Source organism: Sarcophilus harrisii, chromosome 3, assembly GCF_902635505.1.
Source record: "Sarcophilus harrisii chromosome 3, mSarHar1.11, whole genome shotgun sequence".
Lineage (NCBI taxonomy): Eukaryota > Metazoa > Chordata > Mammalia > Dasyuromorphia > Dasyuridae > Sarcophilus > Sarcophilus harrisii.
This window is the reverse complement of record NC_045428.1, coordinates 401,277,960-401,422,138: the sequence shown is the minus strand read 5'-3', so window position 1 is coordinate 401,422,138 and position 144,179 is coordinate 401,277,960. Positions and strand designations below refer to the sequence as shown.

At 36.0% G+C, this 144,179-nt stretch overlaps 2 protein-coding genes across 5 annotated transcripts; both read left to right on the top strand.

Annotated features, from left to right (window-relative positions):
• The first annotated feature begins 37,273 nt into the window (after positions 1-37,273).
• On the top strand, positions 37,274-136,647 carry METAP1D (methionyl aminopeptidase type 1D, mitochondrial). 4 transcript variants are annotated; one of them, XR_004233088.1, is made up of 11 exons: positions 37,274-37,552; positions 110,684-110,853; positions 112,859-113,008; positions 115,135-115,283; positions 115,930-115,972; positions 119,762-119,925; positions 127,926-128,023; positions 129,965-130,012; positions 130,914-130,992; positions 131,124-131,316; positions 136,571-136,647. XR_004233088.1 is itself a non-coding variant. In XM_012544810.3 (10 exons), exons 1-10 carry the CDS (start codon positions 37,513-37,515, stop codon positions 131,200-131,202), a joined length of 1,020 nt encoding a protein of 339 aa, XP_012400264.3. In that variant the 5' UTR covers positions 37,274-37,512; the 3' UTR covers positions 131,203-131,630. The 4 variants fall into 4 exon arrangements, 3 of the variants coding, with proteins under 3 accessions (XP_012400264.3, XP_031816323.1, XP_023355053.1); XM_012544810.3 differs by lacking the exon at positions 136,571-136,647 and having other exon boundaries at positions 131,124-131,630; XM_031960463.1 differs by lacking the exons at positions 37,274-37,552; positions 136,571-136,647 and adding an exon at positions 38,162-38,300 and having other exon boundaries at positions 131,124-131,595.
• Positions 136,648-137,295: 648 nt separating this feature from the next.
• Positions 137,296-141,010, top strand: DLX1 (distal-less homeobox 1). Its single transcript, XM_003763956.2, has 3 exons — positions 137,296-137,981; positions 138,618-138,817; positions 140,269-141,010. Exons 1-3 carry the CDS (start codon positions 137,669-137,671, stop codon positions 140,521-140,523), a joined length of 768 nt encoding a protein of 255 aa, XP_003764004.1. The 5' UTR covers positions 137,296-137,668; the 3' UTR covers positions 140,524-141,010.
• Positions 141,011-144,179: the final 3,169 nt, after the last annotated feature.

The following is a 144,179-nucleotide window of genomic DNA, read 5'->3' as shown; positions in this document are numbered from 1 at the left end:
TATTCAATATTGTATTAGAAATGCTAGCTTCGGCAATAAGAGATGAAAAAGGAATTAAAGGAATTATAGTAGGTAATGAGGAAACCAAATTATCACTCTTTGCAGATAAGATGATGGTATACTTAGAAAACCCCAGAGATTCTACTAAGAAGCTATCAGAAATAATCTACAACTTTAGCAAAGTTGCAGGATACAAAATAAATCTACATAAATCATCAGCATTTTTATACATCACTAATAAAATCCAACAGCAAAAGATACAAAGAGAAATTCCATTTAAAATAACTGTCAATAGTATAAAATATTTGGGAATCTATCTGCCAAGAGAAAGTCAGGAACTATATGAGTAAAACTACAAAACACTTTCCCCACAAATAAAATCAGATCTAAACAACTGGAAAAATATCAAGAGCTCTTGGATAGGTTGAAGAAATACAATAAAGATGACAATACTCCCTAAACTAATCTATTTATTTAGTGCTATACCAATTAAACTCCCAAGAAACTATTTTGCTGACTTAGAAAAAATAACAACAAAATTCATCTGGAAGAACAAAAAGTCAAGAATTTCAAGGGAATTAATGAAAAAAAAAAAAGCAAATCAAGGTGACCTAGCTGTACCCGATCTAAAATTATATTATAAAAGAGCAGTCATCAAAACCATTTGGTACTGGCTAAGAAATAGACCAGTTGCTCAGTGGAGTAGATTAGGTTCACAGGACAAAATAGTCAATAACTATAGCAATCTAGTGTTTGACAACCCAAAGACCCCAGCTTTTGGGATAAGAATTCATTATTTGACAAAAATTTCTGGGAAAATTGGAAATTAGTATGGCAGAAACTAGGCACTGACCCATACTTAACACTGTACACCAAAATAAAGATCAAAATAGGTTCATGATCTAGGCATAAAGAATGAGATTATAAATAAATTATAAGAACATAGGACAGTTTACCTCTCAGACTTGTGGAGGAGGAAGGAATTTGTGACCAAAGAAGAACTAGAGGTCATTATTGATCACAAAATAGGAAATTTCTATTATATTATTATTTTATTTTTTATTTTTTTTTAATTTTAATAGCCTTTTATTTACAGGTTATATGTATGGGTAACTTTACAGCATTGATAATTGCCAAACCTCTTGTTCCAATTATTATATTAAGTTAAAAAGCTTTTGTACAAATAAAACTAATGTGGATAGAATTAGAAGGGAAGCAATAAACTGGGAAAACATTTTTTACAACTAAAGGTTCTGATAAAGGCCTCATCTCCAAAATATATAGAGAATTGACTCTAATTTATAAGAAATCAAGCCATTCTCCAATTGATGAATGGTCAAAGGATATGAAGACAATTTTTAGATGAAGAAATTGAAACTATTTCTAGTCATATGAAAAGGTGTTCCAAATCATTGTTGATTAGAGAAATGCAAATTAAGACAACTCTGAGATACCACTACACACCTGTCATTTTGGCTAAGATGACAGGAAAAGATAATGATGAATGCTGGAGGAGACACTAATACATTGTTGATGGTGTTGTGAACAGATCCAACCATTCTGGAGAGTAATTTGGAACTATATGCAAAAAGTTATGTGTATACCCTTTGATCCAGCAGTGTTACTACTGGGCTTTTATATGTTTGTGGCAGCCCTTTTCATAATGGCTAAAAACTGGAAATTGAAGGAATGCCCACCAATTGAAGAATGGCTGAATAAATTGTGGTCTATGAATGTTATGGAATATTATTGTTCTATAAGAAATGACCAGCAGGATGAATACAGAGAGGCTTAGAGACACATATATGAACTAATGCTAAGTGAAATGAGCAGAACCAGGAAATCATTATACACTTCAACAACAATACTACATGATGATCAATTCTGATGAACGTGGCTCTTTTCAACAAATCCAAATCATTTCCAATTGATTTATAATGAAAAGATCCAGCTACATGCAGAGAAAGAACAATGGGAAATGAGTATAGACCACAACATAACATTTCCACTCTTTCTGTTATTGTTTGGTTGTATTTTTATTTTTTCTTCTCATGTTATTTTTAACTTCTTTCTAAATCTGATCTTTCTTGTGCAACAAGATAACTGTATAAATATGAATACAAATATTGTATTTAACATGTACTTTAACATATATAACATGTACAGGACTACCTGCCATCTAGGGGAGGGAGTAGAGGGAAGGAGGGGAAAAGCTGAAACATTAGTTTTTACAAAGGTGAGTTTAGAAAAATGCATATGTTTTGTATGTAAAAAGCTATAATAAAATAAAAAACAAATAAACTTAACATTTCAAGCTGAAAAAAAGAAATGTGAAGTTAATAAGCAACCATGGCTGATTAAATATCACAAATTGCTGTACAAAGGTGAATATATGAATATTCAGGAATTAATTTACCATGTGTCTTCATGTTGCAATAGGAAAAATAGTTTCCATATTCTAAAACAGTCGATTTTAAAAAGCAGAAATTAGGGCAAATTAGAGGTATTTTTTAAAAATCAAGAAATCAAACAGTAGACTAACATTAAATAAAACTGAGCAAAAATTTGTTCCTCATTCCAAAACCTCATTCCAAAAAATGGGGAGATTCCAAATCTCTCCCAGTCAGTTAATCTATCTAATTCCCTTCTATTTACCACTTTTGGGATTTCTCCTCATCATCTGGCAATTACACTGGAGCTGTTTGCACTGGACACTGCCCTGTTGGGTTAAAAGGCCTGTATTCTCCCCAACTGTAATCTCTTTATGCCATGTGATTACTTTTAGGCTGATTGATTACCTCAGAGTCCTGACCTTCTAAAGACTCTCTGGGTGTAACCTCAGCTGCCATCATACCCTATCTATCTTTTGATTGATATTTTGGAGCTGGGCTCTGCCTCTCATTTCTCTGGGTCAGTCTGCATTCAGAGGCCCAGTGAAAGCCTCAGTTGCATTTTGGACAAGGGGTTTTGGATTTTCTCTCACCCTGTCTTCTCATTCTACCTCCATATCTACAATGAGCTCTCAAATGTTCAACTTTTCCACACTGAAAACATAGACAAATTTCTCTAGAAGTCCCTTGCCAAGAGGGACCTTGTCTTCCCATGTTCATCATAGTTTGGGTATGATAAGCATTTGTGCCCACTGTGGCACAGTGCCTTATGATCTCCTCTAAAGGAGCATCTTTGTCTAGTCCCCATATAATTCTTTTGCAAACCTCATTGGCATTTTCCTTAGCCAAATGTCTGGTCATTATTTCTGTAGCTGCATTATCTCCAATGGTTCTTATGACAGCTGTTTGCAAATGTGCCACAAAATCCGCAAAAGGTTCATTGGGACCTTGCTCTATTTTTGTGAAGGCTTCCCCTTGATCTTTTTGTCTTGGGAGGGAACCCCAAGCTTTTATCTCCACCTTAGAAATTTGCTCATACACTGGTACGGGATAATAAATGTGTTCTGAATTCTCTCCATACTGACCTTCACCAGCTAGTTGGTCAAAAGCTATTTATAAATTAGCTCCTGTTTGCCTATTGCATTGGGCTTGAATCCTACATAATTCATGAAACTCTGAAAGCCACAACAAATTTTGTCCAGGTTCTAAACACATCCTAGATATGGATTTCCAATCACTCGGGGTTAAGATTTCATAAGACAAATTATCTAGTAACATTTTTAACACAAGAGGATGTAGCCCCATAAAGAGTGCAACCCTTTTTCAATTCCTTAATTTTTTCCAAATTAAAAAGAGTGTATCTTCTCCCTTTTTGACCTGAAGAGTCACTCTCTTCAATCACAGGATATGCATTTATAAAATCAGATATATCTTCTCCTTCATTTTTTGCCTTAATCAATGCCTTTTCTAATCTTGTCATATTCTGCTTCACAGGAGATGCTGATTGTGTTCTGACTCTCCCCCTCCTCCTTCTTCATCTACCCATGAAGGGTTAATTGAGGGAAGTGGTTCAGGGGATTGGGAATGATCTAATTCTGATTCTTCATCCTTTTCACCTAGTTTAGTTGGCACTTCCCCCTTCTGCTCTTTCTTCTTTTTCCTTATTCTAACACTTATATAATTTCCTAAAGCCAGTTGTATTAAATTATATGTATTAAGTGTGTCTTTGGAAATTGAGTCAAGTCCATTTTTATTGCAGAATTGGCAAAGATCCTCTCCTACTAATTTCTACTCCATTCAGTTTGGATTAGAATTGTAGTATTCACCTAGTTACTCTTCTACTAATTTCCACTCATTTGGATCCAATTCTTTTTCCATAGAGAACCAAGGACATATGTACTTTACAATTTCTAAAAGTTCAGTGATCTGCTCCAAAATTATAATCAAACCTTGGCTTTTCATAACCTTGGCAATGCTCTCTAAACATTTTACTTGAACAGAAACAGAAGGCTGTTTTCTAAACATCTGTCCCATCTTTTTTTTTTTTACCTAATTTCCTTTTTTTTTTTTTTTTTTTTATTTAATAGCCTTTTATTTACAGGATATATACATGGGTAACTTTACAGCATTAACAATTGCCAAACCTCTTGTTCCAATTTTCACCTTTTACCCCCCTCCCTAAATGGCAGGATGACCAGTAGATGTTAAATATATTAAAATATAACTTAGATACATAATAAGTATACATGACTAAAACATTATTTTGCTGTACAAAAGAGTCAGACTCTGAATTATTGTACAATTAGCTTGTGAAGGAAATCAAAAATGCAGGTGTGCATAAATATAGGGATTAGGAATTCAATGTAATGGTTTTAGTCATCTCCCAGAGTTCTTTTCTGGGTATAGCTAGTTCAGTTCATTACTGCTCTATTAGAAATGATTTGGTTGATCTCGTTGCTGAGGATGGCCTGATCCATCAGAACTGGTCATCATCTAGTATTGTTGTTGAAGTATATAATGATCTCCTGGTCCTGCTCATTTCACTCAGCATCAGTTCGTGTAAGTCTCTCCAGGCCTTTCTGAAATCATCCTGTTGGTCATTTCTTACAGAACAGTAATATTCCATAATTTTCATATACCACAATTTATTCAGCCATTCTCCAACTGATGGACATCCATTCAGTTTCAGTTTCTAGCCACTACAAAAGGGCTGCCACAAACATTCGTGCACATACAGGTCCCTTTCCCTTCTTTATAATCTCTTTGGGATATAATCCCAGTAGTAACACTGCTGGATCAAAGGGTATGCACAGTTTGATAACTTTTTGAGCATAGTTCCAAACTACTCTCCAAAATGGTTGGATTCGTTCACAACTCCACCAACAATGAATCAATGTCCCAGTTTTCCCACATCCCTCCAACAATCATCATTATTTTTCCTGTCATCTTAGCCAATCTGACAGGTGTGTGTAGTGGTATCTTAGAGTTGTCTTAATTTGCATTTCTCTGATTAATAATGACTTGGAGCATCTTTTCATATGACTAGAAATAGTTTCAATTTCTTCATCTGGGAATTGTCTGTTCATATCCTTTGACCATTTTCAATTGGAGAATGGCTTGATTTTTATAAATTAGAGTTAATTCTCTATATATTTTGGAAATGAGGCCTTTATCAGAACCTTTGACTGTAAAAATATTTTCCCAGTTTATTGCTTCCCTTCTAATCTTGTCTGCATTAGTTTTGTTTGTACAAAAACTTTTCAGTTTGGTATAATCACATCTGTCCCATCTTAGCTGAAATTCTACTTGAACTCTTTTATCAAAATTTCTTTGTTGTACTCACCCTAATTTCTGGGTTGAGGAGACTTTTCCACTGGATTCAGGATCAGAGGTTTTTCCACTGAATTCAGGATCTGAGATTAGGGTCCTGTCATTTCTTCTTTTTTATAATATATAATGGTTCTCTGTGGGAGCAGATTTCTTGGGGAGGTTTTCTGGAGGCAGCCTTAGTTTCAGTTCTGAGTAATAATCACTCCAAACATAGCCAGGAGTTAAAAGCCAGTCCTTTATTGTGTCCTTCAAAGTCTTAAGCTTCAGCCCCTAGCTCCCTCCAAATGTCTCCAGCCAGCACAGAGGTGGAATATGGAATGAATCTGTCTCCACCTCCAAGAGTGGGCTTCTGTCCCTGGCCCTGAGAGCTTCTTACTTATATGCTGTACACTGAGTACACATCAATCATTATATCATTGGGAAACCATTATCTGTTGTAGGATTAAATCAATTCTAAACTAGATTTAACATTGTCTCCTCAATTCCACTTAGTACCTTATTTCAAGTTCTGGCCCATAACATCTCCTTGTAGGATCAGATCAATCATACTGAACCATGCTAAATTAGATAATTATTGTTTCTATCAATTCTAATGACTTAACATTTTGTAAGGATTCCAACACCTCATGATTCAACAAAAAATGCTGGGGAAATTGAAAACCATTCTAGGAGAAATCTAGATCATCTCATAGCATTTACCACTATGTGCTCCAAATATAAACATGTCTTAGATATAAGAAATCATATCAGAAACAAATTAGAGAAGCAGAGAAGAAGATACACTTGTGGCTAGGGGAAGAATTCTTAGACAAAGAAACAATACAATCAATCACAGGTGATAAAATGGGTACTTCTCCAACATATTTCCCCCTCTAACATTCCTATTTTCTCATTAATCTTCAATCAATCCTGCTATATTAGTTGCTTTCCTACATCCTAATATATGACTGCATTTCCCCTGTCCTCAAAAGTACTAGTAATTTGGTTCACCAATCTATAGTCATTAAAATCCTATACTGTTCTTCCCTTTTATGGCTAAATTCCTTAAGAATAAAGTCTGCAATTGGTGCCTCTACTTTCTTTCCTCTCATCCTCTTCTAAACTCTTTGCATTTATCTAATCACATCATTCAACTGAAAATTCTATTAAAATTGCTAATTATCTTGTATTTATTAAATCCAATGTCCTGTTAGATCTGGAGTTCCTTGAGGGCAGGGACTTTCTTATGCTTCTCTTTGTATCCCTAGTGCTCAGTTGGCACAGTGCTTGGTATATTGTAAGTCCTTGGTAAATTTGAAGAAAAAAAATTACCTTTCAAATTTATGGATAAGGAAGAATTCACAATCAAAAAGGGGTTAGAAAGGATCACAGACGACAAAAGTTGGAAAAAGACAGCTTCAATTACATAAAATGAAAAGTTTTTGTACAAGCAAAATGAATGCAACTAAAATTAGAAAATTCCCCCCATAAGTCCATGGCTCATGCCATCTTTTGGGTATAACCCATCACAGCACTTTGCCTCCTGGTGTCTTTCCATTTACCCCCTTCCCTATGCGACATGGTGTCTCCCCTCTCAACCCCCAACATGCCTTATGTTGTCTTGCTCCTTCTTACAGCTAGCTACTTATATACTTTTCCAATTCTTTCATATTTACCATTCCTGATGTCTATTGTATCTCTTCATTTTGTCTGTAACCTCTTCTCTTAAATAAACCTACCGTTTGCCAAAGAAAATGGCTATTGTGAATTCTTCACATGACCTAATCCCAATATTTAGTGCACCATTTGGTGTTCACATCATTTGGTACCTTGCCTAACAATTGCCACATCATACATACAACACACAAACACACAGAGAGATACCACATGGGTACATCTATGTGTGTATGTGTATAAACAAATTAAATTTATGAAAATAAGATCCATTCCCTATTGAAAAATGATCAAAGGATACAAACAAGTAATTTTCATGTAAAGAAACCCAAATGATTAGTCACATGAATAATGCTGTGGTATCAGACTCATATTATCCATACACAAGGATCCCCAGAGACTGCATATTGATAATTTAGTTTTAAAATCTAATGTTATCTAGGTTTTGTTGTATTTTTAAATTTTATTTTATTAAGTATTTCTCGGTTACATTTTAATCTAGGTTGTAGGCTCTATGTGGGCTTTAGACTGAGTGTATACATCTTTCCTCCAAATCATTAATAATTATAGCAATGTAAATTAAAGTAACTGAGATTCTACCTCACACCCATCAAATTGGTAAAATTGTAAAGAAAAAAAAATGAATGAACAAAGGAAAAGACAATAATAAATGTTGAAAAATCTGCAGGAAAAAGAGATATTTTAATGTATTGTTGGTAGAGCCATGGACTGGTCTAGTCATTTTGGAAAGAACTTTGGAATCATGCCCCCAAATTCATAGAACTGTGCCTTCCTTTCCTTTGACATAATAATAAAGCACAAATAGATTTATACCACCAAAGAAAAAAGAAAAGAACCTAATTGTACAAAAATATCTATAACAGCTCTGTTTGTTCTGGCAAAGAAGTGGAAACAAAGAGGTTGCTCATCATTTAGGGAATGGCTGATCAATTTATGGTGCATGAAAATGATGGAACACTATTATTCTGTAAAAATTCATAAAGAAGAAAGTTTCAGAGAAACCTGGGAAGAATAGATTGAAATGATCCAAGATGAAATGAACAGAACTAACAGAACAATTAATATAATAACAACAACATTGCAACAACAAACAACTTTGAAAGAATGAAGAATTCTGAACAATACAGTGACTAATTACTATGTCATAGGAGTTGTGATGACACATACTACCTACCTAGGATTCAGAAGTGTTCAAGTAAAGAACAAGAGATCCAAATCAAAATAGTTAACAAAATTATTTAATCAACTGATAAAATAAAAGAGGTATAGCATCAACTTCATCTGTTAAAGAGGCTTTAACAGATGAAGTTGATGCTTGGGGGAAAAAATCAGGAAAATAACTTTAGTTAATAAAAACTACAAAAATGGATGTGAAGAAAAAAGGTATATTGTTTGAACACTTTGGGACAGAACATAAATTATGGAATAAATATAAAGGATTAATTGACCTTGTAAAGGATGTAGGGTGATGTCTTATTTGTATGTAAGCAGTTTCATTTGTTTAAAAGGATAGAGAAAGAACTTTTATTTGTTAAAAAGTGATAAAATGAGAGTACAAACAGTTTTGGGAGGCTGACCTAACATGGCTGAATAGGAGAAAGACAAATAATCTACTCTACAACTCCAAACAGATATAGAAAATATATCAGACCAATTCTTTATTGGGAAATCCAAGAAAAAAATTCACTGAATCATTTTTAAGACTAGTTTGGCACAGGGAAGAAGAGATACAGCATTCCAGAACAGGAAGATGCTGTACACCAGGGGAAAAATGCCGAATTGTAAAGGACTGAAACCCTTGAGTTGATGCACTGAAGTCGGACAACTAAGCACTTAAGGCTAACTACTGATTGGACAATACTCTACTAGCATATGCTTGGAAAATGGCCCTTCCCACTATTCTGTGCTGCTTTAATCTTTTGGTGTATACAGAGAATTGTAGGAATGATTAGGGAGTGGAGTAAGACTAGCAAGGGTCACTTGGGCAGTGGAGGTGGAAAAGGAAGGTCACAAAGATCCTGTGTCCATTCCCTTCATTTCTACCCCTAAAGACCAAGAATAAAGACCAAGGATATTTGCTTATCCTGACTCCGGCTGATTCTAAGGTATCTAGGGTGCTAACTCTGTCTTCACACCAAACCAAGACAAACAAAGGGTCCTAAATTTGTGCAAGGTGCAGCAATTGATGTCAATGGGCAGTTCTGTGGCTCATTACCACATACACAGACATAGGGTGAGCTGAAGAAGATCTGCATCAAGGGATGGTGTTTTAGGATAAGAAGTGACTGTGGAAATTAAGGAGATGCCTATCAACTGGGGAATGGCTGACCAAGTTATGCTACATATTTAACAAAATACTGTTTTGCTGTAAGAAAGGATGAAGGATTTGGTTTCAGGAAAATCTGGAAAGACTTTTATGAGCTGATGCAGAATGTGGTAGGCAGTTTGAGGAAAATTATTTACATAGTATATGGGCTGCAAAATTCTCCAGTCTACTATAAAACTGAAACTCTGCTTCTGCTTATAAAACTGAAGCAGAGTTCTGAGTCAATAATCACTTATTAAAGGGACATAGCCCACTTTCATAAATGTGATCTTGGATCTTCCTCACAATATGAGCTGTCCCCTTCCTCCAGGGCCTTAGGTTTATAGAGCTTGATACTCAGACAATACAGGTGAAATAAAACTAAAAATACAGTTTCATTGATTGATAGATCTTAACCCTTCAGGAGAGTCTACATAAAATACAGAATCCCATTGGTTAAAAAACCTGTATCTTGACCTTTCAGGAGGCCTACCAAGCCAATGAGCAGACATTGCTCATGTCAAAACATCCACATAGGTTGATAGGTTGGTAGATAGGTAGGCCACAGGATGGCAAACAGAGTTCCTTGCTGGTCAAGTGCTCATGGCCATCTTCCCATGTTGGGCAATGGAGAGGTGGCCAGGGATGGAGAGGAAATAAAATAGCTAGGAGCCTCTCAATATCATTGCGTCATCTCTGCCACACTAGGCTTGGTCCCCTACTCAGCAGGAAGAAACAGTGGAGATTCTCTAGTTAATTTCCTATGATTAAGCCAGTGAACTCCATAAAAACAAGCGAACTTCTAATCTTATAGTTTAAAGTTTGGGGCTTATTATAAGAAAAAAAATATCTTATTTAATTATCTCCAGATATAAAATGTGTTAATGTGGACTTTTCTATACAAATATTAGTTGATAAATTAAATTTATATTCATAGACAATTATAATGCTAATAATTACTAACACTCATTATCCCCCTATAATCACACTAAGCTGGTTAATACTGATTTAAATAAAATTGGGGTCTAATTAAAATCACCTAAAATCAACAATATTATAATGACAAACAACTGTGAAAGATGTAGGAGGGAAGAAGGAAGGAAAAAGGCATTTATTAAGTGCCTGCTATTAGCAAGGCATTGTGCTGAACACTTTACAAGCACTTTATTTCATTTGATACTCAGAAGAACCCCAAGAGTTAGGTGCTAGTAGGAACTTTGATAAATGCAGAATCCAAACATGATTTCAAAGGACTCATGATGAAACATGGTAAACATGTTAAAATTGGTAATGGTCTCAGTGTGTGTGGACTGAGACTTCTTCAGACATGACCAGTGCAGAAATTTGTTTTCCTTGACTACACATTTATAAAAGGAAATTTTTTAAAAATATTTTTTAATTGGAGGAGGTTAAGGAGAGAAGATAGAATGCAGCTAATTGAAAAATATTCCAACTTTTTTTTTTTTTTTTTTAAAGAAATGGTTTTCAAGGACAAAGACTGTGATGGAAGAACATTCTGAGAACAGATTAATGGTAGTAGCTACAGGGGATTGTGGTCTCAGGTCATCATTGGCATGTAAGTGTTTTAAGATTTGAAAGAGTAAAACTTACAAAATGAAAAATCATATAACTGGAGCTAAAGGATAATTCAATAAGGAATATTGATTTCACAGGGGAGATTTGGTTAGTTTTTAACTTGTGAAGTGAAAAATAAATCACTAGGAAACTCTGAGGTAAGCCACAAGCCTTTTTGCTTTGCCCTAATCTATTTTACTGTGAGTTCTTTTGACTGCAATCTGAGTGCATATCAGAGCATTCTGGTAAGTGAATAGATGGGGAGGTATTGTTGGTGAGTAGTAGTAGTTACCCCCTGAGAACCAACTGGCTAGTTCAAGTTGGCTAAGGCTACTATTTTCTTCCCCTCCTCCTTTTTTTTTTTCTTTTCTCCCTCTATCCCCAGGGGTAGTTACAACCTTACATGTGGATATTCTGAACAAAGAATTATAAATTTTAATTGCCTATACTTCACAAGGTATTTTGGGATTTGGGGACTAGATTTTTTTTCTTCCCTATTTATTCTATCATTGGTTTTGTTTCTTTTTAAAGTAGAGCAATTAATTCTTTTGCCTCATAGTTTTTATTTAGGACTTTTTGAAACATTCCCCTGGAAAACCAGGCTTTGTTAAAAGCCTATTGTAATTCTAAAGAATCTGGGAAGGTAGATCAAAGCTGGTGAAATAGCAGGGAACAGTGTAGGGTTAGCTTCCCAACACAACTTTTCCAAAGAGAACTGGAAAATGTACTAGACAGAATCCTAATGGGAAATCCAAAAAAAAAAAAAAATTCACACTGAGTCTTGTTAAGGGAACCATATAAAGAGGTTTGTACATTAAGGCAATGACACTCCCAAACCCCATACAAGGGCAATACCTTTGGTTCAGATGCCAACTGGAGCAGCTTTGTCACTTACTACCTAGTTCTGAATCACAGATCTGGGCAGATTGAGAAGACATAAACACATGGGCATCATTCCCAGATAGGAAGGCTTTGAGTGGTGTATTAAGAAAGCAAGAGGTTCAGAAGCAGAGCAGGATTTCAGTTACAGCACCTAGCCCAGCCTGCAGAGGAATGACCATGGCAGGAATTCTAATTAAAAGAGTCCACAGTTCTGTCTTTCTGAATCAACAGAATTTCCTGGCTATCTGAGAGCCTGAATTCAGAAGCAATCTACTGTTGCTGACCAAAATCCAGGTTAAGAATTTGCAGAGCTCAAACTATGAAAGTAGCAATCAGATTTTGAAACAACTTTTAAGATTTTCACATAAAGAAAAACAATATTTTGAGAAACTTGTTACTGTCAATGAAAAGTATTTACTTGAATCCTACAAAACTTATTTAATTGAAAAAGCTAAAAAAGCCCTATATGATAGAAGACCTTGTGTTATCTGTTACTATTAAAATGTCAGAAATAGTTCATGTGAAAAAAATATGGTGATGAAATTTGTAAAAAAAAAATTTGATCAAATGATACTGTTTCCAAAAGAATTTCTGAAATTGATAATGACAAATTCCAACAGTTTATTATCAAGCTTACGGGCAGTCCAAAGTTTTGTAATTCACTTAAATGAAATAACTGATATTTTTAACATGGCACAGTTACTTTATGTAAGTTATGTATCTGAAGGAAGCATACATGAGGAATTATTGTTTTGTCACCCTTTGGAAGAGCACCCAAGAGGGAAAAAGTTAGAGTTAAAGTTGATGAATTTTGCACAAATATTTTGCAATGTAAAAATTGTGTTGGAGTCTGTACAGATGGTACTGTAGCACTGACAAATAAGAATGTTGGATTTCTGATGGTACTGAACCTATCACTTTTACTGATTATATGATCCATTGGGAGGCAAAAAAATGTCATAGAATTAGATGTTAATGTTTCTTGATATTATCAAAATCATTGACTTCATTAAGAGATCACAAAAAAGGGAAAAGTACCCACATGTGCAAAAATGTTTGTAGCAGCCCCTTTTTTTAAAAAAAAATTTTTAAATAGCTTTTTATTTACAAGTTATATACATGGGTAATTTTACAGCATTGACAATTGCCAAACTTTTTGTTCCAATTTCTCCCCTCCTTCCTCCCACCCCCTCCCCTAGATGGCAGGATGACCAATACATGTTAAATATATTAGAATATAAATTAAATACAAAATAAGTATACATGTCCAAACCATTATTTTGCTGTACAAAAAGAATTGGACTCCAAAATATTGTACAGTTAGCCTGTGAAGGAAATCAAAAATGCAGGTGGGCATAAATATAGGGATTGGGAATTCAATGTAATGGTTCTTAGTCATCTCCCAGAGTTCTTTCTCTGGGTGTAGCTGGTTCAGTTCATTAGTGCTCCATTAGAACTGATTTGATTCATCTCATTGCTGAAGATGGCCAGGTCCATCAGAATTGATCATCATATAGTTTGTTGTTGAAGTATATAATGATCTCCTGGTCCTGCTCATTTCACTCAGCATCAGTTTGTATAAGTCTCTCCAGGCCTTTCTGAAATCATCCTGCTGCTCGTTTCTTACTGAACAATAATATTCTATAATATTCATACACCACAATTTATTCAGCCATTCTCCAATTGATGAGCTTCCACTCAGTTTCCAATTTCTGGCCACTACAAAGAGGGCTAGCAGCCCTTGTGATTTGTGATGGAGAGAGCATCTGCAAACTGCAAGAGGACTATGGGGACTGAATGTGAATCACAACATAGTATTTTTACCTTTATTTGTTATTGTTTGCTTGCTCTTTGTTTTCTTTCTCATTTTTTCATTTTTGATCTGATTTTTCTTGTGCACCATGATAATTGTGGAAGTATGTATAGAAGAATTGCACATATTTAACATATATTTATTATTTGCTATTTAGGGGAGAGGACAGTGGGAAGGGAGGGAGAAAAAACTGGAACACAAGGTTTTGCAAGGGAGAATGTTGAAAACTATCATTGCATGTATTTTGAAAATAAAAAAAGTTATTATTTTTAAAAAGAATTTTAAAAAAGGATTTAGCCTAACAGTTAAAGGCATACTCCAATCTCATGGAGTGTTTCCTTTCTCCTGGTTATTGAGAGTTCCACTAGGGAACTTCTTTTCCATTATTAATTGTTAAAATTTCTTTCCTTGCTATGTGCTCTCCCAACTCATTTCATATTTACTATTTCTTGGGTTTGTTGTATCTCTTCATTCTGTCTATAACCTCTTCTCCTAAATAAACCTATCTTGTGCCAAAGAGAATGGCCACTGTGAATTCTTCACATGACTGAACTCCCACACTTGGTACATCTCAACATTTGGAGCTAAATCCCAAACACATCAATTGGAACCAGCAATTGCTCTCCGAAATCACATCATTTGGTGCCTAAATTAACATCACCAAGAATCCATGAACTAATGCTTAACTCAAATCCACTCAGCATATTCTCCCTTCAAAGCCCACCACATGCCCAGAAATAAACAAATGTCTGGCATCTCCTAAATGGGATGGCAAAAGAATATACAGATTTCTCACTACTTCATAAAACTTTTGCAAAAACTGAAGAGGGAATTGCTGAGTGACATTACAATAGGTGTAGTCCATTTTATGTGAAAGAAAATTATAATGATAAAACAACATGTCAAAATTTCTGGGATGCAGCTAAAGCAGTTTTCAGGGGGAAAATAAAATCAACTACAGACATATATTAAGAAAATAAATAAAGATTAATGAACTGAATAATCATCTAAAACTTAGAAACCCAACAAACAAAATTTAAGAACAAAAAAGAAGCTATTAAGAATTAGAGGAGAAGTAAATAAATTGGAACCAAAAACTTATAAAATAATAATTAAACTAAACCCTGGTTCTTCAAAAATAATAAAGCTGATAAAAAATTTAGTGAATGACTAGTAGGACAGAAAATCAAATCAATATAATAGCAAATGAGTAAGATGAAATTACAACACTAGAAGAAATAAAAAGAATAACCAGAACATAATTATGCGCAGTTATATTATGCTCACAAAACCAGTAACACAAAAGAAATTGAGGACTATTTGCAAAAATATACAATACTCACAACTATCAAAAAATCTTAAATAACATAATATAAAGGAAGTAAACCTAGTTGTAAAGGATAATCAAAGGAAAAAAAAAAAACTATTCTTGACAGATTCACAGGAGAGTACTATCAAAATTTTTTTAAAAATCAATAACCATACTTCACAAATTATTCTTAAGAGTTGAGAAAGAAAGAGGCTTAATGAAATCCTTCTATGAGACAAATATAGTCCTAATACATAAATCAGAGGAAGATAAAACATAGGAGAAAAATTATAGGTCAATATCATTCATGAATATTGATTCAAAAATTTTCAACAAAATCGTGTCAAACAGAAGATAGAGATTTATCCAAGAAATCATTTAAGACCAAGTAGGATTTGTACCAGAAATGCAAGGATGATTCAACACTGGTAAGACAATCAGCATAACTAATCATTTAAAAAACAATAACATCTAAAACTACATGATCATCTCAATGGTTGCAAGAAAAAACCCTTTATAAAAGTACTACACTCTTTTTTACTAAAATTCTACAAGTTTAGGCATAGAAAGAATGATCTTTTTTAATATTACAAAAAACATCCCTCTAAAATGAAAAGTAAATTTCATATATAACAGGGATACATTTGCACTTCATCTAGTAAATATAAGAGTGAAACAAGGGAAAGTGGGCTACTCTTTCCCTATTATTATTTGACATATTTCTGGAAATATTAGCAATAGCAATAAGAAAAGGGAAGAAACTAAAGGCACAAATACAGATAAAGAGGAGATAAAATTATCCCTAGGTCTAATATGATGGTATACTTGGAAAATGTTGGAAACAGCAAGGATACTAATCAGGACAATTAATAGCTTCTGTAGAGTTGAAAGCTTAAAATAAAACCTCAAAAAATTGCGTTTCTATGTAATGACAAAGCCCAGGAAACAAAAGCTAAAAAAGGAAAATCCATTCCAAATAAGTATAAAAATAAAAGATCCAGAAATCACCCTACCAAAATACATAAAAAATTTCAATATAGACTCAATCACAAACTGCTTTTTTAAAGAAACAAATAACAACTTAAATAGCTAATCACACAATACCCATGGCTAACATGTGACAATAAAATAAAAATGACTGTACTACCAAAGTTAATTTACACTCTTCATAGTTTACCAATCAAATTACCAAAGAGATACTTCATAAATATTTCTTAGAATTTGATAAAATAATAAAATTCATTTGAAAAATGAAAAATCTATAATATCAAGAGAAAATATTTTTTTTTAAATAGGCTTGAAGGGACAATAGCATTTCCAGATCTCAAACTGTATTATAAAGCAGCAGTAATCAAAACCATCTGGTATTGGTTAAAAAATAGAAAGACAACTCAGTTGAACAGACTGCATTAAAGAGAATCAGGAGCAATGGAACTCAAAAATCCAGAGTTTGATAGAATAGAAAGTATCAGTTACCTAGAGGAAAAAAAATTCCTTTTTTTGATAAAAATTTCTGGAAAAACTGAAAAGTTTGTCAAAAAGTAAGCATAGACCAAGAAACTCCATAATATGTTCCAAATAAATTTGTGATCTTGATATTAAAGCTCATAATATTAAAAAAATTAGAGAAGCAAATCATATATCTCTGAAAACTGTGGTTAAGGGATATATTCTTAACCAAACAAGAAATAGAAATAATGACAAAAAACAAAATAGATGACTGATTACATGAAACTGAAATGGTTCTTCACAGAAAAATTTAATGTACCTAGGATAAGAAGGGAAGTGGTGGAATGTGGGGGGAAAAGCTTTATATTTTTTCTTTGATAAGGGCTTGGTATATAAGATATATAAACAATTTGTGTGTGTGTATGTGTGTGTGTGTGTGTGTGTGTGTGTGAGTGTAACATCCAGTCCCCAGTAAATAAATAGTTAAAGGATTTGAACAAACTTCTCAAAAGAATCACAAAATATTCATAACCACAAGAAAGACTACACCAAATTACTAATAACAAGAAAAATGCAAATTGGTAAACTAACAAAAATTGGCAATAGTGAAAGTCAGAGGGACTATGAAATGATACAAACATTGCTACATTATTGATAGAGCTACAAAATGGCACAATCATTTTGGAAAGCAATTTAAAAGATTAAGATAAAGTGACTTTGATGTTCATACTATAGGAACCAGAGATTCCATTACTTAGACTTGTACTTTAAGAAAGCCATTGATTAGAAGTCCTCCTAGATATCAAAATATTTTATATCACTTTTTGTGATAGAAAAAATTCAAAACAAAGTAGATTCCCATTGATTGGGGAATGGTTAAACATTATCAGTGGTACATGAATGTAATGGAACATTGCTGTAGATAAGAAATTAGGTATGTGAAGACGTGAAAAAACCCCCAACATATGCCATAATTACAAAAATGTAAGTGGAAAGAACACACAAAATTAAAAGCAAAATTATAAAGAACACGCATAAATTGAAAAAAGTAATATGAAAAGATACTCCTAGTACATTCCTTTTGGTAACATATTGTACATTCCCCCCAAGTATTAATAAACTATACTAATTTTATTCTTTTATTTTTTTTGTTTTAAATTTTTTTCCCATTATTTGTTATATGATATGGCTCTTTGGGGGGGGGGAAGGCATACAGTATTGGGGGAAACTAATGTTATAAAAAATTTAAATTTTATTTTAAAAAGATTGTGATGTATTTATTACTATAACCCTCTTAAAAAGCTCTATTGGTACCCTCTTGCTTCTAGAAAAAAATGCCACATCTTCTGTTCAATATTTAAAACCCTTCACAATCTGACTTCAGATTTTCTTTCCTGGCATTTCATTCATCTTTAAGTAGGCTATTCCCCCATTCTTTAAAAGTACTCTCTTTTAACCTTCTCTTCTTAGAATCACTGGCTTTCTTCAAAGTTCACCTCATGTCACTTTCACTATGAGTCCTTTCTTATACTCCCAACTAATAGTGCATCTCCTAAATTACTTTGTATTTATTCTGAGCATATTTTATATTTATAGTAGAGGTTGTTTATTAGAATGAAAGCCCCTTGAGAGCAAAGACTTATTTTTAGTTTATCTCTTGTGCCTAGTATTGTCCTGATACATATTAGGAATTTAATAAATGCTTCCTTACTTTATTACAACTTTGATGAATGCTATTTAAAATATACATACCTCAGTATTTTGATTTGGGGTCACTTTTACCTCTGTATCATTTCACTGTTTGTGAATAAGAAATCTAGATACACATAAACTCCCTAAGAATCATGATTTTTCAAATGTCAAAGCAAAAGAAAATGTATGTCTCTAGGTCTTAATTGCAGTCTTTATTATTATTAATCATTTACTCATTCCTTTTTTTCAATGGAGTTACGTACTTGAGATAGTCATCATTTATCATGAAAAAAATACTATCAATTTTATTTATTTCCATCTTGGTATCATCCATCTTAAAATTGCAAAGTAACTTAATCCTAACAGTGTGACATATCAGCAAGACAAAATAAAATTAAAAAAAAAACCAAAAATTGAATATGACCTTTAGGAGTGCATGAATTATGCAGGACAAGGAATGATTTTGAATATGTCTTCAATTTTTGATAGCAATGATCATGTGCTTGTGCTTTCCTGACAGTAGGAGGTACCTGGAGGCTGAAGGAGTTTTTATACATTTCTCAACGAGGTGTTGTGGGCTGTGACGACAGTGCTAGCACCCAGGATACCCCAGAATCAGCTGGAGTCAGGATAAGTAAAAGTCCTTAATCTTTATTCTTGGTCTTTAGATGTAGGATTGAACAGGATAGAAGCAGAATCTCCATTACCACCTTCTCCCTCGTCTATGGTCAAAGTGACTCTCGTTAATATTACTCCACCCCCTAATCCCTCCTACAATCCTCTGTATACACCAATCATTGAGCCAGCACAGGATAGTGGGAAGGACCATTTTCCGAGTATATGTCCATAGAGTATTGTCCAATTGGTAACTAGTCCTAAGTGCTTGAACCAACCTCAGTGCAATGACTCAAGAGTTTCAGCCCTCTACAGTGGGCTTCTTAAAACTGTAAGACTATTAAAACCATAAACCAGTCAAAAATTTTAAAAAATGATGGCAACTATTCCTATGTAGAAAAACCCCTTCTGATGGGTAAGATAGTATAAAGATGAGCGCTCAAGATAAGAAAACGGTGCTTTTTAGAAAAACTTTTATTTTTTATTTTTATTTTTATGTTTTAAAATAAATTTTATTTATTTTTAAAACATATACATAGATAGTTTTCAACATTCATCCTTGCAAAATCTTGTGTTCCAAAATTTTTTTCTTCCTCCCTTCCCTTCATTCCCTCTCCTAGATGGCAAGTAATAAAATATATGTTAAACATGCAATTTTTCTATACATATTTCCACAATTATCATGTTGCTCAAGAAAAATCAGATCAAAAAGGAAAAAAAAAAGAGAAAGAAAACAAAATGCAAGCAAACAACAACAACAACAAAAGTAAAAATATTATATTGTGATCCATACTAAGTCCCCATGTCCTCTCCCTGGATGCAGATGGCTCTATCACAATACTATTGAAATGGGCTTGAATCACCTTGCTGGAAAACAGTAATTTTTTATTGATGAAACTTACTACTATAAGAGAAAGTCCATATGAGACTGTTTGATTTGGACACCTTTATCAAATTGTAAAACATCTACATCCCCAAATGTAGGAAAGCTTGAATAAACTGTTTTGCAGAAGTAAGCAAAATCAGGAGAATATACACAGTGGCCTCAAAAATGAAAATGAAAACACAAAACAAGGAGAGATTGAACTAAATACAAGGACCAATATTGATTCCAGGAAACTAAATACTTTTCCCTCCAGGGGGGACAAAGGAAGTTAGAGAGATTACAGTCCCAACTTACCTTTTCATGCTTATTGCACATTAATCGCCTTCCTTCATTCCATGGTGAATCAAATTGTCTTTCTTAATTATCCTTGTATACAAAAAGACCAATCAAGATTACAGAGTAGAAGGAAGGAGTACACCAGTTCCCTATCACAATTACTCTAACAAAAGCCTAGAAAAATACCAAATTGAGACCTAATTGGAAAATCCAAAGGAAAAAAATCACAATGTCTTTTTTTTTCAGCCCAGGTTGGCACTGGAAAATTTACAGAGGTATATAGAAACTGTTTAGCCTAAGATTAGTCAGAAAAGTGCCAAAGGAAATCTTATAGTTTAGAAACACCAAACAGGAGTTTGAGGCTGTATTAGGATAAGAAATAGTAAAGAATCTGACATGGAGGAAGCTGATAACAGTGCAGGGGATAAAATAGGTAAAATTTGGCAGCTGTTTCTCATATTTTAGAGGTGGATTGCAGATCCAACGAGCACTCAGAGTAGGGCATACCTACAAGGGCTTACATCAGGGATTGGAGTAGTCAAGGAATGGACACAGGCCTGATGCTATGTAACATGTAAGGAGCAAGCACAGAAACAAGCAGCAGTAGTGTGACTCTGGCCTTGGAGTAGTCTTGCATCCATCCCCCAGTTTGATTTGAAGCCTGCAGTTAAACAGAAACAAAATTGTAGACTCTCTTATTCTGTGCTTATTGTGTTGCTCAGAATCTGCATAATCTTCCAGCTAGTTGATGGTGATTGAGCCCAGGAATAGTCTATTAAGAGTTCCAACCAGAGACAAGCTCATAGTTGTATTGCCCAGACACCAACCTGGGTCAGGAACTTGCAAAGCTTGGATGGGAGCAGCAATCAAACTTCACCTGGTATCAGACAGCTTAGGTACACTGAAAGTTTTCAGGTCTGTCTCAGCTGCCCTTGAGTCTTGAAGAACATATGACTTAGCACCCAAAGAAAACAGCAGCAGCATCCAAGAAAATGCAAACTAAATCAAAGCAAAGCCTAGCTATTCCTTCTAGGAAGATTCAGAATCTGGTCCTAACATAGAGTTGCAATCCAGGAAGTTAGACTGGAAAAATTAGTAAACTCTTCCTCATACACAACATTCCATGTTCTATCTGTGGCCCTTGGCATTGGTTATTCCTCTATTTCTCCCTATCTAATGGTTGATTCCCTACTGCTTATGTTGTTATGTTTCCTTTTCTTTAAAAATCTTAATTTGTTTGTCCTCATTGACCATGATTCCATATCTCTCCTCATTTTTTGTGGTTAAACACCTTGACAAAATTGTCTATAATTGGAGCCTCCACTTCCTTTCCTCTCACTATCTTTGTAAGATGTCTATTTTCAAACCAACGGCTCAATAAATCTAATGGCCTTCTCTTAAATGTCATTTTTCTTGACCTTCCTATAGCTTTTTGACACTTTTGAACACCTTTTTTCTTTTTAATATTTTTTTTCTCTAGGTTTTTGTCATGCTATTCTTCCCTAACTGTTCCTTTTTGAACTCCTTTGCTGGATCTACATCCAGATCACTTTGGCTAACCTAAGGCTCTAGCTAAAGCCTTCGTATCTTCTCCTAAAATATTCCACTTATGACTTTCATGGATTCAAATATCTCTAGGCTGATGATTCTCAGATCTATTAACCAAACCCTAATCTCTCTATTGACCTCTAATCTAATGTCTCCAACTGCTGATCAAGTATCTCAAATTGGATTTTAAACTCGACATGTCTAAAACTGAAATCACATTTTTCTCCAAAACTTCTTTTCATAACTCTCCCATTATTGTGGGGCACAATAAAATCCTCCCAGTCAGCTTGGGCCAGTCACCCAAGCTCACAATCTAAGTGTTATCTTTGTCCCCTCACTCGCTCTCATCTCTAGTCTAATCTAATATCATATCTAATCTAATCTGCCCATATCTATTGATTCTACCTTCATGAGATTTTTCATGATCCCTTCTCTCTTTTAATACTGCCACTATCCTGGTACAGGCCTTTATCACCTCATACCTGGATTATTACAACAGCTTAAATTAGTCATTTCTCACTCCAATTCATACTCCACCTGTTAAATTGAGTTTTCTGAGGTGCTGGTCTGACCAAGTTACTCCCCTATTCAGTAAATTTCAGTGGCTACCATTTAGTTCCAATGTATGAGAATTGAAAGGATTAAGAAGACAAGTGATTAATTGTGGGTATAGAGTGAATCACATTGACTCCATCTTGTGATTCAATTTGGGATTCAAATCATCATCTCTTCCTGCTGCTTAGAGGCCCTTAACTATGGACCTAAGTTAAGTTGACTAGAAACTCAATCAGATCCAAAGATTGATGCAAGGAGTTTTCTCACAACTCATGTTTTTTCTGAAAACTGGATTCCATATTGAACAATAAGTTTTTATTTCAATATTCCTTCAACTGTTTATAGACACACGCTGGAGAGGATACCTCTTTTTCTGATTTCAAGAAATTATTCCTGTTCACTCCCCTTCTCCCAATTTGAAAAGTCTCTAGTCTTTCATCAATTTAGAAATCAGATTACCCAATGTTGTATTGTTTCTTTTTAATTAATTGGTCATATTTGATTAATTGTTTTTAACGTATGAAAGTCTGCTTCCCCTTGTATTCAGAATCCAGGCCTAAGCAGAAGTCTGGTTCTGGTTTGTTGGACAATTGGCATGAATTACTTAATAAACTGATATGCTTGGAAAACTGAACCTTTGTTTTCTCAGTCATTTCATCTTTCACTGGCAACATGGCTCAAACATAGTATCTACACAAGTGGTACAAAAATAGATGGAAAGATGGACATGGTAGACAAGTGAATGGGATGAGAAGCATAATTTAGTTTGGGATTAGTCAAGGTATGTAGGTTTGTATCCAATCATCAATCAAGATTCCTCATGAAAACTTCAAAACTAAATGGATTAACTTCCTTAGGAACTGAGAGCATTGATTTTGGAGGTTTAATGGAGAGAGTTCTGGTCTGAGTGGTCTATTTTATATTAAATGTTTGTGTTTGCTGATGATTATTCAATTCATAATAAACAAGAAAAATTTTAAATGAAACATGGCAATAGTGGCAAAGCAGAAGGCAGCATAGCATGGGTTGACAGCTGAATGAGAAACATGATCTAGTTTGAGGCCAGGTAGGGTTAGGTAAGAACAGATTATACTAGGTAAAGAGTGGTTAGGATAATATTAAAATAGTCTAATTGGGTAGAAGTAAAAGATTAAACTAGGATAGTAACTCTGAGAATAGGGAGGAGAGAACTAATGTGAAAAGAATTAGCATCATTGGAACTAGAAATGAATTAGATATGGAAGGTGAACAAAGAGTCAAAAATGACACCAAAGTTTTATACCTGCAAGACTGGGCAAAAGGTGGTCTAGTGATAGAAATCTTGAGATCAGAAAGTGTAATATTCTCTGTTTGGTTTTCTTGGGGGTCTCTGGGAGCAGTCTTCCTTTCAGTTCAGTAATCACAAGAGTAGCCAGGGGTTAAAGTCCAAATCCTTTATTACCTCTTTCACCTGGCGCTCAGCTAACTTTCTTGTGGCCTTCAGACAGGACTTGCTTTCAGTGGAGAAAATGAAGGAATAGAGCCTGCCAACAGGATGGTTTGAGATGGGATGAATCTGTCTGAGTCCAAGGGCTTGTGCTTCAGCCTCCAGTCCACTTGTCTTTTCTAGCTCTGTCTCAAGGCCTCAGAGCTTAAGCTTCTGCCTCCAGTTCTCTTGTCTTCTCTGGCCTCTGCATGAACCTGTTTGAAGCTCCCAGTTTATATGCTCTACACTGAGTATAAAGCAATCATTATATCACTAGGAAACCATTATTTAATATAAGATTAAATCAATGATACTGAATCATGATAAACTAGATAACCATTGTATCATCAATTCCACTTAGTACCTTGTAAGAATCCTTTGTTTCAAGTTCAGAGTTCTGGTCCATAACAAGAAAGGGGGAAAGGTAAAATATCAATAGCACACAAGGCACTGCAATAAACACTTGTTATACAAAAACAAAAATGAAGCAGTACCTGCCCTCAAGGAGCTTTTATAATCTATGGAGGGAAAGTAACATGAACACGTTTTATTTTAAACATATTAAATACAAAGTAACATAAACAAATACAATGAAAAAATAATAAACCCAAGTTGGAACACATCATATTTGAGAAGTTGATAGAGTAGATCTATGTGAAGATGTACAAAATATCCAGTTGGAGATGTGGTCATGGTTTTGGAGAGAAATCATAATTGGAGATAGTGATCTGAAAACTATCTGAATAAAGGTGATAGTTAAAGCTTTGGGAATAGATGAAATTGCTAAGAGAAAATATATAGAGAGAAGGAAATAAGGCTTGGGTTAGTACATTTATCTTAATTTTTTTCCCTTGGTGAGATCCAGTAGTCCACAAAAAATTCTGTATGGCTCAGTTATTTTTGTTCTTTATTTTCAAAGAGGATCAACCACATCTTAGGGTGACTGAGAATTGGGAAATGAGGCAGAGTTGCATAAAGTTGTCAGTCTCATTCTTTTCTAGAATCATCAAAGTGTAGTGGTAAGACAAAAGTTGGGATAACTGACAATGACCCTGGATGCGTTGGATACCTTAATGTCTTTGATGTCTAACCAAGCTCTTAGCAGGGCCTGATCACCTATATATGGTCACTAGAACAAATAATTCTCATCTGTTCATTTTGTCAGGGAAAGTATTTACATGCTTGGGGTAGACACATCCCTAATCCACCAAAGGGTTTGAGGCCTGTTGGTTATCTTCATCTGATTTAGCCCATCTGTCAAGACAGTTTTATCCAGAAATGATTGTTGTGCATGCTACAGCTTCTTGAATCTGCTGGTGAAAGTTAAGTGTCAGGTGAACACCAAAGGTAGATGAGCACCCCTGAAAAGGGCTCAACAAGTTCTTACACCAGAGGTTCTAGTCTTCTTTGAATACACTATATGTTGCCTTTGAGAAAGAGGAGCTGTCTCCAAATTTACTGTGGAAAAAATACTGGCTTTGGAATCAGGAAGCCTGGGTTCAAATCCTGTCTCAAATACTTATTAGTCCTGTGTAATACAACTCATCTTCACAACTCATCACAGTTTTTTCATGAACAAAATGGGGATAATAATATACATATTGCCTACTTTAAAAAATGAGCTTAAAAGGAAAATATTTAGCAAATCTTATAGCACTATATCAGTATGAATTGCTATTATTATTATTAAAGGACAGCAGACAAATTACTGGGCTATAATGCTAAGCTACAAGCTAGGGAAAATTTTCAGGAGCAGTAGTAAATGCTATTCCTTTCTCCCCTTTTCCATCAGGAAAATGCCTTAAAATTTTTCCCCAACTCATGGGCTATCTACTGATCTCTGGCTACTCTGATGCTGAGAGAAAGGATGTAAGTGAAATGTGTGGCAGCAATAGATTGAATTTTCAGTGACTATTTTCAAGAGTTCATTGATCATTTGGGATTTCCATTCAACATTTATGAGTGATGTGGTCAAGCCTCCCACATAGAAGCTTAACCTAATTACTTAATTGCTTAGCCAGTCAGAATGCTGTTCCTGACAAGGCCTGTACTTAACACATCCAAGTTCCAGATTTAGCAAATCAGATACCCAATGGAGTTGTGGTGCAGTTTCATGTTATCAGTACTTTCCATCTGAATACTGGCTCCCCTATCACATACTAGAGGTGAAAAAGGCTTACTTGTGAAAACAGATCTTCGTACCTTGATTCAGGGATGTAGAGCCAAAAAGAAAAAAAAAAAACAGACATTTTAAAATTCTTCACACAATTCAATCTGAAACATACATGTTGGTGAAACTTAAAATCTGCCTTTTTCAAAATAAATTAATCCTGGAATTAGAAGTGAAAATCTAACAAATAATACTATCCAAGTAAGTCAGATTATAGTATTTTTATTTGATGCCTGGAGTCAAGCATAGTTGAAGATGTACTTTATTCAAGGCACTGTAGGAAGTGAAGGGGATAATATGGATTATTTAAACTCCTCCTTACTTTGAAGGTTCATTGGAAAGAACTTCCCACAATAATTAACAGTACAGCTTTAAGCAGAGTTATCTAACTGGACCTCAGTTTCCTCACCCATCAGGACTTCATCTTCAAGCTCACTGGATTTTAAATGTGATTTCTTCTCCCGCAACCAGATTAAAGACTAATTGGGAAATAGGTTTTAGTCAAGCTCTCACTTCAGCTGGATGAGTCTTTAAGAACTATAATGAATTATTTTGGCAGGTGAATCTGTGCAGAAGCTGTGGGCTGTAAATGTTTATTTGCCTGGGCTTCCTGAATTCGCCATTGTGATAGCTCTGGGTGACAGCAGAGTAAGCCCTGTGTACTGTCTGTTCCCATAACAGCTGCAGCTTTTCTTCCTTTATTGAGCGGAGGGACAGGCAATGATTTTGAACGTGCTTCTGATGAGAAGAATGCTCTCCAGTTAAAGTAGACTGAATGTAGTTTTATGCAGTTGAAGCAGATTGAAGTGAAGGCAGATGAGATAAAGTTCAATGGGAAGGGAAGTCACAGCATCTGCCCTCTTATTTCCAGAGAATAAATCAGGTAGGATTTGACTGAACCTCAAGAGTGAGAGAGAGAAAAAGAGAGAGAGAGAGAGAGAGAGAGAGAGAGAGAGAGAGAGAGAGAGAGAGAGAGAGTGTGTGTGTGTGAGTGAGTTTTGGAAGAGTGAGTCTGGGAAGAACAGGCTGAGAAATATATCAATTCAAAAAAGAGACAATTTTTTCTATCATTAAAACGCTACTTATTTGATATCTAAATTGTAATATATTTCCTATTTAAAAGTCCTTGGAGCAAACTACAGTGTGTGACTGCAAAGGAACAGAAAACAATTTAATCTTTCTAGTTGGAATAAGTCAAAATTACTCACCTACAAAATTTCAAAAGACTATACCCAGTGAGACGACTGGTCCTTTTGCCCCTTTCTTCACGTCCATCCCCATAATCATTAGACTAAAAATATAACCTTATATATACACTTGCAACCTCACATTCTCCAGAATTCACCCATAAACATAACTTCTATGAATCTAGCAAAATCTAATAGGAGCTAAAGAAAAGAAGTGGGGGAGGAAAGTATGCAGGTTAACAACAGGGTAGCTCAATGTGGAAGGAAACCAAGAAAAAAAAAGAGAATAACAAGACAATTCAAAATAGGGAGAAATGAACAAGGCAAAGAGGAGAGAAGAGCCAAGATAGTAAAAAGAAAGCTAGAGGGAAAAAAGTAAAGAGGAGTAAAAGGATAAAGTTTATATAAAATCTTACCTTCTTTTCTGTTTGGTATTTTCCTGCTCTAGCTTTAATAGCTATTAACCTCCATATGTGTTATTTTAAAAGACCAATCAAAAGAGCAAAAAAAAAAAAAAAAAAAAAAAAAAAAGTCTTTGTCTTTGTCTACATGCTTTGTCACTTGTCCTTCTGGCACAGAAATATAAGACAATGCATCTTTTCCCTTATATCATCTTCTTCATAAGGAGAGATGAGAAATCTTGGGATTCAGAGAATAAAAGATTAGTGAGTATTTTCTTATTTTTCTTAGATGATCAGTATTAGGATTTTGTGAAGAATCAGAATAAAAATTCTTTCAAACTTACTATTGGTCTTGTTACCATATCTGGTATTAATTCTTGTCTCTATGTCTTCCACAAGATTTGGCATTTTAGTTCAAAGTCTTAAGCAATCATGTTTTATCTTTTACTGTTCTCACATAATCTGTACAAACTATTGAGCATGTATAGTCAAGTCAAATCAAGTTAACAAGATTTTATTAATTTCAAAGAAATCTGGGAAGACTTGTATGAAATGATAAAGTGAACAGAACCAGGAGAACAATTTATACAATGACAACAATACTGTAAAGACCAACAACTTTGAAAAACTTAGGAACTGTGATCAGTGTAATGATTAACTATGATTCTAGAGGACTAATGATGAAGCATAATATCCACCTCTCAGAGAGGTGAAAATAAGTGCAAATTGAGACATATATCCACAATTTTTTTCCTTCAAGAAATGGTCAGTGAAGAAGTTTCTTTTGTTTCATGACTAATATGTAATATGTTTTGCATGATTGAACATGTATAAACTATAATTCCTTATTGCCTTAGGGAAGGGGAGTGAGGGAGGAAGAGAGAAAATCTGAAACTCAAATTTTAAAAAAGAATGTTTAAAGTTGTCTCTCCATATAACTAGGGGAAAATATCATTTAAAAAAATTTTTATTGATTATGTTATGTAAACATACAGGGTTTTGTTTTTCTTTCATTTTTAATTAGTGGGGGAAAGGTAGGAGAGAAGAATTTTTGTTAATTAAAATAAAGTTTAATTTTTTAAAACTCTTATTTTTATTAAGTTCCTGTGTACCAGGCAATGTGCTAAGTTCTGGGGGTACAAAGACAAGCAAAAACATGGTCCTTATCTTCAAGGAGCTTACAGTCTAATGATAGAAACAACAGATAAACAACCATATATTAATAAGATCTAGATAGGATAAATTGTGGATAATCTCAGAAGGAAGGCACTCATTTAGGGATCAGGGAAACCTTCTTTCAAAAGCTGGGATTTTAGTTGAGGCTTGAAGGAAGCCAAGAAAGTAAGAAAATAGAAATAAGGAGAGAGAGAATTCCAGGCCTCAGAGATAAGCAGTGAAAATGCACAAAATTTGAAGATGTAGAGTCCTGTGCAAAAAAACAGTTAAAGAGGCCATTATCACTGGCTTGTGGAGTACATTATGGTAAGTAAGGTATAAGAAGACTAGCGAGATAGGAAGAGGCCAGTTTACAAATAGCTTTAAAAGCTAGAGAATTTTATATTTGATCCTGGAGGCAAGAGGGAACCAGTGCTTATTGAATTGGGGAGTGGGAAGGGAGAGAGGAAAAAAGCAACATGGCCAGACCTACAATTTAAGAAGATCATTTTGACAGCTAAATGGAGAATGGACTGGAGTGGGGAAGAGACTTGAGGCAGACAGACCAATAGCAGGCTATTTCAATAGTTTTGATATAAGATGATGAGGGCCTGCATTAGAGTGGTGACAGTACAGAGGAAACAAGAGTTCTGCTATATCTGAGAGCTGTTAGAATGGTAACATAGGGGGCACTCACTAAGCTTTGATTGATTGGCTTCTCTTCTTTTTTTGAAGACTACACTTTTTAAAATACTTTTCTAAAACAGTAGGCCACAGGGAATAGTGATAATGGGTAATTATTCTATCTTATATGAACCTCTTAAATACTTCTTTAATATGGCCCCTCCTCCTCCAAATGTACATAGGATTTTTCATGGATCTTTGTGTTTAGGCTAGAAAAAGCAATACTGTTATAGATTCACCTGATTTATTATTCATTTTGTAAGAACCAAATCCAGGCATTCACATTCAACTGGGGAGCCTCCATACCAAACCTTATCCAGAGTTCTTATTAGTAATAATTTTAACTTGGATTCCATTTGGTATAGGGGAGAGGGTATTGCAGAAGCAGAAGTATAACTTCAAGATTCAATTCTGGGAAAGGATAGAGTTTTTAGGCTTTTGGTGAATGGACCCTGCTTAGGTACAGCTGAGTCCTTCAGGAAAAGGCTACAAGGGGGAGTATTGGTTGCTCTAAAGGGAAGCAATTTTGTACTTCATGAAGTGGGGTACTCTTCCAGGTTGGGACCCTGGAACAAAACTCTGTCTCATACCAGTTATAGTTCTGAACCTAAACTGCAGACGAAAGAATCAAGAAACAGATCAAAAAGAAAGAAAAGTATTGCTGTTGTTTTCAAATTCCCTTCTAGCAATCATTGTAGCTTGCCTGTTTGAAATGTTTCTATGGTTCCTTATTATCTCAAGGATTACTCTGGCATTTGACCCTTCATAATTGCCAGAATAATAATAAACTACTACTCTTCACTCACTATGTGTTTCAGCCAAATTGCCTTTCTTGTCATTTTTCATGTAGGGACATTTCATCTATGCCTCAGTACAGGTTATGCCTGATTCCTGGAATACTCTTTCTTGTTACCTCCACCTAGCTTCTTCTAAAGCTCAGCTCAAGGACAATGTCTTATGAGATCTATCCTGATCCATTTAGATGAAAGTACCTCTCCTTCCAAAACTATCTTGTGTTTATTTTATTTCATATCTACTTATATATGTACATGTTTTTTCTCAACATATTTGTTTCAATTTTGTTTTTGAATCTTCAGAGCTTATTACTACTACATAGTAGGAACTTAACAAACCTTTGTGACTAATTCTTTTAAGCACTGAATTCCTTGCACAATTTTTTTCTCACCCAGTGTTGTTAAGATCAAATGAGACAATATTCATAAAGCAGTTGATATAGTGCCTGGCATATAGCAGGTGCTTAATAAATACTTGTTTCTCCCTTTCCTCCTTTCCTTCCTACAAATATATCAAGATGTTTATCTTAAAGTGGTCACAGAAAAGGGGATGAACTCTGAGTATAGATTGAAGTACATTTTTTCCACTTCATTTTTCTTGGTTTTTTTTTGAGTGCTTTTTGTAATGTGGCTTGGTTAATATGGAAACACATTTTTCATGACTTCATGTGTATAATGGGTATCATATGGGTCTTTTCAATGGGTAGGAGAGAGATTGAAGAGAAACAGAAAATTTAGCTTTCTATCTTGAACTCCCTTAACTCTTTCTATGTACATTAAAGCTGAAAAGGGATGTTGCCCAGATAAGGTAGTTTTAAAAATGTTTTTGTAAATTTTATTTTGTTGCTGGGTATTTGATGTGAGGAAAGAAAGAAGGATAGAATTCTGTGGAATATGATGAATATAGATCATGTATGGGGCAGTGAATCCAGAGCTTCCTTTATTAAGAGGAATCAAGTTTTTGTAATTTGAGTCTCCACAAACATTGATGTGCACGTTTTTCCCTTTATCTCCAAGCAACAACTGTCACTAGACGTCATATAATTAGGAAAGGTAAGCATCATTTTAAATGCTCGGTCTACTGCCAATTTCATGCCACTGATTGTCCACCACTATTATTGGCAGTAAAATGGGGGTGGTGATAAATTGAAATACGTATTTCTGGCTGTCAAATGATGAATAGCATTTCTGTTCACAAATTTGATTGTGGGAGTTAGGAGGGGATGGTGCTAAATTGGGTTGGAATGGGTTCAGGCAAAATGATTTTATTTCACTTATAAAGTGAGCAAGGAAAAAAAAAAAGTATCCCCCACCCCTTTAATTTAGACTTAACTAAACACTCCTACTAGGTTAAAAACAAAAATGACACCAAAATCACTGTCCAGTGCTGAACTTGGAGCAAGATTGAAAGAAAAGGCATTTGAATTGTTGCTAAGTCAGAAATGAAAAAATCACCTCTCTTCGCCCAAGGGAAGTCCGGATCTATGGATGACTATATGTGAAAGTAATACCTGTAACATAGACAGCTGTTATGTTTCAGAAATTTCCTTTCAAAGCAAAATAATCCAAAATTACAGCAATCAATTAAACTGTTGCAAGTAATTCAATAAATGAAGAAAACTTAACGCTTCTCCAAACTAAAATGATTTCCCATCATGACCACATAGTGATGATCAAATTAGGAGTTAACTAAGGGGAGACAGTCACTTAAACATTTATTAAATACCTGTTATGTGCCAGGCACTGTGCTAAGCATTGGGGATACAAAGAAAGGCAAACCAAAAAAAAAAAAAAAAAAAAAAAAAAAAAAAAAAAAAAAAAAAAAAAAAAAATTAGTTCCTGTTGTCAAAGAATTCACTATCTAATGTGGAAGAAAGCATGGAAACTACTATGCACAAACAAGAAATACACAGAATAAGTTGCAATTAATCAGCAAAAGGGAAGGCAAGAGAATTAAGGAGGATTAAGAGATTTCCTGCAGAAGGTGAAATTTTACCTTAGATTTGAAGGAAGACAGAGAAACCTTAAGGTACAGATGAGGGTGGAGAAAATTCCAGACATAAGGGACAGCTAGTAAAAATGCAGGGAATCAGGAGATAAGAGTGTCTTGTTTTAGGAACAGAAAGTCCTAAATAGGGTAAAGACACTGTTTTCAAAGCAAGTCAAGAGAATGAGTGAGTGTTGCTTTAAGAGTTGGATTACCAAATGACTTTCAAATAGAAATTTGATAAACTATAATCTGAGGATGTGCTCTAAATCCAATATACCTTTATTTTGCTTTCATTTCATTCTCTTCAACAAACAAAACTCATAACATCTAGTTTTCTTCCTCAAAAAGAAAAATATTTTGACCAAAAAATTACATCCACATTTAGAGAATCATTAGGATTCATTCAATGACCATGCTATTTTTTTGTGTGGAATTAAATGGGAAAAAATTAAAATATCTGTTAATGATGATGAAATTCATAAAACAATTGAATCAAGCAAAAATCATGGGAAGTTCTCACAACTATTTGCCCAAAAATAAAGCTGGCATGACTAATTCAACAGAGGACTGAAAATGTTCTTTCAGGTCACAGAGTGTAATACTGAATGATTTATTATATCTTATTTAGCCAAAATACTGATTCAGGATCAAATAGCAAAACTGAGGGCTGGGGCCCAGAGCAAAAACTGAAGCTACCTTAGCCTTGGACAAGTCTTTAAAAGCTGCTCAGGTTGCCAGGCCACCAGGATTTTCCCAGTTTCCCTGAGGGGCCATCTGATCCTGCTTTCTTTCTAGCAGGAAATACAACATTATTTCTAATTAAACTGTAATGCATATCTATGTAACATTTTTCATCTAAGGATTTCAAAGCACCTTTGTCTCAGTTAAAAAAAATACAGATGTGTTCTATGAAAAAAAAAACTTAGAAAAAAAATCCAAATTTTTAATACATTAATTAGGAGGTGATTATTAGCATTACAAAAGCATTATTTATTTTTTAAAAAAGATTTGTCTCAGAATTCCTTGAGATGTGCTCTTACATTCTGGATGTGAATAAATATGTAAAAGTTCAATTTTTATACTTTTCAGGAACACATGTATTATGTACAGCCACATAGTGAAACATTACTCATGTGGCTAGAATAATAAATAGTGTGGTGGGAGGTAAGAAGAAAGGGCCAATTTTACTTAGTGAAAGGTGAATTGTAGAATATATTTCATAAATGTAATTTTATTGCTATCAAGGACAATACATTTTACAAAATGGGATATGAATTGTTGGTACTAAGTTAATGAAAACCAAGTTAAGTTAATTTAAAAATAATGATTCACAATAGCACTAGAAAAAATCATATTGAATCAAGGATGAACATCTTTTTAACAAGAATGAACTGCTGGAAGCAGTAGCTGAAGCATGTTGAAGGATTTCTTATTTCCTGATCCCCAGTTTGGAAAAGTTATTTATTTTAGAGTGGATTCCCTTTTCTAGACCCTGGAAATGTGCAGAGGAAGAAACTGTTTCAAACTTTTTACTCAATAATAATCATATATAGAGTGTCTAAATTATTATTACTTTCAAAATAATGCAGTTTTATTATAATTAATTCCCTCATCCTAGTGGTAGAGAAATAACTTAGTGCTATTGACTACTCAGCATAAAATAAATGACAAAATTCAAAACAGACCCTAAGTCTATCAGTGTCCACTGAAATGCTCTTTATTCCTCAAATTCGTGGAATGAAGGGACTTGAGAGGTATTTTAGCAGTCTAGCTAGTCCCTTTATTGTACATAATTTAATGTAAATTAGTGAATTCAGAAGATTAGATCTGTCAACTTCCAAGTCTTCCTAAAGTCAGAAGGAGTATAACAGGATGAAAATTAGATTCAAGGTCACTAGATAAGACATCATTTGTATCTATTTATTATTGCTTTACTACCAATTGAATCTTTATAATTAAAATTCCTTCCCACTATATAAGAACATTGCACTGAAAATCAAGGGATCTGGATCAAAGACCCCAAGTTTGCTACTCACTAACTGGGTGACCATGGGCAAATCTTTTCACATTCTTGTGAAATCATTTTTCTGATCTAAAGACAACTAAACTAGATGATCTCTGAAATCTGTACCATCTCTAACATCCCATGATTCTTTTATTTTTATTTTTCTGTAAATTTGTACTATTTAACAGCTTGCTCTTCAAAGCACTTTATAAATCCTAACTCACTGTTAAAATTGTAGATTTTGATTAGTTTTATCTTCTAAATGCATTGAAAGTTAGCCATTGTTTATTTTATTTGGAAAATCTGAAAGAAGAGGAATATATTTTCTATGCCAATGGTTTCTGCCATTCAGCTAGGGTGTCTAGAGTTTCCCTCCTCCTCCATACTTCTGCTTATTTCATATATTTCAGTAATTTTCATATTGTACCAAGTATAAAGCATAAGTTGTTTACAAAATCTGGTTAGGAAAGGTTCAGATGTTCTTTCTGGCGAAGCAAGGTATCTTAACAGGTGATTCTTTAACATGATTGGGGAAAAAAATTACATAGTCATTTTTGCTAATTTCTAAATTAAAATTAATATTTCCTTTAATTATTGAAAAACACTGTTCTGAGAAAGGCTCCATAGGCTTTACCAGGCTGCACAAAAGATTCATAATACACAAAAGGATTAAAAACTCCTGCCCTAGAGGATGTTTAAATTTGGAAAAACAGATCCTCTTAAGACCTAATAATGGATTTTATCTGATTTTGTATATCTCATTTTCCTTTATTCAGAAAGAAATCAGAAACATTCTCCCAACTTTATCTTTGAAGGGTTATCCTTAAAAGCACATAATTTGTTTTCCAAGTGTAAAAATATTTGGTATCTTCCCACTAATGAGAGAGCATACCTAATTTTCCTTAAATCAAAGATTTACCTAATAAGAAATCATGCAAGTCGAACAATATTATATATAATATATATTATATTATTATATATTATATATAGTAGCAATATTATTGCTACTAATTTAACAATTTAACAAGGCAAGTTTCCTTCGAGCTTTGGTTGGATGGTGTTATGTAGTAGTTCAGTGTGATGACAGAAATTTAGACTGGCCCAAAGCCTGATAGGGCACTAGACTAGGTGAACTAGATAATGACATTCAAAGAAAGGGCTCTTCTTGAAGTGGGATAGAGCATTCCTACTGCAATTAGCCAGAGACGCGTTGGCCTTCTGAGTGCTCTGTTTGCAGCGAAAATGGCTGGAACCTACTTCTATTTCCGAGAATCTTTGGATTTATATTTGGAGATCATTTTAAAGACCCTTCACATTTATGTAGTGCTTTAGGGTTATTGGCTATTTGTTTGTTCTGTAAATTGTGCAACCTGATTTTCTCACTGTAACCCGGAAGGTTGCATAGGGCAATATCCATTCTACTTGAAGAGGAAATTAGTAGCCTAAAGCGTTAAGAAAGTCCAAGGTAGCAATCCGTTTTCAAATCCAATGATCTTTCTATAATGATGAGAATCTCTATAAATATAAATATATAAAAATATAAATGAGAATTTCTATAAGAAATTATAGAGAATTATAAGAATCTCTTATAAGAAATTATAGAGAATTATAAGAATCTCATAAGAAATTATAGAGAATTATAAGAATCTCTTATGAGAAATTATAGAGAATTATAAGAATCTCTTATGAGAAATCATAATTATAAGAATCTCATAAGAAATTATAGAGAATTATAAGAATTTTTAGAGAAATTATAAGAATTATAAGAATCTCATAAGAAATTATAGAGAATTATAAGAATCTCTTATGAGAAATTATAGAGAATTATAAGAATCTCATAAGAAATTATAGAGAATTATAAGAATCTCTTATGAGAAATTATAGAGAATTATAAGAATCTCATAAAGAAATTATAGAGAATTATAAGAATCTCTTATGAGAAATTATAGAGAATTATAAGAATCTCTTATGAGAAATCATAATTATAAGAATCTCATAAGAAATTATAGAGAATTATAAGAATCTCTTATGAGAAATTATAGAGAATTATAAGAATCTCATAAGAAATTATAGAGAATTATAAGAATCTCATGAGAAAAATGAGAATTATGAATCTCATAAGAAAAAAGAATTATAAGAATCTCTTATGAGAAATTATGAGAATTATAAGAATCTCTTATGAGAAACATAATTATAAGAACTTTAAAGAAATTATGAGAATTATAAGAATTCATGAGAAATTTAGAGAATTATAAGAATTTAAGAAATTATAGAGAATTATAAGAATTTTATGAGAAATTATAGAGAATTATAAGAATTCTTATGAGAAATCATAGAGAATTATAAGAATTAAAGAAATTATAGAGAATTATAAGAATCTCTTATGAGAAATTATAGAGAATTATAAGAATCTCATAAGAAATTATAGAGAATTATAAGAATCTCTTATGAGAAATTATAGAGAATTATAAGAATCTCATAAGAAATTATAGAGAATTATAAGAATCTCTTATGAGAAATTATAGAGAATTATAAGAATCTCTTATAAGAAATTATAGAGAATTATAAGAATCTCATAAGAAATTATAGAGAATTATAAGAATCTCTTATGAGAAATTATAGAGAATTATAAGAATCTCTTATAAGAAATCATAAGAATCTCTGACTCTTTAATGATTTTCTTAAAAGGGCAAATCGGGTAAATCGTCATGGGAAACGTTGTGGGAAAAAAAAGAAAGTTCCCAGCTCACGCCTGACCCGGTGTACGAAGTTAATTTCATTAATCACACAGGTCCCCCTTGTCTTGCAGAACAGCAAAGTGGGGCCGGGGATGCTCTGGGCTGATGATGACTTTGAAAAAAGGCCCGACCGCCAGCTCCAACAAGGACAAGCGTTTGCAAAAGAAGAAAAATAAAAAGTGACCAACTGTTCATTCTAAGATCGGTTGATGGTTGCTTTCCCCGCCCCCTCCTAATACCTGGCCGGTTTCACATTTTCAAGCACCCAAGTGATGCTAAAAATATCGCTGCAACCCTTACCTGACGACAGTCCTCCAGCATCTCACCCGCGAATAAGCGCGGGGGCGGGGCGGGGTGGGGGGGGAGGGGCGGCGGGGGAGGGGCGGGAGGGACAGCGCCGGAGGCTGCACCGGTGGACTTCTCCCGGCCCGGAGGTGCTCCAGGTCCCCGCTCGCACAGTCTCTCCCTGCGCACGCGCGTTGCTCCTCCGCCCGACTTGCCTACAATTCCATCCCACTCCTTCCCCCCAAGTCCTTAGGAGTGGTACCAAGAGTCGGGGGAAAGGGGCGGGGGCAGCAGGAGGGGGAGGGGAAAAGGGCATCCTGACCACGTGACCTCCCCAAGATGGCGGCGCCCAGAGGTCTCCACCTGATACTGAGTAGAGGTAAGAGCCTGGGGCTGGCCGCAGCACGGATGCGCACCCAGACGCCGGCGCGCGCGCACACCCACGCCACACTTACATCCACACGCAGAACTCGTCGGTGCCCTAGTGCGCGCACGCGCACGAGTTAAAAGTTGACACGTGCACCAGGACACATATAGTCACAACCGACAAGGTCACGCCCGTCACCCTGTTTCACTCTGTCTCTGAGTGTGTCTGTCTCTCTGTCTCTCCCTCGCCTCCGGTTCCTCTCTTTCTCCCCGCCCCACCCCTTCCCTCTCCGCATTTCCCTTCCGCATCGCCCCCTCCCCAAAGCATCCGCAGCCTGCGGGCAGTGCCCCCGTTCGGGTAACTCCCCTTTCTTGTTCCCCCGCCCCCCTCTGTCCCGTTCATCATCTGCTGAGCCTCGGGAAAATGCCGCCTCTGGGAGACGGCCGCTGGGTCCGAGCGTAGTTTAAGTCCTGCTGACGGTGTCCCGCATTCGCAACTACTCTTAGGACCGCCCGCAGGAAGAAAGAATAGCCGAGAAAGTGCTGGCTTCGGAGGTGGAACACCCGGATCCCAGTCTCGCCCCTGCCGGGTGTGTGTGCCGGAAACTGCCCTAAACCGGATAGACGAGCAAAAACCAGCCCCTGCTCGCGTGAAGCTCTTCATTTAGGGGGAGCCCCCATACAGACCACCTACTAACTACCTGCAAACAGGAGGTGTAAAGGTCAGGGAGAAGAGACGCGGAAGAAGGAAGGCACTAGAAGTAAGGGGGAGTAGCAGGACGTAGAGAATGAGTGGGGAAAGCATTCCGAGGATAGCAGAGTCAGGAGCGTCGCAAGAGTTGTTTGTCCGTTGACCATGACATCAGATGATGCCATAATGTGCCAGTGAGTTGGATCTAAGAGTGAGGAAGGGCTGTGCAAAGTCGCCAACCTCATCTTCTCCTTTGCAGCTGTCCGGCTCTAGTAAAAAGATAAAGATCGGGGCTTTTTAAAAAATAAAATATTAAGGCTAGGGAGCAACGGAGGCAAAGAATGGCCTCTTTCATCCCATTAAAAAACAAATAAATTAAAAAACTGGGAGAGGGAGACCCTCAGGGTTTTTGGCCAGAAAGAATGTCTGCTATTGACATTCGCTCTAAGTCAGTCAGGTGACACTGGATTTCAGAGAACAAGGTAGTGAATAAGTGAATGTAAGAAGACTGGAAAGGGTTATGAAGTTATGAAGGATTTGAAATGGCAAACAGGATTTTTTAATATTTGAATCTGGAGGTAATAGGGGATCACTCTAGTACATTTACTGGGGGGAGGAGGAGGGAACATGACAGAAGGTATGTGTGACACATTCATATCTATGATTTAGGAAAATTAATTTGGCAACTGAGGGGATGATGGACTGTGAAGGATGCGCTAGCATCCTGGAATCTTTAAAATCAGCTGGAGTCAGGATAAGCGAAAGTCCTAGGTTTTTATTTTTTATCCAAGGGAGAGGAGAGTTCACAGACACAGGAATCTCCTCTTTCTTTTCCTGCCACCTTGCTTGTCCTACTCCACCCTCTAAATCCTGCCTCAATCTCTCTATAAACCAAACAGATTACACCTGCAAGAGTAGTGGGCAAGGCCATTCTTTCTCCAAGCATATGATAATAGAGTATTGTCCAATTGTTAATTGGTCTTAAGTGCTTGGATCTCAGTACATCAACTCAGTTTCAGCCCATTACATCTCCCTCTTTCTTTTGTTTTAGAACACCGGTGGTCAGGCCATCCCTGACTTCTCAGGGAGGTGAGAGCCTCCAAGGGGAGGTGATCATGAAGGGAGGTGAAAGCACTAAAAAGGAGATGATCACGCTCTCCCTGACATCTCAGGAAGGGAAATGAAAAGCACCAAAGGGAAGTGGGGATTGCTAGCGGGTTTCTGGGCTGAAGGGTTTTATTAGAAACAGGTATGCACAAACCCATCAGCATGGGAGGTATCACACAAGCACATAGCGATAACGCACAGGCTGTTAGTGATGACCCTCCCCTCAGTCAGTGCAGGCTCGATGTGGTGTAACAAACATGAATTGTACATGCAAGTAGTGATATAACAAACAATATAAATCAACATGGTGTTGTAAAAGATTTCCAGAAGTCCTAGAAGGCGGGTATGTAAACAATAATCGCACATACGCCTTCTTCAGCAGCCAAGAGATAGTCCAAAACCAATCTATTGTCCATTGCTTCACGTGTCAGGTAATCCAATGATCCCCCCCAAGTTTTTGAAGTCCTGCAACAGTCTTTTTATGTGTTAGGGAATCCAATGATTCCAGCAGATTTTGAAGTCCTGCAACGGTCTTATCATTTCTCAGAAAATCCAATGATTCCTGAGGGCTTTCAAGTCCTACAACAGTCTTATGTCTCAGAGAATCCAATGATTCCTGAGGGTTTTCAAGTCCTACAACAATCTTATGTCTCAGAGAATCCAATGATTCCTGAGGGTTTTCAAGTCCTACAACAATCTTATCACATCTCAGAGAATCCAATGATTCCTGAGGGTTTTCAAGACAACAATTTTCAATGTCCATGAGTCAAACACCATAACTGCCAGGCTCTTTCAGTGGTGGGCACAATCAGCAACAGAACCACCCAATGTTTCTTGGGTCTTCTCCTTCATTTCAAGGGTCTGCTCCGTCTCTCTCTCTGATGGACAAGGCGAATATGGCTTGTTGGCACCCATTTGATTCCTTCTCCACCTGTAGAGATACAAGCAAACCCTCTCCCCCAAGCAGTTAATCTATCTGGTCCCTTCCATACACTACTTTCTGAGTCTCTCCACATCACCTGGCGATTATCTAAAGATAGTGGAGCTGCTCACACTGAACACTGCCCTTCCAGTGGGTTATAAAACCTGTCTGCTGGAGCCAGTGCATCTTTGTCAAAAATCAGCCCTACTCTCTGACTTTTGCCTTTCAGAATCTTTCCTTTCATTTACAACAACTCAAATGCCACTTTCTTCATGATCCTTCTCATTCTCCAAAATGCCTGGCTTTTAGTATCTTAATCACTTCCCCCAACTATCTTAAATGATCAACAAATTGCTCAAACTTATCTGCTGCATTTACTTTGTATAAAGGGTATATAGGTGGTGTCAGATCTAGAGGCAGAAAAACATCTTCCTGAGTTCAAATCTGGCTTCCAACACTTACTAGCTAAGTGACCCTGAGCAAATCACCTAAAACTCTTTGCTTCCTGTAAAACAACCTGGATAAGGAAATGAAGAGTAGGACATGACTGAGCAACAACTCCAAAATATTTGCATGTTGTCATCTTCAACTAGATTGTAAACTTCTTAAGAGCAGAGACTTTCATATTTGTCTTTTTGTCCTTAGTATTTTTTTTTTTTATTTAATAGCCTTTTATTTACAGGATATATACATGGGTAACTTTACAGCATTAACAATTGCCAAACCTCTTGTTCCAATTTTTCACCTCTTACCCCCCACCCCTCCCTAGATGGCAGGATGACCAGTAGATGTTAAATATATTAAAATATAACTTAGATACACAATAAGTATACATGACCAAAACGTTAATTTGCTGTACAAAAAGAATCAGACTCTGAAATATTGTACAATTAGCTTGTGAAGGAAATCAAAAATGCAGGTGTGCATAAATATGGGATTGGGAATTCAATGTAATGGTTTTTAGTCATCTCCCAGAGTTCTTTTTCTGGGCATAGCTAGTTCAGTTCATTACTGCTCCATTAGAAATGATTTGGTTGATCTCATTGCTGAGGATGGCCTGGTCCATCAGAACTGGTCATCATATAGTATTGTTGTTGAAGTATATAATGATCTCCTGGTCCTGCTCATTTCACTCAGCATCAGTTCGTGTAAGTCTCTCCAGGCCTTTCTGAAATCATCCTGTTGGTCATTTCTTACAGAACAGTAATATTCCATAATATTCATATACCACAATTTATTCAGCCATTCTCCAACTGATGGACATCCATTCAGTTTCCAGTTTTAGCCACTACAAAAGGGCTGCCACAAACATTCGTGCACATACAGGTCCCTTTCCCTTCTTTATAATCTCTTTGGGATATAATCCCAGTAGTAACACTGCTGGATCAAAGGGTATGCAAGTTTGCTAACTTTTGAGCATAGTTCCAAACTACTCTCCAAAATGGTTGGATTAGTTCACAACTCCACCAACAATGAATCAATGTCCCAGTTTTCCGCATCCCCTTCAACAATCATCATTATTTTTCCTATCATCTTAGCCAATCTGACAGGTGTGTAGTGGTATCTTAGAGTTGTCTTAATTTGCATTTCTCTGATTAATAATGACTTGGAGCATCTTTTCATATGACTAGAAATAGTTTCAATTTCTTCATCTGAGAATTGTCTGTTCATATCCTTTGACCATTTTTCAATTGGAGAATGGCTTGATTTTTTATAAATTAGAGTTAATTCTCTATATATTTTGGAAATGAGGCCTTTATCAGAACCTTTGACTGTAAAAATATTTTCCCAATTTATTGCTTCCTTCTAATCTTGTCTGCATTAGTTTTGTTTGTACAAAAACTTTTCAGTTTTGGTATAATCGAAATTTTCTATTTTGTGATCAGTAATGATCTCTAGTTCTGCTTTGGTCATAAAGACCTTCCCTTCCACAGGTCTGAGAGGTAAACTATCCTGTGTTCCTCTAATTTATTAATAATTTCATTCTTTATGCCTAGGTCATGAACCCATTTTGACCTTATCTTGGTGTACGGCGTTAAGTATTGTCCTTAGTATTAATATGACACATAATATGTGTTAAATATGTAGTTTGTTGATCATTTAATTTATTAATTCATGATTACCACCACAGTCAAGTCACTTAACCTCTCAAAAACTCAGTTTCTATTTCCATAAAATGAACATAATATGACTTGTACTAACCACCTCTCAGAGTTATTGTAAAGAAAGTAGTTTTTTTAAACTTTAAAGTGCTGTGTGAATGTTAGTTATTGTTATTATTTAAACATTCTTCCAAATTAGTTGGAAGGGAAATGAACAAGATCAATGAAAACTGACTTAAGGATGATCATGAGTGAGTATCTGAACCAGACTGTCCTGGACCAGGAGTGAGGAGGCTTGAGTTCTTTTTTCAAGATCTAGTCTATTATTGAAAGAAAATCATTTCTCTTTTTTCTCTTCTATCAAGTAACTAATTATTCCTGATATATCTATCTTATAGAGTTGTTGTGAGGATCGAGTTAGATCTTGAATTTTAAAATATTTTCAACACTTCAAAGTATCAGATATAAGGTATATTTATAAAATGTAAGAGGACTTGCCAATCCTTCCCCCCTTCCCCCTCCCCCTGCAGCCTTGGACATCACTCAGGGCATGGCTCAGATGATCTGAGGGTAGCCTTGTAAGGGTGAACAAGATTTCAGTAGGAGGAAGGGGTCCCACCCAAAGAAGCAACATGGCAGTTCCCTGGAGAGGAGTGCCGGACCTTGGAGGGGAGTATCTTGAATATCCCTATTAGGAAAGGAATGCTCACATCATAGTTACATGTAGTTATAGAGAGAATCATGTACTTACTATAGGTTAGAATCATACATACTTATGTATGATGTAGGAAGTAGAAGCAGGCACCAAGATGATAAAAGGACCCGCAGTCTTTGTAATAATTGGAGCCTCACATCACCCTGGTTCTCGCCCCTCATTACTCACAGTCTTCGCCATTCAAGTGGACAGGCAGTGCTGGTCACATAAGGCCTGTTCCACTTGTAGAGTTGGGGCTGTGACCCCCAACATAAAATATATGCAAAGTATGCTTTATAAATATAAAATGTTATTATATAGTCCAAACAGCTTATCCAGGCCCAGATCAGAAATTTATTGTGAGATTCAACATGGAACAATGGGGAAAGCATTGTCTTGGAAGGTAGAGGGCCTGGATTCAAATTCTACCTTCGCTGCATATTAGTTATATAACTGGACAAATCATTTCATTTCCATAGGCCTTAGTTTCCTCATTTGTACAAGGAGGGAGTTGTCCTAGATGAACTCAAAGATCTTTCTTTTTCAGCTTTTCAATTTGTAAAAGTTAAAATAGAAAGGAGGTAGCAGAGAAGTAGAAACTGCTGACTGAGTGGAATCAAAACTGGATGTAAGAACAAGCAAGATATAGGTATCTCTTGTAAGAGTAGAGGAATAATAATGATAACATTTTTATATTATAATTTAGTGTGACATAAGGGATAATATATAAGAGAGATAAGGGATTTTAGAGAAGAGATGAAGTTCAGATCCTAAACTAGATTGGGAATGAAGAGGGTATAGGAAGATAGTTTTGTGGCATGGCTCTGGTTCAGTCAATTCAGTCATGTCCAATTTTTCATGACTCCATTTGGGGTTTTCTTGATAAAGATACTGAAATGGTTGGTTCCTTCTCCAGATCATTTTACAGATGAGCAAATTGAAGCAAACAACAGTAAGTGACTTGCCCAGAGTCATATAGCTAGAAAGCATCTGAGTGCTTTATTCACTTCACCAGCTATCTTCCCATATAGCTCTGGTTGTTTGGTAATTGTTGTTGAGTAGTTTCAGTGATGTTGAACTCTCTGTGGCTCCATTTGTAGGATACCATGCCTTCTTTTTTTTTTTTTTTTTCAAGTAACAGTTATTTTTAAAACTCTAATTATGACATATTTGGAATTGTCTAGACAATTTTAGGAAAACAAATTACTTCCTAGGAGTCAAGGTAAGGTTTGTGACTTCCCTTGATGCTAGCAGAATCTAAAACTCCTTGAGGATAAAGGCCATTTAATTTTTGACTTTGTATTTCCCAGTACATTACAGATATTGACTAAATTCTTACTGAATTGAATTGCTCTGATAACTTGATTGAGAATTAACTGATCTGGAATATATAGAATATTGAATTCTCTCTCATTGAGGGGAATAGAAGATATATTAATAAGTAAAAGTCAGAGTGGGGGACTAGAGAGTTGGAAAGAACTTACTGTGGAGTCAGGATTCTATTGGTAATGCTACTCCCCATAGGACCTTAGATAAGTTAGATAATCTTTCTGTAACTTAGTTTCCTCAATCTGTAAAATGATCTGGTGATGGCCTCTGATATATATAGGACAGATCTATGATCCTGTAAACTCTGAGTAATCTAGTTTGTTCATTATCTGTCATTGTAGAGTCCCAGCTTGTCTTGGTCTTGCCCAACAATGTGCTACTTAGCACTTCTCCCTTCTGCTTGTCAGTGTGTTCTCAGAGAAGTCAAACTTATTTTAACTTAGGTTAACCATAGTATAGGCAAGAAATCAAATCTACTGCAATATCATGTAATTATGTAGTATGGTGTCAGATAAAATAATAATAAAAAATTCACATTTATTTAACACTAAGATTTCCAAAATGTTTTCCTCACAGGAAGCCTGAAAGTTAGGTAGAGCAGGTATTATTATCCCCAAATTGTTGATGGGAAACAGGCTCATAAATGACTTTTTCAGGGTCATATGTAAATGCCTAAACCAGAATTCAGGCTCAGATCTCTGACTTCAAATCTAGCAGTTTTTCAAATAACCACGATGCTTCTAGAATTACCTGTTTTGGATAATTTCTGCTGGTGTTCTTTTCCTCTTTTCCACTAAGAGAGAATCAAAGGTTGATTCTAATTGCCTAATAGTATGGCTAATTTTAATAATGTGTCATATATATGTTATATATACTTCTGTTGAAAGCTAGATAATAAGAATGTACCATAATCATTGTCATTCATTGAGTAGAGCCCTGATCTGACATGGCCTATGTTTATACAAATTCAGATGTAATTTGAGTCAACCCGTGCCAAAAGGCTGATGTTAGTCAGCCAATCAGTTAATCAACAAGCATTTCTTAAGTTGGCTGTTTTGTGTGCCTGATGCCCTACTAAGAAAGAACTGGTGATAGGATAAACATAAAACATCAAACTGTCCTACCCCAAAGGAGTTAAGAATGTAATGTGATAACACTACTGGGTCTATTTCCAAAGGTGACTAGGAAAAAAGGAAAAGAACCTGTTATGTTTTAAAATGTTCATAGTAGTTTTATTTGTAGTAGCAAAGAACTGGAAACTGGGGGGATGAATGGCTGAACAAGTTATCGTATGTGATTGTGATGGAATACTACTGTACTAAGAGAAACAATGAGCTCAATGATCTTAAAAAAATGTGGAAAGACTTGCACAAAATAAGGAAAAGCAAAATGAGCAGAACCAAGAGAACTTTTGTTTACAATAACAACAATATTGTTTTAAGAATGACTTTAAGTAAATAAGGTATTTTGACTATTATAAATCCCAATCAATTATAAAAGAATATGTGAAACAGACATTGTCTCCATCCAGACAAAGTATTGATACATAGAAATATGTATAGAATAATTTTACATACACACACACATATTTGAGTCTAATGGTGGTCATCTCTGGGGAGGAGGGAGGTCAGGAAGGAAGAAAAATAAGAGAAATATACATGATACAGTTGTTGTATAGTTAAAAAGAATAGCAAGTTATACATATTAATTTTCAATTTTGTGTGCAATCATCTTTTTTATTGTACTGTTATAGAAATGCTTGTTTTTCACTTTTGAGGAGGGACAGAGTGAAAGGAGAGAGAAGGTTAGAATAAATGTGGGAAATACAATTAGCAAAAGTAACTGGGAAAAGAATTTTGAAGCACATTTCTTCAATGAGGGAATAATTTTTCAAATGTATAGGAAACTAAGTCAAAATTATAAAAAAATAAGAGCCATTCCCCTATTGATAAATAATGAAAAAGTATGAACTATGCCCAAATGGCTATAAAATTATACATATCCTTTGATCTAATAAATACTACTGTGAGGCATGAATCTCAAAAGAGATTTTTTTTTTTAAAGGAAAAGGACTTATATGTACAAAAATATTTATAGCAGCTCCTTTCTCAGGACAAAGAACTGGAAATTGAGGGCATACCTATCAATTGGGAATGGCTGAATAAATTGTGGCATGTGTTTTTGATGAAATAAAAGAAATGATGAGCAGGATGCTCTCAAAAAAACCTGTGAAGTCCTCCCTGAATTCAAGCAAAATGAAATATACTAGGTACAAAATAATAGCAGTATTGTGGGATAATTAGCAATACAGTGATCCAAAACTACTCTGAAAGACTTATGATGAAAAATACTATCCATACCCAGAGAAAGAATTGTTTATGTCTGAATACAGATTGAAGCATTTTAAAAAAAAATATTTGCTGAGGGAATTGGGACTAATTGACTTGCCCAGGGTCACACAGCTAGAAAGTGTTAAGTGTCTGAGACCAGATTTGAGCTCAGGTCCTCCAAACTTCAAGGGTGGTGCTCTATCCACTGTGCTACCTAGCTACCCCTGAAGCATATTTTTTTAAAGCTTTATTTTTCTTGAGGGTTTTTTTTTTGGGGGGGGGGATCTATATTTTCTTTTACAACATGATTTTTAGGGAAATATTTTGCATAATTTCACATGTGCTTTTTCAATGGGGATTGCGGGTGGGAGGAAGAAAGAGAGAGAATCTGGAACTCAAAAATTTTAAAAACAAATGGAAGAATTGTTTTACATGTAACTGAGGAAAACAAAAATATTAAATAGAAATGCTTGTTTTATTGCATAAATTAAAAATAATTTTTAAAAAATAATGTAATTGGGAAGACAAAATATAATGCAAATAAATATGTAGGTATGTACAAGACCTATGAAAATCAAATTCCCTTGGAAGAAGAATTACTAGAACCAGGGGAAGAGGAAAGATTTTCCATACTTGGTGGTGTTTGAGCTGAGTCTTGAAGGAACCCAAGGGTTCCTGGAATTGGAGGTGAAGAAAAAGAACATGCTAGGTTTAGGGAATAGTCAGCACAAAGAGACCAGGGTATAGAAGGGTTTATATTTTATTCTTAATGTAGTACAGAGATTCTAGAGTTCTTTGAGTGGGGCAGATTGACACAACCACACCTGCCTTTTAATAAAATCACTTTTAACAGTTGTGTGAAGGATGAATTAGATTGGGAAAAGTCTTGAGGCAGGAGACCATTTAGGAAACCATTGAGTAGTCCTAATGAGAGGTGATAACAGTCTTAATTAGGGTGATGCCCCTAGAGGGAATTGTAACTAGACAGAGATATCTGTATATAAAAGATACTGTGTAAGTAGAAAAAAGATTTGGCAGCTGATTGGATATTTGGGGTCAGCAAAAGTGAGGAATCTAGGATGATACCAAAGCTATGAATCTTAGTTGCTGTAGCTTACTGATGGTGTCCTAAACAGAATAGATGGATTTGGAAGGGGGGGGGGGTATTGGGGAAGATAACAAATTCATTTTAGACATGCTGAATTTGAGATGCTTTTAATCAAGTAGCCAGCAAACATTTATTAAATACCTACTTGGTGTCACTGTGCCATCCTGGTAATACAAAAAAAGGCAAAAGTTGCTCTAAAGGAACTCACAGTCTAATGGAAAAGAAAAAATGCAAACAACTCTGTACAGATAAACTGTATACAAGATAAATTTGAAATAATAAGTAGAGGGAAGACACTAGAATTGAGGGAGATTGGGAAAGGCTTTGGGTAGAAATAGGGTTTTAGCTTGGACTTGAAGGGAAGTCAGTAGGTGGAAAGGAGTGGAAAGAGCATTTCCAGCATTGAGGATGACAGACAAAGAAAATATAGGGAGGCAAGAGATACAATATTTTGCTTGAGGAACAGCAGAGTCCAGTGTCCCTGGATTTCAGTGAATGGGAGTATAAGGTATAAAAAGACTGGATCCATACTGGTCTCTGAATGACAAATACAGGATTTTATATTTAGTCCTGAAAGTGATCGAGAACCACGGGAATTAATTGACCAGGTTGCTGACATGGTCAGGTCTGTTTTTAAGGAAGATGATTTTTATAGCTGAGAGACAGAAAGACTGGAGCATGCTGGGATCCTAACTTTTCTGATGATTCAACATTTGATAATGTCTTCAGGAGCAGAGAAGGCAATGGTTGTAAAGGGTTGAAAAAGGAATAAGGCTAAAGCAGACCTTCCATTTGAGGACTTCACTATGCTTAAGGCCGTTTTTTTTTTCTTATATATTATGTTTCTTAGGTAGTTTTATTTTGGGTGATCTATTCCTTATTGTTAATTTGTTCAAAGAAAGTGGAAAGATTAGAGAGAGGGAAGGCATACAGGATGAGTGATGGAAATGAAATGGTTATAAGTAGAAGTGGCATACTGGAGTGGAAGATTGTAGGGTGAGACAAGAATGAATGTTCTTCAGAGCTTTTAGCAATTTGGGACAAACACTAATAGGCATCAGCATTATTGAAAAGTACTCAATTCTCAATACAATGGGATTTCCAGACCTTTTTTTCCTCCAGTACTTGAAACATAGTTCGTACCTGTCTCTTTGGTTAGTGTTTGTCCCCTAAAATAAAATAACAATTTTTAGAGAGCATGTTGATTATAAAATAGAAAATTAGCAATGCCTAATTTTAATGAGAAAACTAAAGATCCATATAGTGACTTTAATTATGAAAATTACCATGTGACTTTCAAGCTCTGACCCCTGATTCTGAAGCCTTGAATTTGGAATGTTCCAAATGAATATGAATTGAAAAAGGATTGTCTTAGTGAAAAGGAGAAACAGAAAAAATTAGAAATGAATAAATGACATACACACACACACACACACACACACACACACACACAAAGACAGACAGACAGTCAGACAGACAGACAGAGGGGAAAATGAGAGGAATTTGAAGTTTGATATTTAGCCTGGGTGTTTCATGTAAAATATTTTGATTTGAATTTTAATAAAGAAACTTTTGTTAAAACAAACTTCAATAAGCATTGAGAAAACATACTTTTTTTGCTTTGCTGTGTCACATAACTAAATAATATTAAAAACCTTCATAGTCTCTTCATTTAAGAAGTATGCAAAAATGTTTATCTACCTTGTCTAGCATCAGTTGCCACCAGATGCTAGGGTCAATCTGGAAATATAATAAAGCACAGTAGAAAAGCATAGAATGAATGGAGCTATGTGGACCCAACCTTCCTTCTTTTCAACAGAGAAAAAGGAGGCAGTTACTTTAACCAAAGAAACAAATGACACTGAGCTCCACTTCACTGATTTATAATCTTCATATAATTGAAAATGTAAAACCCATGTATCAACCCAGGACAAAAAAAGAGTACATTAAAGTGCTGAGTTGTCACATAGTTGCCTGTGTGACAACTCTTAATTATTTGTGCCAAAGGAAAGAAGAATCAGTTCTTTGTAATAGAAAACTCCAGAAAGTTTACCTCATTAGTTCAGGACTTAGGTAGACTTTACTCATTCAGGAACCAGGACCACTAACTTCAGTCTTGATGCTATAACCAGAAAGAAAGTATGGGTCATTACCTTGGACCAGGAGCCTTCTCAACCTTTCTGAAGGGAATACTTTGAGACTGTATATGGATACCCTCCACTAAGCAGATGTAATAATGGCTTATAAAGTTTTGTGTGTGTGTGTATGTGTGTGTGTGTGTGTGTGTGTGTGTGTGTGTGTGTGTGTTCTTTTGGGAGCTGATGGATAAGGGAGGTTAAGAAAAACTGTTTGAGGATCCCATGATAATATTGCTTAGATTGCCTATCCTGAATTTACAGGAAAAGGTAGCCATTCAATATTTCTGCTTTAGGGTAGACAGAAATTAAGAGCAGTATGCTGGATTGTTTGATTGGATAATCAGAGACTGGAATCAGAGACACTAATAATAAGACTATTGAAATAGTTTAAGGGTGATATGATAAAGGCCGACACCAGTAGGAAAATGAAAAGCACAAAGTCAAATTTGACTTTTAAGACTTTGAGCTTGTATCAAACTGTGTCTACCCTTTGATCAAGCAGTGTCTATTAGGTTTGTATCCCAAAGAGATCATAAAAAGGGGAAAAGGACCCACATATGCAAAAATATTTATAGTAGTTCTTTTTGTAGTGGCAAGGAATTGGAAACTGAATGGATGCCCATCAGTTAGGGAATGGCTAAATAAGTTAATGGCTAAATAAGTAGATGAATGTAAATGGAATTTTGCTGTTCTATTAAAAAATGATCAGCAGGATGATTTTAGAAAGACTTGGAAAGACTTACATGAACTGATGCTAAGTGAAGTGAGTAGAATCAAAAACATTGTATATAGCAACAAGATTATGTGATGATCAACTGTGATAGACTTGGTGAATCACAACATAGTAGTTTCACCTTTTTTGTTGTTGTTTGCTTGCTTTTTTTCCTTCTTTCTCCTTTTTTTCCTTTTTGAGTTGATTTTTCTTATGCAGTTTAGCAAATGTGGAAATATGTTTAGAAGAATTGCATTTTTTTAAAACATATATTAGATTGTTTGCTGTCTAGGGGATGGAGGTAGGAGAAAGAGAAGGAGAAAAATTTGGAACCCAAAATTTTGCAAGGGTGAATGTTGAGAACTATCTTTGCATGTGTTTTGAAAATAAAAATATATTATTAAAATGTTTTTTAAAAAAGACTTTGAGTCAAGATGCGTGGAGAAATGATGGTACTATTAGCAGAAAAGAGGAAGTCAGAAAGAGATGGTTAGGGGAAAATGTGATCATAAATTCACTTTTCAAAATGTAAGTAAAAAATGTTCTTCCCCTCAAAATAAGTGTATTTTGTTTTCAAAAGCTTACTTTAAGATTTACAAAATGCATTTCTCACAACAACCTTGTGAGTATAGTTTGTAGAAATATTTACATTTTACAGTTGAAGAAGTTGTACTTTAATAGCTAAAGAAACTTGTCCATGGTAACACAATTAATTAGTTTAGAACAGAGATCTGAGCCTTAGTGTCCTTGCTCCTTTCCTTGCATTCTTTCTACTGTTCCCGCCCCCCCACCTTCAACACTGCCCCTTCTAAATAAAAGTCCTATATGCGATATGTAAGAGTGGAGGTGTCCTTTAAATACTTGTAGGTGTAGGACTGATGAACAGGTTTGGGGTATAAGTCATTGCTTTAGATGTGGAGTTTTCAATTTGAGATTTACAAGGTGATAGGTTGGGTTTTTCCCCCTGAAAAGTTTTATTGTTGCCTTTTGTTTTAAAAACATCATAGTAATTTCCTGACAAACTCTGTCCCCTTCCCCAGAATGAGGCTTTTCTTGTAACAAATAAAAACTTTTAAGCAAAATTACTTGAATGTATCTGATAACAGTGTATGCAACATTCCACATCTCTTCTCTAGGACCAGGATTGCTAATTACAATTGCATAGAGCTGATAGTTCAAGTGGGACTTGTATTCTAGCTCAACTATAAACAGGAACAATAGATTGAAAAGTGAACATTCACATTTAGAAAGATGGAGTAGGAGCCATGAAGGAGACTAAAGAAAAAGGAATTAGAAAAGTTGGGGAATTGAATTGAGGAAGCATTATGGCAACCAGGGGAGAAAAATCTCAAGGAAAGGAATGATCAACAATTAAATATTTCAGACAGGCAAAGGAGAATGAAAATTGAGAAAAAGTCGGTGGATTTGCCCATTAGAAAGTAATTGATGACTTTCAGAGAATAATTTCAATTGATTCTTAGAAGTGGTAGCCAGATTACTGTGGAGGACATCATGACAAAATGGAGGTAGAGAGTATATTCCAATGGTGCTCATCTTTTTTAGTCTCAAGACCCCTTTGTACTCTTAAAGTTATTGAAGATTCCCCAAAGACATTTTGTTTATGTAGACTATATTCATTGATGTTTATCACATTAGAAAAGGAAAAATCCTAATGTTATCTTGAAAACAGGTTTTTTTTCAGGCTAAGTTTTTTTTTTTTTTTTTTTTTTTTTTTTAAATAGCTTTTTATTTACAAGATATATGCATGGGTAACTGTTCATAGTCATCTCCCAGAGTTCTTTCGCTGGGTGTAGTTGATTCCATTCATTACTGCTCTATTAGAACTGATTTGGTTCATCTCATTGTTGAAGAGAGCCACGTCCATCAGAATTGATCATCATACAGTATTATTGTTGAAGTATATAATGATCGCCTGGTCCTGCTTATTTCACTCAGCATCAGTTCATGTAAGTCTCTCTAGGCCTTTCTGAAATCCTCCTGCAGGTCATTTCTTGCAGAACAATGGCAGTTGTTACAGTACATGGCAACAGCAAGATTATATAATGATGAATTCTGACAGATGTGGTTCTTTCAACAATGAGATGATTCAGGCAAATTCTAATAAACTTGTGATAGAGAGAGCCATCTGCATTCAGAGAGAGAATTGTGGAGAATGATTATGGATCACAATGTAGTATTTTCACTTTCTGTTGTAGTTTACTTGCATTTTGTTTTCTTTCTAATTTTTTTCTTTTTGATCTGATTTTTCTTGTGCAGCATGATAATTGTGGAAATATGTATTGAAGAATTGAACATGTTTAACATATATTGGATTACTTGCAATTTAGGGAAGGGAGTAGGGGGAAGGGAGAAAAAAAATTTGAGACACGGTGTTTTGCAAGGGTGAATTTTGAAAATTATCTATGCATATGTTTTAAAAATAAAAAGCTTTAATAGAATAAAATGTTAAGCTACTATTAAATGGCTAGAAGAATAAGAGGAAGTTTTCTAATTACAAATGATAACTAAAGGACTGCTCCATTCAGGGTGCCTTGCAGTCCTCTTATTCCAGATATCTGTATTTCACCTAATTCTCATTCCTATTCGGTGTTATGATTGTTTCGAGTTTGGGATGTCATAAACTATTCTTATAACATCAGATAAAAGTAGTACAGGAATGAAAAGAACACCCACGTCGCTCCCTTGGAGCTGACTGCTTAAAAACTGGCTGCTCTGTGGAATTGATTAATATCAATTCCAAAGATTGTTGTCCCTGTTCCTTCTTTTATTTCACCCCCGTTTTACTGCTTTATGAGAAGGAGCTGCTCAGTACATTGCTGAGTGCTAGAATTCTGCAATCAGAAAGGTAAGTGAGTGACACAGCAGGGAGATCGAGTATGGTGGGATTGTGATGTGAGGAAGTAGGTGATGTTCTCCGTTGGGAGGTAATGAGATTTTTATATGATGGGTAAATGGGGGATGGGACAAACAGACAGCTATCGATATGATTGCCAGTTGTGAGCTTGTTGAAGATTATCAATTACCTTAATCAAAAAACTTAGGTGTTGAATGTCTTCATGTCAGTGGCTGTCCCATGATACCATTTATATCAGTAGAACAGAGTAAGAGAATAGAATTAATGAATTTTTATGGAAAATTACAGCTGCCAAGGGGATTTTTCAGAGTCCTATAACCACTCTGTTGAAGATAGCTATGTTGATTATCTTTTTATTAGTTTACCATGTCAGAATTGTTTTGTAGCACTAATTTCCTCCTTGATCACTAAAATATTATTAATTTCTATAGTCAGTGGGGAGCCATAGAAAATTTAATAAGATTGATATTGTTTAAGTTTAAATACTAATGACTCTCTAAAATAAATTCTAATGACTTCTTCCATACAAATTATGCTTGCTTGACTTTGAGCCAAGATTCTTCTCCAGGTAATATTCTTATTGAAAGGAGTATACTAAGTCACTAAATGATTAGTAAATCCCTAGCTTATCCGTAAATCTGTATAAGGAAAGAAAATTAATGTTCAGTGGTGATTTTAGTACTTTTTCCATTTGATTTTTCCTCAGATTTTATGTGACTCTTGCTATGGATATTAATCAGTAAAAATGATTTTCATCTTCCAAAAGCACAGATCCCCAAATAATATATAGACTAAGATCTTGAATACTCCTTAATTGGTTGACTAGCTCCTTGCTGTCCAACTAGCAACTAAATACCATCTTCAGACTTCTTTTCCTCTAGGATTTCCCATCTTCTATTATGTGAGGTTGCTTTTGCTCCCTGGCTGCTGTTACACTGAACACAAGAGCCTTCTCACCACTCCAATTGCATTTCTGACCCTTAATGTAATAGTGATATTAGATTAGTACCTTCTTCACATAGTTTACCAACTAGGAGCAGATCAGCATTATAGCCTGTTGTCTAGTTGAGAGATTGAGGAGAGACTATATGAGAGAAGGTAAAAGTGTGTGGATGGGGGTATGAGTTGGGAAACAGGTTCAAGAGAAGGTGAGAATATGAGAGAGATTTGAATAAGAGTTATATGAGTGATTGTATGACAGAGAAGATAAAGGATAAAGTGAGTATTTATAGGAGAGGGAAGACTGTGTGGGAGGCAGAAATATGACCCAGACTAGCATGCTTCAGATGGTAGAACCTGCTGCCAGGTGGCTCCGTATGAATGTGACCCACCCACCAAAGAGGTTGCTCAGTATTGTCCTACATGATACTTTATTAATATATCTTTATCTCTCGTACAAAAGTGAAATACAATTTAGAACCGGAAAAGAGCTTAAAGGTCATCAAATCTAAGCCCTTCATTTCGCAGATGAAGAAACTGAGGCCCAGAGAAGTTTAGAGCTAGCTTCCTATCTCATTGTGCCCTCTCTCCAGAGTGCTTATTTTACATTTGAGGAAACTGAGGTTCAAAGAGATGATGTAACTTGCCACGGTCACACAGCAGAAGCTGATGATATAAACAGAATGCTCAGGTCCTTAGTGTTGTTTTTTCTCATATCATTGTGATTATCACATACATTATTCTGTTTCTTCTGTTCATTTCACTCAGTATCAATTCATACAAACCTTCCCACATTTCTCTGAAGCTGTCATATTCAAAATTTCTTAGAGCACAGTATTCTGTTACATTCATATGCCATACTTTGTTCAGCCACTCCCCATTTGATGGGCAACTATTTTTTTCCAAGAAGCTGTTAGTACCACAAAAAGTGTCCTTATAAATACTCTTGTGCATATGAGTAATTTCCCTCTAATATTGACCTCTTTAAGGATATTGCTTAGAAATGGTATCATCACTGTATCAAAGATTATGTATAGTTTAGTGGTTTTTTTTTGAGGGGGAGGGAAGAGATAGAGGGAGGATTATAGTTGCAAATTGTTTTCCAGAATGATTGAATCAATTCACAATTCTGTTACTTATTATGTTGCCTTTCCTCCCATATTCCTCCAAAAATTACTGTTTTCTTTTTCTTCTTTTTTGCCAACTTGATGGGTATAAAGTAGAACCCAGAATTGAAGGAAAATACCAATTGTGTTTGTTAACAATTGGTAAGTTTGCAATTTAAAAAAAAAGAGGGAAAAAAAAGATGGGAAACTTAAGGAAAGTAGAAAAGATTACAAACAATCTTTCAGTGTTAAGGAATCAGTAAAAGATAGGAAAAAAAAAAAAAGAATTGCCCCAAAACAGTAAGAGTTGAGGTTAAAGAAACACACATTTGTATTGGGTCATTAACACAATGCTGTTTTTCCCCTTGGTATTTTCTGACATAGGAGCGAGAACCGAGAAAGCAAAAAGAATCTCTAATTTATTGGTGTACATCTGTGGATTTTAGGCTGAGAAAACTATGAAATGAAGATATCAGATTAGTATGGATCATTGAGAACAATAACAAGGAATTGGGTAAAGAGGAAAAAATATGAACCAAGAGCTAAACTCACTGAAGAAAGTGTAGGCAGTCCTGGGAAGATGGCATAACCAGGTAGCATAGATTCCAAAAATAAAAGCCTCTATTTTTGGATAGTACATTACAAAGCATTTTCCTTATGATAACCTTGAAAAGGTGGTAGCATAAATACTAATGACTCTCTAAAATAAATTCTAATGACCTCTTCCATACAAATTATGCTTGCTTGACCTTGAGCCAAGATTCTTCTCCAGGTAATATTCTTATTGAAAGGAGTATACTTTCACTAAATGATTAATAAATTCCTAGTTTATCCATAAATCTATATAAGGAAAGAAAATTAATGTTCAGTGGTGATTTTAGTACTTTTTCCATTTGATTTTTCTTCAGATTTTATGTGACTCTTGCTATGGATATTAATCAGTAAAAATGATTTTCATCTTCCAAAAGCACAAATTTTCATTTTATAGATGAGGGAACTGAATCTCAATAAAGTGATATGCTCCAAGTCACAGGAGTAACAAAAGGCAGAGTCAAGAATCAAACCAAGGACTTCTGCCTTTCCATCACAGCATTTCCATCACAGACCTCTCAAGCTCAGAATGTCCAAAACTAAACTTACTATATTTCCTCCAAAAAAACTTATTCCCCTTCCATATTTCCCTATATTACCCTACCAGACTTATGGGTAGGTAAACAATTTATTAATAAACAAGAGATAGAGAGCTGTGTGATGTGTAAAATTGATAATTTAAGTTATGTCAAATTAAAAAGGATTTATACATATTTCCCCATTTCAATTAATGACAGATCTCCACAATTCCACTCATGTAAGTTTGTATTTTTGGAGTCATCCTTGACTCTTCTCTCTCAGCTCACATGTCAAATCAGTTTTCAAGTGCTATCAGTTTGATCTGAACAATAGCTCTTGCATCTGTCCCCTTTTTACTCATAGTCTCTGCCCTGGATCAGGCTTGTATTACTTGTTGCCTGTTCTACTGTAATAATTTCCAAGTGGTTTATCTGTTTCCATTCTCTCCTATACTGCTAACAAATTGACATTCCTTAAAACAATGATCAAACTTTTGTCCCCTTTCCTCAGAAATCTTGGCTCCCTAGGGCTTCTATGATAAACTTCAAACCTTTCAACCTAATATTTAAAGCCTTGCACATTCTGGTTTCCTACTACATCTTGTCATATATTTATCATAATTAATAATAACTGATATATAGCACTTGTGGGTTTCAGAATGCTTTGCAAACATCTCATTTGATAAAAGCATTTTTTCATGAATATTTTATTAAATACCTGCTGCATTCCAGGCATTGTTCTATGAATGGTTGATTCAAAGATAAAAATGAAAATACATGTCCTCCAGGAGCTTATTTTCTTTTGGGAGATACATGTATATAAATAACATATACAAAATAGATATAAGGCAAATTTGGTAGGGGGAAGACACTTGCAGCTGGGGAAGTGGTAAAGACCTTGTGAGGAAGATTCTCTTGAGTAGAGTTTGAAAGAAACAAGGGAGTCTTAAAGGTGGAAGTTAAGTGGAAGTACATTCCAATCATGAGATACAACCAATGCAAAGACATGGAAATAGAGGATGGAGTATTATGTGTGAGAAATAGAAACAAGGAAGTTATATTCCTTGAACTGCTGAGTATGGGAAGGGGATAATATATAATAAAATTGGAAAGGTAAATTGGGACCAAGTTCTCAGGATCCTTAAATGCTTAATAGAGAAACTTATAGTTCATTCTAAAGGCAATAATAAGACATCAGGGTTTATTGAGGAGGGGAGGGATATGGTCAGACTTGTACTTTAGGAAAATCATGTTGGCAGCTATGTAAAACATTCAGTGTGAAGGAAAAGACCTAAGGCAGGGAGACCAATTAGAAGGCTGTTATAGTAGTACAGAGAAAAGATTATGGAGGCCTTGTGGCCATCTTCCTGAAGAGAAGGGCAAATATGCAAAAGATACTGTGGATGTGGAAATGATAAGATCTGGTATCTGATAAGGTAAGTGGGATGATGGGACAGTATGGGGTGAAGGAGTCACACAACTTACAAACTTGGATGATTGGAAGAAGCACTGTGCTCTAGCAAGAAAAAGAGAAGTAGGTAGTAGAGTGAATTTGAGAATATGGATAATAAATTCTGTTTTGTCTTTGTTGAGTTTGATATGCCTAAAGGATATCCAGTCTGAAATATCCAATAGGCAGTGAGAAATGTATAAATGGTACTCAAGAAAGAGACTAGAACTATATACATATACATTTACATATATATATATATCTATATAAATTTAGCAGTCATCTGCATAGTGGTAATAATTAAACCTGGGGGAGTTAATGAAATCACCAAATGAAAGAGTATAGAGAGAACAGAATAAGTCCCAGGACATAGACCTGAGGCACAACCAGTTAGGGACATGCTACCGAAAAAAAAAAAAAAAAAAAAAAAAAAAAAAAAAAGAACCAGCAAAGGAAGTCCAGGAGTTGTGAGAGAGATGAGGAGAACCAGGGGAGTTCAGTGTCATGAAAACCCAGAGAAGAAATGAAAGTGGAGGTGATCGAAAGGCCAGAGGGGTCCAGAAGGATCAGGACTGGGGGAGGACTATCAGATTTAGCAATTAAGAGATTAATGGCAGGGGATCTTTACAACAAAGTAAGATAAGTACCATAGGTGGCATTATTCTCATTTTGCAAATGAAGAAACCAAATCTCAGAAAGGTGAAATGACTTGCTCATGGTGATATAGCTATAAAGTATCAGTGGGAAAATTCAAACCCACATCTATCTTGACTCCAATGCTAGCATTCTTCCTAATCTGACTTATTAGACCATCAGTAAGAAGACTTCCCAGCTGAATCAGGAATGTGAACCTAGTTTCTAAAGCAATGGAACCACCAAGACCAAGATTATGAATCTTACAGCTGGATTTTGAGACACTATGGCTGTGAACTGCATTGGATCTATGGCCTCATTCAAAATGGCTACGATGCATTAGAGAATAGATTCAGTGGGGAGATTTCTCAGGGCAGGTATTCTGACTAATCAGTCTTCACCTTTCCCCTTACCCAGGTTGGGGCTACATTCATCTTGGCAGATTTCCTGGCCCCGGGGAAAAGTGCTGTGCCCTTTATCAGATAGGCAAAGTTCCCTGATTCTATGCATGGGAATTTCACAGTGCTGATACCCACACAGATAATTAGTTGTTAAGGCCCAGGAGAATTAACTGGTTTAGTTGAGGATATTCAGGATAATCCAAAGCTCAGAGTCACAGTGGGCAACTGTTTCAAGGTAAGCCAAAGTGTCAAAAGGATTCCAAACAGTAATCATAAAGCAACACTATAAACAAGGAAATATGAAGTGAGCAATCAACTCAGCTGCAACAAAGGATCAGGCTGGTAGGCAGGAAAGCAAACAGAGTTAAGGTCACTGAGTTTATACTATAGCCATAGCATGTGTGATTTGCTTCAAAGGTAGTTTTTGTCAACAGATTTTGTTGCTTGTAGGTTTTAAAATCTGCCACCTAACATAAACAGCATTTCCCCTCCCATGAGTATTTCCTGGGCTACTGACAAGGATTTTATTTGCTTCTTTGTTGGGGAGTTGGGGAGGTGAGTGGTGTATATTACAAATAATGCTTGTAGGTCAGCTTTGTGGAGATTCTGGATATGTTACCAGTACTTCAGTCTTCAGATCTGTATCCGTATTACTCAGCTACATATAGTGAAGAGTCCCATACCTCTAAATGAGAGTCCAGGAGCTTGGGCCAGGACCTTTACTTAGCCATCTTTTAGTACCGGGAAAATCAGAGAATGTGTTGAGTATAATGCCAGCTTTGCATTGAACTTATAACATAAGGCACTATAGAACATGAGACAGATGTTTCCTTCATTTAAGCAAAGAATTCCATTGGATTGAAGACTTATATAATTAGAGAAGACCTAAAAACTGATGGAGAGGGCTGCATAAACAAGGATGCTTTATGGATATTCCAACCTGATTTCCCATTCTTAATAGTTACCTGTGTAACTGCTGCCAGTTTGTAGAAGGCTATGGCTGCATTTGTGGTAGTGTTTAGTGTGACCAGAGAGGTCTCTAGCTCTTCCAAGCTCAACTATAGGTATTGTGATGTGGTAGATGAAGTGGGGGAATGAGGGTTTGACTGATGATTCAAAAAAAGAAGGGACTAATGAGGAAATTTGTTTAGCTCAACTATGCACATTTTTAAAAAGAGATTTTCTTTTTCTTTTTTTTTTCTACCAATGGAAAGGAAGAAGTATAAGAAAAAATGGATTTTTGTTCATTAAAAATTAGTTTTAAAAAAGAAAGCTTATTCCAGAAGTGTAATTACAGTATAAAATAATTAAAGCAAAACTAGACCATAGCCAGAAAGGAAAGCGCCAGTTTTCTTATTGATGAGAGAAATTAACTGAAAAAACACTGTCCTATGAACTGATACTGAGTGAAGTGAGCAGAACCAGTAGAATATTGTACACAATAATAGCAAGATTGCCTGATGATCGACTATTAAAGACTTAGATCTTTTTAGCAATGCAGTGATTCAAGACAGTTCCAATAGATTTGAATTAGAAAAGGCCATCCATATCTAGAGAGAAAACCATGAAAACTGAATGTGCATAGAAATAGTATTTTCACCTTTTTGTTTGTTTATTTCTTGTGGTTTTTTCCCTTTTGGTCTGATTTTTCTTGTACAACATGACAAATATGGAAACCTGTTTAAAAGGTATAACCTGCATCAGATTGCTTGCTGTATTGGGGAAGGGGAAAAGTAAGGTATACAGGGAGAAAAAATTTGGAATGCCAGTTTTTTTCAATAGTATTTTATTTTTCTAAATACATGTAAAGATTGTTTTCAACATTTATTTTTTCCCTGATAGTATGTTTCTAACTAAAAAGCCCCTTGAGCATAATTCCAAATTGCTTTCCAAAATGTTGGATCATTTCACAACTGCACCAACAGTGCATTAGTGTCCAGTTTTCCCACTTCCCCTCCAATATTCATCATTATCTTTTCCTGTCATCTTAATTAATCAGATAGATTGGAACATAAAATCTTACAAAAATGTATGTTAAAAACTGCCTTTACATGTATTTGGAAAAATAAAATACTATTGAGAAATATTGTTCTAATATCTCAATATTCACAAATTGATTATCATTGATTATCTGTTGCTATCAATAAACAATTGTTAGCATGTAATTACAAATATTAATTTATAAATTATACATATGCTACAGTGATAACATAAAACATACATAAAATAGACACTTTAAAAGGTGCTATAAAGATGAAGTGAACAATATTTTAAAATAATGTTACTGTTTTAATCCACAAAACCTTTGTATTCTTGCTAAAAAATATTATCAGTAATTTTTAACAGAAAAAATATTTTTAGCAAAAGTAATATGATAGAATATGCTTTTAAAAAATATCTTAGTTTATTCTTTGAGATAAAGCAATATGTCTCAATATGTAAAAAGTGAGTGAAGTGAGGATGACAAGTGAGGATGCCACTGTCCTCCCCACTTATCATGGAAACCCAATCTTCTTTCAGAATACCTTAAATCCCTTATGTGATGTATAAATAAATGTCTGAAGAGCAAATGAAGACACTTGTATCAAGTATTAATAAAGCTTACTTTCTTTTAAGCTTTATTCTTTTAAACTAAGTTTTTGCTAGGACTTATAATTTATTTTTCTAAATGTGTATAGGTACCAATCATATCTTGCCCTTGGCACATCCTGTTAATCAGCAGCACCTGATTTGCTGTAAACAAACACTGTAGGTTGGGTAGAATCTGGATCTTACTATTGGCAGGTAGAGAACCCAGAGTGTGTAAAACAGCATTCCACTCACTTAAGGAAGTCAGGTTATTAGAATTCTAGGCTGACAAGAAGAATTGATTAGAATGAGCCTCATTACTTTATTATGTCAGCTGTGCCTGCAACATAGAAGTAGTCGTGCTGCAGTAACCGGGCTGGAAAACCAATTTGAGGTGTGATTATAAATAGCTCTTTCCAGGATATTGCCTTGTTCTCTGTCTGCTCTTTTAATATACCCCTAAGTAACAAGGTAGACCAAAATTCTTTAGGCATCTTTTCTTTCTATTTGGGACATTGTGTTGTCTAAACAATCTTCAGTTTCTTACTCTGTAACATTTTGGGATGTACTCAGATTCTAAACTCTTTTCTTCAGGCACAGAGAGTTTTGTAGAACATTTTTCTCTTGGCGAGGAGGGAAGGTATTGTTTATCAACCTCCAAAGGGCTTCTGCTGAGTGTACTTTTATTAGTGGGTGGTGAATTACTAGCAGGATGAGAGAGCACATCAGAATTTGGCTCTAAGGGCTGTTATCTCATGTGTATTTTACCTTTTTTTCCCATCTTTTTTAATTTTATCTTTGGGAACTCTAGTATTTCAGCTAAATTCAGCTGGAAATTTTAACTAGAATGATAGAGGCAGATCTTGAAAAGTCAATGATTTATAGACACAGAGGACTGTGTTAGAGTTAAGAGATGAAACTTTCTTTTTCCTTCACAAAATGAAAATATGAGGAGTCATCTGCAGAGCTAAGCAGGACATTGAACTCTCCCCACTTTGTGATTTTCTGCCTTCATTTTTTGCCTCTTTCCAATTTGTCCCAGTTAGAAACAATCTTTCTTTTGGAATAATTTCCCCATTTATTGTTCTCCTTTCATAGGTTTCTGTATTATTGTCTTCAGTCATTTGAAACCCTTCACAAGCTGGTCCCAACCTACCTTTTTACCTTATAACATTAACTCACGTGTTGTCAGACTTTGTACCTTTCTCCTCCTCATTCCCCGTCCCCCCTCCCCCTCAGCAACTGCTAGTTACCTTCATTATCTGGTATCTGTTTTGTATATACCTATAAGCATGTGTCATCTCCCTGATAGAATATGAGCATTTTGTGCACAAGGGCTCTTTGAGTTTTGCTTGTGTGTGGCATATATTTTTCAGTCATTCCAATCATGTCTGGTTCTTTGTGACCCTGTTTGGAGTTTTCTTGATAAAGATATTGGAGTAGTTTCCCATTCCTTCTCCATCACATTTTACTGATGAGGAAACTGAGGAAAACAGGCTTAAATGACTGGCCCAGGGTCACACAGCTAGTTTCATAGGCTGAATTGGAACTCAGGTCTTACTGACTATAGACCTGCCACTCTATCCACTCTGCCACTTAGCTGCCTCTGACAAATAAGTTCTTGCTGATTGACTGTCACATCATACAAGACCCATTGGATCTGGTGCTTGGACCTGGCCTTACTGTTTCCAGGAACTGCCTGATTGACTCTCTGTGCCATACTTCCTTTTTCTTTCTTCCTTTCTCTGCTACTTTCTCCTCCCGGTCTATGTCTCTCTCTGCACTCCCCTGGAACTGACAATTTTTGGAATGGGATCATATGTTTTCTTACATCCCTGTTAATTGTCTTACATACTACATAGCGGCCATAATCTCCACTTTAGAGATCACTGAAATAATTGATTAGTCTATTCTGTCTACCCAGAAGTTAGGTAGCCATGAGTTGTGTTTTGACACTTGAAATAAAAATGTGGTCCAAAAATGAAAGACAAACGGAAATCTACTATCTGCAGTGATGTGGTCAGGCAAAATATTTTCCAAAGAAAAACACAGAGTAACTTCCATAGGCAGAGGTTGAAATTGGGGAAGGGGAAGAGGCAAGAGAGTGATCAAGAAAGACTGTCTCTATGAAACCGTCTATCAGTACCATATTGTGGTCCTTACTCTAAGCAAGAGGTAATTGCCATACAGTGTGGTTGGGATTTAGTGATTGACTGGAGTATTTTTGGCATTTTCCTTTGGGACTTTGACTCAGACTCAAATTTCATGGATTTGGGAATATTGCTTAATGTTGGTCTTTATTTGAAGCCAATAGAATTCTTGAATTGCCAGTTGGAAAGTCTTCCACATTTCCTGGTATCCCAATGCTGATACATTATTATATTGGATGGCCTCTTTTGACCTTTCCTGGAGGGATATGTGTGGGAGATGGTGGGGGAGGGTAGAGAGGAGGAGGGGAAGTTTCTCATCTTTTCTAGTGTCTTAGAGCAGAGCTTACAGAATTCCTGTTCCCCATCTCCTGATCTGGGGAATAGGATGTTGTGTATTATAGTCTGTTTATGTTTACTTTGTTCTGAAATTAAAGTATATGGAATAAAGAGAATGTTTTTACTCAAAAAATACATATATATCATATTTATAAAAATATAAATATACATTTATAAATATAAAATATACTATGTTATTAAAATACATAGTTATATGGGTGTAAAATTTAAAGTTTTTGTACATATATACTTCCTTATGTGAAACGTCCCATTTCTGAAGAACTTCCAATCTGGCAGTTGTCAGATTCTTTTGTAGGTTGACGATAGAGTGCTACATGAAGCTACTGCTAGATGAAATGTAATGTAATATAAATGAAAATTTGGATGAAGAACAACAAAGGAATCAAAGTTATCTAAACTATTTCTAGTCACAAGGAAAGAAGAAATGTCAAAATGGGACAGTCAAGTTATGCAGCCTCCAGCATCACACATTGGGGTAACTTGTGGATGTGAAACTGTACGACCAGTATCTTTCCCATTCCAGACAAAGGCCTAGAATCCCTCAAAGCTTACATTTATATGGTCTACATGGTTCTAAAAGGAGATTGCTTTTTCTATAGCAGTATAAGTGACACCAGTAAAATGAGAATATTTTCTAAAATGCTTGATCAAGAGTGAGAAATGAGAGGCTAGGATGTAGGGACCTTAACTCATTGATTGTGTCATAGAGCAAGAAGCTGGGAAATGGGGGTAGGAAGGGATTTCCAGTTTGGGTTTTATTAGCCTTAGCATACATGTATTCTGTGGAGAAGGGGACCTGGGGCCAATACTAACTAGTTCAATTGGTTTTCACTAGTTTACATTAGAGAAAGTGGCTTTGAAATTTTCTAATCTCAATATGGTTTGAAGAAGTAGATCTCCCTCAGAGATCTCAACTCAGACTTCTAAGAAAGTATATCTGTGCCCATTCTGTTGCCATGAGGCATACTGGATATGGAAACCCAAATGGATAAAAATGAGGGCCCAGTAAACCTGTGATTGGCTTAATTCTCAGGCAACCTATAGGCAGTCTTTGTTCTAATAGTCACATCTCATATTAAGGGATCCTCTTGTTACACTCCAAGAACATAGCAGCATAGATATTAAATGTCACTTTGATGAGGAGTTCCTCACAGACCATGAAGTCATGCTGTGTCACTAAACATTTTCCAGAGGTGGTGCAGTGGTGAATCATCTCATGCTGAGTTAAGATTGTCCCAACAGCCACAATGAATATGGTCATTTCTACCATGAGGGAACAACCTAGATCAGGCAGACCATACAGGGCTCTTTGAGAAAAACACTTTCTTTTTCTGAAAGACTTCTGCAGGAATGACCATTTTGGGGGGGGAGGGGTGTACTACAAGATATATTTATTTTCACTTGAACATAGAAGTTCTTCAAAAGTACTTCAGGAACTATAAGAGAGAGTTGCATGTTTAGAGAAGTTGTTGAGGCAAAGCCAAAAGAAACAACTGTGCTAAGACTTTTTTTTAAAAAGGCAAAAAAAAATTTTAGAAACACAGTTGGAAAAAAGATTGGAAAAGGACACAAGTACAAAATAGTCTACATTGTTATATTGTTAAAAATCTAAGTTTGTATTCTTTTATTCTTAATTTTGTTTTTTTATTTTATTGAGATGGTTGTTCATAATAAAAATTACTTATTTGTTTTTAAAGTAAATATTTGGAAAGTGAATGGCATATTTTAGTCTTCAAAAGGCCTTACTACATAGTGTTCTTGTTTGCACCAGTCAGAAATGTTATTTTTCATTCATCCTCTTTGCAGAGATCAGATAGTATCCTCACTATTCCAGTCTAGTCTGGTATATTTCACAACCTGTCATAATCATTATACTTAGATTTGTGGTCATTGGCAAGGGGTAGCAGTCCCAGATGGTACCCATTCAATGGAGAAGCATGGTGAAGAAGAGAATGCTGGTCTTGGCATCAGAAAGACTTTGATTTAGAGCCTATTTTAAAGCATTTTTTTAAAAATCTTTTTCTTTTTCCTTTTGTGAAGCAATCGGGGTTAAATGACCTGCTCAGACTCACATAGCTAGGAAGTGTTAAGTGTTTGCCTTAACACTTGAGGTAGGATTTGAACTCAGGTCTTCCTGACTGCAGAGCCTGTACTATCTACTGCACTATCTAGCCACCCCCTGCCTTAGACTCTCAATAACTGTGTGACTCAGGGCAATTTCCTGAACTTTCTTGGCTTAGTTTCTTGCAGTAAAATGAAAAAGTTGGATTTGCTGGTCTCCAAAGGTCCTCCTAACCCTAGATCCTTGTTTTTACCTATATCTGGAATGCCTTTCTCTAGTCCTGTCTTTGCCTAAGATCTTACTTACCCTTCCAGTTTAGTTCAAAGTCCTCCATGAAACTTCCTTAGATCCCCTCAGCCAGAAATGGTTTTTTATTCTTCTTTCTTCAGAACTTGACAAATACTTTGTTCTTTTCTTATGCCCTTAGTTTACTTACAGTTATTGCATAGCTTAATTATTTCTCTTTCCCCCTTTGTCAGCTTTGTGAAGGGGAGTAACCTTGTAATCATTTTTTTTTTCAAGAAATGCTTTGCAAATATTAAGTCTTAGCAGTTTATTAGAAGGGATTCTTCTCCATATTATGGGGAGGGGAGTAGGGAGAATATTGCAAGTCTAACTGCTAAAAATTGAAACCCTAGCTACAACTTTTTTTAGTCTTCAATTTTTAAAAAACTGCAGAGAATATGGAAATGGGATGAGAACACCAAAAAATACAAATCAAGACTTTTTTTTTTCTCTTCCTTCCTCCCTTATCTCTTTTTTCTCCCCTAAGAAGTACCTAATGACCTTCAGTTTTTTGTTTTGTTTTAGTATTTATTTACTTATTTATTTCATGTTTTCTCCCAGTTATATTCAAACTAAGTTTTTTTTTTACATTAAAAAAAATTGAGTTCAAGGTTCTCTCCCATATCCCCACCCACAATTAAGAAAACACATTTTTGAAGTTATGCAAAACATTTCCATAAAAGTCAAGTTGTGAAAGAAAACATAGATCTCATACCCTAATGAAAATAAAAACCTTCAAGAAAAATTAAGCTTAAAAAAAGAGAGAAAGAAAATGCTTTGAAATGTATACAGACACAATCAGTTCCTTTTCTGGATATGGATGGGATTTTTCATCATAAGTCTTTCAGAATAGTCATGGATGACTGTAGTATTGAAAACAGCAAAACCATATACAGCTTGACCTACACTTTTTAAAATAAAACTTAAAACCTATGAAAAGCAGGAAGGAGTAATTATAGTTGAAAGTGATGGTTGGAATGAGTAAATAGAAATTTTCATATTATGTGGAATTGAGTATATTCAACTGATTTATTTGTCCACTTGTGTATTTGCACATATGAAGGAGTTGCAGATGAGTTATTCAACCAATTGAAATAAAATAGTAGAAGAGAGAAATGAAATTACTAGATATTACCAGAGAAGATAGGTAAGGGAGAAAGCAGATTTATAATGATTTAAAAAAAATAAAAATATTTTTCAAATTTAAAAAATATCTTTTAGAAGAACTGTGGGAGTTCAGGCAGAGTTGGATAACCATTTGTTTGAATATTATATAAATCATCTCTCCTATCAGTATAAGTTTCACTAGTTATCCTTATGCCTCTTTGAAACTTTAAAAATTTTATGATTTAAGAGTAATTCTATTATTTAGCAAAAGGACTGAGAAATTTACATTAGAGCTAGTTCTGCAAGACTAGTGCTTGGATGCTTATTAGCTGTGTGGCTCTAGGCAAGTTTTAGTATTTTCTGTACCTCAATTTTCTCATTTATAAAAAGAGAGAAAATTCTTGTACACTACTGATTTTAAGGCTCATTTACTTTAGAGCTAGGAAGACTTTTTGAAATTTTATCTAGTTCAAGAATTTTTTTTTTCTTCAGATGATGAAATTGAGACCTAGAGAGTTAAAAGTAACATCCAGTATTTTATTTGGTTAGGAGCAGATTCGGAATTTGAATCCAGATCTCCTGACCCCATATCTATGTCTTTCCCACTCTGTCATATTGGCTTGGGCTGTTTTAAAGAACTTTTGTAACTGGTGGTAAATGTACCTTCCACCTCTTATCAGAGAGGTGATGGTCTGTTAGTTGGTTTTGTTTGTTTGTTTGTTTGTTTTGTTTGACTGTAAGTATTTGTTGCAGGGGAAAGTTTTGTTATGGGATGTGGGTAGTGATTATCATGTAAAAAAGAAAAGAGCATCAATAAACTTAAATTATAAATCTCAAAGAAAAGAAAAACTTTTGAACTCATTAAGGAATTTTGTTTTGTTTTTACACAAATCCAGTAAACATAATTGTGATTGCAATTTTTTTTTAATACAATTAGAAGACAAATTGGTTCAAACAGGCAGTCAAACTCCTCATAAAGAGGCTTTTGTAAAATCACTTTTCCTTTTTAACAGAAAGAATAATGAAGAAATCAAAGCTATTAATAGTCACATAAAAATATTCTAAATTATCATTAGAGAAATTCAAATTAAAACAATTGAGGTACCACTTCACACCCATGACAGAAAAAGAAAATAAATGCTGGAACCAGGAGAACATTGTGTACAGTATATCGTCGACATTATGTGATTATCAACTATGATAGTCTTAGCTCTTCTCAGAAATACATTGATACAAGACAATTCCAATAGATTTGGATGGAAAATGTCATCTACATCTAGAGAGGGAACTATGGATACTGAAGGTGAAATTTTCATGTTTTTAAAATTTGCTTTGCTCATTCTACCTTGGGCTTTCCCCCTTTTGTTCTGACTTTTCTTTGACAACAAGAATAATATAAAAATATGTTTAAAATGAGTGTACATGTATAACCCATATTAGATTACTTGCTGTTTTAGGGAGGGGGGAAGTAGGAGATGGAGGGAGAAAAAAAATTTGGAACTCAAAGTCTTCCAAAAATGAATGTTGAAAGCTTCTTTACATTAATTGAAAAAATAAAATGCTATTGAATAAAAAAAAAAAGAAAATAAATGCTGAAGGAAAGTTAGAAAAATAGAGACACTAATGCACTGTTAGTGGCATTTTGAACTTTTAACCATTCTGGAGAATAATTTATAGTTACAGTCATATAGTTATAAAGCTATCAATACCCTTTGATCAACAATACCACTACTAGGTCTGTACCCAAAGTGTTCAGGGACAAAGGAAAAGGACCTTTATGTACAAAAATGTTTATAACAGTTTTTTTTATGGTGTCAAAAAAACTGGAAATTGAAGAGATGCCCTTTAGCTGGGCATGTGATTTATGATTGGAATGTAATAATATTGTCATATAAGAAGTGACAAAGGGAGTGGTTTCAGAAAACTTGGGAAGGCTTATATGATCTGATGCAAAGTGAAGTGACTAGAACCAGAAGAGCATTGTAATATTGTAATGATGATCAATTGTGAAAGACTTATTTTCTCTGATCAGTACAGTAATCAGAGCAATTCCAAAGGACTCATAATGAAAAATGCTATCCACCTACAGAGAGAAAAACTATAAAACTAAGAGAAAATCAATCCAGCTAGATTCTAGTCTTAGCTATGTGACATTGGGCAAATCACCTATCTTTGGGCTTTCTAACTCCATCTCTCTCAAATGAAGAGATTAAACTAGACATCTTCAAGCTCTTGAATGTCTGCTTAAAGTATAAAGACTTAAAAGTTAAAAAGTTTTTCTTTTCTTTGAGATTTATAATTTTTTATTGATGCTCTTTTCTTTTTTACATGATAATCACTACCCATATAGAAGGGACAAGTAAGTGGTGCAGTGGATAGAGCACCAGCCCTGAAGTCAGGAGGATCTGAGTTCAAATCTGGTCTCAGACACTTAACACTAACTACCTGTGTGATCCTGGACAAGTCACTTAACCCCAATTACTAAGAGGAAAAAAAAAAAGGCTACAAAGACTTTTTCCCTAACAACAGCTTGTACAACTGTAGAAGAGCCTGTTGGTTTAATAATTAAGATGGCATAGGCAGTTCTCAATTTTTTCCCTCACAAATGTATCTCATGACTCAAAGTCTGAGTGATGATAATTTTGAAGCTAAAAAAGAATATATGCTTAAGCTGTTCACCTCTCACTTTGCTGAGGGTCCATCTTTGAGGATACTGGTGAAAAGATGAAATGACTTAGTCTTTGAGGAAATGTCATTCAAGGGCATTAATAATGATTTATTCTGGGCCATAAATTAAAAAAAAATGTTGACATTAAAATTTTATTGCTTGTGTACTGCTTAGATAGGGGCTAAATTGAAACATACACACATACATACACAGTTTGTGAAACCTCTGTTTTATCTTTAAAAGAATCTTTAGACAATAGATTATAGATTTATTTAATTTTTATACATCTCAAAAATTATTCTGTATCTTCACAAGAATGATTTAATTCATTGACATTTTAAAATTTCCTCCCTGAAAAAAAAATCACTTCAAACTTTCCTCCCCTTCTATGTTTCTTTCCTTTATTAAAAAAATATATATACATATATATAAGAAGCTGTATGTATTAAAGCTGTTAGTCTGAAAGATTGTTGTCTCATCCAAAACTTATGTGAAAGTCTCTGTCTAAAAAGCTTGGGACTTTAGCTTGGGCAGGAGAGCTTGCTTTTGTGAATATCACTTGTCTTTCTAATGTATTTGCATGTAAATTAAACAACAGATCTAAAGTTCTAATATAAATATTCTTAAAAGTCAGAATTAATGTCAGTGAGAGAGCAAGCTAAAAATGAGGATGATGATTTTGCTCTGAAGTGGAAAATGTTTTGCAAAGCCTTACCTTGGATTAAGGATTTTTAAAATCCTCATACTTCTTAAAAACTAGAAGTGTGTGGTAATTTTGATGACTGTCAGTTCCTGTGGGGTGTTTACACAAAGGTACTTTTAAATGAAGAGCCATTTTTAGAGTAATTAAAAACAAGGATAGACAGAGAGTAGTTGGCTCAGGGGACTGACAGGTCAGGGCTGAGGTTTATTGACAGGGCAGGGTCAGGCATTCTGTGCTCCCACCACTGCCCTGCAGTACCTGCCCTTAGGGTATATGAAGACTTCAGACTTTTGAGCTGTCAATCCAGTTCCTTTCTGGAATACTAAAACTACACACATTCAGAAGAAGAGAAGTTTGGGAAGGGAGGGGAGGTGAGTCATGTCTCCTAAAACACTGGTGTGCTATGGTGATGCTGGTTTAGAAACAATCTGTTAATGTTTGGATGCATGCACCTTTTCTGGCCTGAATGTTTCTGCCTGTATGGGAAGGAAGGGACTGAAAACATACGAGGGATTGTCTTCTGTTCTTCAGACGCTGTAGTTTGCAGTTATTGAATCCTGAAGAAAGAAATTGCCTGGCTGAAGTAGTATTTTAATTTCATTTTTTAGTTTTGAGTTACATGCTTCTGGCAAGCTCCCCAACCGCTTCTGTTACCTGGTGGCGCCTATATTTCATCAGACTTAGACAGGCAGACTACCTGGATCCAGGCCCAGATGAACTGTTGTGACTGATAAACATGATCCCACCCTGCCCCCTGCATGGAGCTCCCTCCTTTTCCTTTAAAGGAATCTAAGACTGAGTCCTTCGAAGGATCCTCAAGGGAGTTGAAAGAAAACTCTTTTCAGGTCTCATTTAATATTTTCTTTCACTGCATCTCTTCTGTACCCATGGCCAGAGAATATTAACACTTGTATTGCTACTCTGCTAAAATGTTGGTAAAAGAGTCTTCTAAAATAAAAATAAAAATGAGCACGGGGAAATCTAACAGAGCACAGAATGGCAGAACTTGTTTGACATTTTGTGATTGCCTCTTACTCAAAGTGTCAATGACTTATACAAGAAGAGAGGTGGATACTTCTTCTTGGTAATTTTCAACTGTCTTTGGGACTTTTTTTTTTTTGGAAATTATTATTGTTCTTGTTTGGATGGATAGAAATTTGTAAAATGAACAGGAATAATTTGAAAATTTAGGTCATGTTGGATTTAGAGTAATCATAAAACATTCAAACATTAAACAAATATGCTATTTTTAGCTTCATAATATTCTCCTGGTGGCTTTTCCTTTCATTAGAAAATATTTTAAACATTTGTTTTTATGATTGCAAAGAGAGTATTAGCATTCAATGTAATTAAACTTAATTGCATTTCCTATGTGATTTATTTTTAGTCTGTTTTTATATGCATTTATGATTTTTACACTTCTGTGTACTAGCTCTGTGTACTGTGGGCTTGCTTTGATAGGGTTGTGAGAAAATTGTTTGTCTGTTTGCTGTGGAAAAGTCAGAAGTCAGAGGATGGTATTGTACTTTTGGAAGTTTTCAAATTAAATTACTTGTAGTCAAGTACAAAGATCACCAAACTCAAAGTTCACATACCAGAGTTACATTTTTCACTTTTTGCAAGGTGACCTAGGAGACATTACTTCATCTTATTGGCCTTAATCACCCCATTTGTAAAATGGCACAATAATGTCTCCCCCCACTTCCCCAGACTCTAGAGGAGGAGATAATATCTCTAAAACACAGAAAGAAGGTGCTATTTAGCACTCTTTCAGGTGGGGGTGTTTTCTGTTCTTTGATACTTATGTATGATAATTTTTTCAAAATTTCCCACTGTGGTCTAAAAGTTAAAACATTTAGAGTAATAACAAATAAATTAGAATATTAAATGGATCCCTGTAAGCAAGTAAAAAAATAGAGCCTTCTTGTAGTTTCTCTACTTCAAAAATTCACCATGAGGTGTCATTCTGGGACAAAACAGTACTGAGGAGTGAGAACTTAACAGCTAATGGGCAACTGAATATTGGTTGCCAGACCCCCAAACTATGAAAAATTACATTGCCTGAGGACACACAAACATCACTATTGGCAAGCTGATAACACTCCCAATGTCACCATCTTGTATTACTACCCTATTGAGTTAAACTGGATTTTCATTTTGTAGTCAAGTTTCAAAAATTTGCCAATGAACATGCCTGTTGTTATCAGTATTGCCAAGCTATCTCTTCAAGCCTTATAGAACCCACTTTTTAAAGATCTCTTATGAATCTTGTGATATTCAATTTTTTATCCTCATAGGATAAAATCTGATACAATTTCAACTAGAGATAGTGTGACTTTTTAAGTGTTATAAATGGATTGAAATTTTTACTACATTTGACATCCTTTAGTTCCCTTACTTGGAAAATGAGAATCAGGGAATGTTATCAAATACCTTGCTACTGTCATCCTAGACATGATATCAATAGACATTTTAATTTTTTGAATTACATAATTTGAATATACTAATACTTGAAGTTTCTTTTCTTTTCCATAATAGCTTTTCTGTTCTCAAGAATAAAATTATGAATAGAGTGCATAGCTTCTGCTTTTTTTCCTTTTTGGGGGGAGGGAGGGGGGAGGTAAATCAGGGTTAAGTGACTTATGAAGGGTTACACTGAGTAAGTGTGACCAGATTTGAATTGAGGACCTCCTGAGTCCAGGGCTGGTGCTCTATCCCCACTTGGCTGCCCCTGAGAATGTATAGTATCTTAATAGCATTCTTTATAGGATGCAGTCTATACAATCACCTTTTCTGAAGAGTTTAACAGAGAGAAACCAAAACAAACCTACAATGGCTTTAGCCATCAAACACTTGATCTACTTGCTAAAACTGAGGGATGTGGTGGCCAAGGGCAAATACAGTGCACTGTGTACACTCCTTTGTAAATGCCTTGCAGAAGGAAATGGTAAAAGGTCTTGAACATTATTTGTCTCAGAAAAAGCAAGAAATGGTGCTGGAAAAAGAAATTTACAGAAAGGTTGGTAAAAGACTCGATTTAACGAGATCATCAATTGTACTTAAGGATGAAAATAAAAGGATAATCGACAACAAATCTGTGTGGGAAAATGAGGCAAGATTAAAATAATCTCTTCTTTCCATCAATAACAGTAGAACCAACACATTTAATAGGACATCAAAGAAAAGGCATTACTATCTACTTTGCTGCTGTATCTTAAGACTATGGGACCTTTCCATCTGACTTGTAACTACACCTTCTATATATCACCTCTCTTACTAGAATGTGAGTTCCTTGAATATAGGACATGTCTTAATTTTCTCTTTGTATAGCCAGCAGTTAACACAATGTTTTGTACATAGTAAAACTCTTAATAAATGTTTTATTCGTTCATTCATTGGGAGGGGGGAATTCTAATATCACAGTCATGTGCTGCACACAGAAGTAGAAATGATGCTAAAAACTAGAACATGCTTACACAGGAGATACATGCTAAAGGCAACACAGCTTTGAGGCCATTGAAAAACCAGTTTTTACTTGAAAGAGAGGATAATGTCAGATACTTGGGGAAAAAACCTTGAATGGTGTTACTACTGAAAAAAAAAACAGTTGAGAAAACATCTGTAATTACCAACACATATACCTGTTTTCCCATCTCTACAAAGTTTTTGACAATAGTTTGCAGGGTATCCTAGATGGAGATATCAGAAAGGAAAGGGCAGGCCTTCAAACATCATATAATCTACAGCAGGCCATACATTTATAAGCAGACAGTTACTTGAATGTTGATGTTGCTGTGCCTCTTGTTTGTTGATTCAAAAAAGGATTCGATTCCATGGAGTCAAAGGCTGTTTAATGATTCTCCTCCGAACAGGTCTTCTCATACCTCCTACCTACCCTATTGCCCCAGTAGTAGCACAGTGTGGTAGAAAGAGCATTAGATTTAAGGTCAACAGACTTGAGTTTCAATTTCAGCTCTGCTGTTTACTATCCATGAGACATTAGACAAGTCATTTAAGTTCTCTGATGCTTGGTTTCCTCATCTATGAAATGAGGAGCTTAGACTACATGCCCCTTCCAGCTTTAAATCTGTGATGCTGTAATCTTAACACACCTTGAGTGATCAATGGGGATAACTTTCCTATCTGTATTTCTGGTTATTTACCAGCCAAGTAAGGTATAAAACATAGACAGGGCCATTGTGACTAGAAAATAAGAAGGACAGTTGTGTAATAAGACCAGGTTTACTTTCTTGGCCACCATGTTACACTGAGAAATGTATAAATACCCAAAGAAATCTTAAAGGAGGGAAAGGACCCACATGTGCAAAAATGTTTGTGGCAGCCCTCTTTGTAGTGGCAAGACCTGGAAATTGAATGGATGCCCATCAGTTGGAGAATGGCTGAATAAATTGTGGTATATGAATGTTATGGAATATTATTGTTCTATGAGAAACTATCAGCAGGATGATTTCAGAGAGGCCTAGAGAGACTCACATGAACTGATGCTGAGTGAAATGAGCAAAACCAGAAGATCATTATACACTTCAACAACAATACTATATGATGTTTAACTCTGATGGACATGGCTCTTTTCAACAATGAAAAGATTCAGGTCAGTTCCACTGATTTAGTGATGAAGAGAACCATCTACACCCAGAGAGAGGACTGTGGGAACTGAGTGTGAATCACAACATAGCATTTTCACTCTTTTTGTTGTTTACTTGCATTTTATTTTCTTTCTCATTTTTTCCTTTTTTGTGTATTGTGTCTATATTGATAGCAATATACTTGTATAATGGATATATACATATTGGATTTAACATATATTTTTACCATGTTTAACATATATTGGATAATTGCCATCTATGGGAGGGAGTGGAGGGAAAAGGGAGGAAATTGGAATACGAGGTTTTGCAAGGATCAATGTTGAAAAAATTATCTATGCATATGTTTTGAAAATAAAAAGTTTTCATAGAAAAAAAGAAATGTATAAGAATAAATGAATTCATTTCATTTCATTCAATTCATTTATACATTTATACATTTCTTTTTCCAAGAATTCTGAGTTGAAGTTTGAGGGATATAGGAATATGGTTGGAACACTGGATAAAAGTAATTGTTTTTGGTGTACCTTGCACAAAGTTTTAAAAGTGAGAAATAAATGGGAGCTGAGGTTTATCAGTTAAGAAATGATCAAAGAAGCCAGTTCAGATGATGAAAGAAAACAAATAATAGTAAATAGCTTTGAGAAAGAAAAAGAGAGTGTATGCAGATTTCAAATACTTTATAATGTATTATTCCACTTCATCCCTACAACAACCTTGTGAGCTAGTTAACAACAATATCATTATTTCCATGGTGCCTTAAGATATATAGAATATGTAATACATATTAGTTCATATAACTTTGTGAGATATTATTATCCCCATTTTATAGCTGAGAAAGCTAAGGCTCAGAGGATCATCTGACATACATGTATGTGTAAATATATATTTGTATGTATATACACATATGTATTACATACATATGTGTATATAGGTATATATGTGGGTTGATATATTAAATATTTATGTATATGTACATATATGTATATATACACATATATGAGTATTGCAAAAACTGAGAAAATAGTGCTCTCTGGACTTACTAGTTACTAGTATCAAAGAGCAAAACAACATTAATTTTCCAAAAAGAACAGGAGAGGGGAAAAGATCCAGCCTTATTGTATACAACTCTTGTCCCATGGAACTTCAGTAAAAATTAAAAGTTTATATCAATTAAGAGAAGTTCATCTATCTTCTCACATTTTAGTTTGTTTTAGGATCTGGTATGAACAATTCCAACAGAGGTTAAAGAAAATAGAAAAATCTAAAAAGAATAAACTTCCTTTGAGAAGAATAAACTTGATCAGATTCCAAACTTCATTCTTAGATAAAACACTTAGGAAGTTTTGTGTTTTGTCTACTTAGATGGAAGCTTCCATTAGAGTGCCTTGAGAATCTGTCCTTTAAATTTTTGATTCAGATTAAGATGATGTGTTTATCAGAGTTGCAAATAACTTGAAACTGAGGGAACATAGTTACCATGTTGAATTCTAAAGTCTATGTCAAAAAAAATTCAGATAGGCCAGAATGTTGTGTTGAGCCTATGAAGATGGAATTTCATAGGGATATACTTGGATTTTGTTTTTTAATCAACTTAATAAATATAATAGGGAAACATGGATAAAAAAGCAGATGTCCATATGATTTAAAAAATTTTTTTTGAAAGAAAGAAAAATTTACTTTCAATTAGAGATGTCCACAAGTGGAATGGTCTGCCTCAGAGGTAATGAATTCAATGTCTCTGTGATCACTTATTAAAGGATGTTGTACATAGAATGCTTATTCATGTATGAGTTGAAATTGATGTCCTCTGAGATCAGTCAGTCAGCAAGCATTTATTAAGCAATAACAGTTTACCAGGTACTGTGCAATCAGTGGGGACACAAAAGAAAGACAAAAAACAAATCCTTTTTTCAAAGAGCTCTAGTGGGAAAATACAACTTGCAAAAACTATGTACAAGATATAAATAGGATAAATTGGAGATAATCAACAAAGAGAAGACCCTAGAATTAAGAGGACTTGGGAAAATTCCTTTCATCTCTGAGATTCTATGATAATACCTTTCTAATATTAAGTCCCAGAGTGTTATAATCCAGGCAAATGTTTTTACTTAAACTTTCTTTTCAGTTGTCTCTAAGAGAATTGCAACTGCATAAATTGCCTGCAACAGAATTTTTCCAGGTTTTTAAATAATCTCACTTTATTTTAATCTGTGATTGTAAGTGAAAATACACTTAGATTTTCAAAAACAGTTGATTTTTTTCTGGGCTATTTGTTAAGCAAATTTTTCTAATTCATACGCAGTGATTGCTATGAATAATTCGAAAAATAATTTTCCCATTACTTAGCTTTTAGAAATTATTTGGTGGAATAAAGTCTAGATGAATAGCAGCATGGCATAATGAATAGAGAATCAGGAAGACCTAAATTCAGGGATTCCCTCTTCTCTTCGCTCCCATTCCCCCTTTCCCTTATCCTTGGTCTGTATGACTATGGGCTATCAATTGTGATGAGGATGAAAAAAGAAAAAAATCCAGCAAATTAAAAATGTACCTGCTCACATAATATCCAATATATGTTAAACATGGTAAAAATATATGTTAAATCCAATATGTAAGTTCCCTAAAGGAACTTACCTTCCATCAGGGGAAACAATATATGTACATATAAATAAATACAAAATATGAGAGATCAGGAAAGGCTTCTTATAGGAGATAGCTCTGATATTGACTTCTGAAGGGTATTAATTATTCTCAGAGATGGCATATAGAAGAAGTATATCCCAGGAGTGGGAAACTTTGTGTCCAAGAAATGACCAGAAGTTTGTAAGATAAAATGAGTTAAGGGAAATAGTGGGAAATCTATAGAAAAAGCTAGGTTGGAGCCAGATTATGAAGAGCTTTAAATGTTCATTGTGTTTAAGTCAGTAGGAAGCCACAGAATGTTCTTGAGCAGGGAAGTAATATGTACATTCAACTTTAGAAGTATATTTTGTGGCTATGTAGAAAATTGACTGGAGGCAGATCAAGATGGCAAAGTAAAGACAGGAATTCACTTAACCTCTCCCCCAAACTATTCCAAATTCCTTTAAATAATGACTTTAAACTAATTTTAGAGCATCAGGACAGCAGAGTGGAATATTTTTCAGGTGAAGGCAATTTAGAAATACAGCAGACAAGGTCTGTGATACCAGGATAGGAGTCCAGTGTGTAGTCCTGGTGCAATCCAAGCCAATGCAACCCCAGACTCGCCCCCAGTCCTGACCTCTGAATCAGCAGCAGTGCTAGTAGCTTCTGGGCTCTCTGCCCAGAGACATCAAAGAAGACTTAGAAGGACAGCAGAAAAGTCTGTGGAACCAGGGTGGGAGCCTAGCACAATCCCAGTGTACTCAGCCCTGCCCCAGCTCCAGCATCAGCAAGACGGGATCCCTGTAACCTTGCTGGTGACTTCTGTACCTATCAGCCCCAGGACAGGAAAGACTTAGAAGATCAGCTGAGAGGATCTTGGTGACTGGGTGGGAATTGGGGAGTGCAGTCCCATTGCAAGCCATGCCAGTGCAACCCCAGCCCCAGCCTTGGCCCTGGAGTCAGCAAAACACTCTTGCACACTAGATTTTACAACTGCAAATTTTGCACACCTAACACTTACAGGACAGAAAAAAGAGCTCGTGATGAGGTCCTAAAAGGATTTCTGAAAACAACTGCACAGAATTCTGAAAGCTTAGGACAGTGCACCCTCCATCTTTAAACAGAGGCCTATTTTAACAAAGAGTTAAAAGCCAAGTAATAGGCCAGGAAAATGAGCAGACAACAAAAAAAGTTCTGACCATAGAAGTTACTATGGTGACAAAGAAGATCAAAACATATACTCAAAAGATGATAACAGAGTTATAGGTTCAAGAAAAATAAGAATTAAGCTTAGGCCATCGAAGAATTCAAAAGGAATTTTGAAAATCAAGTAAGAGAAAGAGAGGAAAAATTAGGAAAATAATTGAGAGAGATGCAAAAGAAATACAAAGAGCTAATGAGGAGAAGAATGCTTTTAAAAAAGCAAAATTGGCCAATTGGAAAGGAGATACAAAAATTCACTGAGGAAAATAGTCCTTAAAAATTATAAGTGAGCAAATGAAAGCAAAATAAGGAAAATAAAAAAATAGAAAAAATGTGAAATATCTCATTGGAAAAACAGCTGACTTGTAAAAATAGATCCAAGAGAGATAATTTTAAAAGTATTGGTCTACCTGAAAGTTATGATCAAAAAAAGATAGTCAACATCATCTTTTTTTTTTTTTTTTTTTTTTTTTTTTTTTTTTTTTTTTTTTTTTTTGCTGAGGCAATTGAAGTCAAGTGACCTGCTCAGAAAATCTGAGACCAGATTTGTACTCAGGTCCTCCTGACTTCAAGGATGATGCTCTATCCACTGTGCCACCTACCTGCCCCTGTACATCATTTTTCAATAAATTATCAAAGAAAACTGTCCTGATATTCTAAAACCATAGAGTAAAATAGAAATCGAAAGAATCCACTGATCACTTCCTGAAAGAGATCCCAAAATGAAAACTCCCAGGAATATTGTGGCCAAATTCCAGAGCTTCCAGGTCAAAGAGAAAATATTGCAACCACTGACAAAAAAAATTCAAGTATAGTGGAGCCACAGTCAGGATAACATAGATTTAGCAGTTTCAAAGGACCAGAGGGCTTGGAATATGATACTTCAGAGCCCAATGGAGCTAGGATTACAATCAATAATCACCTACCCATCAAACTGAGTGTAATCCTTCAAAGGAAAAGATGGATATTCAATGAAATAGAGGATTTTTAAATATTTGTGATGAAAAGACCAGAGCTGAGTGGAAAATTTGATTTTCAAATATAGGACTCAGGAGAAGTTTCAGGAGATAATGAGGAAAATGATATCATAAGGGATTCAATTAAGTTTATTTGTTTACATTCCTACATGGGAGGATTATACTTATAACTTATTAGAACTTTCTCATTATTATGGAAGTTTGAAGGAATATATATATATATATATATATATATATATATAGAGAGAGAGAGAGAGAGAGAGAGAGAGAGAGAGAAAGGACTCAGGTGTCAGTTGAATGTGAAGGGATAATATCTTTTTAAAACTGATTAACTTAAGGAGGGAGAGAGGAATGAACAGGGAGAAAGGGAAAGGGAGAATTGTAATGATTTAAATTATCTGCCACAAAAAAGAGGGAAGAAAAAGCTTTTACAGTGGAAGGGAAGAAGGAGAGGAGAGGGTGAGTGAGTGAACCTTACTCTTATCAGAGTTGACTCAAAAGTGAAATAATATACACAATATGCATATAAAAATCTTTCTAACTCTACAGGAAAATAGGAAGGGAATGGTGATAAAAGAGAGGGCATATTGGGGAGGGAGAGAGGGAGTGCCCACTTGAGAATGGGCAGGGAGAAAGGAGATAGAGAATAGAATAAGTAGGGAAGTAGAATTAGCAATAGTAATTATAAAAAGAATTTTGAAGCAAGTTTCTCTGATAAGGCCTTATTTCTCAAACATAGAAAGAACTGAGTCAATTTATAAAAAATAAGAGCCATGACAATTGATAAATCATCCAAAGATATGATCTATGCCCAAAGGACTATATCATACATATCCTTTGACCTAACAATGACACTATTAGTCATGAATACCAAATAAGATTTTAAAGAAAGAAAAAAAGGAAAAGGACTTATATGTACAAAAATATTTGTACCAGCTCTCTTCTCGGGGCAAATAATTGGAAACTAGGGGTTGCCAATCAATTGGGGAATGATTGAATAAATTGTAGTGTATGATTATTGTGGAATATTGTTGTTCTGTGGGAAGTGATGAGCAGAATACTCGGGGAAAAAAACCTGGAAAGTCCTCCATGAACTCAAGCAAAAGGAAATGTACTGTATACAGAGTAATAACAATGTTCTGGGATGACCAGCTGTATTCTCAACAGTACAATGATCCACGACTACTCCAAAGGACTTATGATGAAGAATCCGATCCATACCCAGAGAAGAAACTGATTGTATCTGGATACAGTTTAAAACATCCCTTTTTTTAAATTATAGTTTTTTATTGACAGAACATATGCATGAGTAATTTTTCAACATTGTCCCTTGCACTCACTTCTGTTCCAACTTTTCCCTTCCCTCCTTCCACCCCCTTCTCTAGATGGCAGGCAGTCTCATACATGTTAAACATAAAAGTATATCTTAAATACAATATATGTGTACATATTTATACAGTTCTCTTGTTGTACAAGAAAAATCAGTGAATCACCTTTTTTAAAAATCAGGTCATAAGAGTCAGAAATAACTGAAAGAGCTGAACAAGACTATACTATACAGATTGGTAGGAACTGGTTCCTTCCAACATGATGAGAAGAGGAATCAAGTAGAGCAGCTAAGTTGATATGTCCAATTAAATACATGAAAATATATTTGGGCAAAAAGAAAAAGGAAAGAAAGGAAATTAATTGGAGGAGAGAGATTAGAGGCAGGGAGCCCAAATGAATGATTGTTGCAGCAGTCCAGATGGGAGGGTGAGTCTAAACCAGAGTGATGACTGTATGAGTGGAGAGAAGGAAATGGAGAAGAGAGTTGTCTTGGAGGTAGGATTAACAAAATTTAGCAACTGATTATATATGTGGGATAAGAGAGAATGATGAGGTCAACTCCAAACATTTGAATGTGGGTGACTGGAAATACTGTTGTACTCACAAAAGAAATTGGAAAATATTGGTTTCTGAGGAAAAGCTAATGACTTCTTTTTGGGACTTATTGAATTTGAGATGCCTATGCGACGTGTGGTTTAAATGTCCCAAGAGGCAGTTTGGGATGGAGGATAAAGTTTAGGAAATGATTATAGATATGCCGGTTTGGAAATCATATGCAAATTGGAGTACTAATAAATACTGATGAGACCACTGAAAGGATGCATAGAGAGAAGCTAGTCTAGGAAAGAGCCTTGGGATACATCCACAATTAGGAAGTGTGATGTAAATGATAAGATAGCAGTGGAGACTGACAAGGGCCAATCATAAAGTAGGAAAGGAGTTAAAAGACAGTATTGTCACAGAAATCCAGGAAGCAGAGGGTGGTAGACGATTTGAAATTCAGCTAAGAGGTCAAGGAAGATGAGGACCGAGAAAAGGCCATTGGATTTGGCCTTTAAGAAATCATTAGTAATTTTTAAGAGAGCAATTTAAATCAGATGATGAGGTTGAAAGCTAGATTACAAACAGAAGAGAAGTGAATGTAAGAAATGAGAAGTAGAGACAGACTTTTTCCTCTAAGAGTTCCCTTGTAAAGGTGAGGAAAGATATATAGAACTTTAAGAGGGATAGGGAGATCAAGTGAAGTTGTTTTTTTAAGGATGGGGAGACCAAGGTATGTGTAGGCATCAGGGAAAGAGTCAGTCGGTGTTGGAATCTTTACAAATTGTTAAGCCATTAGAGTTGATAGAAACAATAATTATCTAATTTGGCATGGTTCAATATGATTGATTTGATCTTAGAAGGAGATATTTTGGGCCAGAACTTGAAACAAGGTACTAAGTACAACTGATGGAAACAATGCTTGTGTTCACACCTTTAGAGAGCTCATAAGTAACTAAGTACTCAATGGAGTTCACTCTGGGAGATAACCCAGAATCCCTTTCTCTCCAGAAGGAGGAGTTAACCTTTGGGAGATCATATATATACAGGAAGCTCTTAGAGCTTGAGAGAGTTTTCTTGGGAACATTGACTGGGGTCGGAGAGGAGCACTCTGGGAGGAAGCCCACAAGCCCTATCTCTCAGACAAGAGAGATTTCATTGCATCTTCTACCTTGGTGCTGGCTGGAGTCGGAAGGACAAACCTTTGTATTTGGAGACATTGGGAGGGAGCTCTTGGAACCAAGCAGAGAGATAGGCCTCTGAGCTAATTGGGCTATATTGAAGGACACAATAAAAGTTCAGATCTTTTATCACCTGGCTGTGTTTTGGAAAAGAAATGCCAACAAGTCGGTAGGGAGAGATTCAAGATAGGGAGTGATTTCAAGGCCTAGGGAGGAGATCAGGGTTGCAAGAAGAGCACTGAGACTGAGTAAATGAGAAGAGTATTGGAAAGATAGATAGCTAACATTTATTTTGCACTTACTGTATGCTAGGTATTTTACCTGAGCAACTTTACAATTATTATCTCATTTAATCATCACAGCAACCCTAAGATTTAGATGCTACTTGCCCAAGTCACATGGTATTAAATGTCTGAGGCTGGATTTAAACTCAGGTCTTATTTGAGGTTCAGTGCTTTGTCTATTGGGCCATTTAACTGCCCCAAAGATGTCGAGGGACTGTGTGATATAGAAAAATGGAGAAGCTCAATGTGTAAGGCAGTTTTTCCCCTAGTAATATATGAGGTGAATTTTCTAACAGTGAAAGTCAGGGGAAGGAATGATATAGAAAACTAGAGGAAGGAAGAGAATACTTATATAGCCTATCATGGGGAATGTGAGAGAATCAATTATGAGAGAATATAAGAATTGAATTTGCCTTGCAACAGGGAGTACCCAGTTGAAATATTACAACAAAGGTTTGGAGTGGCTCCTTCTAGCATGCTTGATTGAGTTCCAGAGGCTTAGGTTTGTTTGGTTTTTTATCTATTAAGTAAAGATATTGAACTAGATGGTCCCTGGAGGTCCCTTCTAGCTCAAATTTGTGAGCCTAAATTGACAAAAAGTCATCATTCTGCAGTAGAAGGACTTTCTTTGCCAGTAGTTTCCTACACCCATAAAAATAGCAAGTCTAAAGGAAAAAATTTTAGATATCAATTTATTATAGGCATCACTTAAATAAACATTTTACAGTTATTAATGTTGTATGTGTACATATTTTTAAAGGCTTCATATCTCAGGGCAAAATTTAAAAGGAACAAACCAAAATAGTGGCCAAAAATAGATTACCCAATTCTTTCTAGGGTACCTAGAATTCCCCTGTTGTCATTTTTTGGGTGGATAAAAGAGTTTCCACAAAACTTCAGCTAAAATGCAAATGTAAATATATTACTTTGGAGTTAAAATGCGTTAAGCCTTGAACATTCATTATTAGCAGGTACTAAATGTTCTCTAATTAGCTAAGAATGGATACTTTTACTTCTGTATTGGAAAGGAAATGGGTCAATATTGATGAGAAGAGATGATGTGGATCTGGAGCAGAGTCCTTGGAGACTTTAGATGGGGGATAGAAAGGGAAAGAAGGATCCCAAAGGGGGAAGTGGAAGCCTGCTAAAAGCCTAAACTTTACAGCACTAAATGAAGCAATTTAAAATATACATTTGATGGAAAATAGTCTAAAGATATAGAGCCCATACTATTAAAATGAATTTTACACCATCATATTCTACTGAGTTATATAATAATGATACTCATGGAACATCATTTACCTCTCTGACATGTTTGCTACTTAAGCAAAATAATACCTTTGTTGATGAGAACTAAACATAAAGGCATTCTTTCTTTGGGACTCTAAACAGAAAGCAACCCTAGGAAAAAGCATGTCTAAATTCACATGTGTATTGTTGGCAAGACTAGTTTAGTTTTATATATCGTATTTCTGATACATTTCACTAAATGCCTTTTTCAAAAAAATGGGGAGTCTGGTACTCAGTCTGATTCAACTGAGTTATGATTTCAGTGGCTTTAGAAATAGCAGTTGGGGAATTTGAATTCTAAAATAAAACCTTACGTAAATTGACCAAATATTTTTCAGCAATGGAATAACTAGTAGCAAGAAGTAAAGCTTTGTTGTATGCTTTACATAAATGCCTCAGCTGGTTGGCCTGATCATTACCATGCTGCCACTTTCCATATCCTTGTTGCTGCTCCTTTGTTGTTGCTCTATTGGTCAAACATATGCAGCAGTACCACAGGGCACAGAACATACCCCTAGGTTACTAAATGTTGCCAGATGTGGTTAGGATGAAGTGATTTAAATGATTATGATTTAAATAGTTAACTTTACCTGTGTTCTTTTGAGTTTTGAGTTTCTTTCTTATAGTAAAGTGCATTTAAAAAATGATTCTGGTCATGTCTTGTGTCCTTTCCTATCTCTTTGTGCTTGAGTGGGGTGGGGGAAGGAAGGCATAAGGCAAAGAGGATAAATATTTGGTTCACTGAGTTCTAGTGGTTTTGACTTTTTCTTTTTTGGCAATTAATTGTTAGATGCAACTGATTTACTTATCTTACTGAAAAATGCTTTGATTGTTTAAAGCTTAGGTGAATCTCACAGGTATGAATTTTTAACTGGAATTATGCATTTTGTTTGATCCCTATTTATTTCAATGCTTCTAAAAAGAAACTATTTTTCTCACTTGGCCTAGAGAAGCACCAGTAGTTGCCGATTCAGGAAATTAGTGTTGCTATTAAAAAAAAAAAAAACAACTTTTTTTTTTCCTGTTGGTATTTTAGTATAAAGTATTAGGATGAGTTCATATCTAAGAGACAAACACAGATGCCTGTTCACTTAATTTTCATAATAAAATAATTGGAGGAATCCATTAATTTTTTTTCATTTTAAAGGCAGACTACTTTTATTTGTCAATTGATTATGTGGTAATTATTTTTCATTATCTTGATTGTTTTTCTATTTTAAGTTAGGAATAAAAATAGAGATATTAACTAAAGCTGTGATTTCATTGGTATAGAGAGCTTCCAGATGGGGAAATTCCCTTTGCTGGTGTAGATTGGCACCTTTTCTGCAACTTCCAGTCTTAGGGTAGGTGTCCTTAATCTAATACCTAAGGACTTAAAAAAAATTCATATATTCTAATAGCTATTTCAGAATCATTGGTTTCCTTTGCAATCTCATGGACTTATGCATTTAAAAACATTGTTCTAAAGAGTTAGAGGTTTCACCAGATTGTCACAGGGTCTATGACATAAAAAAAAAAAAAGGTTAAGAACCTGTCTTAAAGAGTTGCTAAGAAGTTAAGTGACTTGTACAGGATCTACAGACAGCATGTATCAGAGAAAGAACTAGAGCCCAGTTTTTCCTGTCTCCAAGGCTGGCTCTGTGTCTAATATGCCATGATGCTTTTTGAGAAGTTAAATAAAACATGGAAAATGTTCCCTTTCTTAAGATTATCAATGTTTGTTTTAAAATTATTAACATTAAAACAGAGATAAGCTTAAATAAGGTAGGTATATCTTTATGTCCATGTTAACTTAGCCAAACTCCAGTGTCCTCATCTGTAAATCCTATAATCTTAATATTTTATTTAGAAATGTGTTTATCTATAGTAAAAACAATAGAAATAAAAGTAACAACTTTGTCGTTTTTGTTAATCCTCGAAATTAGAAGGGAAAAAGAATAAATTCTTTTCTCTTTTTTTGGTCCTAAATGAGTGCTTTCTAACAACAAATAGACTGGTGTCTAGTTATCAAATTACTTTTTCTTATATATCAAATGCTCGAGTCTCAGAAAAACCATATATCTGAAAAGGGGACAGTTTGCTCCCTGTCAGTCAGAAGGCCCTCCTTAGCAGGGTGGAGATAGTGGAAAACTCTGGCTGTCTAGAAATAGCCACTAATTGTGTGACTGAACAAGTCACTTATTTATTCCCTTAAGAGACTGAGTCTCATCACATGAAGAATGGAGGAGAGGACAAGTTGGACTAGATGATCTGTGAGATTCCTTTCAGAGATGGATTTCTGTGGATGAAACTTAATGATATCCTGGACATTTGCATAGCTTACAGAAATCAAGAAATGTTTCTCTAAGCCACCAAGTGATTAAGTGAGACAGTGCAGGGCTGTGGAAGCTTTGGCTCAAGAGTCAAAAGATGAGGATTTAAATCTCAACACTTGTACTTAGTATCTATGTCACCCCAAACAAGTGACTGGAATTCCCTCAGTTTCCTCATCTTATAAAGAAGGAGTTTGGACTCTGAGGTCCTTTTCAATTCAAGAAATTCATGGGATTCCATGAAGTCAACTTAACTTTTTCTAGGCCTGTTTCCTCAAGTATAAAATGAGAGAGTCCAACTCAGGGGCCTCTGAGGTCTCTTTGAGTTCTAGATTTATGATTTTCATTGAAGAGCAGGGAGTTGGAAATGTGTTATTTCTTGTGGTTTGCCTTCTTTGGGGGAGGAAGGGTGGGAGAGAAGTCCTGTGTATGAACTAAGCTTAGGATGAGGATCAGGAGGACAAGTATATGAGGTCTGAGCTTGTTGGGACCCATGCAGGAAGGGAAACACCTCTCAAGAAGGATTTATAGTTCAGTGGGGGAAGGGAATACTCTTAGATTTCCCTGGAACCAACTGCTTTTACAACTCTAGACATTCATAGCTACAGGGTTCTCCTGGATGCTCTTCTTCCTAGGAAGAGGATCTTAAGACTTCTGAACAACCTATTAAGACAATTAATTCTTAGAATAACTTTGGAGAATCAGCCTCAGAATCACCTTGTTGGCAAGTTACATTGAAGACCCTTACTTCTATTCTTTATGTACTGAACATTTGTGTATTGCTACGAGCAAAGTTCCCAGCTGCTGACTTGGACACTAAGTATATGAAATTTCTTACATATTACTCTGTATACATTACTGTGCTGGTAAATATTTAACTACCTGATTTTCGGGGAGGAGCAGGGGAAAACCTCATTTGGGATCACAGTCAGACGGAAAGGGGGGAACACAGAAGGTATCAGAGAATGACATAAAAAAGATTAAGAATCCTTGAAATTGATGCATTCACAAATTAAGACTACTCTGAGACACCACTACATACCTCTCAGATTGGCTAAGATGACAGGAAAAGATAATGACGAATTTTGGAGGGGATGCAGGAAAACTGGGATACTAATACATTGTTGGTGGAACTGTGAATGGATCCAACCATTCTAGAACTATGCTCAAAAAGTTGTCAAATTGTGCATACCCTTTGATCTAGCAGTGTTACTACTGGGCTTATATCCCAAAGAGATCTTAAAGGAGGGAAAGGGACTTGTATATGCAAGAATGTTTGTGGCGGCCCTTTGTGTAGTGGCAAGAAACTAGAATTTGAATGGATGCCCATCAATTGGAGAATGGCTAGATAAATTGTGGTATATGAATGTTATGGAATATTATTGTTCTGTAAGAAATGACCAGCAGGATGTATACAGAGAGGCTTGGAGAGACTTACATGAACTGATGCTAAGTGAAATGAGCAGAACGAGGAGATCATTATATTTTGGAATCTTTACAAACTGTTAAGCCATTGGAGTTAATTTGATCTTAGAAGAAGATATTTTGGGCCAGAACTTGAAATTAGGTACTAAGTGGAACTGATAGAACAATGCTTGTGTTCACACCTTTAGAGAGCTCATAAGTATCTAAGTACTCAATGGAGTTTACACGTGTAGGGCTTAGTCCGAATTCACACCTCCCTTATGGCCAAGAGAGCACTCTGGGAGATAACCCAGAATCCCTCTCCCTCCAGAAGGTGGAGTTAACCTTTGGGAGATCACATAATAGGGAGCTTTTGAAGCTTGGGTTTAGTTCTTCTTGTGGGACTTAGGAGTGAGAGACTCTGGAAGAAAGCCTACAAGCCCTATCTTTGAGGCAAGAGAGATCCATTGCATCTTCCAACTTGGTGCTGGCTGGAGGCTAAAGAAAGCAGAGGCAGAAGCCAAGTACAAAGCTGCAAGATCTCTTAGAGCTCAAGCAGAGAGTTAGGTCTCAACTAACCGGGCTATTTTGGAAGGAGAAATAAACGTTTGCATTTTTACCAGCTGGCTGCATTTTAGAGTAATTATTTATTTCAACTGAGACTAAGGCTGCCTCCAGAAAACTTCACAATTATACACTTCAACAATAATACTATATAATGATCATTCTGATGGACTTGACCATCTCCAGCAATGAGATGGACCAAATCTGTTCCAATAGAGCAGTAATGAAGAGAACTAGCTGCACCCAGAGAAAGAACTATGGGAAATGAGTATGGACGATAACAAAGCATTTACACTCTTTCTGTTATTATTTGCTTGCATTTTTGTTTTTCTTCCCAGGTTATTTTTACCTTCTTTCTAAATCGGATTTTTCTTGTGTACCAAGACAACTGTATAAATATGTATACATATATTGTATTTAACATATACTTTAACATATTTAACATGTATGGGACTATGTGTCATCTAGGGGAGGGGGTAGAGGGAAGAAGGGGAAAAGTTGGAACAGAGGTTTTTGCAAGAATCATTTATTTATTTATTTTATTTAATAGCCTTTTATTTACAGGCCATATGCATGGGTAACTTTACAGCATCAACAACTGCCAAACCTCTTGTTCCAATTTTTCACCTCTTACCCCCCCACCCCCTCCCCTAGATGGCAGGATGACCAGTAGATGTTAAATACATTAAAATATAAATTAGATACACAATAAGTATACATGACCAAAACGTTATTTTGCTGTACAAAAAGAATCAGACTCTGAAATATTGTACAATTAGCTTGTGAAGGAAATCAAAAATGCAGGTGGGCATAGATATAGGGATTGGGAATTCAATGTAATGGTTTTTAGTCATCTCCCAGAGTTCTTTCTCTGGGCGTAGCAAGAATCAATTTTTTAAATAGTTTTTTTTTTATTTATAAGTTATATGTATGGGTAATTTTACAGCATTGACAATTGCCAAACCTTTTGTTCCAATTTTTCCCCTCCTTCCTCCTTCCCCCTCCCCTAGATGGCAGGATGACAAGTAGATGTTAAATATATTAAAGTATAAATTAGATATACAATAAGTATACATAACCAAACCGTTATTTTGCTGTACAAAAAGAATCAGACTCTGAAATATTGTACAATTAGCCTGTGAAGGAAATTCAAAATGCAGGTGGGCAAAAATATAGGGATTGGGAATTCTATGTAGTGGTTCATAGTCATCTCCCAAAGTTCTTTAGCTGGTGTAGCTGGTTCAGTTCATTACTGCTCTATTGGAACTGATTTGGTTCATCTCATTGTTGAAGATGGCCACGTCCATCAGAATTGATCATCATACAGTATTGTTGTTGAAGTATATAATGATCTCCTGGCCCTGCCCGTTTCACTCAGCATTAGTTCGTGTAAGTCTCTCCAGGCCTTTCTGAAATCATCCTGCTGGTCATTTCTTACAGAATAATAATATTCCATAATACTCATATAGCACAATTTATTCAGCCATTCTCCAATTGATGGACATCTACTCAGTTTCCAGTTTCTGGCCACTACAAACAGGGCTGCCACAAACATTGGTGCACATATAGATCCCTTTCCCTTCTTTATGATCTTTTTGGGATATAAGCCCAGTAGTAACACTGCTGGATCAAAGGGTATGCACAGTTTGATAACTTTCTGAGCATAGTTTCAAATTGCTCTCCAGAATGGCTGGATGTATTCACAATTCCACCAGCAATGTATTAGTGTCCCTGTTTTCCCACATCCCCTCCAACATTCTGCATTATCTTTCCCTGTCATTCTAGCCAGTCTGACAGGTGTGTAGGAGTATCTCAGAGTTGTCTTAATTTGCATTGCAAGAGTCAATGTTGAAAAATTACCCATGCATATGTTTTGTCAATAAAAAGCTATAATTTAAAAAAAAAATTGATGCATTCAGAGGTTCCTTCTAACTATAGTTCTGTGATCCTAGAACTTAAATTATGATGACCAAATCTGAATTTTGCCAAAGTTGCTACTGATATCAAAATTTTAATCTTGCCTCCCTTCCTCTCCCCCTTTCCTGCCTTCCCCTTCTCTCTCCTCCTTCCCCCTCTTTTTTTTTTTTTCTCTCTCTCATTTTCTTTCTCTCTTTGCCTTCCCCCATCTTCATTTTGGGCCTCAGTTTATATTTTATATAAACTGTATATAACATATACTCAAGATCTGCTAATCTAACTTGTTTAGGCATTAAGAATGTTCATTATAATCTGCGTTAGGCTATAGACTAGAATAATCAAAAGGAAATATTCATTCCTATATTATAAAACCAGAGCTCATAAATTCCAGTTGCCAGGTTTCCACTTGTGGCTGAAACTTTAAGGGTGGCAGTATAGGGGGAAATGGAGGCAGGAAGAACTTTTATGTGTTTTCTAATTAACTACAATCATGCCCAGATAATGCTGATGTCTTTGATTATGTAATCGGGATGCAGTGATCATCCTTACCACTATCAAAGCATAGCAGTTGAGGTTATGAATACAGGTAGGGAGTATATTTGATTATGGCAAAGCCCTAGAAATAAAATAATCTTAAAGCATGCATATTACTCCCCCCCCCCATTCATCAACTGGACATATATTTGATTTTCATGATATATAACTTTGTTTTCAAATAGCATCAAGAAAATGCCTTAAGAGATATGTCTGGTACCATTCGGCAGAAGCCTACTTGCCAGCTAATAAATTCTTTAAAATACAGAAGAGGAAATGGAATTTGCTTATTGCATATTCCTTTTCTAGCCGTTCTAATGTCTAAAACTGTCTTGATGGTACATGGTGAAGTAGAAAATCCTCAAGGTGACCAAACCTGAAACACTTTAAGATCAAAGCCAACACCTTCAATCGTACTGCACTTGGAAATAATTAGGTACATATGATCTGTAGAGCACTGGTATACTTTGAGCTGTTTGAGCTGCTGTAATCTGTATTGGCTGAAACTTTGGGCTACATTATCACTCCCAAGAAGAGTGTGCTGCAGTGCTATGGAGGTTATAAATGCATGAATAATCACAAAGAGAAATCTGTCTTCAAGAAGAGGCTATGATCTCCACTCTGTTGAGGCGAGATGAAGAGTTTCCAGCTTCTCCAGGTGCACCTTACTCACAAACAGGAACCAACTACAGGTTAGAGTTTAGCTATCATTTGAAATTTTTGTTGTTTCACAGGACAAAAATCTAAACAAGTTATCACAAGTTTAAAATGAATTTTTTTCACTTCTAGTCTGGTATACTTTAACAGAGATAGTTTCTTTGTACTAGCTATCTGTTTTAGCTTTTTAATGGAAAAAAATCCATCAAGTAGGAATAATTTTATGAAGTAAGATTCTCCAATCTAAAGGTTGGAGTTGTAGTTCTCATAAAGGAGTTGAGGAAAATTCACTCTAAAAAGAATATGCACTAAATTAAATTGTAAAGCCTTTGAAGACAGGAACTATGGCTTATTCATTTTTATATCTCTCTCTTTTTGCCTAGTATATAGCAGTAGATGCTCAGTAAATACTTGTTCAATTTAATTGACTTGACAGAATTTATCTCTGATATCTATGTGGAAAATACAAAGAAAACCAGGGACTTACCCTTCCCTCCCCAACTGATAACCTTTTGGGTCTCAGAAAAATCAGAGCTTTGAAATATTTTCAGAATAGATTTCTCAGTCTTTTTTTCCTTCACTGAATGAATGGCAAATTCAGCAAACATTTATTGAGTACTAGGTACTAGCTCTTCATCCCCCCAATCTCTGATTTCCAAGTGCCATTTGGATGTCTTAAAATAGATGCCTCATCTTATACTCAATATATCCAAAACTGAACTCATTACCTTTCTCCCTGAATTCTCCCTTTTCCAACTTCCTCATTATTGATGAGAATATTATCATCATCTTTGGTACTTAAGATTTACAAAGCATTTTACAAATATTATCTCATTTTTTTCTTACAATAACCCTTGGAGTTAGGTATTATTATTATTATTATTTCCATTTTGCAGATGGTGAAGCAGAAGCAGGCAAAGATTAAATGACTTGTCCAGTCACATGGCTTTTAAATATGTGATTTAGGCTATTATAATCAACAGGATTTGAACTCACATCTTGCTGACTCCAGGTTCAACACTGGCTATATTCCGTAAATGTCTCTAGCATCCTTCCTATTACTTGGACTTGCAACTTAAGTGTCATCTTCAATTCCTTACCACCTCTTATCCCTGAATCTCATGTAATTGGGTTCCAAGTCCTGTCATTTCTACCTCTGTAACATCTCTTATACTCCCTTCTCTCTTCTGATGCTGCCATCATCCTTGTGCAGGTCCCTATTGCCTCACACCTGAACTTTTGCAGCAGCTTCCTGGTTGGTTTCTCAGTTTCAAGTCTATCTTCATTCTATTCCAGCCTTCATTCAACTATCAAATTAATCTTCCTGAAGAGCAGGTCTTACCATGTTTTCCTTCTCCTCATCCCCCATTCCACAAACTTCAGTGGGTCTCAATTTACAATATCAAGATCAATATAAAATCCTGTTTGGCTTTTAAAATCCTTTATAACCTACCCATTTTTCCAATGTTCTTCCATCATTACCCAGCCCCCATTTCCCCATGTATATTGAAGTCCAGTGAATCTGAGCTCCTTGCTGTTCCTCAAATAAGACTCTTCCTAATTCCAGGCATTTTGGCTATGTGATAATGTCTAGAACTTTCATTTTCCCATCTCCCCCTCCTGGTTTTTGTGGCTTCCTTCAAATATCAGCTAAAATCCTATCTTCTAAAAGAAGTCTTTTCTAGTCCTTTTTAATCAGTGTCTTCCCTCTGATATTATCTCCAATTTATCTTGTATATATCTTGTTTGTACATAATTTTTTTACATATTATCTCTTGAAGGCAAGAACTACTTTTTGTCTTTCTTTGTATTTTCAATGCTTTGCATTTTGCCTGCACATGGTAAACACTTAATAAATGCTTATTTACTTGATTTGATTTACGTTGTAAAGAAGTGTTGTAGTTTTTGCTTCTTACAGGTGTCCTTAGAGTATAGGCACTATACCGCTCTCTCTCCAAACCTAATTCTATAGCAGTAAGGTGGAAGTGAAAATATAGAGAGGAGTTGACTAAATGGGAGGGAGTGCTTGGATTATCACAACTGTCACCAACAACTACTTCCATGTCGGTGGAAGGCAGCCGTAGGAGAAGGTGCCTTAAAAAGCCAACAGGTAGTTCCTGCTCTGATACATTAAGTCATTTTAATAAGGAAGAAATTTTAGAGAACTTTTTAGATTTATTCAAGTCATCGTTACACATTCCATGGAATCTACTGGCAAGAATATCCTCCATCACAGCCTGGGAACTCTTAAGAGGTTTACATTTGGGAACAAGGAACTGCTAGTAGGATGGTCATGTTCATACTTGTTGTTTAAAGGACCTAATTTATATGTAACAAACCACTAAGGGGGGAAAATGGGTAGTTCTTCTAAAATTACTTTGATAACTTTACTAGCCATATTGACTTCCCCCAGCAATAAACTGAATTATCCGCCTAGAGTTGTCCCATTGTTGTCTACTGCTAGAAAAAAAGGAAATTCTAGAGTTGTTCCTTGTCTGATTTTGAAAATATTCTCAAGGAAAGAAATCAAATATTCTCACATCTTCATAACTATTGATTTCCATATTTCAAAGTACATACTTCATTTCTTTCATTTGGGACTATTTTGAGATGCTTTGAAGCTATGTTTTAAAGAACATTTAACTGCTTCAGCTCTCCATTTCTTCCATTCCTTTTCCCTTTTACCACTTCTAATTCCCCACTGAGCCAAGAGTCATTGTTTGGAGGTGACAAGGTTGCTGACCTAGTTGGAGTTAAGGCAACCACCATGTCAAAACAGAAGTCTACTTTGAAAGAATAATTTTGTCATCCTCAGAATATTTACAGAAACATGTACACATATGGTGTCCCAAGATTCTTTCTTACCCTCTCTACAATTGAGTTCCCCAATTTTTTTCTTTCTCCTTGAATAGGAAACAGTTCTGTGTTTTCAGACATTCCCACTTTATGTTAGTTTTGGTTGCAATTTGCTACCTCTCAGACCTGGCCCTGTGGCTCACATAGTATTTGGGAAAAGGACCAGTGACCTTGAAGTATTTTTCTAAATAAATAACAAAATAATTTTTTTTTTTTTTTTTTGATGTTTGCTGGTCTGTTTTCTCAAGAAGCACATGCATAGGTAACTAACTGACCAATGATGAGTGTCCTTGGCATTAACAGGTTTTCCAGTTTAATGTTAACAGCCTTTTTTTTTTTTTTTCATTTTAGCTGTCTGAATGATTAATGTGACTAGGAAAATACTGTTGACCCATTTAAATCATGTCAAACAACATCCCTTGCTCATCTACATAATGAAATACACACTGAACATTAAATCTTAAGTGTAGGAGCCAGTGAACTACAAAATAATGTTTTACTCATTTGGATTAGGAAGTAAAATATAGGACATTAGTACTAATCATAGTATTAAATATTAAACCATGCAAATTGTAATTGTCATTGAGAAAGAACTATAACAGAAAAGACTAATAGCATTTCAGCTATAGCAGTTAATTAGGGGAGGTTGGGAGGGGTGTCATGTGCAACAGTGTGAGATTTAAGAAAAGTCTATGTGTCAGATGTATTTTTAATGTTCTGACATCATGAGATTTATTTCATATAGTTGAATTCTTTTACTTGTTAATCAGCAGCTTAGCAGTCTTAAAAAACAGCTGTTTCAAAAATAGAAAAAATAGTCTATGTATTTTCATGATTTTAGTAAAATATCTTCTGAATTTTTAGTTAAAATGAAAAGTTATTTTAATCATCCATCAGACAACAAATAAGATAACCCTTTAAAAGAAAGGTTTTAATTTTATGTGGACATTATTTCCTGTGTGTTTAACTAAATACAACATTCAAAGATACTGAATTTAGGCTATTAGGTTTCTATGGTTACACACCTTTCTGAGTTACTTTGTGTATTGTGTAAATAGGTCTATGAGTCATCTGTAATTATTTGTTTTTTTGTTTGTTATGTTGGTAATTCTGTGTTTGGTTGAATTTAATACAATTCACACCACATGCTTTGGTTTATGTATATTTTAGTGTGTGTGATTGACAGTGATTGAGCATTTCTCATAGAGTGCTTGGTTTTTTTTTTGTCATAAATGATGTATGTTGGTAGTGCTAGAAATGTCAACAAGTTCTTCCTCTATCACTGTTTAATAAACAGGGAATTTTATGCAGTGAAGAGACCCTTGTACATTTTAAGCAATAAGATAAGGTAAAATCTAGCTTGATATTCTTACAAAATATTCACAAGTATTTTTTTTCAATTGTACTCTTCAAAACTTGTTCTAGAATCCTGTCAAGTACTCAGGATATTTAATATAAATAATATTTAATGTTTTCATAAAGGCTTATGGATAACCATACTTCTGAAAGGTTCTGAATACCCATTATTTATACTTCTGAATAAATAATATTTAAAGATAGAATAAAAAAATAAAAGTTTTATCTTAAACTCCAAAGCATTTTTTCTCTAATAAACTTGGGGAATGACTTAGTTATACAGTGGAACCTTTGGGTAAATAACTTCTTCCAATACCATCCTTTACCATCATTCCCCAAATGTATAAATATGATATATAGAATGTGATGACCGCGTATTTTAAAATCATCTGGAGTCAGGAATTCAGGTTAGGGGAAAAGCGTCACTCTTTATTCTCAGTGAAGAAAGATCGGAGGTGGAAGGGAATCAGCAGTAGCAATGTGTGCAGCTGAGTCAAGAAGCTAGCTAGACCAGCAGCCACACGACCAGCAGCTACACGACCAGCAGCTACCAGCATAGAACCCAGGCCCAATCTCTCCCCTCCTCTCTTCCTGTCTCTTTGCCTCCACCCACCAAAATCGTCATTTCCTATACAACACATCAGGACTTGCACAGAGAGTGGGTGGGGCCATTCTTTATCCAAGCATGTATATTAATAGAGTATAGTCCAATTACTATTTAGCCTCACGTGCTTGGGATCTCAGTGCATCAACTCAAGCCTCAGCCCATTACAATAGAATATCAACTTAGATATTTGGTTGAATACACAAGTTTTACAGACTTAATGATAGGCCAGATAGCAGAAGAGTTGATCTTCCTATATTTAGTGATATTGGAATTCTCTTGTTTAAAAAGGAAATTGGGATAAGAACAGAGATTGAATCTTTCATAATTCACTTAATTGGACAGTGCCTGTGAACTTTCTGACTCTTTCTTTTTTAGAGGTAGGAGTTTCCAACATTGGAAGGTTAGGTGGGATAATGGAGCTACATGTTTATTAACATGAATTACCTGTGTCACAGTAAGAAAAATTTAAACCAGTTTTTCACTGCCAATCAATACACTTTGGCTTTTGCTCACCGTCAGCCAACTAGCAATCAGGGAATAAAAAATAATTGGACTATTAACCCAGGTGAAATGTAATTAAATAAATGTGGAGAAAATCCCATAAGTCATTCCCTCACAAAAACAATGGGTTTTTGGATCAGCCACCATTTACATTTTGTTTCCCGTTCTTAGTCTCTTTCTAATGGATGTGTTCATTTTTTTTTTTTTTTTACTATGTATAAGAATTATAGTTCAAAAGGTTATAAATAATATTTTGTTATTAGGACAATTATATCAAAGCTTTTTAATATTAAAATATGAAGATGGATTTAACTGTCCATCAAGTGTGACAGGTATTATCCAATTTCATCACTAAGAGATAGCATTTTAATTTAAAATTCATGTTTTCAAATATGAGTTTAAATGAAAATAGATATTGTGGGTACTTAAAAAAAAATCTCCGGTTGAGGAAATGATTTTATAATCTGATATCTTTCTTGCCAGAGAAGGGTGACACCTGAGTAGATGCTCAACAAATCTCCCTTTTAAATATTTAATATTTGGGTTACTCTTCAGTTATTGCATTAGTCCCCAAAAGGATGGGGGTAAGTGGGCCTTCCTGCTTATAATTAGCCATTTGTGTAATCGGTTGTGTTACATATACAGTATTTTGTGGTGTTACAACTATTCCAATCCCAAAGAAAGCCACTCTCAGCAAACATGAAATTTTCTTTTTTATTACAGTCTGCTGTATATTTTGTCTTTATTTTCATTGTGAAAATAACCCTTTGAAGTGTGACCTTAGCTTCTATTGTTTTAGAGCTATGTATATTCAATCACAGAAACATGAAAGTACATTGCTTTCCTAAAGCCTTCGCCTTTTCATTTTGTGTTGTGATTACTGACTCTAGTGACCATCTCTTCTATTGCATGGTGATAAAGCAGAGAGAAAAAAATTCACACAATTATCAAAACCATCCAGTATAGAATTTGTATTCAAATGTATTCTTTTTATTTTCTGTTCTTCACCTGGAGTTATGCAATCAATGAAAACATTGCATGTAAAGCATTTTGGTGTAGATTTTTTAAAGGCACTGATACTGCATTGTTCAGCCCAGACGGAAGCTTCTGAGCTATTTTATACCAATTGTTTGCAGAAATGACTTTAAATGGTACATACATACTGGGGGGGAAAACCAACTAACTCTAAGATACTCCATATAGAGTATCATTGGTATTTTTGCAAAATAAAGCCCCCAAATTTTCCTAGTTGTTTTCATACACTTTAATACAATAGAAACAATGCATATTAAAGCTGTATCTATATAGTCAGGAGCAATGGGGCTTTTTTGTCACCATCCTAAGTTTCCTATATACTATGTGATAACTCATATTTTGTTGGGTTTTCTTTATGAGCATAAGATATTTTATTTTATTTTTTAGCTTTTTATTTTCAAAATACAAGCATAATTTTCAACATTCATTCTTGCAAAACCTTGTGTTCCAAATTTTTTTTCCCTCCCTTTCTCCACCCTCTCCCTTAAACAACAAGTAATCCAATATATAATAATTCATATTACGGATAGCATTAAATATGATAGAATTTGTATGACCGTTTCTCTAAAAGAATTAAAGGCAGGCAAAAGTAAGAGTACCTTATCTGTTTTTTTAACTTGAGGTATAAATTGTTCTTATGATTTAAATCAGTGTGAGAATCTTATCAACTTGCTGTTTCTGGTTTTGATTTGTATCTTTTATTGCAAACTCCTTTATTTTCTTCATCTTCACCAAAAGTGTGTCAGGTAAAAGGAATGTTTCTTTTGCTAGACTTTGGAAAGTTGAAATTTGCCAGATGTCTTATGCTAACTAGGAGTCTATATTCCCTAGGTACCACCAGTGTGAAATTCTTAATATTACTCAGCCTGAGCTTTTGGATTTGATTCATTTCATGTTGTTCTATGCTTCTACTCTAATTAGCACTTGTCTTTTGTTTTGTACTTATGTGGTGTTGCTGAATTCAGAAAGTCTACAAGAGGAATGGTTTTTTCATGACTTTTTTTTTTCCACAGGGCTTAACTAGAATAAAGTATTACATTTTGACTGTTGTATTAATAAATCACTTCTTTATTTTCTCAGGAAGAATATAATATTTCTTTGTTAAAAAAGTTGGCCTGCATATATCCATTGTTAAAATACAAAATAATTCTACTTTTCTATAAAGTTTAAGTTAAATAAAATTTAAAGGACATAAAATCTGCTACATGTATAGTATGATTATAAATGCAAGTTTTGGTGACTTTCCATTTTCATGTAAAAAAGAAGAATTTCCATCTTGAGGAGAAATTTAATTACAAGCTGTATTCCCTCCCTCCCTCTATCCCTTCCTCTTTTTCTTCCTCCCTCCCTTTCTTCCTCTCTTCCTTCTTTCCTATCTCCCTCCCTTCCCTCCTTTCCTCCCTCCTTTCTTTCCTCTCTCCTTCCCTCATTTTTAAAGTAATTTTCTGTTAGCTTTGGACTTCTGGTATGAGTTCTTACTATAGTAATTTTTTGTATCAAAAAATGTGGTCTAGGAATATTTATCACTATAATAACTATTCTTATTTTCCACTTTGATTTACTATAGACTGGAGGAAGGTTTATTTTATCTTATTACAAAGGAGGTGAAATAGTGATCAGGGAATTAGCAATCCAGCTTTTTTAAAGAAGCAAAATGTGAACTTCCCTTCAATTTTTTTTCTTGTTGTCATTGACATTATACTCCATCAATTGCTATTGATAAAAAAAGAAGAAAAAAATAGGTGGCATGGAGCCAGCTTCCTGAAAGAGCCATGAAGAGGGTCATGTTTTGTCGTGACCTGGGCACTGTTACTTGAATGTTGTTATTATTAGGCAAGGGAGCCCTAAGGCTGTCACCCTTCCTGTACATAGAAGGGGCTCTGAGTCTTACTGGCTTTCCAACTTACCTTCTCTAGGACTGTGACCTCTGGGGTTTTAGTTTATGGCTGAATGATGAATTCTGAGAACTCTAGTTATGTATTTGCTTTACCTTCATTTGAATAGGCACACTAAGCAGAGAAATAATAAATGGTTTCATAAGTAGTGGTGGTAGTATGCCCAATTTTAATATGAAAAAAATGTAAGAGTTCAAACAAAACCTTATTGGCCTTTATTAGCTTATTCTAGTCTAGTGGAAATTGCCAACTACAGCATTAAATGACTGGTACAAATTGTGAGATTCATGTTACATGTTTTTGTGTAAAAAAGCATTTATGTTGATTTTTCTATGCATTTAAAAACACTGCATTTCATATTGTCTTATACTTTCAAAATGTTATATTTTAATTGAATATAAATAACCATAAAGCAACTATTTTTTTTACATCTCAATTAGACTCTTTATTTTAGACAAGTGTATGTGCCAATACATTTTGAGATTCAGTTATGTAATTTTACCATATTTTGAGCATTAACCTCCCTCCCCAACACCTGCATAACAAATGGGATTGTATCCTCATTAAAAATGTTGTTTAATAAACACTGTAGTTTTATCATCTTGGGGGAGGGGAGTTGCCAAATGCTGCTAATTAGAGAAAAATGTTTTTTTACAGGCTTGTAAAACATATTTAGTCTTCTCTCTGTGTAATGGCATCTTGGCTTGTAATCCAGGAAACAGTCATGTATGGTGTCCATATCCATGATTTCCTGAAATGGAGAAAAAGTGTGGAAAGCATCTGGAGAAAAGGAGACTCCCTTTACCAGCTTGTTTCCTGTAAGCTAAATTGGAAGACCTTGTCTGTGCAAATAGATTTCAAAATAGAGCCTGCCCTTTGACTGTCTCCATAATTACATGGCTCTCTCTGTATTTTATTTGGCTGCCAGAGCAGTTAACCCCTGGAAGTAAGGGGCTGATGATGGCGTGGGCCAGCATGGCTACACATGTCCATGTGAATAGAACACACTGTTTAGAGAAGCCTAGCTAAGACTCCATTACAATATTCTTTAACTTGACTTAAAAATTTTTACAAGTTATATAATGTTGATTGTGATTGGTTAAAGCCCTGCTTTAGATAGATAATATAGAGATATTGGTTGTTAAGAGAAAAAAAAAAAAGAGGGGTGGAGAAAGTTCCTTGTTGCTTTGATGTAATCAACATCTGTCAACAGAATGAATTTGCTTTTGTTTAGTTTCAAGGGCTCTTGTCCTTCTGCTTTGCCCAATCAGTTTCTGCTTCAGCCTGGGGCATTCCTCTATGTTGTTCTTTTATTCACCAAATGCACAGGTTTTCTCTTGTGAAATATGAGCTTCTCTTCTGCTATACAGGTTACTTGTAATTGGAAGAAACCTTTAATCTTTTACATTTATTCTTGAAATGTGCATCTTGAATAGTCTTAAAAAAAATCAATAAGATAGATATATTAAGTATTAATAGATATATTAAGTATGCAGACTATTTAATTTTCCACTCACTACAATTTTTCTAAGATAGCAACGTTGCCATGTTTTAGCTTAAGAAATAGAAGACAGAGATACATTTTGTCATATTCCCTTTTGGTTTTGAAACAGAGTACTTTAAAAGCCTGCGTCCCTACTCCAGGTAATTGGTTGGAGTTACTGAAGTGTTATCTTTCCTTAGTTCCTAAATTAGCCTCTTCAAAAGGTATTCCTATAGCACATTTCTTACTGAGACTGCCGTAAGAACAATGTTTTATTATTATTATTATTATTTTAAGCAGATAGTTAAAAGTATCTCAAAAGCTGCCATACTGGAATTAGGTACCTTTTAGAAGTTAACTGGTTCTTGAAATAATCTGATTTAAAGTTAAAATAATTTTCCTCCTCCTTCCTAAAGATAGCAAGCAATCTGATATGTTATACATGCACAATAATGTTAAACATTAAAAAACTCTTTACATATAATTGGAGGGAAAATATTATTAAGTGCAAAAAAAGACATTTTTACATTGTGTCCTTTAAAGTTATTTATTATCTCAGTTGAGTTTGTCTACTTCTGTTTATTCCTACCAGGTTGATTTTTATGGGATTTTTTTCTGCTCTAACACTTGATATTTTTGAAATGCAGAATAACTGAGAATTTTTTTAAAATGTGATAGTGCTTCCTTTGAAATGTATTTATTGTAAATGAATGGGTTAGATGGTAATAGGCCACACCTCACTAGAAGTGGACTTTCTCCAATTTTATAGCTGTTCAAAAAGAAACATTTTTAAACACTCATTGGAAAGTTCACTGAACCTCTCCCTTAAAAAATACTTGTTGACCAAGAGAAAAATCACATTTACAAGGCTGAAATCAACTTAATTAAGGGTCATTAATAGAGGTGCACATAAAAAGCCCCACTGCTTAGTGGGTGAAATGGGAGTATTTCATTATGGAATATAGCCTGTGTGAACAGATAACAATTAAAACAGACCTAGACTAAAAGGCTAATAAATATAGGGCACATTGTGTGCAGCAAAATTAGTCACTTAAAGTGTACCCCAGCCTCCACCATACTTGAATTCTGTAATTCTACCTTTGGGGCTGAATCTGTTCAAAAAGCAGAGTGGGGGGGGCAGAATACAGCCTTCAGTAGATTATGTTATTACATAGTATATGGGAACATTTAAAGCCATATCAAAGATTTACCTTGTAAATACAAATTTAAAACAGGAAAAATATGCCACAAGCTCCAGGATACATACAGCAATTTTGAGAGGTGCTCAGACTGCTTGGTGTGATTCTCCATGGAGCAAAAGAAGCACTTGACTATAATTTTCAGTGTTCAGCACAAGCTATGTGCTGATACAATTTTTGTGACACTGAAAATAATTCTTATTATTATACTTGATAGCAGTAAGTATTCTAGTATTCATAACAAATAACATATAGATTTGCTACCAAAAAAAAAAGCCTATACAGAGTTTTTGTTAAATAATCAACACTATACATAGTCACTGTGATGATCTGTTTCAAGATCAGTAGTGATACAAAGCATCTCCTTCTTGATTTCCAGGCTCTCCTGTTGTTTCTGATGCCTTCCCGTTGGAGTCTTGTGTCTGTGTGTGTCTGTGTGTGTATTATATTATATTATATTATATTATATTATATTATATTATACACACACACACACACGCGCGCGCTTGGTAAAACTGCCTGTTTCAGTAATTAGCACCACCAGATAACTCATGCTCCTCTACCCTGTCCCCCAAATAACTTGACAAAAAGGAGATGAGATGTGGATTGTAGTTGAACAATAGTGAATAGAACACTGGACTATAGTGAAGGGGGGAAGTACGGCCTGATTGGAACAGTCCAGGTTGCTCCTGTCTCTCTGATGATTGATGAGGTGGGTGCATCAAATTAGTTGTGAATGCAGCAACTTAAGGGTTAGGGAGCTGAAGGGAGGTATTAGACATACTGTTTTGACTGGGAGTGGTAAGGGAAACAGGAAGGGGGGGAAATGTATGAAAAGTGTTAAAATATTTTCCCAGAGATTATTATATGCTATTTTTTTCTTTCAGAGCCATCTATTAAAATGGGACATAGAAATTTTTGTTTTGTTTTCTTGTGGGTTTGAGAAGAATGTTATTATGCTAGTTTGTATTTGATAAAACAAAGTTTTTCTTTATCTCTCTTTTTTAGTCAGATTTACTACAACCTTTATCTTGGAATGGCATGTGGTTGGTTTAAGTACATTCTTCATTTCACCTGTGAAAGGACTAAATTTTTTTCCTTCCTAGTTTGTAATGAATAGTTAGTGGAATAACAACACAGTACGGTACCTTATTATCTTGTTATCTTGTGACAACATTTATAGTGTGTCTTTTATGGGATAGAGGTAAAAGATTTCATTCCAAATAAAGAAGTATCCTGTGAATGTAGAATAGTACATAACTTGGCACATGTATAGCCATGATTGTTAACAGATTGAATGTTTCTGGTTATATGTTTTAGAGTTTAGAATCAGATATTTAGAATTCTAGTATACAATCAACTCTGTATCTGCATCTAGTCTTTAATCCATCTTTTCTGTGGCAAGTCAAGTTACAATGGTAATGTTGTGTTTATCCTCATAGATAATATTTTAAAAATATGTATAGTCCCATCTAAATGAGAGAGGCATGATGGAAAAAGTAACCTTGGACCAATACTTACTGAACCTCAGTGTCTTCATCTGTAAAATGGGTATAATGACACTTTTATTCTATAGTTCCCTCAAGTTGTTGTATGACTCAAAGAGATGATATATATGAAATGCTTTGAAAACTTTTAAACTCTCTATATAATTGTGGGCTATTATTATTGAAGTTAATAACTATAATTTCAGAGAGGTCATACATATAACTGATGTCCGATTTGGGATTTGAGCCTTGGCTTTCCAAGCTCCAAGTCCTTCTTACCCACCATAGGGGTATGCTGGCTCTCAAAGATATGCAAATTGAGTCTACTTGGTCTCAGGCTTAGATGTAATGTTTCAGTGAACAGAAAAAAAATTTTCCTTCCATAACTGTAATACAATTGGGAAAAACTGGTAAATGACTACCTCAGAAGGGACATGGCTGCTTTGACTTAGGCTTTATCTCCACTCACAACTTCATCCAGTCCAATCCTCTACTTTACAAAGGGGGAAATTGAGTCCCGGAGAGTTTATATAGTGGTCAAAACTATAATCTAAATCCCCAAACCACTAGTTCAGGATTTCATGTGGTTGCTGTGGAAGTGTAGATAATTGTTGGTCCCCTTGAAAACTTTTGGAGGTTGGGATTCTTAAGTGATTCTTATGGAAGTGTCATCTGAATTTTTGTTTCTGTTCTTAACATTTAGTTTTCTACTGTTAAAATGAAAAAAACTCCCCCCCCCCAAAAAAATCCAACCCATCACAAAACTCATTCCCTGAAAAACACATTTTGCATCTTTTACTGTACATCACACACACTTGACTCTGAGTTGAAGTACTTGCTTAAAAAAAAATGAATGTGGAAAGTCAAAGGAGATAGAACATTAGTCTCAGATTCAGGAAGAATTCAATTCAGGTCCTAACTCTGACTTATAGTGACAGTGGAAAATTATCTAACCTCTCAGTGTACCAGACAACTCTCAAAGACTAAGTCCATGAAAAATTGCCAATCCCCTAATAGAGGGAATTTCCATACTAGGAATTTCCTCAATATAGCAACAAAATCATTAGATTGGCCCCAAAAATGAAAAAAAAATCTTAATATATAAAAGAAAGAAAATGCATATAATACAAAATCGGATAATTAAAAAAATACTTCTTTTAGGAAGATTTATGAGAGATTATACCTGTCTCTACTAATAATTCTAGTTTTGTCACCTCTAACATGGTGCTAATGATGCTGGAATTATCCATTTCCATCATTGTTATGAAGTCAGAGATTTTTAAATCTTAAAGTAGTTTATGAATATGAGTTACTAATTTCTATTAGTGACTAATTTTAGTTTACCAGATAATGAAAAATATTTCTTCCCTCTGTACAACAGTAAAGAACATATGTTGTATATGGTGCTAAGATCATTTGGTCAATAAGTTTTCCTTGTTTTTGTGTGTTATTAAATAGGGTTCAATAAGTATGGAAGAAGACATTGGCAAATGATTTGCAGTGTAGGGGGGAAATGAAAGACATCAGTAAATCTTTAAAAAATTTTTTCTACTACCAAGAAATAATTTTCTTAAATGGGATCTAATCCAATATGGGCTCATACTACATGAGTGAACTAATTAGACAGGAATTCTATCTTTCAGTAGAAATGAATACTGTGATTTGTTGTTGCTTGGTTTTGTGATATCTCCCTTCCCCCCCCCCACAAAAGGTTTTATAATGTGCAAAATAATATATATAAAGATCTTTGTAAACTTTAAAACATTATATAAAAATTAGCTGTTATCAATATCATCACAGATTTAAATTATGGCCTCAAAATATAGCAAATACATAGTATATAGATGTTAGTCTCATCCTTTCACAGCATCATTATGAAGGGTGTTTACTAACATGTTTTTTTTTTTTAATTTCTGGAAAATTTCCTGACACCAAACAAGGGAGGGGAAAATGTTAATGGTCCTGTCTGCTATAAACTGTTAATCCAGAATATTCCAGTAGAAATATTCTAGACAATTCCAGGGATTGTTAGAGTACATCAGAAGGGGACCATTTTTATGTGATGAATCCTGAACAACTGGGTTTTATAGAATCAAGTTAGACATGAATTATGCTCTGCAGTTGATTGTCAGGCAGTGAATTTATTACAAATCCCCTTTGGATGTGACTGAGGTGTTTATTGTTGAGTGTGCAGTGCTTAGTCTTGTCTGTGTAGTGTAGTTGCCTGTAGTCTGATACTAATGATGTCTAGACAGCTGTTTTTATACAGTGGACTTTGTAGAGATGAAAATCTTTCTTACTGACTCAGATGAACTGATGCAGAAGAAAGTAAGCAGAACCAAGAAAACAATTTACACAATTATTACAGCAATGTAAATGAAAGAAAAAGCAAAATGAACACTGTCTTTATAATAAATAATTGTGGATTGTTGTATATGCTATCAGATGTGACTGATGTATTTATCATGTTACTTTTTTTTAAACCTATGTACAAGGGAAAGCTTGCTGAATAAGGGGAGTCAGGGGAAAAGATATCTTAAGAAATAAATATGATAAATAAATCAGCCAACAAATGTTTATTAAGAATCTATTATATGGCAGGTATTATTCTAGGCACTGCAGATAAAAATACAAAAGTAATAGAGTCCTTGCCCTTGAGGTGTTTATATTCTCCTGGAGGATTGCAGCATTTTCCCATATTGTAAATAGAATGCACTCGCACATGCACACACATATATATTCACACACAGAGAGTTATAGCTATTTTGGGAGACAGATAAAAATCAGAAAAGCACTCTTAAAGGCAATCTGAGCCTTTAACGAAAGTGTTTCAAGAAGGAAAGCTGAAGGAGAACGTGCTTGGTAAGAGATGGAATCTAGGGTACCATAAACAGTGAGTGGGACAGTTTGGCAGGAGCATAAGTAAGAGAAAGTACTATGTAATCAGCCTGGAAACATAGGCAAACAAAAGGCATACAGAAGTTAAACTTAAAAAAAAAACAGCAAATAAAACCCCAATAATTTCTCTTTCATAGCTACAGATGGATCCTTTATCAGAACCAGGCATCTTACAAATGTATGTAAATAATCAATTTACCTGACAATGAGGATGATTCAGTCTAAAACCCTGTCAACCTTTTGGAAAAAACAATTCAGTAAGAAAATATCTTGAGTTCAAGAATGACCACAGAGATAGTCATTATATAGAGAGACCTTTAAGATTTGCAAAGCACCTTCTTCATAGCAAGGCATTAGTTAATCATTTCCCCCCCTTCTGACAGATAAGGAAACTGAGGTTCATAAAGTTTAGTCATATATCTAGGAATGTGGGAGCTAGAATTTTAATCCCAATCTCTGACACCAAGTACAATGTTTCCCATTGTACAACATTGCCTCCTATATAGAACTTTTAAATGTGCAAAATATTTTCATGGGTTTTGTCTCATTTCATACTGATAATAATCCCGTGAGGTCATTAGAAAAAAGATAGTGTGGAATAGTGGTGAGCATGCTTAACTGGGATCAAATTCCAACTCTTATCCTTCTTAGTTAAGTGACCATGGACAATAACTTACCCTTTCTGTGCCTTAATTTCCTCATCTATTAAATAGGTATATTCATAATGAATATATATATATATATATATATATATATATATATATATAAAAACCTACTTCACAAGATTGCTTTGAGTCAAAAATAGGGTGGTATACATAAAGGATTTTGCAAACTTTAAAATGCTGAATAAATGTCAGTTATAAAAATAAATCTCATTTATAGATGAAAAAACAGAAGCACAGAGACATAAAATAGTTTACTCAAGATCACAAACTTAATGAAGGAAATAGGATTAATATTTTCCTATATGTTCTTTCTTTTATATATATATATATATATATATATATATATATATATATATATACCAAGTTTTTATTATTTATTAATTTTTATTATCGCCTTCCTACCATCCTTCAACACTGAAAAAAAGAGAAGACAAAACTAGTAACTATATGACAAATAAGCACAATTGAGTGAAATAAATTCCTGTATTAGTCTTATACGAAAAAGTATGTGTCTCATTCTGCATAATAATCCATATTTCTCTAAGAAAATGGCATTCTTTATCATCAGTCCTCTGGTATCATGGTTGATTTCTTCATCCAAAATTCTTAAGTCTTTCAAAATTACTATTAGAATATTGATTCTATAGAATAGATTGTTATCCTGGGTCTGCTTACTTCACTCTGTATCATTTTAAGTCTTCCTGGATTTCTCTGAAATTGTCTCTTTCTAGTAACACAGCATTATTCCATTCCATTCACATACTATAACTTGTTCAGCTTTTTTCCACTGGCACCTTCTTATTTTCCAGTTTTTTGCCACCATGAGAAAAGATGCCATAAATATTTTTATACACATTGATCGTTTCCCTTTTTCTTTAATCCCTTTGTTGTATTTGGCATTTGGCCTAAAAGTATCACTGGAACCATCCTATGTTTTTTATACTCTGCTACTCTGCTCCTCATTAGTATGGTCAGATTAGTGTATGGTAGGTACATTTAAGAAGTCTTTTTAAAAAGTTTTTGATGTTTAAGTCTTTTTAGAATAATTTACATATATAGCAAAAATTTACAAAGCATTATATATATATATATTTATCTAGTTTTGTTTTTTTTTTTAACTTTTAACAATCTAATGAGATGGATGCTAAAAGTATCCCCTTTCTACAAGTTTCCCAAGTGAGGAAACTTAGGCCTGGCACTCTACCACCATCATGTTGCCTTTCTATTGGTACTGTTTCATTTGGTCTTATTAACTCTTTTAAAAATATTAGTTAATGTTAAAGCCAGTCAGCAAAAACCAGGCCTTATTTTACAGATGAAAGTACTTGAAAGAGCTCCATGAAAAAGACTTGACTTACTAACTAGCCGAGTTGGCAGGAATAATGTCCTTTTCAAATCCAATTTAGAGATTTGATTTCTGAGGCCATTTTATGAGAGTACACTGTGCTCTATTTCTGTCACAGTTTCAGCCCAAAACTAAGTGGTTTGTCTGGTCTCTCGCATCTCTCAACGGGTCTGTGCCAGGGAGTCAGTTCTGGACCCTTTAATGCTATCTTTGTTTTGTGCTCATTACCCTTTTGTGTGAAGCCCTAAAATTTTGCCATTCTCTTCTTTATCTGACTCAAACATTTGCCACTGTGTTTCATTGTAGTGCCCCACTGTATACAACTTAACACATAGTAATCTGATCAAGGTCAAAGGGTCCTGCTGGCAGTTGGTCTGTATAACTTGGAAGAAAATCAGTCTGACTGAGTGTGAAATAATCCAAACAGGAACCTGAATCAAGGGTCCTCTTGGTTCTCTCTTTACCAGATATATCCCACAAAATCTTCTTGTAGATCTGACACATAGCAAGATGGTTACAAATATTTATAGTCCAGTGTAGAAGGACTTTTTCTTGCCAAACGTTAACAAAACCTACTTGCTAATAAATATGTTACAATAGGATAGAAAATAATAATCCTATGGGCCAAATGTATAATAATAATAATAATAATAATAATAATAATGATAATAATAATTCTGTGGGCTAAAATTTAATGCACTATATCCTTTCCTTTTCCATCTAGGGAGTTGTCTTTTGGAATCAATTAAATATGGAATAATTTTTAAATGTTATGCTTTTCTTTTTTGCCATAGCAATATATATATTTCCTTTCTTTGTTTTTAAATAGACATTTTTTTCCTCAAAGGTCGCATGACTGGCTACCCTAAAGTTTTCTGTTCACCTGTCAGCCCTGTCTACTTACACAAGCAGACAAGCAATCAGCAAAGAAGATATTTCTTTTTCCAAAGACAAAAATACACATCCCATAGGATAGTTTTGCCTGCTGCAGTCTCTACAGCTCATCCAGTTCCTCAGGTACTGTGAAACCCATTCTCTGCTACTTTTTGTGGCCCTAGAAAGGTTGGCTATACAAAGGATTAAGTACACTTTTTTGTTCTCTTGATTGTGAGGGCATGTACATCATGTGTCTGTTACATGCTTTGTGATTTGACATAAAAACACTAGTGTTAGAAGTTCCAGGCAAAGGATTGAATCTGTTCATTAAGACTGTAAGCTCCTCCAGAGTATTTGAATTTGCATAGCTATTTTGAACAATGCACATATTATGTTTATTTGTTTGTTAGAGCAAAGATTTGAGTTCTGAGTTGGAGATACCTCAAAGTAGTGGGTTAAAATTGATTCATGACATATCTTTCCTAAACCCTACTTTCATATTTCTATTATTATTGCTGTTACTTTAAAAAATTTCTTCAGAAGAAATAAAATAGGATGTTAAATCTCCAAGTATCCTTGAGATTTTCAGGGAATTGAAATCCTTGCAAAAGGCAATTGGTCCATTTTTCAAAATTCAGTGTAAAGGAGGCATAAGAATCATGTGGGAGGAATCAGAAAAGCTAAAAAGAAGGAAACACCCATCATAAAGGCAGACTTTTTTCCCCCCTTCATTTAGTATTTTTCCCCTTACAATAAATCTATGCTAAGAAGATTCTGTTTCTTAAAAGTTAAAAATACCATTTTGTTGATAAAGTTTGCTAAGATTGAGTAGACCTCCCCAAAAAAAACTATTCATTTTCAGAGCAAAGTATTCACATCTTGTAGAGAATAGGGATTTAGTCCTTGATATACTATGATGGAGTAAGAATTTAACTTAGTGGGTTGGAAAATAAAAACCTATTGAAATGGCAACACATTGTTTGCCTGTGCTCTTGTTTAAAGCTCTGGTTTTTAGCATATTACCCATGAGAACTGAGTCTTAGTCATAAATTCTTTTAAGGAGACTTGGAAGGTCTTGCAAAAAATTTACATTGTAGTCTCAGAAGAGCTAATATTTATTTATCCACAGTAAAGTAGTGACAAATCAGAGCTGTGAGTTGGTGCTTGAATGCTCTTGGGGGTACTTCCCATTAAGACAAAATAGAAAACTAATGTTAAGAACTTTTTGAGGTCCCTAAGAATTGCATCATTTTTTTCAAGGAGAGGAGGAGACATTAACCTCAATGCCATTCAGTATTTACTCTGATTTTTCAATTGAATAGTGTTGTCTTCCTCAGCTTCCTGTCCTAAACTTCTGTGTAGTATTACTGTGTACTATGAAATCATACTTACGCAGTAATTTCTATAAATAGTTTGTAAAGTACCGAGGAATCCTTTGAGACTGAAAGAAACACTGTGTGTACAATATTGTTATTTATTTTCTGAGTCCTGACCAAGAACTTGTGATAACTAATGTAGAATTTTCTAAGAGAAGGCTTGTGGACTTATTTTTTAATGATAAATAACAGAAATATTATAGATAATTTTGATTTAAGGGATCTGCTTTTGTCAACGCCTTCTGCCTCCACCTCTCCCCTTATTCTTTACATGGAAATGGTTGCAAAGTGATAGAAAAGGATAACTTTTTCAATGAAGTTGACAGCCATCTTTTTAGATATATCCATTTAACTGTTAACTTTTGTACAAATTTTATATTTATGTTAAATTGATGAAAGTGCTCTTATTTAGCCATTTGGCTGTTTTGAAATTTAGTAGCATCTTTCACCAAGGATGATGATGTTTCTCATGGATTTGGAGGGAAAAAAATGAAACTGTTTTGACTAGAAGTCTACTCCAGTCTAACTTGGATCTCTGCACTGTGAGGTTAACAGAATATGTGGAGCCAATTCTATCAGGGCATGTTAAGTTCACAAGGGCAATAGAAGAAACACTGAGGCAGCCTTGAGGGTTTGTTCTTCGGGTTTGGGGAGGTCGATGCTTCCACAGGAAGGGCAGAGTGCCATGAAGCAAAAGGCTGTATCTGAGAAAATGATCCCATTGTCATGCTCAGGGTTCTGATCTTCATTTTCAATCCTTTTTCTTCAAGCACATAAAGAAGCCAGACTATGTGACGACAGGCATTGTACCAGACTGGGGAGACAGCATAGAAGTTAAGAAGGAAGATCAGATTCAAGGGCTTCGTCAGGCTTGTCAGCTGGCCCGTCATGTCCTCCTTCTAGCTGGAAAGAGTTTAAAGGTAGTAGCTTCATAAAAATTTAGATGGACTCTATTTATGAAGACTTTCCTTTTTTTTTAAAAAAAAGTATCTTTTTAACTCTTATTGTGTGTATATCCAATGTTAGCTCTGGTGGGAGAGGGAGGTTACATTGGTTCTTAATTTTTAAACTATCAAAATTTACTGAATGATCATATGTATCTAAGGTTAAGCAGAAAAATTCTAGAGGTGCTTTTCCCCAAGTAAGATTTAACCAAATGAATCAAAAACCTAAATTGTTTTGACTTTGAAACTTTCCCCATTTGCTCAGTTTACAATTATTCCTTATTCCTATTTTCCCTATCATTTTTGTGCTATATCTCATCTTTCATCTTCTTTTTCCTTGATGTTTGTTTTTCTCTGAAAGATTAATTATAATAACTCATATTTATGTAGTGCATTACAATTAACAAAACATTTTGTATATGTTACATCATTTGATCTTTGCAACAACCTAATAAAATTGTTGCTCATTTGTGTCCAATTCTTTTGTAATCCCATGTGGAATTTTCTTGGCAAAGATACTTGAAGTGGTTTGCTATTTCCTTCTTTAGCTTATTTCATAGATGAGGAACCTGAGGCAAATAGGATTAAGTGGCTTTCCCAGGATCATACAGGTAGTAAGAGGATGAGTCTGGATTTGAATTCTGGTCTTTCTGACTCGAGGATCCACCATTCTATTTGCTGCACTACCCAGCTTCCCCTTCATGGTACTAATATTGTTGTCCCCATTTCTTAGATGAGGAAACCAAAGTACAGAGACATGAAACAGCTAGCCTAGCCATACAGTAAATATCAGAAATGGGTTTTTACTCTAAGTCTTCTGATTCCACTCTCTTATACTCTTCCTTCAATCTGCTGTCAACTGGAGTACAGAAAGCTCTGGCCCCTATCAGAGTAGCTATGTTGTTATGTACCTTTTAGCCTTTATAGTGTGGCTCTCACCATTCTTTAATAGTCTCTAGAATAGCAGGATTCTTCAGTGGTTGCCTGGGATATCCTGTGGTTCTGCAGAAGATGGTGCAGAGTTTAGGGGAAAAGATTTGTAAATGAGGTTATATTGGTTAGCATCTACTTCCATGCAGGTAAGAACTCTTAGTGGGAGTAATTGGATGAAAGTGACAAGTTCTTGGCCGGGAGGGAAACAATTACAGTAGTACTAGTAGATAATTTACAACAAAGAACATGATTTTTCTTATCCCAGATTTCTTTGTGTGTTGTAAGTTGGGGCAGAATTTTCCTCCATTTATCTTCAAAATATTCTCATGCACTCACAAAATAATAAGTTTGAAGGGTTCTAGAGCAATTAAATGTCTTTCAGAGGGGTGTGAGAAGGGAACTAAATCGTTTGGGAAATGGGGAAATAAAAATAAATCAAATGCTGAACCCCTCATTCAGTGAAGTATTTATTGAACTCTCAGAGGGGGCTTGATACTATATAATTCTACCAAATGCTTATTGCACAAAATATGGATAAATAAGGATACTAGATGCTTCCCCACAGTTACAGAAAACTGATAGCCAAGAATAAAATTATGTCCTAGAAACCCCATATGGATTCTTTTAAATCACCCAATAAAGCAAACAACATTTTCAATGATATCAAAGACTGTTGTTAGAAGATGGAAGTCCACAATCTTCACACAGTTTCCATCAAACACAATTTAATGTTTTGCCCAGATTAGGGGATACAAGGTTGATCTAGTTCTCTAACTTTATCATACAAATTAAGCCCTTGATTTCCAACATTACATCAACCCAAGAATTCTGACCAGTGGTGAAAATAGGAGAGAGACATTGCTTAAGAGTACATTTCTGGAACCCAAAGGGTACAATAACATTTGTAGTATTTAATTGCATATAGAGAATTTCCATGATCCTTCAAATTAAAAAAAATTCTATTTCATAATAGGTGCTAACATATTAAGCAGCATAGTTCAAAATTTAGACCAGTATTAAAATTCATGTAAGCCATTAAAATACTGTACTTAGGGTTTTTTGGCAAGGCACATGTTACTGCATTTCTTCTACCACAATCATATTTATTAAATAAAAAAAATAGATTCAACTGTCTCAACATACTTTTAAATAAAAATTTAATGTTTTAGGTTGACATGACAACTGAAGAGATAGATTCTCTTGTTCATCAGGAAATAATCCGTCACAACGCCTATCCTTCACCTCTAGGCTATGGAGGTTTTCCAAAATCCGTTTGTACCTCTGTAAACAACGTGCTGTGTCATGGTATTCCTGACAGGTATTCATTTCTTAATAACACATTGTTCCCCTGCTCACTAAAACCTGAAACCAAGATCTACAGCCCCATGTTGAAAGACACTGGTTTAATTGAAACCCACCTGCAAGTTTCTGTAGTTACATGTGGTAAAGCACTGATTATGAAGTCGTATTGCTTCTAATTTGACAGAACACTTCTAAACCACAGCTTAAGGTCTCTTGAAGAAGCTTGTAGTTTTTAAAGAGGGGAAAGAAAGGATGGTAGATTTGTACATTAAACATTCCTTTAATCATCTTAAGTTCTAATGATGATAATGATAATATGTGAATGTATGCAAATATTGGCCATCATCCCTTGATTTGGCTGCATGCAAAGCAATATCAGGCCACCAATAAGTAGGATCTTTTGATGAGCAGTAGAAAGTTTTCACACAATGACAATAAGTTTGAATTAGATGTTTCTTACAAAAATCCATGTGATTTATACTTGTTCTTTTAAGTAGCAAGAGCTGAAGATTAGTTATTCCATTTATTCCCTCCTCCACTCCAAATTATCTTTGTGTTTCATTGGTTTTTGTGATGGTAGTCATTAGGTGTTTATTTTTATGCTTCTTTTATTGAAGCCTGTCTATCACCATTATTTTTTTTTTTTTCTGTTTATGTTTCAGTCGACCTCTTCAGGATGGAGATATTATCAACATTGATGTCACGGTGAGTAAATCATATAAAAAATAGTCTTTGATCAACTTCAGAATTGCTGGTAGCAACAGGAAGAAGAGTAGATTGAAAATGTGGAATGCACAGATGGACGTGGTGTTTACTTCTAAACCCAGGAGCAAGCAGCTGGTTTCCTTTTTTGTTTTTAACTCTGTGTTTATTCCAACGAGACCCAGGCCTGACTTGAATTTAGGGCTGGAATCAGATGCACTGAGATCAATGTTGGCCTAAGTGAAATGTCAACCCAATCCTGCTATGTGTCATGTTTTTGAGAAGGTGTAATTGTTATTGATCCACTGTGTAGTTAATGCAGAGCGCCGCAGTACTGGGCAGCTGCTGAAGATAGATATGTATGAGATGAGCTAACATGAAGAAAGCCAGCATTTTTCCTTCACTCTGCCAAGATTGATCTTCCTCTTCCTGCTGATTTTGAGTGGGGCCTGTCATTATCTTACTCTGTCATTAGAGGCTACATTGGCCTGTGTATGTCAGTCTATTTGGACAGCAACTCTCTTGCTAGCAGTGTTCCCTACATTTATTAAAATCTCCGAAGGTAGTGTTGTGTTCCATTTCTGGTATAAAGAGTCTTGGACTCTATCTAAGCTCACAAGCAGAGAGCAGTTATCCCCATGAACTTAAGTTTTCACCAAATGGTTAATAGGAGTACTTTTAAATAACAAGGCTAAATCATCTAACATAGGAACTCCAATTATAGAAATACAGAGCTTTTATAATTCTCTTAGCCTTTCACTATTCTCAGAAATAGATTTATTTATCTGGGCTGTTGCAGTTCAATGTGCTCAAAAGGTGGCTTATTTTTAAGGGATCTTCAAATTTTTGTTGCCTTCAATATATAACATACATCAGAGTCTTAATAAATAATAAAAACCAGTTGGTAATTATTTGAGAAAGCTAGCAAAATGCATTTTCATTTTATGGGGAAATACAATGACTATAGCTATGTTCTGTCCATACATATAAAATCATTTGAAAAGGGGGAAAATAGTTCAATCAGGTGTACAACTAGTATGACTTTTTGTATGACTGAATTAAATCAGTTATTTTGAAAATAGCCAGCTATTTGAATTGTCAGTCTCCCTCCCCTCTCAGAAATATTTATGTGTAGGCATGGCCAGTTAGTCTTTTATAGTAGATATCTTAGTTTTGAAATTAATTCTGTTTTTCATTCTGAATTTGAACCTCTAACAAAGTGTTTGTATCCTGTTTAGAGTACTTGAAGATTTGTTCCATATTCCTACTTATTTGAAATCTAATTCTATTTCTTCCCAATTCAAAGCAGTGTATTTTCAAAAGTATTTTATAAATTATACTTTGAATAAAACCTTCTTTTTCCCTAATAGGCTCTTTCTTCAGCCATCAACTGATTTGAGATTATTAATTTGTTTAATTACTCCAAAGAAATCCTGAATATTTTGAGGGAGATGATCCTTAGTTTCTCTTTGAACAAAGAAAGAATACTCTCCTTTTTTGGATGTTTACTCAAAAATTTTAATGTTTCTGGCATCTGGTTGTCTTCAGGTTCACAAAACTCATTTAACAAAGTTAGAAATTCCAAGTGTCCAAAAATCCAGAGAAGTCTGATACTTGTTTGGAGGATTACATTCTCTGACTTTATACATTTTTCATAGAAAAGAAACTTATGATTTGTTCCTTCTGTTCAAGAAGGAAGAATAGGTTTTTCTTACTTCTTTTAATTGAGCTTTTAAAATTCAAAAAATCAAATTCAAAATAAAAGATATTTTGTACATGGAAGCTATGATTGGACTTAGTGTTGTCATTGTAGAGTTTAAAATATTGTTATTACCTCAAATGTTTTCTCTTTTAAAATGATCTTATATACTTTCAGAGAAAAATATTTCATACTAAATGAAAATTACTTGATCATTTTTAAAATGTTTTTCTGCATACATTACTACTTGATGTAATGGACTTTAGTAGCATCTTTATAAAATTTCCCACGTGCTTGGAAGGCATTTTATTTATCTCATTTAATCTTTCCATTGTCAAAAAATGAATTATAAAATTGAAGTCTTGCCCTTTTATAAAATTTTCCATAATAATAATTATTCACTTTTCTATAGCACTTTTGGATTATAAAATGTTTTCCCTTTAATGTCCCTATGAAAAAGGAAGCATATTTTATGAATGAAGAAACTGAGGTCGAGAGAATTTTAATGACTTGCCCAGTGTCACTTAACTTGTGAGCATTAGAATTAAGCCATGAATCTAGGTTCTCTGATTATAAGTTCTTTGTTTATTCTACTCTATCAAAGTATTTTCTTTGTTAAATTGGAAGATTGATATGAAAATACTTTGAAAAATAGAAAGGCATAATATATAGATGCCATGTGGAAGAGCATTAAATTAGCAGTTGGGGATATGTGTTCTCTTCTAGTTCTGCTACTAACTTGCTGTGTGATATAATCTGAATCTTAGTTTCTTGATTTATAAATTAGGATTATAATCGTACTGCATTACTAGGCACTCAAACCTGTTGAATACTGTGGAAAACTATATAAACTTGAAGTCTTATTATTAATGAAGGCTTCACATAACTAGAAAGATCAAGCACATGGAACTAAGACATGCCTTATTTTGCTTTTTCAAAATGGAGACACATGACACAGAAGTTGTTATCAAGAATTTATTCCAAAGCACGGTCTCCAGATATGAGAAATGGTAAAGAAATAAGCCACTCTTCTCTCTACCCTCCTTGCCAACAGTGATAGAAAGTGATCTCTGATGTTCAAAGTGATGGTCACCCTGCACTCTTACTTCTTCTTATTTACTAAAAAACAATTAAATTATGTTCAGCATCATTTTAGTTGTAAGTATATTTTACTCTATTAAAATGTTTAGGTTTGTTGTTCAGCAGCACTCTTCTAATTTCCATATGTTCCAATCCTGGGTAATTGGATATGTGACCTTGGACCTTAATTTTCACACCTATAACAAGGAGGCATTAAACTTGATAATCACTAAAGTTTCATGCAGCCTTAAGTTCTGTGATTCTATAACTCTCTTTTTATTAATTTAACCAGAAAACATCATTCCCTAAATTTTCCAGATTAAACTATAATCTATTATAATGTAACTCTTAAATATTCCCACCAAAAAATATTATTAAACTCTTAAATATTCCCAACTATAAAACAATGGCATTAAATTCTCCTGTTGTATGTTAGGGCACTGATGCATTTCTCTCATTTCTTCTGGTATAATATCTTCACTTCTAAAGTGTAGAATTAATAAATACAAAGAAATACATGGGAAACCCTAACTATATTAAAGATCTTTAATTATTTCCAATATATTGAATGTTACTTAGTTTGATAATCTTTTGTGTGTGCTCTCCCTGGGCCAAATTTTTTGTTCATTGGTGATAAAGAATTTTACGAAATGGTGTTTGAGGATGAGACTGTTATACTCACCAGACCTTATTGGATTCAAAATATTAAAATGCCATTACTAATCACAATGCTAAAATATTGGCACATTATTAGTCCCTTGTTTATTTTAAATTTTGCAGTTTCACCATTTAATTTCATTTTTAAAAATATTTGATTGAGGTCCAATATTTTCATATCCCATATTTTACAGATAAATTTTATGTACCATTGCTTGGAGAGTTGGGGGTGGTCAGAGGAAAGAAGTTGGGGACATATAAATCTATGAAAATAGATATATAATTCATTCAAAATATAACTTTATTGAGAAAGTGAATTTGACAACTAGAAAACATCTTGACATTTCTACCTGTAGGTCTATTACAATGGCTACCACGGCGATACTTCTGAAACATTTTTGGTGGGCAATGTGGATAAATATGGTAAAAAGTTAGTGGAGGTTGCCAGGAGATGTAGAGATGAAGCAATTGCAGCTTGCAGAGCAGGGGCTCCCTTCTCTGTAATTGGAAACACAATCAGGTAAGCTTTATACTGACAAGTAAAGGGAGGGTTGGCAAGTAGGACAAAGGTTATTGGTGGTTTGGTATAAAACTGATGACATGTTTTATGATTCAGAACCATCATTTCAGTCTGATATCAGTATGTGAACTGCCAGGCTGTAATGTTGTTCCCTGGGTTTAAAAAAAAAAAAAAAAAAAAAAAGGTTTTAAAAAGCAACTTACATTGAGGTCAGCAAAGACAACTATGGAAACAGAATATGTCTACAAGGCTCTTTTGGTTTTTACTGAGCAGGTTCATTCTGGTTTTATAATTTCCCTTTTGCATAAAATTGCAAAATTTACTAAATTAATTTGACTAAGAAAACAGTACGTGTCCCAACACTCTGAGGAGTGGTGAGGAAGCAAAAAGTAAGGTTCATTATTAATAAGATTCTAACCAAAATGGGTCTCTTTATTGGAAAGACAACTAAATGTTCATCCTAGAATTTCTTACCTTTCAAAACTGAGGTTAAGCAAATTATTGAAAAGGAAAACTTCTTTTTTAGACAGACCCATTTTTATTGTGAATCACTGTTTGTTTACACAAATACTCTAGAGAAGTAGATCCATAAGGTTTGTTTTTGTGTGTGTTTTTCTTTTCTAAATTCAAGCTGCTTCTATTACCCATTTTTAGATTTTTTTTTCATAAATGTTGCAAAATGGGGCATGTACGGTTGGTTTTCATTAAAAAGCATCACATTTCACTGAAGGTGGTCACATTAGTAGTCTCTAAAAGTGCTTTTCTCATTAATATAAACTATTGAATATATTCTGTTTGCCTAAAACATGAAAGGCTTAGTCACCTTGGAAAGATGCTATCTTTTTTTTTTGTTGTTGTTTGTGAGCCTTCAAAGATTTAAGAAAAAAGTGGTAAGATATCAGTTATATGTATTTATAGATTTTAAAATATTGTAACAGAGTCTACATCAAACTTTAGTAAAATCTCTTTGGGTTATATCTGAGAAGCTTTTATTGAAGACTTTGAACAAAATTGTGTTTTTGACAGTTTTAAATTATAGGCTAACTAGCCTGGGAAAAAAAGGATAGTGTCTTTCTGTTCTTGCCTAGGAAATGTTGAATCAGACCCCTACTGGGAAAAGAAATTTAATGCATATCTCACTATCTTACTGTCCATGAATATAATAGAAATGAATTCAAAATGCAGTTTTATTTTTGCAAATGGGATGAGTCGATAGATGCACCTCATATTTGTGAACACCTAGGGTTCAACAAATTTACTGGTGGTACTCTTGCATTTTAACCAAATTTATTCTTCAGTAGAAGGGGGCATAGAACACTAGATTCTTATTCAGGCATTCTATCGAGCTCTGCATTCATGGCTGTGTCTAAAGGGCATGTCAGCCTTTGATTCTCTCTGAGAGGTAATTATCCTTTTCCTGTCACGGAACAACAAATGATAGCTAACTACAGAGGCACATTTGCAGTAGTCACATTCATCAACTGCAGAAAAAAAAATTCAATTTAATTGTGCAACACAGCTGCACATAGGCTTTTTGAGCATTTCTGTTGTTCTCCCTGTCTTGCTATTCCTCCCTCCAGATCTATTTTTTAAACTTTTTTTCTGGTTATTTTTTCCCCCTTTTTGTCTCTTCTTCCATTTTTACTCTCTGTACTTTCTTGTTAAAGTAATTTTCCTTTGTGGCTCTCATTCTTTTTTCCCCATTGAAGGCTATGAATGTAGAAAATTATCACAATTACTCATATAATTGAGCCTCTTTGTAGCAAGTGCAACTCCGGTAGCCTTTCTCCATCATGAAAATGGTTTCATTATAGGGTTTTTCATATTCTCTGACACCATCTACACAGAGGAACAGGCGTGCAGATGAGATGTACTAGGAACAGGGTAGATCAGTAAGGTCACAGTAGGAATAATTAGCTCTGCTATGGAAAGAGCATCTAGGCCTTTTACTGCTACATAAATGTACTGTCCGTGGCTTTTAGTCACAAAAAAACTTACTAACAAATGGAGCTCCCGCCTACTACTTTGAAAAAAAGATTTGTATCAACACTACAATTTTCCATCATTAAGACTAATAACACAGAGCCTAGTATACATCAAGGGGAATAAAAAGAAAAATCTCACATTCAAGTGGCGGCTGGGTGCTGACCTTTGTTCCCTTTTTTTGTGTACGACTTAACTCTTTACAAAAAAGAGCCACACGCCACACCAACATGCAGGTGAACTCCAGCTAGCACTAGCAAAGCATGGCATTCAATTGGAAAATCTGATAAATCTCCATGCAGGATAATGCATTTCATTACATATTCACTACATTAATTCTAGCTATATAAAAAAAAAAGGAAGAGTAGAATTGAAAGTGACATTGGATTTTTAGCTTTCTGGATGCAAAGGTCAGTTTTCTCAGACTATGAATTTGCATGCCCAGGCTTCTTTGAAAACCACATCAAGCATTGCAAGTACATTCACAAAAGTATATGAAAAATAATAGAGGATGAACTTTTTACTTTTACCTCAGTACACTTTTATTATTTAAATGCATTATATGTGCCATTTAGGGAAGAACCCCCCAAAATTATTTTGATAAATGTTTGCCCTGGTTTCCTGAAGTAAGTTTTTGGATAGCTATTATTTTGCCTTTTCATATGCAAGCAACATTGAATAACAGAACAGCTAAAACAACAAGAATAACAGTACAGCTAAAAACAGGTAGCATCCATAGCCAAAAAAAGAACTTGGAACCATTACAATCTGAAGATTTACAAACCTTTCAACTCAGGCTTGCTAAAAGGTATTCTTCATCTTTAGCATACCCTTCCCCCTCCACAAGTGATCAGACCATATATACCATGATTTACCTGAAGATCATGAATTTGTTTTATTAACAACTATATTATAAGTTATACATAGAGTCTTCAATACTAGGATAAGCTTTGAAATTCTGTGAGAAATGTAGAATAATAACTCTCTAGTATTAACGGATAAAACAAGAAAACATTGACAAATATATCTTTGTTAGAGACATTAATAATACTAACTCATTGCCCTCAACAACTTGCTTGAAAATGTTATCATTTGTAGATAGACTTGTATTTCTAAGAATGTTGTAAAGATACAGTTTTGTGCATTCCAAATATTTTACAGTTCAGTAAAAATAATTCATAGTCATAGGTGTAAATTCCATGATCAAAGTCTCAATAAATGGTTTTTAAATGTTTAACTCATAAGTATATGTTTTGATATTAATTTAGAACAATATAAAGCAGATTTTTAAAAATAATCTGTTTCTATGAGATTATGCACATTTAAACAATAACTGGCTCAGGCAAAATAAGTCATTTTAATGTCATCTGTGATAGATTTTCCTTGACAGCTACTGTAAATTACAATTACACTGCTTCTCTCTGCACTTGAAAGTAAGCATTGCAATAAATTATCTTTTATTTCAATCCATCATGTCTGCTTTTCAGAAACAGAAAACCTCAAATAAAAGTTCAGCAGTATTGTAAGAAAAATACAGTAATTTGTGTTCCAGTTTGAAACAAAAAAGGTACTATTCTTTCAAAAAACAATTGTCGGTTTTCAAAAATATTACTAATTATACTTAAACATTACTTGTTATTAAAGGGCCCCCTGGACCTGTACATTCCTTTAGTCAAAAACAAAAATACTTAATATAAAAGTATTTTAAAATTTTCAGGTGGTATTCTGTAACTTACCAAATCAGGTATTGTCAAATATTTCAAAAACATATATAAATGAAAAACCTTGATCAGTATGGGGGTTAGTATTGTCTGTTAGCTTATGAGAAAAATTCATTAAATCTATAACCACATGAATTCTTTTTTTTTTTCCTGGAAAGAGTATAAACATACATTTATTATTCTTCATCCATTTGGAAAATGCATTTGCAATCTTAAAAGTGTAAATGAAAGCTATTAAATAAGCCTAGCCATACTTCTCAACCCTACCCCCAGGAAACACCATTTTAGTTGACTATGAATACTTTTCAAAGAGAATTAGACTAAAGAAAATTATCATTCTTCTTCTAGTGAGATATTTCTCACTAGAGATAAAATTCTTCTAGTGAGACATTTAAAGCTAGAAGCTAACTTTTAAAATATGACACAGTAACATTTATTTAATTTATCTATTTATTTTATTAAAGCTTTTTATTTTTCAAAACACATGCATGGACAATTCTTCAACATTAGCCCTTGCAAAATCCTGTGTTCCAATTCCTCCCCCTTCCCCCACGCCCTCCCCTAAATGGCAAATATTCCAATATATGTTAAACATGGTAAAAATATATGTTAAATCCAATATATGTAACATGTATTTAATTTAAAATAAATTTAAAGAATAAAATGTATAAAGCCCTATTTTATCTGATCCTTTTCTTTATCCTCACCCCCATCCTTCAATAGTCTATATGAAGAATATCAAATTATTTTTTGCTCAGAATATTTTGATAGAAATTATCCTTCCAAGTACATAGGTAATATTTTCCCGTCCCCATTTTCTTTTAAATCAGAGAAAATAACTATGGGAAAGCTTGTGCTGACAGCTTAAATTCAACAAAGGCAGACTTCCATCGGTAGTGTAATAGATGTGATACTTCACTGTCCAGGGCAAGAGAAGCATCCTTGCATTGAAATAAGTCCTGGCACTGCCACTTCTGGTACCACAAAGCAATTGCACCTAATTTTCCATCTCAGTGTTGTTAGCATTGCCATCTTCATTCTGAATAAACTGGTTAAAAGGAGTACACTCACACACTGGATCTTTCCATTGCCAAACAGGGTTACATAATTTGTTTTAGTGCTAATATGAATGAGATTCTCCATGTATAACCCCTATATTGTCTGTGTATGTGAGGTTTCTAAATTACCAAAAAAAAAAAAAAAAAAAAAAGCAAATAGCCACATGATCTATTAGTAAGTATTTTCAGATAGTTGGAGGTAGTCATTTTAAACACTCATCTCATGTTGTTAAGGTTATTTTTTTTCCCTTTGTCTCCAGGAACTGAATAGAAATACTAAATATAAATACTAAATCCCAATCCCTCAGAAGCATATACTATGCCCCCCTCCAATTAATAGTCCCTGGGGATGAGGCAGAGTAGATGGTATTCTGTTCTTTCTCTTTCCATTCATCTTTGTATTCCGTTGGCCTCAGGAATCCATGATGCTTATATTCTGTGATAATGCTAGAACTAAACATTCTAGTAGAATCAAAAGGATGAATTGTTATACAAAGATAAACTCAGAATGGTTTGGCCAGTTAGGTATGCCTACCATCTCTTATGAACAGCAGAAGATAGCTCAAAGACTATTTCACAATGCACATGCTGCTTCTTCAGAAATGAACATACTTGACTCAACTCTTTTTTCTTTTTTTTCTTTGTAATACATTCTTAAAATTTGGAAGTGTTGCAAGCCAAGCATTCGAGGCCCTGAACCATCAGGTTTTGTTCTTGTGTTAGGGGAGAGGAGAGGGATAAGAAGAGTAGTGGAGAAAAAATACCATAATGTAACAGAAATTTATTAAGCCTTTCTTATGTATCAGGCCTTTTGCTAGATCATGTGAATACAAAGACCAAAATAAAATCGAATCAAAACAGGGGGAAGAAATCCTGTGCTTAGAGAGTTTTACCTTATTACTAGAAGAAAACAACAGATAACTAAATAGAAGATGTATGCCAGAAAATACAAAATAATGTCAGACTGTGAGAGGAAGGGATCATCCCTTCTAATACATCTTACTAGAAAATATATACTTAAAGGTAGAATCACTCATATTTCTACAATGCTTTAACTTAAGGTTTTAGAGAACTTTGCTCACTACCACCTTTTGAGAGGAGTAGTTCCATTATTATTATCCCCATTTTACAGATGAGGAAACTGTAACATACAGAAGTTGAATGATGGGTTCATGATTATATAGCTAATAATCCGAGATCAGATACAGACCAGATTTCCCAACTGCAAATACAGAACATTAGCCACTAAAACCTATTGTATTTCATGATGTAGTAGGGAAAACCCTGATTTTGGAATCAGAAAAGTTGGAGAGTCCCAGGTTAACATCTTCAGGGCTATATTGCACAGCTAGGTGGTGCTATAATGGATAGAGTGCCAGGCCTAAAATCAAGGAATACTCATTTTCCTGAATTCAAATGTGGCCTCAGATACTAACTATATGATCCTGATCAAGTCATTTAATCCTATTTACTTCCGTTTCCTTGTCTGTAAAATGAGCTGGAGAAGAAAATGGTAAACCACTCTAGTATCTTTGCTAAGAAAATCCCAAATGGAATCAAAAGGTAGATACTACTGAAAAACAACAGCAAATATTTCCCTGTCCAACAGGAAAACTCCTCTCAGCTTCTTTGTTTTTTTTTTTATCTGCAAAATGAAGAATGCTTTGTCAAGGACAGTTACTCTCACTGAGATGTGTTAGTAGGGGCCTGACCACAATATCTGAATTCCAATAAAGTGTATTTGTTTTAAAATATTTGGTCCTCATATTAGTTTTTACAATCTCTCTCCTCCCTCTCTTTATATTTAGCAGTGACTTAATACTTTTGCAAACCAGTGTTGGAAAAAATTTTTAATTGTGTTAAGGCTTATTTGACCAAAATGTAAAATATAAAACATACAGTAAAGCTTATAAAGTTTTCATAAGCCTTTGGCCGCATGCTGTAAGTTCTACCTTATATTCTTCTTGTTATCTCTTGAAATAAAATTATACTTGAATGAGAGAAAAGGTCCAAAAGAATTGCATAACTAGTAAAATAGCCACAGTGACTTCAGAATAGATGATTAAGAAACTTTGAGTCTAACTCAGTGTCTTAAAGAAAAGTCAGAAGATGAAGGATGAAAATATCTTGAGACAGTGATTTTGCCAAAGATATGAAGATTCTAGCTCAAAAGCACTATTTGTATGATAAGACAACACCAAGAGTTCATTTGAAACTTTGATTTGGGTCTTTGTCCCATGGCACTAGCAAGGACTATAATTGTAGTGCCTCTAAATCCTCTGGACATGATTCATGCAGAGTAAATGTTCTGAATGTGCCACAAAGCCCTTCATCAGCATGAAAATATAAGTAGTTAATGGAAGGTGTATAAGTACTTATCTTTCCAGTACTCACAGAAATAAGTGTGTCCATTTGATTTAAAAACATGGCTTTTCACCCTTTTAGATGAAGGTTTTTTTTTTTTTTTTTTTGGTTTGAATGCAGATCATATACTTAGTCTAAAGTAAATGCAGTCTAAAGCATATACATGTGTGTAAGCTACTCATCTTCAATGAACAGTACTGTTTGGCTTAATATATTCTATGATTATGTATTTTCTATTAGTTTTGTAAATGATATAAGACCAAATAGAGTTCCCAGGTGATCACATGGTGTGGGTATGTTTATGAGAATACTGACAAAAAAAGATTTGACTAGATATGACCTGCCTCTTTGCAAAATATATAATTCTTGGAAAGAGATTAGAATGAAAAGAATCAGGCAGGTAAAGAGTCAAAACATTTTCCAATTTATATTTCTTTTTATTTGTTTTCTTCAACCGGCAGTGACTTATGTAGTCTTTTAGTGAATCCCAGACAAAAGGAATGTAGATTTTTGTGTTCTGAATTCTATCTGCATAACCAATATATGCATTCAATATCTAGATATATTACAAATGCTTAGAAGTTAAAATAAGCCTCATTTAAAGCTATGCTGAATTAAATAGTGGGGAACAAACTATAGTGCCTATGGTTTGTGTATATGTGTGTGTGTTTCTACTTTCCAAACAAGGCAGGGAGTTAAATTTATTCAAGTATACTGAAGCAGCATTAATGTTATTATCTGACTAATGAATATGGTTATTTTTTTAAACTTCAGAAGATTTTCTAAGTGACCATGTTTGACAAGAATCTGCATTGAAATGATTGCTCTCCACATCTGTAAAAATAATACATCTCATGTTTGGTTACTTTTAAAGTCGAATAACCCGTGAAAATGGATTGCAAGTCTGTCCTCACTTTGTTGGGCATGGAATAGGATCCTACTTTCATGGACACCCAGAAATTTGGCATCATGGTAAGCAAATTAACTTGGGGGAAACTTAGCAGAATAGGAGTGTTGTAAGACCATTTTGCCCCAGAAGCTATGGACCTACAGACAATCCACTTTAACATCTTTTAACTTGAAAAAAACAAAAAACAAATACCACCAAAACCCCAAACTGCACACCCATAAAACCCCACTTACTCTTAACATCACATTATGTTACTGGAGTAGTTCTCTGCAGTTTTTCAATCTTAAAATAAGATTTATTTTTTGCTTTATGTTTCTCCTGAAGAGTGCTTGGATAGAAGGCAGAGGGGAATATTTTTCTTTTAAAAAGTTACTCATGATAAAAACAAAACTCTACTACATCAATATCCCAGCATGCTCATATGACTGTTTTCTGTTTTTCTTTTTCTTCCCCCTTTTCAAACTGCTGACTGTTGTGGTTAAACTTCATTACATCCTACACAGTGCTGACAGCTGATGTATTTAGCAGCATGTACCTACCTCTTTAGTGAGTTCTAGGTTGTAACCCACCTCTCTACTCCTCCCTCCCTCATGTTCCTCTATCACCCCTTGCTTCTCACTGCCGGTAGGTAGTGTGTGCCCTCCAATGTAGCAGGGATGAAAGGGAGTGGTAGTAAGGAGAAGAGTTATGTTGAGGGAAGTGGGAGTGAGGAAAGGAAGTAGTGTTTTGGGTAAGACTGATAGGTGTAAAGGGTGGGAGCAGAAGTAGGGGTGGGAAATATATGGGTATAGTTATAAAAGAATTCACATACACAAAAAGAAAGTTCTGGCCTTGAGATTGATTTGCCTAGACTTAGGGCACTGGGGAGGATGAGGAAATCACATGTGGGCATCAAGGTAGCCTTCCCTTTCCCCCCAAATCACCTGTGAGCATCAAGGAGCCTCCCCTCCCTCAATCTTTAAGGGATTTCTACATCCACCAAATACCCTACCTTAAACCATCCAGGGACAGCTCTCTACCCACAACTTCTCATGGAAGGGCAGAGTAATGTGGGGGAGAAAGTTATAGTACCTTGGTACTGTATTGTGATTTTTTTTTTAAAAGATAGCCTTTCAGATCAATTTACTGGAGTTAACCATCTGGAAGAAATTGTGCTAGTGTAACCGAGTAGTTCAGAATCCACACTTGGCCAAGCACTGAGTTTCTTTCTCCTTAATTGCACCCTGCAACAGAGCCCTAACTCACATATCCAGTATCTGAGATTTGTAGAAGGGAGCTGAGTAGCAAAAAGGCTATGGAGATTCCCTGGCTAGGTGTCCCCAAAGTCCTCCTGCTGCTGCTGTTGAGAAGTCCCCCACAATATCACTCTCCAACTCAGCCTTCCCTCAGCCAACACCTGGAAATCATTATTTCTCAAGGTGATGACCACATGGGTCATTCCCTGCTTCATTCTCCACCCCACCCTCGCTATTGGAAATCCTGATAGACTCTGCCCATCCCCACTCCGCTCTTTGGCTGGAGCCAACTTTTGTCGAGGTGTTTTTTCTCCCCTCCCCTTCTTTCACCACAGATTCACTTTGTATCTTTCTTTGGCTGGTAGGGAAATGGGGGTAAAGATACAGTGCAGGTGGGGTTTAGGGGCCTTCCAAGAGAGGTTGAACTTGACACTGGAATGGAAGTCGGTTTCAAGTTTACCTAAGCCAAACTATTCTCTTTCCTATAACCCTAAAACTTCTAGATTTGTCCTGGGTCTTGGGTGGGACTGGGCCTTAGGCCTGGTCGATAGCTGTGTCTTTGGAGGTGAGTTTACTTTGAAGGATATTTTTTCTCAACATTTCAACAGATTCTTTCAATCTTCTAAATTTAAATTCCCCTCCAAACAAAATAAATGTTTTTGGATACACACGTGTAATGTAGCTTTTTGAGTAAGTGGCCTAAATTCCTAATTATGTTTCTCTTTCTCTCACTCTTCCCTCTCCCTCCCTATGCTTTTTCTTTTGTAGCAAACGACAGTGATTTGTTGATGGAAGAGGGGATGGCATTTACTATAGGTTAGTCTCCACCGCACACTCGAAGTCCCAGACCTCGCTCCTCACGGGTTTTCTTCTGCATGTCATATAAGCGACTGTCTGTCTGCTCTACCTCCATTGCGCCTGGAGGCAACTGACTGGCCGGAGCAAAGCCACCCATCTACCTAAAGAGAGAAGGCTCTTCCTTAGTAAATCTTGTTAAATCCAATTGCTTTGAGACCCATATTTCTCATTGACATTTTCCCAGCCCGTTTTGGAAACGGGAGCCGTCGAATATCTAAGTCCCTTTCCAGTGTTGTGTTATGAGTATGAAGTGTTTGTAACCTTTGTTTTTTTTCCTTAACCCTTGGATAGCTTGTGTCTGCTCTCTCATTTTTTTCTTTCTCCATGGCCACAAATGCCTTATGTCAATGTGTTTTCTGCTTGTTTAATAACTGTTAGATCTCTCACCCATGCACAGTTATAGAAAAGTACTGTTTTTCCCCCTAAGTGTGACTTAATGGCAAAGCAATTAGAGGAAAATAAGAAAATTGTTATTTTACTGATTAATGAACATTTTGAGCATATTTTAAAAATTCAAATATTTTTAAACTGTTTGATGTGTATAAGAGGGGCCTGCGTTTTGGTGGTGATTATCCACAGGGTCTTAATTAAGGCTTGATTAAAATGCCCTCTAAAAAAAATGAAACGGGTAACTTCATACATGTTTAAATGCCTTAATGTTTCTTCTTCCCACTGTTTAGTTGGTAGTTTAATGTGAAAGCAAAACTTCAATTAAAGAAACCTTACAAGATGACAACATGAGGTAGTGGGGAAGTACTTGCAAGATAAACCTTTTTATAAATCTTTTGATAATGAACCTGAACAGTGTTTGACAAGGATTTGATGAGGTCAATAAAGTAATTTTTTTTCCCCATTACAGAGCCAATTATCGTGGAGGGATCCCCTGAATTTAAGGTTCTGGAGGATGAATGGACTGTGGTCTCTACAGATAATAAAAGGTGTTTAACTCGATCCTTTCACTTCTTTGTTTTATTTCAAATTCTCCAGCTTTCAACCAGAATTTTTGGGGTAAGGTCTCACTGCTGCTAACCTACATAACTACTTCCTAATTGTTAAATGTGTATTTCAGATCAGCGCAGTTTGAACATACCATCGTAATTACATCTGGAGGAGCTGAAATCCTCACCAAACTGCTTGAAGAACCTTAAGAGCTGCATCCAGGAGTTGATGGGGACGGCGATCCTCTAAAAGGCTTAGAAATCCATTTGGAGAGTTTTTAAAGAAGACACAGTTAAGACAAATCCAGGAGAAAGAACAGCCTGGTATCTAGATTCTTCTGAAAGCTAATTTGATTATTGGGTGAAGGGATTATAGTGGGAAGTTTTGAAGACCACTCCTCAGAGGGTTGAGGAGTGTCAGGTTCCACGGAACTTGCCTTCCTCCCTCCTAATTCCGGATAAAAAGGAATCAGTCTGACACTTTCCTGTCTGCAGTCTCAAATTCCATTGGAAAGAAACGGGGAACTGACGAGCCCCTGGTTAGGAGAGGACTCCCTGAAGGAGGTTCATTCTACTTTGTAATTAACCAGCATTTCCTCGAATTGAATCTGCGCTAGTAAAAGGTTTTCTATCTAAAATATAGTGTCCGTGTTGCAAATAACAATTTTCCCCCCATAGTTTGGGGTAAGGTGGAAGTGTTTGAATTTTTAAAATAGCAACAATAATACATATTTGAGTACACACAATAAGAAAAAAATTACTTCTAGTTGTGAATTTTCTTGGGTAAGAGATTTTTTTTTTTTTTTTTAAAAGAAAAATCCCTTCTCACCCAAGGAAGTGACAGAATCTTACCACTTTTCCTATTGCCAGTGTCGTCCAGTATATCGGTCGGCTTTATGTGGAGCTAGGTTATGGTTCATTGGGATTTGTTTATTTTTGTCAACCAAATTTCGAAAGGGAAAAAAATAACTCCTGATAAATGGAGGAGTTTGTTCCAAATGATTCCCTTGGCTCTGCGGATGAAGCCTAGCTATTTCAGTAGGACTTCTAAAGCAGGAATTTATCTCGGCTGCCACTTAATACTTCTTTCCTTTTCCCAGTCCCCTTAAAGAAGGATCTACAAAAGTACCCAGAGTAGCCCTGAGGAGCCTAAGACCCCTGCTCCCTCCTAGCCGAAGTCCACCCTTACCAAAAGAGCAGAACTTTGAATTCAAAATTCAAACAGAACTCGGACTTCTTTGGAATAAAAACTTGGACAAACAACCTATCCCGAACTATTCGAGCCAAATTGCTACTGGGAAGGATGCAGTGCCTCATTTTATATATATGTGTGTATGTGTGTGTGTGTGTGTTTGTCCATAAAACCACGAACTAGACCATCTACTCCCCAGACTAAGGGTTACCCCTTCCTGTGTCAGTCTCTTGAGTGATGAAATTACTTCTGACTGGCGGGGCTAACGGGTTTCTGGCAAGGTGGAAGGGCTAGATGGTATCTGAAAAGCTGGTTTGGAGGTGGGGGATCGGGTGGAAATTAGGCGGATGGTGGCTATTGGGTTTGACTTTTGCTTTGTCTTAAGGGACTAATCTCTCACTTCACGGACTCCCTTTGTACAGACCTTGTATCCTTTTAAAGGCCTGATGTCTTAGAAAACCAAACCTCCAAATCCAAAAGTTTTTCCTTGTCCCCTTCTCACCAGCTATCCAGATTCCACCAGTCTTCTTGTGGGACTTAGAGGCCTTGAACTTAACACACCAATTGGGAGTCCAATGGGGGGGGGGGGTAGGGAGGGAAGGAATCTTTTTTTAAAATAAGAGAAATGCATATACTTTTTTCTAAAAAAATTTGATAAACAAAAGTGTGTGTGTGTGTGTATTTTGCCTTGCATGGCTGCAACTTTGATAGGAAAGACAGTAACTAATACTGATGTTGCAGCCATGTAAAGTGGAATCGGTAGAAGATCCCGTTTTCTAGCAAATTCAGACTTAGTAGACTGGGAAGGGTATGAGAGACAAATGAGAGGTATGCTGCCCATTGAAAACATCCCCTTTTCAAGGAGGCAGTTGCATTGTTACCTGGATATATGATTTCCCTCTGCATTTCAAACCCTGGTACAAGCACATTTTGGTTGTCTGAAACCATGGATACAAATAAATTCTATGGACAAGAGGCTGCCTCTTTAGAGGCGGCCTGTTCACAGTTTTATTTGGTATTCTGGCTAGGAAAGAGTTGGAAAAAGTCGAGGAGTTTGAAGTTTAACAAAAGTGCAGTAAAGAATTTGCAGGAGGCTGACCCAGAGTTCCGACAACCAGGACTGTAACAAGGAAATGGAGAAGGGTTAGAACGCTCCTGGGGTGGCACAGAACAATGCAGTCTCCTAAGAGCACCAGGGCCATTTCGATGTTCGGGGACGCTTGCCAAAAGAATGATTTCTCTTTCTTCAAAGGATAATCGGATTGCTGGAGATTAGTCCGACATCTCGGTTTAGGATCTATTGAACTCTGGGGTTATCTGAGAATCATTTTTATTAGGACTGCAGGATTCTACCAACTGCTGTGGTAACAAGCTGTTTATGTAGCAATTATAAGGAGGTGATTATATTTATGATCTACATTTATAATCCTAATTATAAAGGTTTTGCTAAAGTTTGAAAAACATATATGACCGATTCAAATACATACACATCCCCAAACCCAAAAATAAACCTCAAACAAACAAAAATAATTTAACCCAACTACATTCTGTATAGTAGAATGAACTTTCAGATTCAAATTAATACGAACATTTGAAAAGTATTTCCTTTTGTTAATCACCATCCTACAAATAATTGTTAGGACCAACTTTAAATCCTTTTGAAATTATTTCACTTTACATCTGGATATAGTCACACACAAAGCCACAACTTTCTGCAAAGATATCTTTACTGTTTCTTGGTGAATTTCAAAACAAGTTCGACTTCATTATTTGTGAAACTCTGGAGGAAAGGGACTGTCTGTCCTATCAAAGTTTTGACATGCAGAGACCTGGCAAATCTAGGCATTTTAGAACAGGTGTTACGCTCAGTGGGTAAGAGAATGGGAAGAGGGATTGTTCTTTTAAGGTTTATGGATGATAGATAAAATCTTGCGAAGTTGGTGACAACCGGGAGCGGGGGGAAGGGGAGAAATAGCTCGATAAGATAACTGAGTCTGTGCAGTATACCAGGTCTTACTGTCCGCTGCCTCTACTCAGATGTATACACGGATACGTCTCTTTCTAGGTGTAAATAAATGCAGAGGTACTCCAGATAAGCACATTCATACATAAGCACTCCCACAATTTGCCGAAAAATTAGGCATTACAGTATAAAGGTAATCTGGTTAGGATTTTTTTTCCCATATTGAACCAGCCCACAGCTGAAAGGATTTTGAGTTGGCTTTGTTTACACGGAATCAGTCTAAGGCATCACATTTGCAAACCATAATGCTGACTGTAGTTCTCTGCCTTTAGTTCCTTGTCCAGATGCAAATAAGAGTAATTCAAAAGGATCCTTGACCTGCTTTTGCTAGTTAGGTTCACGTTCTTGCCTGTTCCTTTCTATCTCTCGGACAGCTTTCTTAATAAATCTCTCCTTAAACAAATCACTTCAGTTTGTCTATTGTCATGCTTTCATCTTAGTGTCTCAGTAACCCCCTTCCTTATTCCAAATCTCCTCCTGCTTTGGGGGCCCCCAACCCCTGCTTCTTCCCGAAAACGAACCCGCCTTAAGTGATCACTTACATGGCCACGGCTCAGGAAGGCAGCACGCAGGGGAGACCTGATTGCCAGAGCGGAGTTCATGCTGGGGGGAATGGCAGGCATCATTCCCCATCTCGTTACCACTACCACCACTGATCCGCGGTTGGGGCAGAGAAATGAACTTTTACCGGGCCCACCCCAAAACAAGCGTGAAACAAGCTCTAGGAAGGAGCAATTAAAATCACGAGAGTAACTACTAACTAAATCAGGAAGAACCCACAGGCTCCGGGAGCTGTCAGGTTGCAGTCATTAGCTGGTTCTTGCTACAAAGCATCACCGTGTGGTTCAGAGATTAAAAAAAAAAAATCTTTTTAACGTTAGCAAACCCATTATTGGTTTGGAAGATTTCTCCCCCCCCTCCTCCTTGTTTTTATTTTTGCTCCAACCACGCTTCCCGACATATTTCTGCCCCCAGCCCAGTGTCCTAAACCCAGAGAGAAAAATTCCGACAGCAGCAGCAACAGCGGCGACTGCAGCCGCTGCTGCAGAAGTTAAAAAAGAGAGAAGCCCCCTCCACTAATATCTGTAACGACATCACCAATGTAATTTGTTTTGAATGTTCATTTTTATTGGTGTTCTCTCTTTGCCAAAATGTGCTTGATTACATAGATTTGGTCCTGTGATAACTGCGCACCCTAGACAGGCTAAGGTGTAACGGAGAAGGTTCAGCTCAGGCCAGATCAAATCCCAGGCTGTTTAACGCTGAAAGGCTGCATGTTGCTATTAGTGTTAAATATATGGCTAATTATGCGTATGAAAATTAAACATCAGTGTTATGCTAATGGGGCCGCCTTCAGCTGTGGATCAGAGCACTTGAGACTAGCATTTAATCAAATGAATCAGTAACTAATACATCTGCACGTGTGAACTTTCACAAGATCATTTCCCTGTTACCGTCACACCACTAAATTATGAAAGAAATAATTATCAACACTTTCTAATTATCTAACAAAGTAATTTGGGATTCACCGTGGGGTTGGCGGGATTGGGATCCTGCAGCCCAACGTTGTCAGCATGCCTGCGACTCTGCGCCAGTTGTTTTGTGTGAGTGTGTGTGTATTTTTGTGGCGTATGGTTTGCTGCAGGGGGAAGGTGCGTGTTGTTGTCTGTGTCTTAGGCTTCGGAGCCGGACTGGAGGGCCTTCTCACTTTCACTAGCCACCCACTCTCCTGTCCACCTAGTTTCCATTTTCACCTCCTCTCCTAGAAATCCTAGTCCGGGACCACATCCTGGGCAGCAGTACGGGGTCTTAGCTATTATCTTGCTACACCTTTCTCCACCCATATCCCCCACCCCCGCCCCAGTTCATTTGGGTTTCTAACCGACTTTTGGAGGCCGAGCGAGCCCTATACATGTGGAAGATAGCTGGGAATAAATGGAGACCTGTGTCCGCACACGGACATGTGCCGATTTACACCAATTTGTTCACTGTTTTTGCGTGCGGGAGAGCGCTCCCCCTTCGCACAGGTAACAACACCCTTTACTTTAACAACCCCTCCTCAGAGAGACGAAGAAATTCCACCCTCCAGCCACCATTCAGCTTTCTCTGGCCCCTGCTGATTCAGCCCAAGCTCTGTTTTCTGGCTGCTCCCCTGGCGCGCTGAAAACTAGCCCTTCGCCACCAAGCCCATAAGGGAAAGGGAATGAGGTGGGAAAGGGAGGAGAAAGGCGGCGGTGGAGCGGGATAAAGGAAAAGAAAGGAAGGAGGCTAAAGAGTGTGTATGTATTGGGGGGGGGGGGAGAGAAGAGGGGATGCGAACTCTTTTCCTGGGAGGAAAAGCGTGGGGTCCACTTCTCTCATAGGGAGCGGCATTCTAATCAGATCAACCACAACCTCAGCGCACCCGAGGAGCCGAGGCTGGAGAGATGCGAGCTGTTCCTGGTGAGCGGAGGAGCGCCGGTGGAGTGAGCAATTGTGTGTGTGTCTTGGATTGGGAGGAGAAGTGGGGGGGGGGGGGGGGGAAGGGTCACCAAGAAAGGGGGAAGGTGAACCGCTTGGGGAGGGGAGAAAAAGCGGAAAACAGGGGGAGAAATAGATGCATTAGAAGGGGCAACAAGAGACTGGAGAAAGAAATAAGCGTGATTAGAGTGGAAGGAGGCGCTTTTCCCTCCGGCTCTCTGCTAGGCACTTAGTCCCAGAGAAGTCTATGAGTGGCGCCCAAGATGTTGCGGTCCAGGGGAAGCGCGAATTGGGGAAGTAGTGAGGTCAGTCAGGAGACTGCAGGCTGCCCCCCATTCCGTCCTCCCCTTTAGGCTGGGGGCCCAGAGGACCAGAGGAGGTGGAGGAGGTTGTGCAAGCGTAGCGGCTGCTGCAAGCCGTAGCACCCGGGGTCCCCCAGTGAGGGGGGCGGGCTGGCTGGGAGGGGGGGGAAGTTGCTGGTTGGCTTCTTGGGAAGAAGACGCTTTGAGGGAGGAGGAAGAAGAAAAAGAGGGGGTAAAGAAGTTAGAGGGGGGAGCATTGGAGGGGTTGTAAACTCTCTCCGCTCTGGCGCCTGTCGCCGCCGCATTGTGAGCCCCGTAGTGTTGCTCTATTGCAGATGTTCACTCGCAGGGGCGCGGGGACGCATCTCTCCCAAGTCCTGCTTGCTTCGCTCCCTCTAGTCCAGCCGAGCCAAAGCACCTCGGACCAATCCCAGGCGATTATGCAAGACGGCGGACCAATCAGATCCGCCAGCTCATGAATATTCATGACCTTGGCTGAGTCAAAGCTTTGAGGCGAGTTTGGGGAGCTCGGCAGCATCATGCTTAGACTTTTCAAAGAGACAAACTCCATTTTCTTATGAATGGAAAGTGAAAATCCCTGTTCCGCTTAAATTGGGTTCCTTCCTGTCCTGAGAAACACAGAGACCCCAAAAAGGAAAGCAGAGGAGAGAGACCCACACCCAGACCCAGCGAGAAGAAATGACCATGACTACTATGCCAGAAAGCCTCAACAGCCCCGTGTCGGGCAAGGCTGTCTTTATGGAGTTTGGGCCGCCCAGCCAGCAAATGTCTCCTTCTCCCATGTCCCATGGACACTATTCCATGCACTGTTTACATTCTGCTGGCCATTCGCAACCCGACAGCTCCTACAGCACGGCGTCATCCTTCTCCAGACCGCTGGGCTACCCCTATGTCAACTCCGTCAGCAGCCACTCGTCTAATCCCTACATCAGTTCAGTGCAATCCTATCCCAACAGCTCCAGCCTGACTCAAACCCGGTTAGAGGAGACAGGTATGTGCACTTGGCTTTCCACAGGGAGGAAGGGGAGGGGAGGAGGTGTGAGGAAAGAGAGAGGAGAGAGAGAGAGGGAGAGGGAGAGGGAGAGGGAGGGGGGAGGGCGGGAGAGAGCAAGAGAGGTTTCGGGTATCAGTCTATGCATCCATATCCTATCAAAGAAAAAATTTAAAACTCATAACCGTCAAGAAAAGAATACATCCAGCGTTCGTCCTCCCGAATTGGCTGTGTCTCTGGGCGGCTCCGTGTGCTGAGCACACAATGCCCCTCTGGAAAACAGAAACCCAGATGTGCACGTATTAGTCTTGGTAATTATTTATTGCGTAGCGCTATAAACAATGTATGCAATTAAGGGTAATTAAACCTAAACTGCAGCCTGTAAAAATAGCAAACTTTCCCTGAGAAGGAACCCAAGCTTCTGAAATAGCCCCCCAGTCTTTGTTAGAGGGACTGGATCTCGTTTTTTCCCTCCCCCCCACCTCTTTCCCACTTGCTCCACTTCTCCCCCCACCTCGTTGCTGCTTCTGTTCTTCTCTTTGCTTGTTATTAATTATCATTGTGATTATCACCATTACCACTACCATCACCATTATTACTATTAATGATTGCCCCTCTTCTTTGCTGTTATTCCAGGAGCAGACTCGGAGAAAAGCACCGTGGTAGAAGGAGGGGAAGTTCGTTTCAATGGGAAGGGGAAAAAAATTCGCAAACCCAGGACTATTTATTCCAGTTTGCAGTTGCAGGCTTTGAACAGGAGGTTCCAGCAAACTCAGTACCTAGCTCTGCCGGAAAGAGCGGAGCTCGCAGCCTCACTGGGACTCACGCAGACACAGGTACAAGAGAGAATCCTCCTTTCCTACCATTCATATAGGCCTCTTTTCATCCCTCTTTGCTTTTTTTTTTCTCTCCCATGTACACATACACATAGAATACAAAACATATAATGCTATATTATATATCACCCCCCTCTCTTTCTTTCTGTCTTGGCTCCCCTTTTACCAATGATCCTCTGCGGTACATTGATTCCTGGCCACTCTGATCATTGAAGCCGCAGGATTTCCTCTCTGGGTTTTGTTTTGGGGGCTCTGGGGCCGCACGTGCCCGAACAACCGGAACAATGGAGACGAGACGGGTTCTAATCCCTTCTTTGGCTTTGAAGTGCGTTGCTAATCACTCAGCCTTTTGGCATCACGACGCTGCCACCATTCTTTTCTTCCTAGTCCTCCTCCTCCTCCTCTTTCTCTCCCGTTTTTTGTTGGTGGGAGTGGGGGAACTTTCCTCCTCACCCCGAGGGCACAATCCTACACAATTAACACAATCCTAATAGGGGAGCAGCATAACTTTGTTTAGCCATATTTTAGATTTTCTCTGAGAGAAACAGCAAGCATTCTTTCTCTCAGCAGTTCTGTCATTTAGGGATATTCTTGGTTTTGAATGTCCCGGGCCGGTATTTGGAGCGGGGTGGGGTGGGGTGGGGGTGGGGGGAGCAAACAAACACAAAAGCAATGATTGGTTTGAGCCCAGAGAAATGTCAAACGTAATACCATCTTCTCAGCCAACTCACCCCGGGCAAAGAAAGCAGTGAGACGAGAACGCCGTGCATTCGAAATAAATTTCCTAAAACAGTTTCTGCACTTTCCACACATTTTGTTTTTTATTTTTTATTTTCTAAACGATTGCTTTAATTGAAATTCGAAGAGATGTTTATGGATTCTCAGTATCTTGTAGTCGACAAATAATGGAAAAGTCGTGAGATCAGTTCTTGGCTCTGCCTTAGGCAGGAAAATACTTTTATTCTTTCTTTTCTTCGATTTCTCTCTCTTTTCCTCTCCGACTTTCCTCAGCAACACCCTCTCCCGACACACGCACATACCATTTTTGCTCCCTTAAAACTTGTTCTCTCTCTCTTAAAAAAAAGCCGTTCGCTCTCAGCAGTGGCTGCCATTCACAGCCGCGCCCCCTGGACCTAGTGCTCGCTGTGTGTTCCCTCTTTTCCTCTGCTTAGCCCTACCGACTTGTCACTGGTTTCATCATTAAAAGTTAATGCGGAGGGATTAGATGCGGAGAATCTCCTTCTATTCTCAATACAAGCGCCGCTGCCTTCTGGACTAAAGTCACTTTCCTAGTCTTTGCAGGAAAGGCCGGACTTTTCTTTCTACGTTCCTCTTTCCCCTTTCCCTTCGCTTCTTTTTCCTCATCCTCCCTAGTCATGAAATTTCTTCTTTAAGCGCAGTTTCACCCATACTCTCGCCCCAAGTCACGTCTGTGGTATTTGGTTTTGCAGGTTAAAATCTGGTTCCAGAACAAGCGTTCCAAATTCAAGAAACTGATGAAGCAGGGAGGGGCAGCCCTTGAGAGCAGCGCCCTGGCGAACGGCAGGGCTCTGTCCGCCAGCTCTCCTCCAGTCCCCCCGGGCTGGAACACCAGTAGCTCTTCCAGTAAGAGCTCCACTGGCAACGCGGGCACCTACATTCCGAGCTACACGTCGTGGTATCCTTCAGCCCATCAAGAAGCTATGCAGCAACCTCAGCTCATGTGATTTACAAAAACAAACCAACCCAGCTTCCTTTCTGCAACCTCTCCCCACCCAGTACCCGGGTCCCCATTTGTCTCCCCAGCCCAGCCCCGTCCAGCCCACCCCCGGTTGACACGCACTATGGGTCCAGAGGAGAAGAAGGGGAGAGCCAAGGAAGGGAAAACATAAATAAAGGATGCAAACCACCACTACCACCAACCACCATTACTAAGCACCAGTCTCCAGGCAGACCACAGAGTGCTCTGGACCTCTTCAGATCGGAGAGAGCCTTCGGTTGGATGGCGCTCCAAATTCTGGCATGCCGCAAACGAGCGCAGTTGTGATGCGGGGTTGTTTCCCAAGTGCTGACAGCTGAGAAAGCTGCCTCTGAGCTCTGTTAGATCACCCGGAGGACAGCCTAGGAGCAGGGAGACAATTCGACCCTCAGCTTTGTGGGGCGATCAGAAAACAAAACAAAATAATGTTTGTAGAAACACGCTCTTTTCTGTCCTGTCTGTCTCCTCGTCTTCTTTCTCTCAGTCTCTGTGCCCTGATCAGATATAGGTCATTTCATTTGTTCTTCCCACCTTTACAGCCTCTTTAATGGCAATGAGAGCACGGAAGGGGAGTACCTCTTTCCTCTTAATTTTCCCCTCCTTGTAATAGTTTGGGAAAAAAAAAATTCGGACATTCTCCTGTGCCCTCCCTATCCATATGTGTAGTTTGCTGGGGTGGGATGGGAGGAAAGGGAGGGGAAGGGAATTTATTTATTGACAAATTGACTTAAACTACCACTATCCGAGTGCTAGACACTTAGTGAATATATTTGGCTTACAAAGTGCACTGTTTGAAAGCGCCGTTTGCTTTAATCGAAAAGGGGGGGAAATAATGAGGATGTGATTTTTAACTTTTACAATAACTTTTATACTTTGGTGATGTGGAGAGGTTGGGTCTGAATGATTTGCGTCCCTCCCCCTCCCCCCATACTCAGTGTTATTTAAAAAGAGAGAGAGAGAAAGGAAAATGAAAATAATCGAATACAATTTCATCTTTCTAGAAGTTGATTGTTTCGGGTGCAAAAAATTTGAATTTCCTTGGCTGTGTGTGTGTGTGTGTGTGAGAGAGAGAGAGAGAGAGAGAGAGAGAGAGAGAGAGAGAATGAAAGGATGAGAGAGAGAGGAAAAGACGAAAGAGAGAGGAGAGACGAAGCGAAATTATTCGAATGGGTTTCGAATTGAGACAGTGCAGCTTTAAAAATGATCTGCAGAGGCTTTGCCACAGAAAAATGCCAATCAAAAATCTTCGTGCACATACTCCAGTGCAGGATCTAATCGCTGTACATATTATTGTTGTTATTATTATTATTATTATTGTTCTGTAAACATGTTGCACAAATTTAGCCCTTTTTTTGTTCCGTTTTGTGTGGCTGTAAAACATGATGCTTTGTGAAATGGAATTCTTAACATTTTACTTGTGAAATTTGGAAAATGTGATCAATTGAAATCAACTGTGTTTAGTGTTCTATATGTCAAAGTTTAGTTTTATATTGAGAATGTTAACTTATTGCTTTGTATCTGGAAAAAAAAAAACCTTTGTAAATAAGTTATAAAGTTTCTTTGAAACAGTAAAATTATGGTTTCGAAAAAGAGCTGATGCCCTGTGTGCTGTGTACCGGAGTGAATTTGGAGCAAGAGAGAAAGGAGAAGGGCAGAGGTGCTAGGACCGGCATCTGTCAGTTAGACAGGAACAGATGCTGTCTATAACCCAGTTCAGGTTGGTCCTTGGCCTCTTCCCACCGTTCCTCAGAGGCCAAGAGTCTAGCAGCCTGTTGGGTAAACGTATGGTCTGACAGAACTCGGACCCCAGGGAAGGATGCATCCCAGAAAAGAACTTTTGGGACAAGGTGTAATGCTAGCTAAGTTTGGCCATGGGACCTGATGAAGACTGGAGACCTCAAAGCTTATTAGTTGAGTGAGTCGATTGCCTTGGCTACTATTTATCTCAAGCCTGGGTGTCCTATGGTCAGCTTTTCTCCCCTGAGATCGTCTGGACACCACACATCCGAACTTCTAAGAGAAGCTCTATTCTAGACTAATTGTTAGCCCAGAAACCTAGCTGTTCTGGCTTCCTCAGTTCCTTCCTATTGCATCAAGTTTTCCTTCTTAACACTAGACGTTCCTTCTCCTATATTGTTAGCAACTCCCTTTAATTCTACCTTCAGTTTTAAAAGCGGAGGAAGGAGGGAATGGGGCCAGTAAAAGAACATGGGGTAGTTGAAAGGAAATTCAGAAAAGGAACAGGTGCTTCCGAGAAGAGTTGAAATGGGTAATGGGAAGTATAAGTTAAAGAGCAGGAAGAAAGGACGGTCAATACAACACAACTGCTGGGCCAAACGACTGCCTTGAGTTTCAATAGTGTCCCTTCCCCAAGTCACTAAATTTGTGGACTTGGATGAAGGAAAGGAAACCAAGGACTTCCCTTTATTCATTGGGTTGATACTCTGACCCCAGTCCCTGGGCAGAGCGCGCTCGCATCTGGCTCCAGCCAAAAACTGGGGAGATGGAGGAGAAAGGTGCAAAAGTCTGTTTTCATTTCTTTCTTTTCCATCAATCAATGAGTATTTATTGAGTGCCTACTATATGCCCCATAATTGAGAGGGAAGAGGGAAGAGTGTGAAGAGAAGTCCCCTCTTTTCCAGGAGGAGGCTGAGGGAAGCAGCCAGATCTACGCCCGAAGCAGCTTGGGCTAAGACCACTTATTTCTCAAAGCCTTGTTTGATTTAAGCACTTTTGAAAACTTGTTTAGTTCACGGATTGCCAAGCGCTCCCTGGACCTCAGTGTTTCTCCTGCTAGTGGGGTATGTCCGAATGCCCGAGCAAGGAAGCTGGTCATTGCCTAACCAGGAGAGTGACATTTCTGTAAACAGTTTGGAAATGTTTTCCCCTGTTTATTGGAACTGAAATGTGATTTGAAATCTCCAGCGGGAGGTAGGGGAGATGGAAGGAGGGGTCTTTAGCACAGGAAGCTTTGGGTTAAAGGACTTTGTAAATGATTATTTTGTAGAGAGGATTCTTTCAGATACACACTCTCTCCCCTTTTAAAAAACAGAATTTGGACTATATGCGCCTGTGAGACAGTTGGACGCGTAGCCTGCATGTGTGGGCCGTTGGGTTTGACTCTGGAAACTCAGTGGATCAGAACAGGAAACTCAGCGGTCTGCTTTCCCCAGTCTCAACCTTCCCATTCTACACCCAACAGAATCATTTGCCTCGCCATTTTTCAAAGCTATCTACCTAGACTTTCGGACCGCACTGGGGAAAAACTCCAACTGGACTAAGTCCGAACCTCACTCTTCTCACCTCATCCTACATGCCTGACCTCTCTGGATAGTAGCCATGCCCCGCTTCTGTCCCTGTCCCGCCCTCTGAGTCCAGGCCTCTTTTCAGAGATTGTTGTTGGTTGCAACTCTAGCCCGGATTCTGACTGAGCCCTGACCCGCACTTAGAATCTATCCACCGAACCTGCCAGTCACCACGGGGTTGGCCTGAGGGTGGGGAGCGCTAGGGCAGCTGGTTTTGATTCCGCTGACTAGGTCTAGGTCTGGGTCTGCAAATACAACCGGGGTGGGGAGGGAGGGGGGAAGAAAAGGAATGGGGGGAAGGGGACCCGGGAGGATTTCC

Bases quoted from the DNA above. Each gene is read 5' to 3' on its own strand.
- METAP1D (XM_023499285.2), top strand. From the start codon at position 101,451: ATGGCATCTTGGCTTGTAATCCAGGAAACAGTCATGTATGGTGTCCAT. The intron at 119,926-127,925 runs GTAAGCTTTATA...TTACTTTTAAAG, and splicing joins GTAATTGGAAACACAATCAG to TCGAATAACCCGTGAAAATG. The intron at 130,993-131,123 runs GTGTTTAACTCG...TGTGTATTTCAG, and splicing joins GTCTCTACAGATAATAAAAG to ATCAGCGCAGTTTGAACATA.
- DLX1 (XM_003763956.2), top strand. From the start codon at position 137,669: ATGACCATGACTACTATGCCAGAAAGCCTCAACAGCCCCGTGTCGGGC. The intron at 137,982-138,617 runs GTATGTGCACTT...CTGTTATTCCAG, and splicing joins AACCCGGTTAGAGGAGACAG to GAGCAGACTCGGAGAAAAGC. The intron at 138,818-140,268 runs GTACAAGAGAGA...TTGGTTTTGCAG, and splicing joins TGGGACTCACGCAGACACAG to GTTAAAATCTGGTTCCAGAA.